This window comes from Nycticebus coucang, chromosome 13 (assembly GCF_027406575.1).
Source record: "Nycticebus coucang isolate mNycCou1 chromosome 13, mNycCou1.pri, whole genome shotgun sequence".
Lineage (NCBI taxonomy): Eukaryota > Metazoa > Chordata > Mammalia > Primates > Lorisidae > Nycticebus > Nycticebus coucang.
The window spans coordinates 49679860-49824038 of record NC_069792.1 but is presented as its reverse complement, the minus strand read 5'-3'; the positions used below and the strand labels follow the sequence as shown (position 1 = coordinate 49824038).

The following is a 144179-nucleotide window of genomic DNA, read 5'->3' as shown; positions in this document are numbered from 1 at the left end:
TCACTCCAGTGACCTCCATCTGGCCTGTGCACAGTGACATCTTTTTGTCATGGTGTGACCCCGGGGATGTGCACCTGCTTGCTCCAAGCCCATCTCTTAGAGCTCCCCAGTGGAAATTTACTTACATTGTGTCCATTTTCTGTAGGCCATAGAAAGTTGGGGTGGTTGTAACACGGTAAGAACTAACAGAAACAGAATTTGGTGACCAATGTGGGTTTTTTCTAGGCATGACTTTGATGTTGAAAAATCAATCAATTTACCACATTACTAAAATAAAGGAGAAAAAGAATTATCTCAAGGAGGTAGAAAAGACACTTGTTAAAATTAAGTAATTATGCATTGCAAAAATGCTCATGAAACTGGAAAATAAATGAAAATTTTCTTAATCTGATAAAGACTATCTACAAAAATCCTTCAGCCAAATCATACTGAATGTTAAAACAAAGAACACTTTCTTCCTGGGGTCAAAAAAAAACAAGAACCACTTCTATTTGAACTTTTTCTGCACAATTCCAGGTGACTAGAAAAATAAGTAAAAGATATTAATATTGAAACAGAGATGAATAATTGAAAGTTATTAATTACAAAGTACATAATTGTGTACCCTAAGCAATCTGCAAGCAATGTAACAGAATTAATAAGTGAATCTGAAAAAATTGTATATATAAGTACAAAATACAAAATTGTATATCTACATATCAAATTTAAACAGTTTAAAAATAAAATGAAGGAAAAAATGGCACAAAACATAAAACATTAGGTAAGATCTAACTAAATATATAAAAATTTTTCATACTGAAAACAAAAGGAAAATGCTGAGAGAAATGTAAGACTCTAAATGAAAGGAGAGATATTGGTAGTTACAAATTCAGTAAATATACTGAAAATTTTTAAAATGTCTCTTATTACTAAATTGAACTATGGAGTCAAAAGCTCAATCATTGAAGAAAATAAAGTAGTCGGTAAAGCAACAATATCACATTTCAAGAATTAAAGTATACATTTTTTAATTTAAGCAGCGTGGTATTAGTGTAGTATTAACTAAAGCAGTGTGGACAAATAGAACAAGAGTCCAGAAGTCACTCCCCCTCTACCCAGTGCATTAATTTAACAACAAAACCGTCATGAAAATTCAGTGGAGAAAAAAAAAAAGTCAAACAATTGAACATCTATAGGGAGAAAAACAACAACTTGTTCTAACATTCTACCGAACACACACCAAAAAAAAAATCTAAGATGGATCATAGAACTAAATATAAAAGGTAAAAATATAATACTTGTAAACAAAACCATAAGATAATATCTTCATGGCCTTGAGGTACACCAAGAGATTCATCTCCATCCCTCTGGGATCGGTCAGTGGTGCTTATTTAGTTCTTTGGGGAGGTCATCATGTTTTCTTGGATGTTCTTGATGCTTGTGGATTTTTATTGTTTTCTGGGCATTGAAGAGTTCAGTACTTATTCTAATGCTTGCAGTCTGGGCATATTTGTACCCATCCTTTTTGGTATTCAGAGGGAATTGAGTGTTGTGATCTAAGTCTTGGTCAGTGCAGCCATGTCAATACTAGAGGGCGCTCAAGCACAGAAAGGGGAAGACTTGCAGCCTCCTGGCGGTACCGCCTTGGTGGGCCTGCCTAAGGCAGGCGAGACTTCCCTAGATTACCATCTGACTCTCTTCCTTCACTTTCCCCCAAATGGAGGGAGTCTCATTCTCCATGATGGGCTGTCTGGAGTTGGGGGTGTGATGATGCAAGCCCTTCCCACAGCCACCACTGCTGGGATAGCTCTGGTCACACCAGACTATGTAGCCTGGCTACTACTGAAATTCATTCAAGGCCCAAGTGCTCTTTAGTCAGCAGGTGGTGAACCTCGCCCCACAATATCCAATTTGTTCCAGAGACCACTTCGCAGTTACAAATGCTTTGGGTAGGAAAGCCGTTCCTTTGCATTGGCATAGATCTTGAACTATGTAGGACTTACTGCTACAACTGCATTATGAGGTCAGGGGCAGAGCTCCAAATATATAGATGTCTGTGTCTCCTAGTTTCAAGAAGGAAATTGTTCTGAAATGAAAACTTGATTGACCGTACATATCAAAGAGAGGAGAGAGTGGAAGCTCTTGGCAAGTGAAGGGCTGCAGAATTTAGGAGAGACATGAGAAGTTAGGAGACAGTTCAGAGGACAGCTATCATCTGATAAATACGTTACAAACAAGGTATAGGAAAAATGTGTAGGAAAATAGGGAGTATCTACACCTGATATGAAGAGCCTCACTATAGGAAAGGTCACGTTCATATGCCCCATGGAAGACTCAGGTGAGGCTGCTCAAGACCAGATTGTGCCTGAAGGCTTTGACACTCCTAGGTCCTACCTTGCCACCAGGGGCTGAGCGAGTCAACAGTTTATCACACTCTGACCTATGCCTGGCATGGAGGAGCCAAAGACCTGTAATGAAATTAATGTACAGTCCTAGACCATCTATTCCTTGGTTAGGGTTAGAAAAAAATGTATGGTCAATATAATGAATGGAAGATTGAAGTAATAAGAGGGAATTGATTCCTGAATTTGAAAATATAGGACTCATTCATCAAAGCATGTGCATGTGCATGTGCGTGTCTGTGTGTGTAGAGATGATGTCTAAGGTTTTTGTGCAGTTTAAGTTTCACTAACTTCAGAAATACAAGTCCTATAAATTTAACCCCAATATCACTTGAAGTTTTAATTATATACATTTATTTTATACTTATTTTCGTTTAGGATTGTTGAATAACATTATTAGTTTTATTTGAGTCAGCTACTCTGATTGAAACACTAAAGGCTGACTTGAAAATATTTTATATTCAACATTCATAAAACTAGAATAAGTGTAATAGAACTTTAGCTTTTATATCTAGGTTAGAGTAAGGCAACAAAATTCTGTAGATAAGATGGATTTGAGGATGTGTGTAATCTTGAGAGTATAAATGTCTAGGTAGAGGTAAAAATTCCAGCTATTTCAGACTTACAAGGTCCAAGTCAAAGGCTTCACGAAGCAAAGTGGGACTCAGGTAATAGCTGGTTACAGATAAAACCAATGGAACATTTCACTGAGGCAAACACACGCTATGAAGAAAGGGTGAATTTGTAAAATGGGATGGCAGGGGAGGACAGAGGGACTCAGAAGTCCCAACAGGGGCAGAGGATCTGCTGGGATGGTGGGTGGGGGCTGTGGCTGCCCTCCTCCAGATGTCCCCTCCCCACACTCAAAACCCCTTTATGACTCTCCTGTGCTGTGTGATGCAGGCCTGAGGCTACACCAAGCCTGGACACCCTCAGCACTCAGTTGCTTCAGGCAGCCCCACTCTCCAGACAGTGCAGAAGAGTTCCTGTTTTCTGAACAACTATACTGAGCCCTGGCTGAGTTCTGCTTCTGTTTCACATTGTTCCTTTTGTATCTCTGCTACCTTGTATTGAAAGCATTTTCACCAACCTTCTGGAAAAACTCAGACATCCAACAGGTAAGGAGCCCTCAAGAGAGATTCCCAGTTGCTGTTTCCCAATCCTATTCCCACATTTCTAAATTAGTCTGATTGGCTTAGAGAGTGAAAGGTCATCACTCCTCCTGAGAGAGAGAGGTGTGCCAGGGCTAGGGGTTCAGGAGGATGAAGGCTCCCACTTTAGGCTCACAGGCTCCTATCTGGGTGTGCGGAGACCACTAAGATAAATACCTAAACATGTGACTTCGTGATTCTGGATTGGCATATTGAGAAAGTGACACTTGATCATCGCTTTCTCATGTTTGGTATTACTCAGCCATCCCTTCCTTCTGGTTGAACTACTCAGGAGAACAATGTCCAGACCATCCAAGCTCTGTCCTCAGAATACAGGGTCCTCTGAGGGAGCAGATGTGACTGCTGGTTTCTGATTCTGTGTCCCCCTTGAGCAAAGAACTGAGAACTGTAAGAGGAGATTCCATAACAAAATCCTCTCTTGATTTTCTGAGAGAAGGAAAATAGGAAGTATTTTATCACTGTTAAAAATGGATACGAAGAATACGTTTCTATTTGATAAAATGAGGAGGCCCATTATTGTTAGATAATGAATGTCTGAGCCTCTTATGGAAGAGGTGTGAGAAAAGTGAGTCTCAGCCTCTCATCTTTTGTTCTCAGCAGCATCAGGGCAGAGCCGACAGGGGAAAGGAAGGTGGAACATTGAAAGGTAAGGTTCTGGGCATTTGACTGAGCTCTCCAATTGTGAGTCTTCCTGTTACCTCTGTGAGGTCCTATGCCCATGTTCTCAGAGGATGTCAGTTGCTAGATAGTGTCTCTCTGGGAAAAGAGAGCCCTCTGAGCAAGGTTCCTAGGAAGATACTAAGCAATAGGACACTTCAGTGTCCCTGCTCTGCCCATCTGTGGGCAGGAAGCAGTGACTGGCTGGGCACCGGGTATTCCCCAATAGGTGGACAAGGGAGATGTCCAGGAAAGACTACAGGTTGATTTGGAGTCAAAACTTCTGTCCCCTGACTGTATCAGCACTTTCACTTCCTGGGTGCTCAGCCTCCTCTTTGAAGTAAACACTGATGTCTGAGCTTCACGTGGTGGTTTGAGCAGCATGTGGGATAACGTACTTCATAAAGGAAACCACACAGAATTGAATCTGTTAATATTACTGTTGACCATTTGACTTTGTTGGCTGATTTGGGGTCATCAGAGTACAATAACCGAGGGGTCTCCCCTAAAAGGACTCCAGTATTATCCATGTGCTCTTATCTTCCTTACATATCACCTACTCTCCAGTTTTGCCACTTTTGGAGAGTTATGTAAATAGAAGCAGAAGAGAGAAGGAAGCTGAATTCTACTCTGAAAAGGTGATGAATCCTTCTTTATGTTTCCTAGACCCATTGGATAGCATGCTCTATACATTTCAGGGATTCAGTGTGTCCTGCAATGGTGATGCGAGGTGGTAGCCATGGGATTGTTGATGTGAGTGACGGCCTTGGGATGAGGCCACAGAGGGTATTGTGAAGTCAAGGGTGGGATGAGATGAGGGGGAGCAAGCTTCAGGTAGCCCCACTCTCCTAGACAATTAGGCTCCCCTTTCCTTGACCTGCTCCTGGACGCAGCTTTGTGCCTCCTGTCTTCTGTAGCCCCCAGCGTATCACAGTGGTACAGTCCACATTTGTCAGCTGTGTATCCAGACTCCCCGCGTGAGACGTGCCATGGAACAACTGCTAAAGTCAAGCCACTGCTGTCCTGGGAGTCCATGATGCTGCTGCTCCCTCCTCAGGCCTCTTCACTCCTGTGGTTTCCATGAGAAAATCTTCACCCTGTCTGTCCTCTGCACTCCCAGGAAGCCCTCCAGGAGAATTAACACCAGCCTCTCTATCTGAACCATCTTCACTTCCACCCTCCATTTTCTCTACTGACCTGAGGACCCCCTTATGTGACTTAATTTCACACTCACCACACAGTTACTATCTGCTCCCTGTCCCTGTTCCTGCCTTATATTCCACATTCCCAGTGGACATTCAGCACCCAGCCACTTGCCTTTCTTCCTCTCCCACCATGTGACACTCAGGGAGCAGATGTTGTTCTCTAATCAGAGGGGCCTTTCTCTCTGAACACCGTCAAGTGATTTTGATCTCTGCCTTTCCTGAGATGTCAATCTCTTACCAAGTTTTTCCCAGAAAATGGTCCCTCTGATTCAAATGTTGATCATCTGGAACCAACAGCCTGTCTGCTTCACCACCACCAGATGGCACTTTTGCTGTGACTCAACCTGAACATGTTTCCATCTAAGGTAGCTTGTTCTGGAGAAGTTCTCCCCAGATGGTGCTGATGAGCTGTCCACTATGTCCCAGCAATCAGAGGTACTGACCCTCCAAGCAGTGTCAGAATTCTCCTGTGGGAGCCTCCATCTCTGGAGTTTCTTTCCCTTTGCATTCGAAGTCTTCATTTGTGAGAGACCCTGCAGCCAACCTTGTAACATCTATTTATCATTCCCTGCCCAAGTCTGATGTTCTGGCCCTCATGGAGAGACAAGTTTAAAACCATGCTCATTTCATGATATGGAAGGAAAAGGACAAGAAAACAGGTTTTTTTCCAAAGCAACTTAGGCCAGACTCTCAACTACAAAATTTGCCATTTATAATGTGCAACTATTTGGCCCAATTTTTTGACAGATAAACAAGAATGTGCATAATATGTTGGTAGTATGGCTTTGGAGTGGGGGTGTACTCCCACTTCCATTTGGGGGCCTCCAGGAGCTGTTGTGCTTTCTTTCTTGGGCCTACTGAGTTTATTGGGCTCCACTCCAGGAGAATCCAAGATTTGGTGGGAGTGAGCCAGTGTGGCCTCCGCCTAGTGCCATTATGAAGGGAGGGGGCTGTGGTGGGACTGGCGATGCTGGCCCTGGCCTTGTGGGGTGGAATCTGTGGTCCGCTGTGTTGCTGCACAGAGGGGGTTGGGAGGCCTGCACAGAGGATTAGGGTGTCCTGTGCAGAGAGGGTTGGAGCCCCACACAGAGGATTTTGTGAGCCCTTTGTGGGTCTCACGGACCATTACGGATGCCTTCGGGTTGAGCAACTCATAAGCTCCAGCCCCAGTGGCCACATGTGGGTAAGTTGTTTGTGGCCTATGAACTGGTGAGGAGCGAATGGCTCCAAGGATCAAGGGAAGGGGCAGCTTTCACAGAGTGGGTTGCTGCAGAAGAGTGGCACAATCTGCATGTTTACAGAGGAGCGTTAGCCCTCCCCACATGTGTCTCTTCTGGCCAAGAGCTGGGTTGTGTTTTCCAGAATGTTTGAGCCAAAAACGTGGGTGCACAGTATACATGGCAAAACATGGTAAATTTTTCATGGACAATGTTAGTATCATTTGCCAACAAGCATGGGTCAGCAGATTCCTTACTTTGTGAACCAGCAGAGGCAAAGCAGAAGACCTGCACGTGGACAGCAGCTCCTGTGTCCTAAGAACTTTGAGGATGACATAGAGCAAAATCCATTCAGCTCTCCTGTCACTGCAGGTTGAGTCCCTGCCCTTTGTGGTATTTGTCCCAGGTGACTGGTCCTCAAAATCTGTGTTCTTCAATCTCAAATACCTTCATAGCTAAAGATCCCCAGTAATTAACCATCTCCAGACTCTCCATGTGTCAAACACTGCCCAGTCTCCATTCCTTAACCTTCACTCAGGTCCAGTCTCAGGACCAATTAAAATTCCTGGTCCCAGTCCTATCACCTGGTTGCCTATCCCAGATTAGATTCTGGGGAGCATGTTTTCAAAATCCCCAGAATCAGGCTCAGTGTGTTATGCCATCTGACATTTCCCACCTGATCTGGAATGTGTTACAGAAAGAACAGCAAATTATATGGGGTATATACTCTGTGATCATGAAATCCCTGGAAGACTTTTGTCCTCCAGTTCCCAACATTCCCCAGCCAGTCCTCCAAGGCAGTATTCTAACCCCCATCCTTCTGGAGATTTTTCACCAGCACTAAGGTTCTAAAGAAAACAGGGCAGCATCATCGCAAAAAAAAAAAAAAAAAAAAATTGGATTCAGTCAAACTGGTAGCTTTCAAGAGAGATGCTGAGAAATGCTTCACTTCATAAGGATACTCAGAAGGATCAGGAAATTACCCTAAGGAATAGCCAAAAAGATCATCTGCTGAGTGATCTAGAGAGGTCTTCAGATAAGGATCTTTGTCTAACTCTCCTAAAGGCCTAGAAAATCAGGGAATAATTCAAGGCCCACAAGAGTGAGCCTAGGTCTGAAACAACTGGAACACATGGGAACACCAAATACTGAAGGTGGGAACTACAAGCCCCCATGTAGAAGAAGCTCTAAAGCTAGTCATGTAGAACAGTTTGAGACAACAAATTCAGTTGCAAGATGGGATTATCCCCTCCTGCCTCCTCACCTGTGGCCAAAGGAAGAACAGGGATTCCTAAGACAATCTCCGTTTTATACCAAGAATGAGCCAACAGAGAACTTACAATTAAGAATGGCAGGCAGACTCTTCTGTGCACCCCTCATGGAAGCATAGAGAAGATGCATGAGGACATGCTTAGGAGCACATGTCTTCCCCATCCCTGTCACTGAAGGGATGGCCTCCTACTGAACATCACATTAGAAAGTAAATGCTTCCTTGTTGGCAGTGGATTTCTAAATGCAAAATAAAACAGAAGGGGCAAGAAGATTCTCTGGAAAGGGCAGCCCCCAATTGTGTCAGGACCGTTCCCCACCCATGGCCAACAGTGAGCCTGTGACTCATCCATCACCCCGTACAGGTTGCAAGTTGACCAGGAACCTGCAGCCCCCACCTCACCCCCCCGTACTGCTGAGATTGCAGCGTCTTTCTGCTTCCCTGATTTTCCTGAAAGGAAACTCACTCCCTTAAAATAAGAATCAAAAGATTCTTCCCAATAAATGTTTTCCTAAGAGTCATGTCTTCTCTCTGTGCTGATTTGGGGGCATAGGTTTTGGGGAACCTGGAGTGCTTCCTTTGTTGGAATGGTAGGAGTTAGTTCACTTCTTCCTATTTGCTTATTTTGGCCTCCAAATGTTGACCAGTGTACTGGACCTCTTGATAAGGAGTGGATATTGTGTCCCCCCACACCCTCTTCCCTGTCTGAGGATGTTTGAGAAGATGGGCTGCTTCCCATCTGAAGGCCTTCATGGAATGATATTGTAGCTCACACCTTCTGTCTCATCATCTGTTTTATTTCCCTTACAGCAGTGGCTCTCAAACTGTGGGTCGCAATCCACAGGATCTGTTTTAACGGCTGTATAGCATTTCAAACATTGAGAACCACTGTTGTAGAGGACTAAACAAGATATTTCTTCCATATATGTAGAGAAGGACAAAGATATGTATGTATTACAGAAAATAGTGGTTTAATCATGTCTCAGAAAATGTTGTCAGTGAGCAGAGGATCACACAGGTGGGTGAGGGTGGGTGGGAGTGTTTGAGGGCTTATTGCTGTGATGGATACTGGCCTGATTGAAGGAGGATCTGAAGAACAAGGTAGTTGGTGCTAAAGAACCTGTTATGTGGGGAATGATCATGTGCTGTGGAAGCACACAGGTACTTGGACCTTAATGGTGTGGTTTCCTCCCTGGAACGTGAGGAACAGAAAAATATCATAGGCTTAATTGATAACTGGGTCCCGAATATGGCCACTATTTGGACAGGTAAGGTGCATGTTATCCTGGAGGTAGATGAGATAAGAGAGCATTGCTTGTGAGAAGATTGCCAATAAAAAAAGATTATGTGGGTTGGGAAGAGGGAGCCAGGGGACATATATCATTCTAAGAGAAAAAGAGATTCAGGATAGAGGAAGCCAAATAGTTAAGTAGACGCAAATAAAGACTGTCTTTAACACTATTGTGCTAATGTTGTTTAATTGCCAAATGCTGCTTGTTGTAGCTTATTCATTTTGCTTCTACCTTCTCTTTGACCTGACATTGATTTGCAGCCTCTAAACCTGTGATTTGTGCCAGGTAGCCAGACCAGTTCTACCACTTTCATCCCTCCTAGTCTAAAGTGCACACTTCCAGCTAAACCTCCACCCTACGACAAGCTGCTCATATTTTCACTCCCTGTTTCTGAATAGCCAAGAGATAGTGAAGACGTCACACAAGGTAGGAGCTGTAATTAACGATGTTGCATTTCATTTGGACTCTCAACAATCTTCAGTGGTCCTGTCTTTCCTGTTACCCATGGCAGTGCAACCAAACCTTTGCCACTCTTTCCAAACTCACCACAGAACTCTCACTAAACTCCCCTAGTAACATGTGTGTCACTTCCTCCTTCAAAGAGAAATTTAAACCCAGAGAGAGGGCGGTGCCTGTGGCTCAGTCGGTAGGGCGCCAGCCCCATATACCGAGGGTGGTGGGTTCAAACCCGGCCCCGGCCAAACTGCAACCAAAAAATAGCTGGGCGTTGTGGCAGGCGCCTGTAGTCCCAGCTACTCAGGAGGCTGAGGCAAGAGAATCGTTTAAGCCCAGAATTGCTGTGAGCTGTGTGAGGCCACGGCACTCTACCGAGGGCCATAAAGTGAGACTCTGTCTCTACAAAAAAAAAGAAAAAAAACCCAGAGGGAGTATTCAATATTTTCCCTTGGACATCATTTTCAGGCACCTTCCTCTTTTCGGTTCTTTTTCTCTCAAGACACAGAAGCAAAGTGCACCTGCACCCAATATGCCCTCATCCTTATGTTCTACTGTCTTCATAGTCATATTGATCCTTGAATATTTCAATTGCTGCCTTTTATCTCCAATATCTGGCTCAACAACAGCTCTTTCCCATTAACTGACACATTATCATCTCTTTAGTCATTCAATGAATCCTTCTCCATCTTGTACCCAGTTCTATCTATGATGGAATTTCTATCTTCTTTTCTCAGCCAGACTTCTTTATAGAGATGTCTGGTTACTGGACCCAAAGGTATATTTATTATTTGCAAATATAATTTTGTTGATCTCTTTATTTTATTTCAAAATAATATGAGGCTACAATGTTTTAGATTACATTGTTCTCACTACCAAGGTAAAGTTCGAGTCATAAAGGAACCCCTCACGCATTTTGACCATTAGGTGAGATGCCCACATACCCTCCCTCCTTGTGTCAATCATCCTCTCCTCTTCTGCCTCTTCCCCGCCCAAGTACTAGAAAATATTTCTGTTTTATTGTTCATGTAAACATGTAATTGTTTATAAATTGGTTCAAGTTAGTATTGCATACATTGGATATTCATTTTTCCAGTCTTCCAATACTTTACTAAGAAGAATGTATTTCAATTCCATCATAAGGAGAATTCTCAAAGGTCTAAAAGTTGATCTTCCCTATGATCTCTCAATTCCATTACTAGGTATCTACCTAGAAGAACAAAAATCATTTAGCTACAAAGACATTTGCACCAGAAGGTATATTGCAGCTCTATTTCTACTTGTCTATCTCTTGAAAATCACTCCCATTCTCTCCATTTCCTAGCACATGATGTTCAAGTTCTTCTTCATGGAGAAAACCTCAAAGTCAGAGTTCAGACAGTGGAGGGAATATTTAGGGAAAAATGTGTGACATAAATTTACCAGAATCTGAGTATACAAGCAAAGAGGAATCAACCTGGGAAGAAGTTTAGGTTAAGAACTTTGTGCTATGTTCATCAGGTACTAAGACTTACTATAGCAGATGTAGGTCATACTAATCTTTACTGACAATTGACATAAGCAATCTTTTATATGATGTAAACCTAGATATTTGGGTACATAAGTTAACAGACTGATGAATACCGTAATACTTTGAGGGCAACCACAAGGTGATAAGTGTTAAAAACTATAAGAAAAGTAGCACTACAAAAACAAGTGGTTGTTCTAATCATTGAGGAAACCACAAAAAGTGGAACCAGAGGAGAGAGGTTTCTGAACAACGGTATGAAGCAGTGATTTTAATGATCATAAATTAAATTATTTTTGAAAAAAGTTCAAAGCACAGTAAGTATATTCTTTTTGAAAATTCTCCTTTTTGATCATCATAATTTAAGTCTGCAATGGAAGTTTAACTGTAGTTTCAAGTGTGACACGAGGTAGAACATTTGAAAAACACTGGTATGTAACACAGAGATAGACAGTAGTGGATGCCAAGAGGTTGTCAGGGAAAAGATAATTTTTGCTAAAAACTTGAGGAAAGAGGGCGATAGATCCTTCCACTGCAGGAAGTGGGCCCTGTAGTTCAATCAACATGAATGCTAGAGGTGCATTAAGAGACACTGGGCATGAGTGTGATGGTGCTGATATGTTTTTCGGAGACAGAAGTGAAAAATCCTTCGCCTTGCCAACAGAGGCAGAAGCTAAAGCAAAAGAGGTGCTCCCTGAACGCTTTGAGGCTTCCTGGTAGTAAAGCTGATCAGTGCTTTGACAAATAACATTGTTCTGAAGGGGCTCATCAGGATGTATCATCAACTGTGGGAGTGGAAGATGTATTTGTAGCTCCTGTCTAAGATGCTGTACTTGTGTAAGTGCACATTTGCACACATGCACACACACACAGAGACTTCTGAAGGTGGAGGGACCTTTCAACTGGCTAAACTAATCAGAAAAAACCCTTGCTGATCCTCTTCGAATGGACAAGATTCCAGTAAAAAGCATTATCGGAAGGGGATGGTCCTCTCTGTGTCCCTCTCTCTTTCTCTACATTTTTGCCATCTGGTCTTGAGAACTTGGGTACTGGAGTCAGGACAATGTATGACTCCAAATTTTGCCATTAGCTTTTGGTATGAGTTTAGATAACTCAATTCACCATTTCTTCATCTGATAAATGACATAATAATTCTCATGACCTTTTGTGGGGGGGGTTGTGAGGATCAAAGGAGATAGAGCATGTAGTGCAGTTGTTGGATATCTATCCATTAATTTCCCTGTCAGAAAGTATTTATTTTCCAATGTGCATAGCCCCCAGAGGCTTTCAGAAAGGTTCCTGGCCCTTGGCCTTCACTCTACGTCCAAAAAGAGAAGTATACAACCAGCTGGTCTAGCCCACACTAGCAATTTTTCTGGAGGCAGCAGACTGGATGACAAATTCCAAGTCCCTATTTCTAAGGCAGCAGAAACAGGACTCACATATTTTAGAAGAAAGAACCCCAAGCTTCCCTCCTCCAGGACAGAAGTGATGAAGAAGCTGTCCCGGGTGAAGCTTGAGGATGAGGAGTCTACTGTCTTCCAAGTGAAGCAGGGTGTGACACGGCATAGTGAAAATGTGAAATCATTCAGCAATTTATAAAGCATCCTGAAATGTGGTTCCCCAAAGTCTTCATTCAGCCCAAACTCAGAGTTATTGTTGAGAATAGATGTATCCCTTCATTGTGTCCTGAGGTGACACTGTGGCTCTCGGATAATACTTCCTAGAAGGACATGTGAGTAGTGAGAGTTAGTCCTGTAGAGCTTCTCCAGGGTCCATGAAGGGCTGGGCCTCTTCTCTGGTAGGTGAGCCCCTCTCTCCTGCTTCCCATTCTCATTAACTTGAGAATATTCACCTGGGAATAGCAAGCACTATGGCACACTTGAGCTCCTGAACATTCTTTAAACCCCACTGTTCAGGTGTTATGTATGGCAAAAAGAGTTACATTTCATTCATTCCTCTAGGTTTTGACTTGAGGGTAAAGATGGTGTTTATACTTTTATTTAGTATGATGATGGGAGGTCTCCTAAAGTTTTACCTTCTTTGAAATGAAAAGGGTGTAGGCCTTCTCTAGTCCACTTTATGTACGTGTCACTTTTACAATAACCCTGATTAGTGGTCATGAGTCTACATGGTTGACCACGTCTTGTGATAAAGAGATCACTACCTTCTGTAGAGGACTATGATGAAGACTGTGAGCTCTGGGTGCACTTGAATCCTGGATCTCCCACTTACTATCTATAACTGGCCTTAGAGAGCTATTTAATTTACTTAGTTTTCAAATGGGAATGATAATAATAATGACATCCTCAAACAGTTATGAAGATCAACTTGAATTAATATCTGAAATTCCTAATATAAAGCCTGGCCCATAGTTAGCACTTATTGAATCTTAACTGTTGATATACTAACAAACATACTAGTATAATTGTTGGACAACACACCCAAATCTTCTATCAGACTCTGCCATTAGTGTCCACTGTTATTACATCTGTGTTCTATTTACTTTACACCCATTAGAGAGAAGGAATTGTGCGATGGCGTGGAAGAAGTCAGTAAGAAAGTGATTCTTTATTCTTCAACTATTTGCAAATATTTTCTGTGGACAATGATTACAGCTTTCAGTAGCTTATGAAAGGAATCTTGACCACTTCTTTCTCCCTAAACAGAGAACATGTGGGGTTTTCATTAGGTCAGAGAGGCAAGATTTAATTGTCTGTTGGAAAACTCCAGACTTAGTTAATTCCCAGCTCATTGAATAAGTTTTCGGAAATAGGAATAATTTATGAAATGTATTTGGTGAATAAGAGAATAGGAACAATACCACATGTCCTTAGGAGGAAATTTTAACCTCAAAGCACTTTAAGAAAGAGAACAGAAAACTGTTTTGTAATTATCTCTATCAAGTTTTTGTTTGTTTGTTTGTTTTACAGACTGAGTCTCACTTTGTCTCCCTTGGTTGAGTCCTGTGATGCCACAACTCACAGCAACCTCCAGCTCTTGGACTTAGGCAATTCCTTGCCTCTGCCACCCAAGTAGCTGGGACTGCAGGTGCCCACTACAATGCCCAGCTATTTTTGTTGCAGTTTTGCTGGTGCTGGGTTTGAACACTCTATCCTCGGTATATGGGGCCAGCGCACTACTCACTGAGCCACAGGCACCGCTACTCTTTCATGTTCTTTTTTTTTTTATTATACATAGATGTTTAATACACATAAATGTCACACAATTTGAAGACTTTTGACAAGTGCATATACTGTGTACCCCTCATATCTCTTAATATATATGACATTTCTGTTACACCCAAAAGATTCTTTATGTTCTTCTCTGGTTAAACCCCTACTTTCCTACAAACTTGAAGGCAACCACTTCTCTGAATATTTTTTTTTTTTTGCCATAAATGATTTATTACTGGTCAAGAATGTTGCATAAATGGTATTTTACAGTATATATTATTTTGACTTCTTATGCTCAGCATAATGTTTCATTCTGTTGGTATATCAGTTATTTGTTCCATTTTATTTCTCTGTTGATAGACATTTGGGTAGTTTACAATTTTGGCTGTTAGGAATAAAATTTCTATAAACATTCTTGTATAAATGTTTTCATGGATGTAAGCTCTATTTTTGTTGGATGAATACCTAGAAGTAGAATTGCTAATTTATAGGGAAGGTGGTTGTGCTGTTTACACATTGACCGATAATATATGAGAATTGTGATTGCTCCATCTTTTCCCCAACATTTGGTGGTGTTAGTTTTTTGGTGGTGTTAGTTTTTTGGTGTTTTTTTTTTTTTTGCCATTCAATGGTCCTGTAGCTGTGTCTCATTGTAATTTCAGTTTCATGTTCTTAAACATTGAGAACAGGAGATAGTGTAAAGAAGAAATTTAGATGAAAATAAAATTTATCTGGAAAAAGCAAAAAGGAAGTGACAGAAAAAGGGATTTAAATCAGCAGTTTAGACAGAATTGGCAATTCAGAACAATATGGTCGTACTATACAGGACAAAAGTCATAGTCTTTCTTAAAGGAAAATGAAAATGACAACCAGTGTAAAACAAGAAAGAAAGTTGGGTATGGAGAATAAATGGAACTCTAACTTAAGAAAGATAGTATTTGCACAGAAAGTAAAAAACAAGTTGAAAAAAAGAAAACATGAAAGTTAAAATAAGGTGAATCAAATATTACAGTGAATCCAAAAATCTCATCACAGATTGAAAGCCTCACCACATTGTAGAGCAGCGGTTCTCAACCTGTGGGTCGCAATCCTTTTGGGTGTCTCCTGCATATCAGATATTTATATTATGATTCATAACAGTAGCAAAATTACTGTTATGCTATGAAGTAGCAATGAAAATAATTTTATGGTTGGGGTCACCACACAACATGAAGAAACTTATTAAAGGGTCACAGCATTAGGAAGGTTGAGAACTAGTGCTCTAGAGAATCTTAATGCAAACCCCCTGCATGCATCCTATTGATATTTTGGCATTTTAGGGCTAGGAATAATTTATTTTCAGAATAAAAAGTCAATGCCAGAGAATAATAGATTACTTAGAAAAAAATAGAAAACCAAACAAGCTTGAGATTTCTTTTGACAAAACACCAATGCCATAAAATTATCAGAGTTTTAAGTGGAAACTCTCACAACTCACTATTCTATACCCAGCTACATTAACTCTTCTGTACATGCATTTACAAAATTAAATAAAATTCCTGAAAGTAGTTTTTAGAATATAATTGTCTTGGCAGCAATTTGCATATTGTGCATAATCTATATTCTATATTTTTGAATAATTCAACAAATACCATGAATTTGAAGCCCAAAAAGGAAACCAAAGAAGAACACATTCTAATTTTTATATTACATAAAGGGAACTTGAATTATGCCTTTGCTTTTGGCTTTATAAATAGAAGTTCTACCATGAACTAAATATCTGCTGGTAGAACTTAAAGGAAGTAGAAGTCACTGCATCAGATCACACACTTGTTGGTGATATTATAGAGACACAGATCCTTAAAATTTTACTTAAAATAAGAAGTCTATTCAGCTTGGATGTCTACCTTAAAATACAAAGGGGAAATGTAATAAATTTGTAGGCTGTTAAAACTATGAAAGGGATAGCCGGGCATTGTGGCGGGCGCCTGTAGTCCCAGCTACTCTGGAGGCTGATGCAGGAGAATCACCTAAGCCCAGGAGTTGGAGGTTGCTGTGAGCTGTGTGACACCACGGCACTCTACCAAGGGCAATAAAGTGAAACTCTGTCTCTACAAAAAAAAAAAAAAAAAACTATGAAAGGGAGTAGAAATTTGAAACCATAATTTAGGTAATTCATGAATTAATACGTGAGGCCAGCAGTGTAACATGCCCAAAGGCTCCTAATGATTACAATCCATAAAATATAAAAACAATTGTTGAAATGTAAGTTGCTTGTAAAAAATTGTTTTCAAGGACATTTTTATATTTGACTGATAAGCAGAAAGGGATGCTTAGAGTTTAATATTTTTACCCAAGTCTTTATACTTGACAAAAGAGTACAATAGAATATTTTGTACATTTTCTCAGCTTAAAAATTTTTATAGCAAATCACAGAAACCAGACCTCAAAGCTGAATTGCAGATTGTGATTCTGTCTGCCCTCTGCAGCTGCAAAAAACAGCTATCCTTTGTTTTTATTTCCAATACCCCTTTTGCTAGAGAGGGCCCAGTCTTTAAAGCTAAACAATAGATCATCTACAAGCCCACATAAGACAATAACTTAATTCAATTCAGGTTGGGGGAGGCAGAGCAAGGGAGAGGAGAGGAGGCGAGGGAATTTGTGTGCTCACACTGAATGGACACTATGTCAGGGTATATGGGACAGTTTTTGTGTGTAGGACACATCTGCAAGAGAGGACTCTACCTGACAAATGCAAATATTGTATACTAGTTGTTTTTTTACTCACATTAACTGTAAATAAAAAAACAAAACCTAAACATTGGATTGCAGCAGACAGCACTGACTGGGGGTTAGCTGGACAGCTTCCTTTTCCTCGTCCAGATCACTTTTTCTTTGCTTTCCACTGTGCCAGGAGTGATGGGAATCTTCTGGTAGGGTCAGTCAATAGAGAGCTGCAGCAGACATTGGAGGAAGGAAAGGGAGGGAGGTAGAAATGTTTATTGATGAACTACTAACTTGTGGCTGCTGCATCTTTAAGAGTTACAATTTGTACCATGCAGCAGGCCTCTCTCTCTCTCTCTGCTTTCATAACTGTCCCCCTCCTCTTGTTCTGTCAGGCCTTCGGGGCAAAGGCCTTCCTGTTGCTAGCCTCAGAATTTTGCACTATCCCTGGTGGTTTCTATGCCCCTCCCTTATGCCTTTGTAAATAGTGCCTTTATCCTTTATTAAAGTTCACTTATATTAACCTTTGATAGTTCTGTTTCCTGTGAGGATTCTTGTGATAAATGGTATCTGGAGTGCATGCAGGAATCAAACCCTCAAAGATGGAATTATGGAATTGGGTTAGTTTAACATTTAATATGGCAGGAATCCTCTCCTTCCTGAGAGAATGGCTCAACAGTGATCCATGAAATGCAGTGATATTCAGAAGATCACCAGTGGTGGTTGAGGATGAAGTGAGGCTCAGGGCACAGCAATGGGAAATCCAGGGTCTGTGTCAATTAGGGTTTCTCAAGACAATTGTGGTATAAAGGTTGTAGTATGAACTGGTTTCTTCTGCAGGCCCTGGATATCAGCATAGGGGAAGGAGATATTGAAGCCAACAAGCACACACATGGAAAATAAACCTCCAGGGCAATTTGAAAGGGTCAATCTTTTCTTCGTAGAGCAGCTAAAGATGAAAACCAAGTCGTGGGACTGATGGTGAGGATTTAGAATTGTAACCCCACTTTGGTGCTGGATCCTCCAGGGCTCATCCCTACATCAAGCTGAGATGGGGAAGATGTAGGCCACTGCAGAAAGGAATGGAATGTTTGAGTACTCACACTCAATACCAGTAACTTTTGAACCCCTGTCTCCCTGGCCCCCATCTTCCTGGAAGTTCCTTTGCTGTGTTAGGGAGTCTCACACTCAGTGTTAGAAGAAAAGTCTTCCAGTGACAGCACCTCAGTGCTCTCAAGCTGAGGTGAATCTCCTCACATACCACCCCTAACTCCCCTCATTGCCTGTCTAGGCCCTTGAGTTAGTTCTCAGCATTGCACAGATGGGGTGGTACGTGCTTCTGGAGAACAGAGCTTGTATACTGAAGGAACTACAGGGTGTTGTCAATTTACATCAGCAGAAGTAGAAGAGAATGTTTAGGAGTGAATTCTGAGAATGTATAGTAGATTTTTTATTTTATGTTCCTCAGTATCCATTGTGAATATAGGCCCAACCTTTTCATACCGGAAGCAGGACACAGTTGCCCTTGACACTCGTTTTGTTCTCAAGCTCCTCTCAGTTCTTCAGTGTGATTGGTCCAGATATCTCTTCTATACAATCCTCTGCAGGTGATTACCTCCCTCTGGGACATATTGACTCCATCAGTCTGACTCACTCCTGTGACCATGACATCCCATATAGCCTGTGCAGATGTGCACAGTGACCATCTCTTAGTCATGGTGTGACCCGCTGGGATGTGCACCTCTTACTCTAAGCCCATCTGTTAGAGCTCCCCATGGGAAACCTGCTTGGGTAATGTCCTGGACACCAGTAAAGGCCTAAGCCCATCTCTCTCCTGCTCACCTCCTGGCTGTGCACACTGTCCCCGTGACCTTCCTATTGTCCCTAACTTGTTCCCCTCTTCCTTCATGGGCCTACAAGTCATAAACTTCTGTCATTTCATGTTTTCCATATTGTTTGTATTGCCCGCTCTTTGTCTCACTTGTTTGGTATCCCTGCCCGAACTTTTTATTTTTATTTTTTTACACTAAGAACAGACCTCTTTATTAATATATTGAGATAAACTACAGAGACTGAAAGACAAAAATACAATATAATTCATTCAGCGGAACATTCATTAAAAATGAAAAGCGTTCTCTTTGACCGAATTCTCACACAGAAAATTTATGTCTTTTATAACATTAAATATTTTACAAATTAGACATTTCATTTTTAAACCTACTTTATAATTCTGAATTCACTATAGACAAGTAAACTCTTCTTTACCAGTTTTACTTCATTTAGTTTATACAAGGCTTCCATTAAAATTTTATCACATATTGAAAGCTACCTGCAGCTATTCAAAATACAAAGGAAACTAAGTGGAAAATCCTATGCAGCAATCAAAAAACCAAACTAAAAGAAAACAAAGTATGTAATAAGCATGTCTTAGTACAAATAAATTTAAAAACATATAGGCCAAAAGCCTATATGCCTCTGTGCCCACCTTTCTGAGATGGTGCAGAGACAAAATTCTTAGCACAGTCAGGCTGAAACGAGGCTGAACCCTAAATAGGCCGATAAAGCCTGGGTACTTTGGAGGTAAAAGTCCAGTACTCAGAAACTGGCTATGGGGACTGGCACCTGCAGACACCTCACTGTAAGTCTTTTGGAATCTCCACACTGTGCTTTTTGTAAGATAAGGTCTCTAACTCCAGATGGTATGGACTTCAGAGGACGGGTAAACAAGCAGCCCACTCCCCTGCAGCTGGTACTTACCGGTTTGTGGGCATTTGGCTAACAGCATGTTTTTCTTTACTACTATATGTGGTATTATAGAAGTTTTAGAGGAATGTGTAGCAGTAACAGTTTTATCATAGACATGCGCACTAAGGGAAAGTTAATTTAGTTTTGCATTATAACCTTAAGGTCACTGTGTAATTTGAGATTAATAGTGTGTACGTGCAGGACGTGCAAGACCGGCTATAAAAACTGGTCAGAAATTAAAAAAAAAAGTTGCTATTTGCCATCAGAGCTTTTAGCCCTCTCTATCTCAAAACGTTTCACAAAGCAGGCCTAACCTCTAAGTCACTGACCACCCATTCAGCATTAACACAACAAAAACATCATTTATGTGTGCTTCCCCTCATTGGTATAGTCCTACAATTCAAAAGCAATACATTTTGAAACTAATGACTGAAACCCTCCAATGTCATGAAAAATCTCTATTATTTTAGTGGTGTACTTAAATGGCAAAGTAGAATATCAGATTGGAATGCGCAGAACCTGGTGCCAAAGTGAATGAGAATTACATTCATGCCAGGTGTCATCCGCTATGCAGTTACTAGACGTCTTGGCAACCAGTCATCGCAATTTTTAATAACTTATTAAACTAAGGCATTTTTAGAAATACTTCTTACCCGTGCATATTTCAAGATTTCTAGATATTGAAAGATAAAGTTAATATATATTTGAAATATAAGGCTTTCAATAGGAATCTACATTCAGTCATGAAAAAGATGAACAGAAAAAAATTCACACCAATGAAATTCAGTGAACTGATTTTCAAAGTTAAAAATAAAAATACCAATTGTTAATGGAAGCCCTGCTCTGTGCAAACACCGTGTGGTATATAGTAAACAATCACACAGTTGAGGTATTAGCTGGAAAAAAATATTATATATATACACCTATATATGGATTCATCCACAGGATATTCACAAATCTATTGGCCCCAACAGCAGCAGATAATCAAATTAAATGAAGAGGAATCACATATCAACAGGAAAGAGTTACACATAGGGAGTTTGCAAAATTGTGGTATATAATTCTTAATATAAGGAGTATGTTTTTAATTAATATTTTGGGGAAAAATGTTTCCATTCATATGAAAGTATTTAATACTAATGAAACAAAAAAGGAAGCCTAAATTCTAAGACTATGCCTGCCAGGTTATTAGAGGAATGTGCAAGAATTCCTTGAAAAGCCTCATTCTATCTATTTTTTCTTTATAATTGAAAAGAATTTAAGAACATTTTAGAAGTTACTGCCAGACTACTCTTTTTTCCACTGACTTATAGAGTATTTTATGGATTTTTACTAGGCAATAATCCAACATGGCCAAAAGACAAGGTTTTCAGCTATGTGGTGAAGGTTAAAACTCAGATTTACTATTCCATTTCATTAGTTTATCTGTTTAGATAAGAAAAAAATATGAACTTCCTTTCAGTTTACTTTGCTCAGTATGGAGATGGATAGTGATATGGGTAGTACTGAACCCAAGCTTTGAATGGGAATGGGGAAGCTAAGTAAAGGCACAAATTTTCTTCTTCTTTTTTTTTTTTTTTTTTTACAAATTTTCTTCTTTTAACCACTTGGTCCTCTGACATAAAACTTGTTTAACTGGAAAGATGGTTCATTTGTTCCTAACATCAAGAAATATTTCACTGTCTTAACACAGGTGAGAGATTTTTTTTTTTTTTATGAAATATGTTGGAATACATTAAATAACATTAGCATGTCACGTGTCTGTATTTTTTTAAATTACAAGTGGAAATTACAAGATTAATTATTTAGTAACTATTTTACATACTAGTATAAATGAAGCTTTAATAGAAAGAAAATTAAGCATAAAAATGCGATTAAAGTGAAAGGCCGGCATTCCACATTCCTGCTCCTGTGAACACCTGAGCTGACAGAAAAGCAGAGTAGTTGATTGCAATGGCATATATATGCCTTAAGGACATCACTTTTCTTCATGAAATCTTATTAAATCATAAATAGGCATGTAGTGATTATGAAACAAATACATACTTAAACATTCAAGTGTAATCTTTTTCCAACATGTATATTATTTTCACTTCCTCAATTGATACTAAATGGACGTTTTTCATTGCTGAGAATTCATTTTTCTTATTTCATCAAAATAAATTCTGAAACTTAGAAATGACTAAATGACTAGCACTTACCTATTCAGGAACTAAGAAATCAAAAGGAGAAAAGGTACTATTTCTTTTCCCCACAAACCCTCAGAAGGACAATAATGTTTGTATACATATATGTGTGTATATATATATATAAGAGATAAAAAATGTAAAGCATTAATAAATATAACTCTTCCAAACTTATACCAGTTAGACAAACTAGTAAAACAAAACTCAAAATACCAGTTAGAGAAACTAGTAAAACAAAACTCAAAAGACTGAGGATTTATAGGTGCTGATTAAAATGATGCAATGAAATTGCTACACTCATGTCGCTAAAAATAAGATAGAAAATATTGATATTTTTGTTAAAAAAGAGTTGTATACATGGACATTTTACATCCAAAGATATCTAGTCTTCTTACTTGGTAAAGTTAACCCAAAGTTCTTAGACATTTGTTAGTCCTTCACACCATGATTTAGGTGACATTAAGGACACGCTCTTTACTTAACATTTTTGTGTCTTGTGTGGTCAGGCACTCAACGAATTGCTTTCAACAGTTGTTTGCAAATTTTGTTTATTAATCATGATTTTCCTAGCATTTTATAAAATGTAACGGAATTCAGCAATGTAAATGACATATAATACTGTGCCAAAGTCACTTATGACTTTATGATATACACTTTATATTACTTTACTTGGTAACTAAGTTCACTGATCCTCTTAAAGGCGAAATTAAGGACAAAAAACCTAGGCAACAGAAAGGTAAGTTGGCATAATTATCAACCATAATAATGTAAATTTCCCATTAAAACTGGAAAAATGAATAGTGGAAATTTTCATTTAAATTTTTATGAAGTTTCTGATATATATGAACTTTCAAAATTTATTAGAATGCTATGCCTTTTTTAAAAAAAACTTGACTCTATGGGTTCAAGAAAAATTTAAAATTGGATTTTCTTTAAAGCACTGCTATTTTCTCTTAAAGGTCAGATTTCCGTAAACAAGTTGGTTAAGGTGTCCAGTTTTCCTAATACAGCATGTTGCTTAGTTTAACCTCCTAATTCAAGCAGGAATTTCTACTGATTTACCTGGAAAAGGGGTTCTAAGAGAGAACTTTTAAGAGATCATTTTAGCAGTTTTATTCAACAGATGGCATAAATTAACCAAATTCAGAGAAAACTCTTTAAACAGAAGGAAAAAGCCACTACCTAGCATTTTCTTGCTACCAAAAATCCACCAAAGATATGATCTTCTTCCATTAACTGAGTATGAAGTAAAATCAGTAAATATTACAATTTAAACACAGAAGACAAGAAATCAAAACTTTTACATCTGATACATAGGCACCAAAAACTTCAATTTCTAGCTTGTTTTTTCTAGTTTTATTATGGATTTAATTACAAGGAGCTTACTCCTATAGGATTCATAAAATTATCAATGATGAATAGATTTTTGACTCAGAATTTTTAAGGACGACTTGCTTTAAATCACTATTCTACCTGGTGCTGTACTTCTGTTTAGTGTTGCATGTGGCCAAACAGGTCATGCTCTGATCCAGTAAGTGTACTGTAATCTACTTACATGTTTAAAACCACAGGAGAGTGCAGGGAAAACCCTTGAAGAAATCGGTCCGGGCGAGTATTTTATGAGGAGGACCCCCCCCACCCCCGCAAATGAAGCAGCTTCAAAAATACACTACTGGGACTTGATCAAACTAAAAAGCTTCTGCACAGCCAAGAACACAGTAAGTAAAGCAAGCAAACAGCCCTCAGAATGGGAGAAGATATTTGCAGGTTATGTCTCCGACAAAGGTTTAATAACCACAATCCACAGAGAACTCAAACGCATTACCAAGAATAGAACAAGGGATCCCATCGCAGGCTGGGCAAGGGATTTGAAGAGAAACTTCTCTGAAGAAGACAGGCGCGCGGCCTTCGGACATATGAAAAAATGCTCATCATCTTTAATCATCAGAGAAATGCAAATCAAAACTACTTTGAGATACCATCTAACTCCAGTGAGACTAGACTATATCACCAAATCCCAAGACCAGAATTGTTGGCGCGGATGTAGAGAAAAGGGAACACTCTGCACTGCTGGCGGGAAATGTAAATTAATACATTCCTTTTGCAAAGATGTTTAGAGAACACTTAGAGATCTAAAAATAGATCTGCCATTCAATCCTGTAATCCCTCTACTAGGCATATACCCAGAAGACCAAAAATCACATCATAACAAAGGTATTCGTACCAGAATGTTTATTGCAGCCCAATTCATAATTGCTAAGTCATGGAAAAAGCCCAAGTACCCATCGATCCACGAATGGATTAATAAATTGTGGTATATGTACACCATGGAATATTATGCAGCCTTAAAGAAAGATGGAGACTTTACCTCTTTCATGTTTATGTGGATGGAGCTGGAACATATTCTTCTTAGTAAAGTATCTCAAGAATGGGAGAAAAAGTATCCAATGTACTCAGCCCTACTATGAAACTAATTTAGGGTTTTCACATGAGAGCTATAACCCAGTTACAAGCTATGAATAGGGGGAAGTGGGAAAGGGAGGGGAGGGAGGGAAGAGGTAGGTAGAGGGAAGGGGATTGGTGGGATTACATGAGCAGTGCATCTTACAAGGGTATATGTGAAACTTGGTAAACGGTCTGTGAAGCTAGTGAATGATGCCCCATGATCATATCAATGTACACAGCTATGATTTAATAAAAAAAAAAAAAAGGTTGACATAGGGTTAAAGGCACAAAACTGTATTTTAGTAATAATTCTTATTACTTACTTGTAAAAAAAATCCATTTACTTTTGGATCCTGCTTAAATGATGACTAACAAACTGCAATTTCTGTGGGGAGAAAAATAGGTGGTCCTCTATAAAGAATACATTTTAGCAGCCTTCAAAGAAATATACATGAACATTTGGGAGCCTTTTAATTACTGAAGTTGCAAATGGCATAACTGCACTTTACTGTTGAAGACTCTTTTAATTTAACATGTATAGCCATTCCCTCATTTTTCTCTTAAAATCTACCAGTATAGCTTTTCTTTTCTATGCATGTATATGTATAGCAATTCATAAAACTAAATAGTAAACTGATACTCTACACCAGTTCATTTATCTCAATATATATTTTGGAATATAATGACAATAATAAAAATATCAATTCCCTCTAAGCTGATAATGCTATAAGATTTTATATAAAGTTAAGTAGTTTTTTTTTATTTTTGAAAAAAGTTTCATGGTTTAAACTCCATGTATTTGACACTTTGACAAGAAAAATGTAATTGTGTCATGTAAAATTTATTCCATCAATTTAAACTGATGTAATAAATCTTTTTCTTCATGGAGCTAAACATTAAAGAATTTAAATAAAAAGGCAATAATCTTTATGTACACAAAATGATGATTCCATAAATATTTACACAACAAAGGAAACATGAAGAATCACTAAACCTGGAAATTGCTACAGGTGTGACAATCTTCTCTCCAGACATTTTTAGTTAGGAATCATATAAGCTTAAAAAATAAAAATAATTGCAGAAGCATAACTAAAATATTAATTCTAGTTTTCAATTCCTACTATTTAAAGGAGCCAGTGGGTCATAAACCATCCAAGATTTGGGAACTAACAGCTCAGATTAGTTTTTCATATCACATATTTTTCTTCATCTCTCATGATGATACTAAACTTACAGAAAAAACAAAAAAGGTATACATAAAAATTCCAGTTCATTCTCCATTATAAAGACTGGTCAGCCGCTCTAACTCCTTACAGTTGTCCATGCTCAAGGCGTTCGCCTTCCTTCGGAGAAGATCATCATGGTACACTTTTGCTGCATACTGCATACCTTGTTTTTTGTTGTCTTTCTTTCCATCAATTATTTCAAATATTAGTCACATGATCTTCTACTACACTCTTTTCTACCTTTTTTTATCTTAACAATTTTCTTTTTGTTCTTGTAAATTTATTTGCCTGTTCTTTTACTTCTATGCCATGTCTCCATTGCTATCTGTTCCTCTGACTTAAAGGGAATGTATCAATAGTTTTATTATTATTATTATTATTAAATCATAGCTGGGTACATTAATGAAATCATGGGGTACCATGCGCTGGTTTTATATACAATTTAAATATTTTCATCACACCAGTTAACATAGCCTTCCTGGCATTTTCTTAATTGTTGTGTAAACACATTTCTATTCTACATTTAGTAAGTTTCACATGTACCTTATAAGATGCACCATAGGTGTGGTCCCACCAATTACCCTCCCTCCACCCATCCCCCACCCTTCCCTCCCCTCCCTTTCTCTTTTCCCCTTTCCCCATATTCTTAGGCTATAATTGGATTATAGCTTTCATATGAAAGCTATAAATTAGTTTCATAGTAGGGATGAGTACATGGATACTTGAGCAATTGGATACTTTTACCTCCATTCTTGAGATACTTTGCTAAGAAGAATGTGTTCCAGCTCCATGCATGTGAACATGAAAAAGGTAAAGTCTTCATGTTTTTTTAAGGGAGCATAATATCCCATGGTGTACCTTCTGTAATAACATTCCTTTATATTCATTTTTAAAGTCCTTTTTGACATAATAAACAACACCCCAATTTTCTGTCCACATTTTAATGGTTGGCCCTGATCCAGATCTGGGATATAAGGAATAATGAGGATTAGAGACCATCATTTGGCTTAATAATGACATGAGGATCAATACAATAATGGGCATCAGCTGGATAAACATAGAAAAACCTCCATCTCTTCTTTCTTCCTCTCTTTCATGGCCACTATGTTGATGTTGATGTTGTTAATGGCTGTAACCAGCCCGTCCATTTGAAAATGAATGTACACTACCTGAAACAAATCCACCAGCAAAAAAATATATTAAACAAGTCTTCTGGAGTTCTATCAGCTTGACAACCTCTATGGAAATTAAATCTCCCATTGTTTTGGTGATTCTAAGCTTGTTCTTCATTGCCTGTGAGGTCGTATTGTTTTCATTGTTCTGGATTGCTTAAATCAGCATAAGCGTTTCCAATCTTTATTTTATTTATTTTTTTTTTTTTTGTAGAGACAGAGTCTCACTTTACCGCCCTCGGTAGAGTGCCATGATGTCACAGGACTCACAGCAACCTCCAGCTCTTGGGCTTCCGCGATTCTCCTGCCTCAGCCTCCCGAGCAGCTGGGACTACAGGCGCCCGCCACAACACCCGGCTATTTTTTGGTTGCAGTTTGGTCTGGGCTGGGTTTGAACCCACCACCCTCGGTATATGGGGCCGGCGCCCTAACTCACTGAGCCACAGGCGCCAAAAGAATTTGTTGCTCCAGGTGTATGGTTTTTGTCTGGATGAAACTTCAAATCAAGCTTTCTATAAGCTTTTTTAAAATCTACATCACCAGCATTTTCGTAACTCTAAGTACTTCATAGTTAACTTTTACATTTCTTTATGCTGAGAACTCCATCTATTTGGTCTTTAGTATAGCCTTTTCCACCTTCACCACTGCCAGTTGTGCTGTCCTTCGACCAATTAGGCTTGCTTTTATCATCACCTCCTGATGGTTTTCAGCAAGGAACGCTATTTCCAGCTGCGCTTCCATTTTTCATAATTGTTTCCAATAGCGCGCAGGCCTATGGCAGTGGGTAAAGCTTCTCGGCTTCTGCAGGAAGCGCAGGGCCTTCTGGCTGTGCCAAGGTTGGGGCCTCCCTGGCGATCTGGACACATTTCTTGGCCTCATCCCGGTTCTCCTCCGTGGCCTGCGGCTTCTTCCGTTTCCTCTGCAACAAGCGGCAGAAACGTCCTGGGGAAAGGAAAGGCCGCCTGGCTGGGACCTGGGGCGGCGATCGAGGTGGAGCTCAGGGAACCCTGGGGCTGCTCCGCCTCCTCACGGCGGCCTCCCTGCCCCCCGTCAGCCGCTTTCCTCCCGCCCCGGACTGCGCTCCCCTGCCGGTGTTGGAGCCCACCTAGGGGTCGGTCCGCGGCGACCCCCGGCTGGGGCTGGCAGAGGCGGCCCGGCTGCCGGTGGCGGGAGGACTTTGGTCGAGCCCGGGCACCAGACCTCCTGGCACGACTCTCCTGGACAGGACCGGGGAGAGCCCTGCCCTAACTTTTATCCTGGATAAGGCTCTCCTAGAGAGTGTAAGTTATTTTTTCTTTTCTTTTCTTTTTTTCTTATTTTCAAACTTTATTTCTGCAAAGTCAATCAACAAGTACTGGAAGGAAAAAGTGTAAAAGTTATTCTTTGCATATTTGGGGAGAGTGATTTTCTTGACAGGAATAAACTTAACACAAGGCAGAGCCACAAGGGCCTCTACAAATATAAATAAGTTTCCTGTGAGAGTCATGCTGGTTACAGTTTAGATAAGTAGGTGTTGGTCCTTTCACCCAGATAAAGATGTTCCCCATGAAAGGAACATTGTAAATGTCCCTGACTTAATCCCTCATAGCTGTAGCCAGGCAGGGCTAGAGCTTGTAGCCAATCTCCTGAGAGTCACAGGACTAAAGAAGAGAAGATTATAAAAGTTGTAAAGTGAAGAGGGATAAAACATAAGGCCATCAGTACAAATTTATTTACATGGGTGTACTCGCCCAGAATCTGGGATTTATTATGTAAGGTCAAGTGCTCCGGATAAACAACAGTAGTCAGTTAGACCTGCTGATTGAAACCTGGATTCAATGGTGGCTCCTGTAAATGAGTTCCAAGTAATAGAACTCCTCTTGTATTCTGTGACCAAAGGAGACCAAGGAGAAATGGAAATATTGTAAGAACTTATGTGCATATTCTCCACTCCCCTTTAACTATAACCCACAGCATAGGAGAGCCTGAGCAAAGCACCCTGCAGTCAACGCATCAAGAAAGACTTTACTATTATTCTTGAAAACTTCCATGATGTCCATGTCTGTAGGCCAGAGACAGTGCGGTGGTTGTAACACAAGAATAACTAACAGAACTGGAATTTGGTGACCAATGTGTGTTTTTTTCTGGGAATTAGTGTGTTTTAGAAAATCAATCGATTGGTGGGATTATACCTGTGGTGCATCTTACAAGGGTATATGTGAAACTTAGTAAATGTGGAATGTAAATGTCTTAGCACAATAACTAAGAAAATGCCAGGAAGGCTATGTTAACCAGTGTGATGAAAATGTATCAAACGATCTATGAAACCAGGGTATGGTGTCCCATGATCACATTAATGTAAACAGCTATGATTTAATAAAAAGAAAAAAAATCAATTTACCACATTACCAAAAGAAAGGAGGAAATCTAATTACCTCAATGGAGGTAGAAAAGACACTTGATAAAATTAAGTAATCATTCATGACAAAAATGCTCAGCAAATTAAAAAATAAAAATAAACTTTCTTAATCTGATAAAGAGTATCCTCAAAAATCCTTCAGCTAATTCATTCTTAATGGAAAACATTGAACACTTTCTTCCTGGAGTCAGAAACAGAAACACCACTTCAATTTGACCTTTTTTCTTCACACTTCCAGAAGGCATGAAAAATAAGTTAGAGGTGGGGGAAAGGAAACACAGAGAGAGGGAAGTAGGGAAGTGGCTTGGGTCTTGGTGTGTGCCACAACTTTTGGGGGCACGAGATGATAGTGAGAGGGACTTTGCCTAACAAATGCAATCAGTGTAAACTGGTTTCTTGTACCCTCAATGAATCCTTAACATTAAATAAAAAGAAAAAGAAGTTAGAGGTATTAATATTGAAAAAGGAAAAAATAATTGAAAGTGTTATTAATCACAAAGGACATAATTGTGTTCCCTGAGGAATCTGCAAGCAAAGTACAAGAATTAAGTGAATCCAAAAAACTTGTCTATATGTAGAATAGTTAAAAATTGTATTTCTAACTATCAATTATAAATACTTTAAAAATGAAATAAAAGACATAAAACTAGCATAAAACATCAAACATTCAGGTAAGATCTAACGAAAGATATAAAGATTTTTCATAATGAAAACAAAAAAGGAAAAATGCAGAGAGAAATTTCAGACTCTAAAGAATGTAGACATATAGGGTATTTATAAATTAGGTAAACATACTGAAAATTGTTACAATGTCATTTATTACTGGATTGAACTATGGAGTCAATGAAACCCAATCAAAAGCTCAAATCTTTGAAGGGAAGAACAGAGTTAATTTGTGGAAAGTGAAGGAAGAGAGTGAGATGGTAATCATACTACCAGATTTGAATAATTAAAGTTAAGATTTTTCATTTAATGTAGTGTGGTATTAATTCAAACAGTGTAGTATGAATTAAAGCAGTGTGGACTAATAGAACAGGACTCTAGAATTCAGTCCCCTCTCCACTCAATGTGTGATTTAATGATAAAACTTTCATGACAATTCAGTGGAGGAAACAAAAGTAAAATAATTGAACATCTGTAGGGAAAAAAACAACATCTTTTTCTAACATTGTACTGAACACACAAATAGAAACCTAAAATGGATCATAGAGCTAAATATAAAAGGTAAAATATAATACTTCCTAAAGAAATCATAAGATAATATCTTCATGACCTTGAGGTATATGAAGATACTCATCTCCATCACTCTGGGATTGGCCACTGGTGTCTTATTTAGTTCATTTGGAGAGATCGTGTTTTCTTGTATGTTCTAGATACTTGTGGTTGTCTGTTGGTATCTGGGTTTTGAAGAGTTAGGTATTAATTCTAATCTTTGCAGTCTGGGAATTTGTACCCATTCTTTGGTACCCATGGTTTTTGGTAGGCAGAGGGATTTGAGTGTTGCAATCTAAGTATTTGGTCAGTGAAGCCATGTCAGCACTAGGGAGCGCACTAAGACTAGTAACATCATGACTCCTACCACCTACTGGTGATACCGCCTTGGTGGACCTCGGTAAGGCAGGGAGAATTCCATGGATTACCATCTCACTCTCTTCCTTCACTTTCCACAAAATAAGAGACTCATTCTCCATGCTGGGGTGCCAGGAGTTGGGACAGCGATGATGCAAGCCCTTCCCACAGCCACCACTGCTCTGGTCACACCAGACTATGTAGCCTGGCTACTGCTGGTGTTTGTTCAAGGCTCAAGTGCTCTTTCGTCAGCAGGTAGTGAATCCTGCCAGGGCTGGGTCCTTCCCTTCAAGGAAGCATGTTTTCTTCTGGTCCAGGGTTAAGTCTAATAATGTCATCTAGGAGCTAACGTCTTCAACCAGGGACTTCAGTCATCTGTGTGGTACTTTATTTTATGGTGTGACAAAGTTCCCTGTACTCTTCCCTTTCCTTTTCCAAAGTGGAAAAGCTCTCCCTGAGCTGCACTTCCTGGAATTGAGGTATGGGTGATGTGAACACTCCCTTGGCCACCACAGCTGGTTTTTCAGCTATGCATACCCCAGGTCCACTGGATCGAAGCTGAGAACAGCACTAAGACTTGCCTAAGGACCACAGTCCTTGTGGCCTCAGTATCTTTTACATTTTTTCCTGGCCTCAGGCCACTTTCTTGAGCTGGTGATGGAGCTAGCTGGAGCTCAGGTTCCCACTGCAGGGGTGAAAGATTCCCTTCTGGGGCTCGTCTGCATGCTCCCTTCATGGGTGCCAGCAGAATTCTGCCCTGTGTTGTTTCCCTGTGACAGGGTGGCCCTGCATTCCATTACGCAGTCCTATAGTTCTCTGTCCTCCTTTCTCCAAGCACATAGATTCTCTCACCACACAGTGCTGGCCTGACACCTCTGGAGGCAGGGGCCATGTTGTGAGGTTTTGTGGCCCAAGAAAATCATTTTTCTTACCTTCTTAAGTGATTTTTTACATGTTATGATGGTAAAAGTAGGTACTGTGATTGTTTGTCTGATGTTTGGTTCTTATAAAGGCGTTTTCCTGTGTGCATAGTTGTTCAATTTGGTGTTCTTGCAGAGGGACAATCCCTGGAGGGTTCTATTTGGCCATCTTGCTCCACCTCTCACTATGCCAAGATTTTTACACAAGACATACCTACATAAACACACACAATAACCAATTATAGACTGTAGCTTATCAAAATTTAAAACTTTATTAAACAAACTCCATTATAAGGAGAGAGTTAAAAGACAAGCCACACGTGAGAGGTGATCATGGGGATACATCTAAAAAGAAGGACCTAATCTCCTATTATACCTTTATACTCAGATAAATATATATACAACTATATCTATTCACATGTATGACGTAAATAAACTGCAAATTTTATTTCATATTTCATTATTAGAATTTTTTTTTTTCGTTTAGGGTATTATAAGTGAAGTTGCTATGAAAGTTTTCTGCATGTCTTTTGGTAGTCACTGCACTCAATTTTCTTGGGTATACAGCTAGGATTAGAAATGCTCTGTTAAAGGGTACAGGGATACTGCCCAACAATTTTCCAAAATGGTTGTACTAACATAAATTCCCACTAGCAATATATGAGATTTCCAGTTACTCTGCATTCTTGTCAACACTTAGTATTGTCTGTGTTTTCATTTTAGCAATCTGAGCAGTATGTCATTTTAGCTATCTGAGCGGTATGTAGTGGTACTTACTGTAATTTTAATTTGCTGTTTCCTGATGAGCAATAAGGTCTTATCTTTGCATAATCTTGTTGATGATTTGGATCTCATCTTTTATGATGCATTTTTAAATCTTTTGTCCATTTTAAAATCAGTTGTTTATTTTGGAAAATGTCTCTCAGTTTGAATTTTCTCCAGCTTTATTGATGTATACATGACAAAAATTGTATGTATATAGGGTTTATAACTTGATATTTTGACATATGCCCTCATTGTGAAAGAATCACCCCAATGCAGTTAATTAACATGTCCATTCATGTGGTTAGCATTTTCATTTCTACCTTTGTACGTGTGTAATACAAACAACAATATTTGGTTTTTCATCTAATTTTGTATTTTGTGTCTTAGTTAATACACTGAAAAAATTTAAATATTGTCAATATCTCATTGAATATATTATTCCAGGCCAGGTGCACCTGGTTCATGCCTTTAATGTCTTGGGAGGCTGAGGCAGAATGTTTGAGAATATGCCTTCAAAACCAGTCAGATCAACATAGCAAGACCCTGTCTCTACAAAAATTAGAGGTGATGCATGACTGTAGTCCCAGATACTTTGGAGGCTGAGGCAAGAGGATCTCTTGAACCCAGGAGACTAAGGATAAAGTGAGTTATGATTATACCACTTCATTCTATCCCATGTGAGTGATTCTGTCTATAAAAACAACAAAATGTATAACATTCCATGATATTAGCATAATAATTTGCACAATAATTCCACAATTGTTGAAATTTTAGTTTTTATGTCCACTTTTTGATTTTATGAATAGCCAACTAGTGCACATCTGTGAGGCAGTATAATGCCAGGAACGCGATGTGTGGGAACAGGTATGCTCCACAGTATCGGATTTGTTCCAGAGACCACTTGGCAGTTACAAATGCTGGTAGTAGGAAAAGCACTTCTCCGCATTTGTATAGATCTTGAACTATGTAGGACTTACTGTTAAAACTGCATTATGAGGTCAAGGGCAGAGCCCCAGATATACACATATCTGTGCCTCCTAGTTTCCAGAAGGAAATATTTCTAAACTGAAAACTTGATTGAGGATGCATATCAAAGGGAGGAGAGAGTGGAAGCTCTTGGAAAGTGAAGGGCTGCAGAGTTTCAGAGAATCATGATAAGTTGGGAGACAGTTGAGAGGAGAGCTAGCATCTGATAAAGAGTTTACAAAGAAGATCTAAGAAAAAGGTGGAGGAATATAGGGAGAATATACACCTGACATGAAGAGCCTGACTATAGAAAAGATCATGTTTACATGGCCCATGGAAGACTCAGGTGAGGCTGCTCAAGGCCAGATTCTGCCTGAAGGCTTTGACACTCCTAGGCCCTATTTCACCACCACGGGCTGAGGGAACAAACAATTTATTCACACTGTGAGCTATGCCTGGCTTGGGGGAGCCACAGACCTATAATGAAATTAATGTAGAGGTCTGGGACTATCTGTTTCTTGGGTAGAGTTAGAAATAAAGGTATAGTCAATATAATGAATGGAAGATTGAAGTAATAAGAGGGAATTGATTCCTGAATTTGAAAATATTAGACTCATTCATCAAGGTATGTAAATGTGTGTGGGTGTGGTTGTGTGTATGTAGTATGTCTGAAGTCCTTGTACAGTTTGTTTCATTAACTTCAGAAAAATAAATGCTCTAAACTTACCCCCATATCACTTGAACAATTAATTATATACATTTATTTTATACTTATTTTAGTTTTGGATTGTTGGGTATTATTCATTTTATTTGAGTCAGCTACTCTGATTGAAACACTAAAGGCTGACTTGAAAACATTTTCTATTCAACATTCATAAGACTAAAATAAGTGTAATAGAACTTTAGATTTTATATCTAGGTTAGAGTTAGGCAAAAAAATTCTGTAGCTAACATGGATTTGAGGATCTGTGTAATCCTGAGACTATAAATGTCAGGGTAGAAGCAGAAATTCCAGCTGTTTCAGACTTCCAAGGTCCAAGTCAAAGGCTGCACAAAGCACAGGGGGACTCAGGTAATAGCTGGTTACACATAAAACAAATGGAACATTTCATTGAGGCAAACCTATGGTGTGAAGAATGTGTGAAGTCGTAAAATGGGACTGCAGGGGAGGGCAGTGGGACCCAGAAGTCCCAACAGGGACAGAAGGTTTTCTGGGATGGTGGGTGGGGTGCTGTGGCTGCCCTCCTCCTGTTGTTCCCTCCCCACACTCAAAACTCCTTTGTGACTCTCGTGTGCTGTGTGATGCAGGCCTGAGGCTACAGCCAAGCCTGGACACCCTCAGCACTCAGTTGCTTCAGGCAGCCCCACTCTCCAGACAGTGCAGAAGAGTTCCTGTTTTCTGAACAACTATACTGAGCCCTGGCTGAGTTCTGCTTCTGTTTCACTTTGTTGCTTTTGTGCCTCTGCTACCTTGTGTTGAGAGCATTTTCACCAACCTTCTGGAAAATCTCAGGCATCCAAAAGGTAAGGAACTCCCAAGAGAGATTCCGTGTTGCTGTTTCCCAATCCTATTCTCACATTGTAAATTAGTCTGATTGGCTTAGAGAGTTATACAGCGTCAGTCCTCCAGGGGAAGAGGTTGTGCAGGGCTAGGGGTTCAGGAGGATGAAGATTCCAAGTTAGGCTCACAGGCTGCCCATCTGGGTGTGGTGGGAGCTTCTGGGTAAATCCCAAAACATGACTTCGTGATTCTGGATTGGCATATTGAGAAAGTGACACTTGTTTGTTGCTTTCCCGTATTAGATATTACTCAGCCAACCCTTTATGTTGACCTGCTTAGGAGAGCAATGTCCAGACCTTTCAAGCTCTGTCCTCAGAATACAGGGTCCTCTGAGGGAGCAGATGTTACTGTTGGTTTATGATTCTGGGTCCTTCTTGAGCAGAGGACTTCTGAGAACACTAAGTCAAGATTTCACAACAAAATCCTCCCTTGAGTTTCTCAGAGAAAAAAAAAGGGGAATATTTTATCCCCTTTAAAAATGGATGAGAGGAACACCTTTGTATTTGTTAAAATGGAGAGGCTCGTGATTCTTGGATAATGAATGTCTGAGCCTCTTAGGGAAGAGGTGTGAGAGAAGTGAGTCTCAGCCTGTCATTCTTTTCCTTTTGTTCTCAGCAGCATCAGGGCAGAGCCAACAGGGGAAAGGAAGTTGGAACATTGAAAGGTAAGGTTGTGTGTATTTGACTGAGCTCTCCAACTGTAAGCCTTCCTGTTACTTCCATCAGGCCCCAGATCCATGCTCTCAGAGGAGGTCAGTTGCTAGATATAGTCTCTCTGGGAAAAGAGAGCCCTCCAAGGGAGGCTCATAGGAAGATGTTAAGCAACAAGATACCTCTCAGGGTCTCTGCTCTTCCCATCTGTGAGCAGAAAGCAGTGACTGACCTGAACACTGGGTATTCCCCAATAGGTGGCCATATGAGCTGTCCAGGAAAGACTACATGTTAGTTTATAATCAGCACTTCTGTCCCTTGACTGTATCAGCACTTTGACTTCTTGGGTGCTCTGCTTCCTCTTGGAAGTAACCACTGATGTCTGAGCTTCATGTGTTTTTTAGCAGCAGGTGGAGTACTGTACTTCATGAATGAAACAATACAGTCTTGAATCTGTTAATATTACTGTTGACCATTTGAACTTGTCAGCTGATTTGGGGCCATCAGTGTTTAATAACCCAAGGTTCTCCCCTAAAGGGACTCCAGTATGATCCCTGTGCTCCTATCTTCCTTACATATCACCTAATCTCATGATTTCCCAGGTTTGCAGAGAGAACCAGAAGAGTGAAAGAAGTTGAATTCTACTCTGAAATGGTGATGAATACTTTCATGTGTTTCCTGGACCCTTTGGAAAGCACGCTGTATACATTTCATGGATTCAGTGTGTCCTGCCATGGTCATGGGAGGGGGTAGATATGGAGTGCTGATATGAGTAACGGCTTCGGAGGATACCACAGAGGGCATTGTGAAGTCATGGTAGGTTGAGGTGACCAGAAGCATGCTTCAGAAGGTCCTACCTTGGTAGACGAGTAGGCCCCTCTTTCCTTGTTCTGGTCCTGTCTGCAGCTATGTCCCTCTTGTATTCTGCAGCCCCTGGGCTAGCACTATGGTACTGTCCAAATTCATCACCCGTGTGTCAAGACCCCCTGTGAGATGTACCATGGAACAACTGTTAAATTCAAGCCTCTGTTGTCCTGGGAGTTCCTGAAGATGCTGCTCCCCACACCGGCATATCCTCTCCTGCGGTTTTCATGAGACAATCTTCACCCACACTCTTCTCTGCACTCCTAGGAAGCACCCCAGAAGAATTAACACCAGCCTTTCTCTCTGAGCTCTCTTCACCTCCACCCTCCATCTTCTCTTCTGACCTTATGTGACTTTACTTCACCCTCAGCACTCAGTCACTCTCTGCTCCCGATGCCTGTTTCTCCCTTGGATTCCACATTCCCAGTGGACATTCTGCACCCCAGCCACTTGCTTTCTTCCTCTCCCTCCATGCAACACTCAGGGAGCAGATGTTGTTCTCCAAGCAGAGATGACTTTCTCTCTGAGCACTGTGAAGTGATTTTGATCTCTGCCTTTCCTAAGATGTCAATCTCTTACCAAGTTTATCCCAGAAAATGGTCACACGGATTCCCCGGTTTATCATCAGGAACCAACAGCCTGTCTGCTTCACCACCACCAGAAGGCATTTTAGCTGTGACTCAACCTGAACATGTTTCCATCTAAGGAAGCTTGTTCTGGAGACGTTTTCCCCAGATGGTGTTGAGGAGCTATCCACCATGTCCCAGCAATCACAGGCACTGACTATCTAAGCAGTGTCAGAATTCTCCTGCGGGAGCCTCCATCTCTGAAGTTTATTCTCCTTCGCCTTCTAAGGCTTCATTTGTGTGAGATCCTATAGCTAACCTAGTAGCAACTGTTTATGTCTCCCTGCCCAAGTTGTCCTGGCCCTCTTGGAGACACAGGTTTAAAACTGTGAATATTTGATGGTATGGAAGGAAAAGGGAAAGAAAATGTGTTCTTTTCCAAAGCAACTTAGGCCAGATTCCCAACTACCAAAATTTGCCATGTATATTGTTCATCTTTTTGCCCCAATTTTTGAGGGATAAACAAGAGTGCTCATGTTATGTGGTGGTAGGGCTTGGGAGTGGGGTTGTCCAATGTGTCTCGAGGAGCTGTTGTGCTTTCCTTCTCAAGCTTCCTGAGTTTCTGGAGGTCCAGTTCAGGAGAATTCATGATGTGGTAGGAGTGAGCCAGTGTGATCTCCACCTAGTGCCATGACCAAGGGAGGGGGCTGTGGTGGGCTGACGAGGCAGGCCCTGGCCTTGTGGGATCAAATCTGTGGCCCATGGTGTTGCACAGAAGGGGTTGGGAGACTGGCGCAGAAGAAGTTGGGTGCCTGCGCAGAGAGGGTATGAGCCCTGCAGAGAGGGGTTTGAGTCCCTGTGCGGGTGTCAGGGAACGTCATGGCTGCCTTTGGGTTGAGCAGCTCAGAAGCTCCTGCCCCAATGGCCACATGTGTGAGAAACTTGTATGTGGTCCCTGATGTGGTGAGGAGGGAATGGCTCCTGGGAACAAAGGAAGGGGCAGCCTTCACAGAGTGGGTGGCTTTGGAAGGGTGGCACAATCTGCATGTTTACGGAGAAATGTTAGCCCTCCCCACATGTGTTTCTTCTGGCCAAGAACTGAGTTATGTTTTCTGGAATTTGGGGGCCAAAAATGTGGTTGTACAGTATACATGGCAAAATATGGTCAGTTTTTCATGGACAATGTTAGTATCAATTGCCAACAATCATGGCTCAGCAGATTCCCTTCCTCTGTGAACCAGCAGAGGAAAACCAGAGACCTGCACGTGGACAGCATTTCCTGTGTTTTAAGTACTTTGAGGATGACAGAGAGCCAAATACATCCAGCTCTCCTGGACTCTCCTGTCTCTTCTGGATGAGTCCCTGACCTTTGTGGTGCTTGTCCCAGGAGACTGTTCCTCAACATGTGTGTTCTTCAATCTCAAATACCTTCATAGCTGAAGAATCCCCAGTAATTAACCATCTCCAACCTCTGTGTCAGACCCTGCCCAATCTCAGTCCTTAACCCTCACTCAGGTTCAGTCTCAGGCTAAATTTAAATTTCTGCTCCCAATCCTATCACCTTTTTCCCTATCACAGATTAGATTCTGGGGTGTGTGTTTTCATAAACCCCAGAATGTGGCACAGTGTGTTAGCCATCTGACATTTCCCATCTGGTCTGGAGTGTGTCTCAAAAAGAGCAGAAAATTATGTGGGGTTATACTCTGTAATCAAGAAATCCCTGGAAGAACTTTGTCCTCCAGTTCCCAACATCACATTGCTCAGCCAGTCCTCCAAGGTCTGCATTCCAGCCCCCATTCTTTTTGGAGATTTTTCTCTCATCCCTGAGCTTCTGAAGAAAACAGGGCAGCATCATCACAAAAGAATTTTGGATTCAGCCAAACTGGAAGCATCCAAGAGAGATGCTGAGAAATGCTTCACTTAACAAAGATACTCAGAAGGATCAGGAACTTAGCGTGAGGAATGGCCCAAAAGATTTTCTGTTGAGTGATTCAGAACAGTCTTCATGTAAGGGTCTGGGTGGGTCTAACTCTGTGAAAGGCCTAAGAAATCAGGGAGTAATTCACGAGCCTCAAGAGTGAGCTTACTTCTCAATCAACTGGAACACATGGGATCACATATTCTGAAGGTGGGATCTCCAAGCACCCTCCAAGAAGAAGCTCTGAAGCTAATCATGTAGAATAGTTTGGGACAACAAAGTCAATTGTCAGATTGGAGTATCCCCTCATTCTTCCTTATCTGTGGTCACAGGAAGAATAGGGAGCCCTAGGACAATCTCCGTTTTATACCAAGCATGAGCCAACAGAGAATGCACAATTATGAATGGCAGGCAGACTCTTCTGTGCACCCCTCATGGAAGCGTAGACAAGATGCATGAGGACGTGCTTTGGAGGACATGTCTTCCCCCTCCCTGACATGGAAGGGTGGCCTCCTAGTGAACATCACATTAGAAAGTAAATGATTCCGGGCGGCACCCGTGACTCAAGGAGTAGGGCGCCGGTCCCATATGCCGGAGGTGGCAGGTTCAAACCCAGCCCCGGCCAAAAACCAAAAAAAAAAAAAAGAAAGTAAATGATTCCTTGTTGTCACTGGATTTCTAAATGCAGAATAAAACAGAAGGGGCAAGAAGATTTTCTGGAAAAGGGCAGCCTCCAATTGTGTCAGGACCATTCCCCACCCATGCCCAACAGAGAGCCTATACTGTATGCATGACCTCGTGAAAGTTGCACATTGGCCAGGTGCCTTCAGGCCCCCCTGCATTGCTGAGATTGCTGAGTCTCTCCGCTTCCTTGCATTGCATGAAAGGAAAACTCTCACCCTTAAAATAAAAATCAAGAGATTCTTCTTAATAAATTTTCTCCTAAGAGTCATGTCTTTTCTCTGTGCTGTCTTTGGGGTATAGGGGTTGGAGAACCTAGAGTGTATGCTTAGGCGGGATGGTAGGAGGTAGTTCATTTTTTCCAAGTTGCTTATTTTGGCCTCCAAAAGTTGACCAGGGCACTGGAGCTCTTTTTTAGGAATGGATATTGTGTCCCGCCACACCCACTTCCCTGCCTGAGGATGTTTGAGAAGATGGGCTGCTTCCCATCTCTTGGCCTCTATGAAATTATATTGCAGCTCACACCTTCTCTCTCATCATCTGTTTTATATCCCTTAGAGCAGCTGTTCTCAACCTGTGGCTCGTGACCCACAGGATCTTTATTAAAGGCTTACACCATTTAGAATGTTGAGAACCACTGTCTAGAGGATTAAACAAGATAGTTCTTTCATATGTAGAGCAGGATAAAGATAGGTATGTATTACAGAAAATGGTGGTTTAATCACATCTCCAAAAATGTTGTCAGTGACCAGAAGATCACACAGGTCGGTGAGGTGGGTGGAAGTGGTTGAGGGGTTATTGCTGTGGTGGATACTGGGCTGGTTGAAAAGGATCTGATGAAAAGGGTAGTTGGTGGTAAGGAACCTTTTATGTGGGGCATGATCATGTGTCATGGCAGCACACAGGTACTTGGACCTTAATGGTGTGGTTTCCTCACTGGAAATTGAGGAACATAAAAATATCACAGGCTTAATTGATAACTGGGTTTTGAAAGTGGCCAGTATTTGGACGGGTAAGGTGCATGTTATCTCGGAGGTATTAGGTGAGATAAAGAGAGCGTTGCTTGTGAAGAAATTGCCAATAAGCAAAAGTTTATGTGGCCTGGGAAGAGGGATCCAGGGGACATATATCATGCTAAGAGAAAAAGAGATTCAGGTTAGAGGAAGCCAAATAGTTAAGTGAATAAATAGGGATTGTCTTTAACACTATTGTGCTCATGTTTAATTGCCAAATGCTGCTCGTTGTAGCTTATTCATTTTGTGTCTACCTGTTCTTTGACCTGACAGTAATTTGTAGCCTCTACACCTGTGTTGCATGCCAGGCAGCTAGCGCAGGTCTAGCACTCTCATCCCTCACTGGTCTAAGCAGCGTGGCCAGGCACACTTCCAGCAAAACCTTGACCATACGACAAGCTGCCCATATTTTTAGTTCCTGTTTCTGAATAGCTGAGAGATAGTGAAGAACTCATACAATGCAGCGGCTGTAATTCAGGATGCTGCATTTCATTTTGACTCGAAACAAATTTTGGTGGTTCTGTCTTTTTTCTTACCCATGGCTGTGCATCCAAACCTTTGCCACTCTTTACAAACTCACCACAGAACTCTACATTAAAACTCTCCTAGTAACCTGTGTGTCACTTCTCCCTTTATGGAGAAATTTAAACCCACAGGTACTATTCAATATTTTCCCGTGAACTTCATTTTCAGGTACCTTCTTCCTTTCTGTTCTTTTTCTCTCAAGACAAAGAAGCAAAGTGCACCTGCACCCAAAATGCTCTCATCCTTATGTGCTACTTCTTTGTTATATTGATCATCGAATCATTCAACTCCTGCACTTTCTCTCCAAAACTGCCTCAACACCATGTCTTTTCTGTTAACTGCCACATTGTAGTCTCTTTAGTCATTCAATGAATCCTTCTCCATCTTCTACCCCCTTCTAGCTACGATTGCATTTCTATCTTCTTTTCTTAGTCAGACTTCTTTACAGGATGTCTGGTTACTAGACCCAAAGGTATATTTATTATATGCAAATATGATTGTGTTGATCTCTTTATTTTATTTCAAATTACTATGAGGCTACAGATTTTTAGATTACATTGTTCTCACTTCCAAGGTAAAGTTCGAGTCATAAAAGAACCCCTCACACATTGTGCCCAGTAGGTGAGATGCCAACATACCCTCCCTCCTTCTGTCAATCATTTTTTTCTCTACCTCCTCCTCCCCGCCCCCATACTAAAGTATATTTGTGTTTATTGTTCATGTGAACATGTAATTGTTTATAAATTGGTTCAAATTGGTATTGCATACATTGGACGTTGATTTTTCCATTCTTGCAAGACTTTACTAATAAGAATGCATTTCAATTCCATCATAAGGAGAATTCTCAAAGATCTAAAAGTTGATCTTCCATATGATCTGTCAATTCCATTACTGCATATCTACCTAGAAGAATAAAAATCATTTTACTACAAAGACATTTGCACCAGAATGTTTATTGCAGCTCTATTTGTAATTGTTTCTCTCTTGACAATCACTCCCTTTCTCTCTATCACCTAACACATGATGTCCAAGCTCTTCTTAATGGAGAAAAACTCAAAGTCAGACTTCAGACAGTGGAGGGCAGCTTCAGGCAAAAATGTGTGACATAACCTTATCAGGATCTGAGTATACAAGCAGGCAGGAATCAACCGGGGAAGAAGTTTAGGTTAAGAACTTTGTGCTATGTTCATCAGGTACTAAGACTTAGTATAGCAGATGTAGGTGGAACTAATCCTTTCTGACAATAGATACAAGCAATCCTTTATATGATGTAAACATACATATTTTGGGTATGTAAATTAACAGACTGATCAATAGGGTAATACTTTGAGGACAACCACAAGGTGTTAAGTGTTAAAAACTATAAGAAAGGTAGCACCATAAAACAAGTGGTTGTTGTAATCAATGAGGAAATGAGAAAATGTTGATCCAGAGATCAGAGGTTTCTGAGCAATGGTATGAAGCAGTGATTTTAATGATCATTAATTAAATGATTTTTGAAAGAAGTTCAAAGCACATAAGTATATTCCTTTTTTAAAATTCTCTTTTGTGATCAGCATAATTTAAGTGCGCAATGGAAGTCTAAGTATAGTTTCAAGTGTGCCATGAGGTAGAAAATTTGAAGAACACTGGGATGGAACACAGAGATACACAGTAGTGGATGCCAAGAGGTTGTCAGGGAAAAGATAATATTTGCTAAAAACCTGAGGAAAGAGGGCAACAGATCCTTCCACTGCAGGAAGAGGGCCCTGTAGTTCCATCAACATGAATGCTAGAGATGCATTAAGAGCTACTGGGCATGAGTGTGATGGTGCTGATGAGTTTTTCGGAGAATTAAGTGCCAAATCCTTTGCCTTGGCATCAGAGGCAGAAGCTAAAACAGAACAGGTGCTCCCTGAACGCTTTGAGGCTTCCTGGTCGTTAAGCTGATCAGTGCTTTGACAGTGAAATAACATTTTTCTGAAGGGGCCCATCAGGATGCACCATTAACTGTGGAGTCCAAGTTGTATTTATAGTTCCTCTCTAAGATGCTGTACTTGTGTAAGGACACATTTACACACATGCACACACACCCAGACTTACAAAGGTGGGGTAGACCTTTGAACTGAGTCAACTAACCAGAACAACCCCTTGCTAATCCTGTTTGAACGGATAAGATCTCAGTAAAAAGCACTATCAGTCCTCTCTGTGTCCCTCTCTCTTTCTTGTCTCTTTCTCTACATTTTTGCCATCTGGTCTTGAGAACTTGGAGTCAGGGCAGTGTATGAGTTCAAATTTTGCCCCTAGCTTTTAATGTGAATTTAGAGAACTCAATTCACCCTTTCTCTGTCTGATAAATGACATAATAATTCTAATTACATTTTGGAGGTGTTGTGAGGATCAAAGGAGATGAGCATATACTGCATTTGCAGGATTTCTATCCGTTAATGTCACTGTCCCTTAATTTACATTGTGAATAGCCCCCAGAGGCTTTCAGAAAGTTTCCTGGCCTTTGGCCTTCACTCTTCTTCCACAATGAGAAGTTTATAGCCAGCTGATCTAGCACCTGAAAGCACTTTTTTCTGGAGGCAGCATTGGATTACATTGGATTACATTGGATGACAGATTCCCAGTCCCAATTCCTGAGGCAGGGGAAACAGGACTCACTTGATTTGGAAGGAAGAACCCCAACCTTCCCAGCTGTGGGGCAGAAGGTGATGAAGAAATTGTCCTGGGTGGAGCTTGAGGATGAGGAGACACCCGTTAGAAGGAATTGTGCAATGGCATGGAAGAAGTCAGTAAGAAAGTGATTCTTTATCTTTCAACTATTTGCAAATATTTACTGTGGACAATGATTGCAGCTTTCATGAGCTTATAAAATGAATCCTTACCACCTCTCTGCCCCTAAACAGAGACCATCTGGGGTTTTTCTTTAGGTGAGAGAGGCTAGACCTAATTGTCTATTGCAAAACTCCAGGATTAATTCCCACCTCACTGAATAATTTTTCAGGAACAGGAAAGATTTATGAAATGTATTTTGAGAATAAGAGAATAGGAACAATACCACATGTCCTGATGAGGAAATTTGAACTTAAAAGCACTTTAAGCAAGAGAACAGAAAACCGTTTTGAAATTATCTCTTTCATGGTTTGTTTGTTTGTCCGTTCGTTCGTTTTAGAGACCAAGTCTCACTTTGTCGCCCTCGGTTGAGTGCCGTGGTGTCACAGCTCACAGCAACCTCCAGTTCTTGGCCTTAGGTGATTCCTTGCCTCAGCCTCCCAAGTAGCTGGGAATGCAGGTTCCCAGTACAATGCCTGGCTATTTTTTGTTGCAGTTTGGCTGGGGCCTGGTTTGAACCCACTAACCTCAGTATATGTCGCTGGCACCCTACTCAATGAACGACAGGCACCACCACTCTTTCATGTTCTTAAACATTAAGAACAGGAGACAGCCTAAAGTAGAAATTTAGATGGAAATAAAATTGATCTGGAAAAAGCAGAAAGTAAGTGGCAGAATAAGTTATTTAAATCAGCCGTTTAGACAGAATTGGCAATTCAGAAAAGTATGTTAGTAATATACAGGACAGAATTCAGAGTCTTTCTTCAAGGAAGATTAAAATTACAATGATTGTAAAACAGCAAAGAAAGTTGGGTATGGAGAGCACATGGAACTCTAACTTAAGGAAAATAGTATTTGCACAGAAAGGACTGAACAAATTGAAAAGAAGAAACCATGAAAGTTATAGTAAGGTGAATCAAACATTACAGTGAGTCCAAAAATCTCATCAAAGATTGAAAGCCTCACCACACTGTAGAGCAGCGGTTCTCAAACTGTGGGTCTCCCACATATCAGATATTTATATTACGATTCATAACAGTAGCAAAATTACAGTTATGAACTTGCAACGAATATGATTTTATGGCTGGGGTCACCACAACATGAGGTACAATATTAAAGGGTCACAGCATTACGAAGGTTGAGAAACACTGCTTCAGAGAATCTTAATGAAAAACCCCTACATGTATCCTTTTGATATTTTGGTATTTTAGGGCTAGGAATAATTTATTTTCAGAATAAAAGTGTCAATGCCAGAGAATAATAGATTAATTAGAAAGAAATGGAAAACCAAACAGGCTTGAGATTTCTCCTGACAAAACACCAATGCCATAAAACTATCAGAGTTTTACGTGGAAACTCTCACAGCTCACTACTCTATACCCAGCTACATTAACTCTTCTGTATATACGTTTAGAAAATTCAATAAAATACTGAAAATAGATTTTAAAGTATAATTTTCTTGGCAGCAGTTCATATATTGTGCATAATCTATATCTTATATTTTTGAATAATTCAACAAAGATGAATTTGAAGCCTGAAAAGGAAACCAAGGACTAACACATTCTAATTCTTATGTTACATAAAAAGAACTTGAGTTATGGCTTTGTTTTCTACATTATAAATAGAGAAATATAGGTTTAAGTAGGTTAATTCTACTCTGAACTCCGTATCTGCTGGTAGAACTTATAGAAAGTAGAAGCCTCTGAATCAAATCACACCCTTGGGATCCATATGATGTTATAGAAAGAGACTCAGATCCTTAAAATTTTACTTAAAATAAGAGGTCTATGGAGGTTGGATATCTACCTTAATGTACCAGGGGGAAATGAATTAAATTTGTAGGCTCTTAAGACTATGAAAGGAGGTGGAAATTTGAAAACATTATTTAGGTAATTCATGAATTAATATGTGAGGCCAGCAGTGTAATATGTCCAAAGGCTCTTAAAGATTACAATCCATAAAATATAAAAAAATTGTTGAAATGTAAGTTTCGTGAAAAATTTGTTTTCAAGGACATTTTTATGTTTGATGGAAAAGCGGAACAGGATGCTTAGTGTTTAACGTTTCTACCCAAGTCTTTATACATGACAAAAAAGTACAATAGAAATTTTGTGCATTTTCTCTGTGTAACACGTCATTACAGCAGATCAAATAAACCAGACCTCAAAGTTGAATTGCAGTTTGTTATTCTGTCTGCCCTCTGTAGCTGCAAAGAACAGCTATTCTTTGATTTTATTTCCAATATGTCTTTTGATAGAGAGGGCCCAGTCTTTAAAGCAAAACAATAGATCATCTACAAGCCCACATAAGATAATAACTCAATTCAATTCAGGTTGAGCGGAGGCAGAGTGAGGGAGAGGAAAGGACGTGAGGGGATTGGTGTGCTCAGACTCAATGGCAACTATGTCAGGGTATATGGCACAGCTTTTGTGTGTAGGGCACAACTGCAAGAGAGGACTCTACCTGACAAATGCAAATAGTGTATCCTAGTGTTTTTTTTTCACATTCACATTAACTGGAAATAAAAAAAGAAAAACTAAACCAGAGATTGCAGCAGACAGCACTGACTGGGGGTGAGCTGGACAGCTTCCTTTTGGTTCTCCAGATTAGTTCCTCTTTGATTTCCGTTGTGCCTGGAGCTATGGGAATCTTCCGGTAGGGTCAGTCAATAAAGAGCTGCAGCAGATACTGGAGGAAGGAAAGAGAGGGAGGTAGAAAACTTTATTTATGAACTACTAAATTGTGGCTGCTGCATCTTTAAGAGTTACAATTTGTACCAGGCAGCAGCCCTCCCCATCTCTCTCTCCTTTTCTCTCTCTCTCTTGCTTTCTCTTTCTCTGCTTTCATAACTTCCCTCTCCTCTTGTTCTGTCAGGCCTGGGGTGCAAAGGCCTTCCTGTTACTAGCCTCAGGGTTTTGCACTATCCCTGGTGGTTTCCATCCCCATCCCCCATGCCTTTGTAAATAGTGCCTTAGTTAAAGTGCACTTATATTAACCTTTGATAGTTCTGTTTCCTGTGAGGACTCTTGGGATAAATGGTATCTGGAGTGGATGCAGGAATCAAACCCTCAAAAATGGAATTATGGAATTTGTTATTTTAAAATTTACTGTAGCAGGAATCCTGTCTTTCCTGGGAGAGTGGCTCAACAGTGATACATAAATTGCAGTGATATTCACAAGATCTTCAGTGATGATTGAAAATAAAGTAAAAGTCATGGCACAGCAATGGGAGTACTAAGGTCTATGGCAATTAGGATTTGTCAACACAATAGTGGTATAAAGGTTGTAGTATGAAGTTGTTTCTCCTAGAGGCCCTGAAAATCAGCATAGGGAAAGGAGATATTAAAGCCATGCAAACACACACACGGAAAATAAGAAAATCTCCAGGGTAATATGAAAGGGTCAATTCTTTCTTTGTAGATGAGATCAGGATGAAAACCAAGTCCTGGGACTGATGGTGACGATGTAGAATCATAGCCCCACTTTGGTGCTTGATCCTGACAGGGCTTATGCCTACATCAGGCTGAGATGTGGAATATGTAGGTATAGGCGAAAGGCCTACATGTTTTTGGCTCTGCCAGTCTCAGAGTGATCTAGTAAACCATCTTTTTTGGCACAGTCTAGGAGAGACTGGGATAGAACTCCAAAAAAGGACTTATAACCTGAGAATGCAGGAGGTAAAATTCCCATAACTCATGGCTGGCCTTAGAGGCTGGGGACTTGCATACAAGTCAACAACATTTCTTAGGAATGTCCGGGCTGTGAACTTTTAAGATAAATTATAGCTTCCAGATGGTTTGTGGCCTAAAAAGCAGGTATTTAATAAACCTTCTTCCCCTCCTATACTCTGTGACTTTATCTTTATGTGATTAAATGGCTGACAGCATGTTTTTCAAAGAAAGATATTTTGGGTAGAGTAAAAAAACATAAAAGAATGTTTATCAGGTAATCAGTAGACTACTAGACACTAGAGAAAAGTTAATCTACTGTTACAATGTAGTTGTGTGACTAACAGTGTGTACGCGCAGCACCAGCTACATAAGCTGGAGAGGAATAAAGAACTTTGCTACTTGCCACCAGAGCTTGTAGCCCCCTTTATTTCTATACAATTTCAAAAAGTAGGTTCTACACTCTGTGCCACCGACCACGCATAAGAATTCACACATCATGTAGGCTGCTGCATGGAGGAATGGGACATGTGGGCACTCTCACTTAATACTGAGAACTTTGGAACCCCTGTCTCCCTGGCCCCCATCTTCCCAGAAGTTCCTTTGCTGTGTAAGGGAGTCTCACCCTCAGTGTTAGAAGAAAAGTCTTCCAGTGACAGCACCTGTCTCCAGTGCTCACAAGCTGAGGTGATTCTCCTCAATTTGGACCCCTACCACCCCTCATTGCCTGTCTAGGCTCTTGAGTTAGTTCTCAGCATAGCATGGATGGGGTGGTACCTGCTCTGGGGGAAGATAGCCTACATATGAAAGGAACTACGGGGTATTTTCAATTAACATCAGCAGTAGTAGAAAAGCATGTTTAGGAGTGAATTCTAAGGATGTGTAGTAGATTTTTATATTTTATGTTTCTCAGAATGCATTGTGAATATAAGTTCAACCTCATACTGGAAGCAGGACACAGTTACTCTTGAAACTGTTTCTTTCTCCACCTCTTCCCAGTTCCTTCATTGCAGTCAGTCCAGATATCTGTTTTATACAATCCTCTGCTGGTGATCAGCTCCCTCTAGAACATGTCGACTCCATCAACCTTTCTAGGGGCCCTGAAAATCAGCATAGGGAAAGGAGATATTAAAGCCACGAAAACACACACACATGGAAAATAAGAAAATCCCCAGGGTAATATGAAAGGGTCAATTCTTTCTTTGTAGATGAGATCAGGATGAAAACCAAATCCTGGGACTGATGGTGACAATGTAGAATCATAGACTCATAGACAATGTAGACTCCAGTGACCCACACATTGTATATGGCCTGTGCAGATGTGCACAGTGTCCATCTCTTAGTCATGGTGTGACCCCCTGGTATGGGCACCTGCTTGCTCTAAGCCCGTTTGTTAGAGCTCACCATGGGAAATTACCTTGAGTAATGCCCTGAACCCCAGTAAAGGTCTAAGCCCAAAGTCCCATCTCCCTCTTCTGCACCTCCTGCTGCCTCTGCACACTGTCCCTGTGCCTTCCTATTGGCCATAACTGGGTCCCCTCTTCCTTCATGGGCCCATAAGTAAAAATGTCTGTCATTTCATGTTTTCCATATTGTTTGTGTTGCCCCCTCTGTGTCTCACTTGGCTTCCCTAACTTTCCTGCCCTAACTTTCATCCTGGATAAGGCTCTCCTAGAGAGTGGTTATGCTTTTTTTTTTTTTTCAAACTTTATTTCTGCAGTCAATCAACAAGTGCTGGAAAGAAAAATTGTAATAAAAGTTATTCTTGCATATTTGGGGAGAGTGGTTTTCTTGACAGGAATAAACTTAACACAAGGTAGAGGCACGAGGGTTTCTGCCAATATAAATAAATTTCCTGTGAGAGACATACCAGGTTACAGGTCAGATAAGTCAGCATTTGTCCTTTCACCAAGATGAAGCTCTCCATGAAAGGCACATTGCAAATGTCCATGACCTAAATCTCGGCAGCCAGAGCAAGGCAGGGCTAGAGCTTGTAGCCACTCTCCTGAGTGTCACGAGGCTAAAGTAGAGAAGTTTAAAGGGTGTAAGATGAAGTGGGATTAAATATAAGGCCATCAGTACAAATTTATTTACATGGTGTACTCACCCAGAATCTGGGATTAATTATGTAAGGTCAAGTGCTTGTGAGAAGCAACAATAGCATTTAGACCTGCTGACTGAGACCTGGACTCAATGGTGGCCCCTGTAAATGAGTTCAAATTATTAGAACTCCTCTTGTATTCCGTGACCAAAGGAGACCAAAGAGAAATGGAAATATTATGAGAACTTATGTACATATTCTTAACTCGCTTTTAACTATAACCCGCAGCCTGGTAGAGACTGAGCAAAGCACCCTGCAGTCAACATAACAAGAAAGACTTTATTGTTATCCTTGAAAACTTACATCATGTCTATCCTCTATGACAGAGACAGTTGGGATGGTTGTGACACAATAATAACTAACAGAACCAGAATTTTGTGACTAACGTGGTTTTTTTCAAGGAATTAGTGTGTTTTAGAAAATCAATGGATTCACCACATTACCTAAATAAAGGAGAAAATCTAATTGTCTCGATGGAGGCACAAAAGACACTTGATACAATTAAGTAATTATTCATGACAAAAATGTTCATGAAACTACAAAAGGAAACATTCTTAATCTGATAAAAAGTATCTACAAAAATCCTTAAACTAATTCATTCTTAAACTAAAACATTGAACACTTTCTTCCTTGGGTCACAAAAAGAAACACCACTTAAATTTGACCTTTTTCTGCACACTTCCAGAAGGCACAAAAAATAAATTAGAGGTGGGGGAAAGGAAAAGCAGAGAGAGGAAAGGAGGGAGGTGAGTGGGATCTTGGTTTGTGCCACAACTTTTTGGGGCAAGACATAATTGTAAGAGGGACTTTACCTAACAAATGCAATCAGTGTAACCTGGTTTCTTATACCCTCAATGAATCCCCAAAAATAAAAAAAAAGAGAGAGAGAGAGAGAGAGAGAAGTTAGATGTATTACTATTAGAAAAAGGAAGAATAATTGAAAGTGTTATTAATCATGAAGGACATAATTGTGTACCCTGAGGAATCTGCAAGCAAAGTACTAGAATTAATAAGTGAATCTGAAAAAGTTGTGTATATGTAAAATAGATTGAAATTGTATTTCTATATATCAATTATAAACTCTTTAAAAATAGCATAAATTTAAAATATTTAGGTAAGATCTAACAAAAGATATAAAGATATTTCATACTGAAAACCATAAAAGAAAAAATGCAGAGAGAAATTTAAGACTCTAAAGAATGAAGAGATATAGGGTATTTCTAAATTGAGTAAATATATTGAAAATTGTTACAATGTCACTTATTACTCGATTGAACTATGGAGTCAATGCAACCCAATCAAAAGCTCAAACTTTGAGGAGAAGAGCAGAGTTGGTAAACTCATAATACCAGATTTGAAGAATTAAAGTTGATATTTTTCATTTAAAGTAGTGTGGTATTAACTCAAACAGTGTAGTACTAAAGCGGTGTAGACTAATAGAACAAGAGTCCAGAAGTCAGTCCCCTCTCCACTCAATTTGTTGATTTTTTTCAATTTGTTGATTTAATGATAAAACTTTCATGACAATTCAGTGGAGGGAAAAAGAGTCAAATAATTGAACATCCGTAGGGAAAAAAACAATACCTTTTAATAACACTGTACTGAACACACACACAAAAATGTAAGATGGATCACAGAGCTAAATATGAAAGGTAAAATATAATACTTCCCGACGAAATCATAATAATATTTTTATGACCTTGAGGTATACCAAGATATTTATCTCCATCACTCTGGGATTGGTCACTGGTGTCTCATTTCGTTAATGTGGTGAGACCGTGTTTTCTTGGATGTTCTTGATGCTTCTGGATGTATGTTGGTATCTGGGCTTTGAAGAGTTAGGTATTAATTCTAATCTTTGCAATCTGGGCATTTGTACCCATTCTTTGCTACCCATTCTTTTTGGTAATCAGAGGGATATTTGTTGCAAACTAAGTCTTTGGTCAGTGCAGCCATGTCAGCACTAGGGGGCGCACCAAGATCAGTAAAACCATGACTCCTGCCGCCTACTGGTGGTACCGCCTTGGTGGGCCTGGGTAAGGCAGGCGCGGATTCTCTGGATTGCCACCTCACTCTCTTCCTTCACTTTCCCCCAAATGGAATGAGTCTCATTCATGCTGGGCTGCCTGGAGTTGGGGGAGCGATGATGCAAGCCTTTCCCATAGCCACTACTGCTCTGGTCACAAAAGACTATGTAGCCTGGAGACAGCTGGCGTTTGTTCAAGGCCTAAGTGCTCTTTGGTCAGCAGGTAGTGAATCTTGCCAGGGCTGAGACCTTCCCTTGAGGGAAGCACGTTCCCTTCTGGTCCAGGGTTAAGTGCAGTAATGTCATCTAGGAGCTAAGGCCTACAACCAGGGCCTTGAGTCATCTGTGTGGTACTTTATTTTCTGGTGGCTGAGCTGGTACCCAAGATATGTGACAGAGATCCTAGTATTTTTCCCTTTCCTTTTGCCAAGTGGAAAGAGCTTCTCCCTGAGCTGCACTTCCTGGAGTTGAGGTAGGGGTGATGCGAGCACTTTCTTGGCCACCACAGCTTGTGTACAAGCTATGCACACCCCAAGCCCACTGGATCTAAGCTAACACCACTAAGACTTGCCCAAGGACCACAGTCCTTGTGCCCTGTCTTTCATATTTATTCCTGGCCTCAGGCCACTTTCATGAGCTGGTGATGGAGGTAGCTGGAGCTCAGGTTCCCACTGCAGGGGTGAAAGATTCCTTTCTGGGAGTGGTCTGCTTGCTCACTTCATAGGTGCCAGCAGAATTCTACCCTATGCTGTTTCCCTGTGATAGGGTGACCCTGAGTTCCAAGTCCAAGTTCTACACTCCTTTGCACTTCTATCACCAAGTACATAGATTCTCTCGCCGCACAGTACTGGCCTGACACCTCTGGAGGTAGGGGAGGTGTTGTGAGGTTTTGTGGCCTGAGAAAACCATCTTTCTTACCTTCTTCAGTGACTCTGTACATGTTATGATGATAAAAGTGGGTACTGTGATTGCTTGTCTGATGTTTGGTTCTTATGAAGGTGTTTTTCTGTGTGTGTATTTGTTCAATTTGGTGTCCCTGCAAGCATACCTACACAAACACACACTCACAGTAACAAATGTGTGTGATTTAATTTAATTTTGATTTTAACATCAAAATTAAAAACTTTATTCCACAAAATTCAGTATAAAGAGAGTTAAAAAACACCACAAAATGAGAGGTGATCATTGGGATACCTCCAAAAAACAAGGACCTCATCTCCTATTATACCTGTATACTCAGATAAATATGTATAAAACTATATCTATTCATATCTGTGATGTAAATAAACTTCAATTTTTTTTTTAATCTTCATTGTTAGGATTTTTTTTGTTTTGGGGTCTTAAGAGTCAAGTTGCAAGAATGTTTTTTACAAATCTTTTGTTAGTCACTGCACTCAATTTTCTTGGGTCCACAGCAAGGACTAGAAATGCTCTGTTAAAGGGTACAGGGATACTGCCTCACAATTTCCCAAAATGGTTGTACTAACATAAATTCCCTCCAGCAATCTCTGAGATTCCCAGTTACTCTGCATTCTTATCAGCACATAGTATTGTCAGTGTTTTCATTTTAGCTATCCGAGCAGTATGTAGTGGTACTCATTGTAGTTTTAATTTGCTGTTTCGTGATGATGATTAATGAGGTTAAGCACCTTATCTTTGCATAATCTTGTTGATTATTTGGATCTCAACTTTTATGATGCATTTATTTAAATCTTTTGCTCATATTAAAATCAGTTGTTTATTTTGTAAAATGTCTCCCAGTTTGAATTTTCTCCAGCTTTATTGATGTATACTTGACAAATGAAAATTGTATATATTTAGGGTATATAACTTGATATTTTGACATATGTAGTCATTCTGAAATAATCACCACAATCAAGTTAATTAAAATGGCCACTCATGTGGTTAGCCTTTTCATTTCTACCTTTGTGTGTGCGCGTAATTATTTGTAATATATACGACAATATTGTGTTTTTCATATAATTTTGTATTTTGTGTTATAGTTAGTACATTTAAAAAGTGAAATATTCTCATTATCTCATTGAACATAATATTCCAGACCAGGAACACCTGGTTCATGCCTGTAATCCCTTGGGAGGCTGAGGCAGGAGGATTGCTTGAGTTTAGGAATTTAAAACAAGCCAGAGCTACATAGCAAGATCCCATGTCTTGAAAAATCAGAGGTGATGCATGCTTGTAGTCCCAGATAGTTTGGAGGCCAAGACAGGAGGATGTCTTGAACCCAGGATTAATAGCCAACTGATGCACATCCTGAGCCAGTATAATGCATTGTGAAGAAGAAACATGATGCGTGTGAGCATTTATGCCCCACACTATCTGATTTGTTCCAGGGATCACTTTTGCCGTTATAGATGCTGGGGGTAGTAAAAACCGCTTCTCTGCATTTGCATAGCTTTTGAACAATGTAGGTCTTACTGTTTAACCTGCATATGAGGTCAAAGGCAGAGTACCCAATGTACAGATGTCTGTTTCTCCTAGTTTCCAGAAGGAAGTATTTCTTAAATAAAAACTTGATTGAGGATGTACATCAAAGAGAGGAGAGAGTTGAAGGTGTTGGCAAAGTGAAGGGCTGCAGAGTTTAAGAGCGACTTGAGAAGTTGGGAGACAGTTCAGAGGACAGCTATCATGTGATAAAGAGTTTACAAAGAAGGTATAGGAAAAAGGTGGAGGAGTATTGGGATTATATACACCTGACATGAAGCGCCTGAATAAAGTCTGGCATACTGGTTGAAATTTGGAAATTTGTGGGGGTGATTACAAACAACACATCTCCTCAAGCTTTATGTGTGTGCCAGGGCATTTAGGAAAGGTCATGTTCACATGGCCCATGGAACACTCAGGTAAGGCAGCTCAATATCAGATTTTGCCCGAAGGCTTTGACACTTCTAGGTCACACCATGCCAACATGGCCTGAGGGCGTCAACAGTTTATCATACAGTTACCTGGCTTGGGGGGGTCACAGATCTGTTATGAAATTAATACAGAGGGGTAGGAGTATCTGTTCTTTAGATAGGATTAGAAAAACAGTTTGATAAACACAATGATGGGAAGATTGAAGCAAAAGAGGGAAATGATTGTTTTTTTGAGATGGAGAAGTACAGAGTCTCACTATGTCACACTCCATAGAGTGCCATGTCGTCACAGCTCACAGCAACCTCAAACTTTTGGGCGTAAGCAATTGTCTTGCCTCAGCAACCCAAGTATCTGGTACTAGAGTCGCCTGACGCAATGCCCAGCTATTTCTTGGTTGCAGTTGTCATTGTTCTTAGCCTTGCCTGGGGGAGGGTCAAACCCGCCAGCTCTAGTGTAAGTGGATAGCGTTCTTTCAGACTTTCAAGGCTAAAGTCAAAGGTTCCGCAAAGCAAAGGGAGACTCAGATCATATCTGGGTTACAGATAAAACAAATGGAACTTTTCACTGAGGCAAACACATGGTATGAAGAAAGAGTGAGGTTGTAAGATGGAATGGAGGGGAGGGCAGGAGAACCCAGAAGTCTGAGTAGGGGCAGAGAGGTCTGCTGGGATGGCTGGGGGGGCGGTCTGTGACTGCCCTCCTCCTGTTGTCCTCTCCTCACCCTCAGAACCCCTTTGTGACTCTCCTGTGCTGTGGGATGCGGGCCTTGGGCTATAGAGCACAGGCACACTCAACACTAACTTGCTTCAGGCAGCCCCACTGTACAGACAGTGCAGAAGTTTCTGGTTTCTGAATGATCATACTGAGCCCTGGCTGAGCCTTGCCTGGCCTTTCTGGAATATCAACCCTTATCTCTCCTTTCTGAGTGGTTTGGGGTTGTTCCTTTTGTACCTCTGCTACCTTGTGTTGAAAGCATTTTCGCCAACCATCTAGAAAAACTCAGATCCAAAGGTAAGGAGCACTCAAGAGAGATTCCCTGCTGCTGTTTCCCATTCCTATTCCCACATTTATTTTTATTTATTTATTTATTTTTTTTTTGTAGAGACAGAGTCTCACTTTATGTCCCTCGGTAGAGTGCCGTGGCCTCACACAGCTCACAGCAACCTCCCAACTCCGAGTAGCTGGGACTACAGGCGCCCGCCGCAATGCCCGGCTATATTCCCACATTTCTAATGAGTCTGATTGGCTTGGAGAGTGAGCATCACTCCTCCAGGGAGAGAGGTTGGGCAGAGCTAGGGGTTTAGGAGGATGAAGGCTTCCACTTTAGGCTCACAGGCTGCCGATCTCGGTGTACTTGGGGTTTCTAGGAGAAATCCCCAATCATGTGACTTCGTGTTTCTGGATTGGCATATTGAGAAAGTGACACTTGATTGTTTCTTTACCATATTATGTTTCACTCAGCCAACCCTTCTTTCATGTTGAGCTGCTCAGTAGAGCAATGTCCAGCCCCTCCAAAGTCTGTTCTCAGAATACACTGAGGGAGCAGATGTGACTGTTGGTTTCTGATTCTGTGTCCTCCTTGAGTAGAGGACTTCTGAGAAGGCCATGTGGAGATTCCACAACAAAATCCTCCCTTGAGTTTGTCAGAGAAGGAAAATTTAGAATATTCTATCACTTTTAAAATGAATAAGAGGAGCACCTTTCTATTTGTTAAAATGGTGAGGCACATTATTCTTGGATAATGTATGTCTAAGCCTCTTAGGAAGGAGGTGTGAGAGAAGCGAGTCTAACCCTTCCATTCTTTTCCTTTTGTTCTCAGTAGCATCAGGACAGTGCCAACAGGGTAAATGAAGGTGGTACATTGAAAGGTAAGGTTGTGTGTATTTGACCGAGTCTTCAATGGTGAGCCTTCCTGTTACTTCTGCTAGGCCCCAGGTCCATGCTCTCAGAGGATGTCAGTTGTTAGATACTGTCTATCTGGGAAAAGAGAGCTCTCTGAGGAAGGGTACTAGGAAGATATTAAACATTGAGACCCTCCTCAGGGTCTCTGTTCTCCCCCCGTCTGGGCAGGAAGCAGTGACTGACCTGGGCACTGCGTATTCCCCAGAAGGTGTCCATGTTAGATGTCCACAAGAGACTACAGTTTGATTTAGAGTCAGCACTTCTGTCTCCTAACTGTATCAGCATTTGACTTCCTGGGAGGGCTCAGCTTCATCTTTGAAGTAACCACTCATGTCTGAGCTTCACTAGGTGGTGGTTTTGACCAGCAATTGGAGTAATGTACTTCATAAATGAAACCATATACATGTGAACCTTGTTAATATTACTGATGACCATTTGACCTCCTAAGCTGGTATGTGCCACCAGAGTTTAATAACCCACGTGTCTCCCCTACAGCGACTCCAGTATAATCCCTGTGCTCCTATCTTTCTTACATATCACCCAATCTCCTGGTTTCCTAGGTTTGGAGAGTTACCTAAAGAGAAACAGAAGAGTGAAGGACGCTGAATTCTACACTGGAAAGTTGATGAATCTTTCCGTGTTTCCTGGTCCCTTTGGAAAGCGTGCTCAATACATTTCAGGGATTCAGTGTGTCCTGCCATGGTCATGTGAGGTCACAGCCGTGTAAAGGAAAGTGAGTGTTGGCCTTAGGAGGAGGCCACAGAGGGTAATGTGGAGTCATGGGTGGGGTGAGGTGAGAGGGAGCAGGCTTCAGGCGGCCCCACCCTGCTAGATGGGTAGGCTCCCCTTTCCTTGAACTGGTTGTGAGCGCAGCTTTTGGCCTCCTGTCTCCTGCACCCCCAGGGTAGCACTGTGGGACCATCCACATTCATCAGCTGTGTATCCAGACTCCTCCTGTGAGATGTGCTATGGAACAACTGTTAAAGTCAAGCCACTGTTGTCCTGGGAGTCCCTGAAGATGCTGCTGCCTCCACAGGCATGTTCACTCCAGTGGTTTTCGGGAGACAATCTTCACCCACTCTGTCCTCTGCACTCCCAGGAAGCCCTCCAGGAGAATTAACACCAGCCTCTTGTCTGAGCCTTCTTCACCTCCAACCTCCATTTTCTCTTCTGATCTGAGGACCAGGTTATGTGACTTAACTTCACCCTCACCACGCAGTCACTCTCTGCTCCCAGTGCCTGTTCCTCCCTTGGATTGCAGATTCCAAGGGCACATTCTGCACTTGCCTTTCTTCCTCTCCCACCATGAGACACTCAGGGAGCAGATGTTGTTATCTAGTCAGAGGGGACTTTCTCTCTGAACACTGTCAAAGGATTTTGATCTCTGCCTTTCCTGAGATGTCAATCCTTTAATAAGTTTATCCCAGAAAATTGTCCCACGGATTCAAATGTTGATCATCAGGAACCAACAGCCTGTCTTCTTCACCACCACCAGATGGCACTTTAGGTGCGACTCAAACTGAACATGTTTCCCTCTAAGGAAGCTTGTTCTGGAGACATTCTCCCCAGATGGTGCTGATCAGCTCTCCACTATGTCCCAGCAATCAGAGGCACTGACCCTCCAAGCAGTGTCAGAATGCTCCTGCAGGAGCCTCCATCTCTGGCATTTCTTCCCCTTCGTATTCCAAACTTCATTTGTGAAAGACCCTGTAGGCAACCTTGTAACATGTGTTTCTCTCTTTTTGCCCAAGTCTGATGTACTGGCCTTATGAAGAAACACGTTTAAAACTGTGGTGATTTCATAGTGTGAAAGGAAAAAGAAAAGAAATCAGGTTCTTTCCCAAAGCAACTTAGGCCAGACTGTCCACTACCAAACTTTGCTATGTATAATGTGCAAATTTTTGCCCTAAATTTTGAGGGATAAACACGAATGCACATCATATGTTGGTAGTAGGGCTTGAGAGTGGGGGTGTTCAATGGGCCTCCAGCAGCTGTTGTGTTTTCCCTCTTTGGCCTACTGAGTTTTGGGGGCTCCAGTCCAGGAGAATCCCATATTTGCATGCAAGTGAGCCAGCATGGCCTCCACCTAGTGGCATGACCAAGGGAGGGGGCTGTGGTGGGGCTGGCGTGGCAGGCCCTGGCTTTGGGGATGGAATCTGTGGCCCATGGTGTTCCTACGCAGAGTAGGTTGGGAGCTCTGCACAGAGAGGATTGAGTGACCTCTACACAGAGGTTTGAAGCTCTGCACAAGTGGGTTTCAAAGACCTGCACAGGCCTCGGGGACCATAATGGCTGCCGTTGGGCTGAGCATCTCTGAGGGATCTGCTCCAGTGGCCACATGTGTGGGAAACTTGTATTTGGGCACTGAAGTGGTGAGGAGGGAATGGCTCCCGTGAGCATGGGAAGGGTTGTGACCCACTGGGTCTGTATTTAAGGCTCACAGCAGTAGGAAGTTTGATTGCCCCTGCCTTGGAGGATTAAACAAGACAGGACTTCCATTTCTGTAGAGGAGGAAAAAGATAGGTATGTATTACAGAAAATGATGGTTTAATCATGTCTCAGAAAAAGTCGTCAGTGAGCAGAGGATCACACAGGTGGCTGAGTGTGGGTGGGAGGGGTTGAGGTTTTATTGCTGTGGATACTGGGCTCATTGAAGGAGGATCTGAAGAACAGCGTAGATGGTGCTAAAGAACCTGTTATGCGGGGCATGCTCATGTGCTGTGGAAGCACACAGGTACTTGGAACTTAATGTTGTGGTTTCCTCAATGGAAAGTGAGGAACAGAAAAAAATCAGTCTTAATTGATAACCGGGTCCTGAATGTGGCCAGTATTTGGACAGGTAAGGTGCATGTTATCCTGGAGGTGTGAGGTGAAATAAAGTGAGCGTTGCTTGAGAGAATATTGCCAATAAGCAGCAGTTTGTGTGGGTTGAGAAGAGGGAGCCAGGGGACATATATCATGCTGAGAGAAAAATAGATTCAGGTTAGAGGAAGCCAAAGAGTTAAGCGGATGCAAGTAGAGATTGTCTTTAACACTATTCTGCTCATGTTGTTTAATTGCCAAATGCTGCTTCTTGCAACTTATTCATTTTGTATCTACCTGCTCTATAACCTGACAGTAATTTGAAGTCTCTAAACCTGTGTTGTGTGCCAGGTAGGCAGCCCAGTTCTAGCACTCTCATCCTTCCTCAGTCTAAACTCCATAGCCAAGCCGCCCTTCCGGCAAAACCTCGACTCTATGACAAACTCCCCATATTTCCACTCCCTGTTTCCTAATAGCCAAAGGATAGTGGAGAAATCACACAAGGCAGGAGCTATAATTCATGATGCTGGATTTCATTTGAACTTGCAACTATCGGGCAGCACCTGTGGCTCAAGGAGTAGGGCGCTAGTCCCATATGCTGGAGGTGGTGGGTTCAAACCCAGCCCCGGCCAAAAAACACACACACACACACACAAAAAAGAATTTGCAACTATCTTCAGTGGTCCTGTCTTTCTCATTAACCATGGAATTTCATCAAAACCTTTGCCACTCTTCTCAAACTCACCACAAAATTCTACATTAAAAGTCTACTGGAGACCTGGGTGTCACTTCCCCTTTCACGGAAAAATTTAAACTCATAGGGACTATTTCCTCAATATTTTCCCTTGGACATCATTTTCAGTTACCCACCTCCTTTCTGTTGTTTTTCTCACAGGACTCAGAAGCAAAGTGCACCTGCACCTGCTATACTCTCATCCTTATTTTCTTCTCTCTTCTCAGCTATATTGATCATCAATTCCTTCAGCTGCAGCCTTTTTTCTCCACAATAGCTGCCTCAACACCAGCTCTTTCCCATTAACTGACAAACACATTGTAGCCTCTTTAGTCATTCAATGAATCTTTCTCCAGCTTGTAACCACTTCTATGATTCCATTTCTATCTTCCTTTCTCACCCAATTTTCTTTATAGAGATGTCTGGTTACTAGACCCAAAGTTATACTTATTATGTGCAAATATGATTATGTAGATGTCTTCATTTTGTTTTTTTATTTCAAATTAATATGAGGCTACAAATTTTTATATTACATTGCTTTCACTTCCAAGGTAAAGCTCCCATTGTAAAAGAACCCCTCGCCAGGGGGTATGGTATCGAACCACACGTTGTGCCCATTAGGTGAGATGCCCACATACCCTTCCTCCTGTGTCCTTTTCATGTTCTTAAGACATTAAGAGTAGGAGACAGTAAATAAATTTAGATGAAAATGATATTGATGTGGAAACAGCAAACAGAAAATAAGAGGCACAAAAAGTGATTTAAATGAGCAGTCTAGAGAGCATTGGCAATTCAGAAAAATGTTAGTAACATACAGGACAGAATTGATAGTCTTTTTTTTTTGCATTTTTTTGGCCAGGGCTGGGTTTGAACCAACCACCTGTGGTATATGGGGTCAGTGCCCTATTCCTTGAGCCACAGGCACTGCCCTTGATAGTCTTTCTTAAAGAAAGATTAAAATGACAACAAGTGTAAAACAAGACAGAAAGTTGAGTATAAAGAGGACATGGAACTCTAACTTAAGAAAAATAGTATTTACACAGAAAGTACAGAACAAGTTGGAATAAAGTATAGTAAAGTGAATCAAATATTACAGTGAATACAAAAATCTCATCAGAGATGGAAAGCCTCACCACACTCTAGAGCAGGCGTCCTCAAACTGCAGCCCGCGGGCCACATGAAGCAGTGTGAATTGTATTTGTTCCCATTTTGTTTGTTACTTCAAAATAAGATATGTACAGTGTGCATAGGAATTCGTTCATAGTTTTTTTTTTTTTTTTTTTTAACTATAGGTCGGCCCTCCGACGGTCTGAGGAACAGTGAATTGGCCCCCTGTTTAAAAGTTTGAGGATGCCTTCTCTAGAGAAGATTAATGAAAAACCCCTACATGTATCCTATTAATATTTTGGTATTTTAGGGCTAGGAATAATATATTTTCAGAATAAAAATGTCAATGCCAGAGAATAATTGATTACTTAGAAAGAAATAGAGAACCAAACAGGTTTGAGATTTCTTCTGACAAAATACCAATGCTATAATATACTGAAGAATTATCAGAGTTTTAAGTGGAAACTCTCACAACTCACTATTCTATACCCAGCTATATTAACCCTTCTGTGCATATGTTTCCAAAATTAAGTAAAAATACTGAAAATATGTTTTAAAGTACAATTTTCTTGGCAACAATTTGTATATTGTGCATAATCTATATCCTACATTTTTGAATAATTCAACACACACAATGAATTGGAAGCCTGAAAAGGAAACCAAGGAAGAATACATTCTACTTCTTATGTTCTATAAAGGGAACTTGAATTATGGCTTTGTTTTCTACTTTGTAAATATAGAAATAAAAGTTTGAGTAGGTTAATTATACTATGAAGTTAATATCTGCTGGTAGAACTTACAGAAAGTAGAACTCACTGCATCAAATCATACGTTTGTGATCTATATGATGGTATAGAAAGAGATACAGATCCTTATCATTTTAGTTAACATAGGAAGTCAAATATGTCAAGCATTGAACACAAATGTCTTAACAATGTGATTAAGTAAATGAGGTGAAAGCTATGTTAATTAGTAGGAGGTAAGCCCTCCAATTTGCATGAATAATCAACACATTGAATCCCACAAATGCATAAATGTGTTTATGATCTATATATACATGACTTAATAAAAAAAATAAGTCTATGGAGGTGTTATATATATGTTTAAAGTACAAAGGGGAAATGAATTGAATTAGAAGGGTCTTCTATTAAAGAAGGTGGGAATTTGAAACCATTATTCAGTTAATTTATGGTTTAATAAGCTAGGCCAGCAGTTTAACATGCCCAAAGGCTCTTAATGAATGCATTCTATAAAACATGAAAACAATTATTGAAATGTAAGTTTCTTGAAAAAACTTGTTTTCAAGGACAATTTTACATTTGACTGGCAAACAGAACAGGATAAGAGAATTTGTGTGCATTTTCTCAGCTTAACACTTAATTACAGCGAATCAAATGAACCAGACCTCAAAATTGATTTGCAGTTCATGATTCTGTCTGCCCTCTGCAGCTACAAAGAGCAGCTAACCTTGTTTCTATTTCTAATATCCCTTTTGCTTGAGAGGGCAGAGTCTTTAAAGCTAAACAACAGATATAAGATATCTACAAGCCATAAGAGAAGAATTCAATTCAACTCTGGTTGTGGGGAGGAAACAAGGGAGAGGGGAGGAGGGGAGGGGTTGGTGTGCTCCCACTTAATGGACACTATGTAAGGGTATATGGCACACATTCTTAGTGTCGGATAAAACTATAAGAGGGGTCTCCCTGGGAAATGCAAACCCAGTTGTTTGTATCATCACCTTAACTTGAAATTAAAAGAAAAAAAGCTAAACAGCTGATCACACCAGATAGCACTGACTGGGGGAGAGCTGGGCAGCTTCCCTTTGCATCTCCAGGTCAGTTCTTCTTTGCTTTCCACTGTGCCTGGTACTGTGGGAAGTTGATCACTGTGGACTCAACAAAATGCTGCCTTATTTTCTGCCTTGTGGTATGTTTAGTCAACAGAGAGCTATAGCAGAGATCGGAGGAAGGAAAGAGAGGGAGGTCAAAAATTTATTTAGGAACTACTAACTTGTGGCTGCTGCATGTTTAAGTAGGATTTACCATTTGTACCCAGCAGCGGGTCTTGCACCTCTCTCTCTCTCTCTCTCTCTCTCTGAGTCTCTCTCTCTCTCTCTCTCTCTGACTCTCTCCCTCTCTCCCCCTTTCTCTGTCTAGCTCTCTGCTTTGATATCTAACCCCTCTTCTTGTTCTGTCAGGCCTGGGGTACAAAGGCCTGCCTGTTACTAGCCTCAGGGTTTTGCATTATCCCTGGTGGTTTCCATCCTCCTCCCCCATGCCTTTGTAAATAGTGCCTTTATTAAAATTTACTTCTATTATCCTTTTGATGGTTCTGATTCCTGTCAGGATTCTTGTCATAAATGGTGTCTGGAGTGAATGCAGGAATTACACCCACAAAAAAATTTAATGATGGAATTGGGTTATTTTAAAATTTTATATACCCACAATCCTCTCTTTCCTGGGAGAATGGTTCAGGAGTCATACCTGAAATGCAGTCATATTCAAAAGATCATCAGTGCTGGTTGAGAATAAAGTGAGGGTCATGGCACAGTGATAAGAGATCCTGGGGCTGTGGCAATTAGTATTTGTCAAGACAGAAGTGGTATAAAGGTTGTAGTATTATCAGTTTTCTTCTAGATGCCCTGAAAATTATCATAGAAAAAGGAGATATTGAAACCAGTGAAGCACACACATGGAAAATAAGGAATCCTCCAGGGCAATTCAAAAGTGTCAATCTTTTCTTGGTAGAGCAGATCTGGATGAAAACCAACTCCTGGGGCTGATCATGAGGATTTAGATCGTAGCCTCACCTTATTGCTGGCTCCTGCCAGGGCTCATGCCTAGATCAGGCTTGAAGGGGAAGATGTTTGCTGCTGAGAGGAGGAATGGCAAACTGGGCACTCACACTTAATGCTGAGAACTTTGGAACCCCTGTCTCCCTGGCCCCCTTCTTCCCGGATGTTCCTTTGCTGTGTTAGGGAGTCTCACCCTCAGTGTTAGAAGAAAAGTATTCAGTGACAGCACCCGTCTCAAGTGCTCACAAGCTGAGGTGATTCTCACATCCCACCCCTACCTCTCCTCATTGCCTGTGTAGGCCCTTGAGTTAGTTCTCAGCCTCACACAGAAGGGGCGGTACCTGCTTCCGGGGAAGACAGCCTATATACAGAAGGAACTACAGGGTGTTTTCAGTTTACATCAGCAGGAGTAGAAGAGTATGTTTAGGAGTGAATTCTGAGGATGTGTAGTTGATTTTTATATTTAATGTTCCTCAGCATCCATTGTGAATATAGCTTGTACCTTCTCATACCTGAAGAAGCACGCAGTTACTCTTGACACTGTTTCTGTTCTCCACCTCTTCCCAGTTATTCAGTGTGGTTGGTCCAGATATCTGTTTTATACAATCCTTTGCTGGTGATCACCTCACTCTAGGACATGTTGACTCCATCGACCTGACTCACTCCAGTGACCCCCAAATTCCATATGGCCTGTGCAGATGTGCACAGTGACCATCTCCTAGTCATGGTGTGAACCCCATAAGATGTGCACCTTCATGCTGTAAGCCCATCTGTTAGAGCTCTCCATGGGAAACCTGCTGGGGGTAATACCATGAACACAATAAAGGCTTGAGCCCAAAGGCCCATCTCTCTCCTGCTCACCACCTGCTGGCTCTGCACACTGTCCCTGTGACCTTCCCATTGGCCCTAACTGGTTCCCCTCTTCCTTCCTGAGCCTATAAGTAATCAACTTCTGTCATTTCATATTTGTCATATTGTGTGTGTTGCCCGCTCTGTGTATCACTTGGCTCATATACTTACCCTAAATTTTATCGTGGACAATGTTCTCCTAGGGAGTGCTCATCTTAACAGGAATAAACTTAATTTGAGTCAGACAAGAGCCACAAGAGCATCTGCCAGCGTAAATAAGTTTCCTGCGAGAGACATACCTAATTACAGGTCAGATAAGTAGGCATTGGTCTTTTCATCAAGATAAGGAAGTTTCCATGAAAGTCACATTGTCAACATCCATGTCCTAATCCCCTGCAGCAAGGGCAAGGCAGTGCAAGAGCTTGTAGCCACTCTCCTGAGAGACAGAAGACCAAATTATAGAAGGAACCAAAAGGTTGTAAGGCCAAGTGGGATAAAATATAAGCCATGAGTGCAAACTGATTAACATGGGTGTACTCACCAAGAATCTGTGATTCATTATGTAAGCTCAAGTGCTGGGGAGAAACACCAACAGTCAGTTAGAACTGCTGATTGAGACCCAGACTCAGTGGTGGCCCCCTTTAATTGAGTTTGAAGTATTAGAATTCCTCTTGTATTCTGTGACCAATGGAGACCAACAAGAAATGGAAATATTACATGTAACTTATGTGCATTTTGTCCAATCCCCTTGAACATAACCCACAGCCTAGGAGAGTCTAAACAAAGCACCCTGCAGTCAAAGCATCAAGAAAGACTTTACAATTATCCTTGAAAACTTACATTGTGTAAGAGGAAAACTTACATCCTCTGTAGTCCAGAGAATGTGGGGTGGTTGTAACACAGTAAGAACTAACAGAAACAGAATTTGGTGACCAATGTGGGTTTTTTCTAGGAATGAGTTTCATGTTTGAAAATCAACCAAGTCACCACATTATAAAGGAGAAAAATAATTAAGGTGGTAGAAAAGACACTTGATAAAATTAAGTAATCATTTATGAAAAAAAATGCTCATCAAACTAGAAAATAAAAGCAATGGTCTTAATCTGATAAAGACTATCTATAAAAATCCTTCAGCCAAATCATATCTAATGGTAAAACATTGAACACTTTCTTCCTGGGGTCAGATTAAGAAACACCACTTCTATTTGAACTTTTTCTGCACACTTTCAGAAGGCAACAAAAATAAGTTCAAGTTATTAATATTAGAAATGAAATGAAGTATTGAAAGTGTTATTAATCACAAATGAAATAATTGTGTACCCTAAGGAATCTGCAAGCAATCTACTAGAATTAATAAGTGAATCTGAAAAAATTGTACATAAGTAAAAATTACAAAATTGTATTTCTATATGTCAAACATAAACACTTTAAAAATGAAAGGAAAGAAACAAAAATAGCATAAACATCAAACATTTATGTAAGATCAAGAAAAAGACACAAAAATTTTTCATACTGAAAACAAAAAAACGATGCTGAGAGAAATGTAAGACTAAATGAATGGAGAAATACAGGTATTTATAAATTGAGTAAATATACTGAAAATTTTTTAAATGTCTTTTTTTACTAAACTGATCTATGGAGTCAAAAGCTCAGTCTTTGAAGGGAAGAACACAGTTGGTGAAGTGAGAATATCAGATTTTAAGAAATAAAGTAATACTTTTTAAATTAAAGTGGTGTGGTATTAATTTAGACAGTGTAGTAATAATTAAAGCAGTGTGGACAAATAGAACGAGGGTCCAGAAGTCAGTCCCCTCTCTACTCAGTATTTAACAACAAAACTTTCATGACAATTTAGTGGAGGAAAAAAAAAAGTCAAATAACTGAACATCTGTAGGGAGAAAAACAACTCGTTCTAACATTTCAGCGAACACACAGAATAAGATGGATCATAGGACTAAATATAAAAGGTAAAATACCATACTTCTAAACAAAATCACAAGAGAATATCTTCATGTCCTTGAGGTATACCAAGATATTCATCTACGTCACTCTGGATTGGTCAGTGGTGTCTTATTTACTTCATTTGATGAGGTCATCATGTTTTCCTGGATGTTCTTGATGCTTGTGGATGCTTAATGTTGTCTGGGCATTCAAGAGTTTGGTTCTTATTCTAATGTTTGCGGTCCGGGCATATTTGTACACATCGTTTTTGGTATTCAGAAGGAATTGAGTGTTATGATCTGTCTTTGGTCAGTGCAGCCATGCCAAAACTAGGGGGCGCTTAAGCACAGAAACGCCAAAGTCTTGCAGCCTCATGGTAGTACAGCCTTGGTGGGCCTGGGTAAGGTTAGCGAGAATTCCCTAGATTACCATCTCACTCTCTTCCTTCACTTTCCCCCAAATGGAAGGACTCTCATTCTCCATGCTGGGCTTCCTGGAGTTGGGGGTGTGATGATGCAAGCCCTTCCCACAGCCACCACTGCTGGGATTGCTCTGGTCACACCAGACTATGTAGCCTGGCTACTGTTGGTGTTTATTTGAGGCCCAAGTGCTCTTTAGTCAGCAGGTGGTGAATCCTGCTAGGGGTGGAACCCTCCCTTCAGGGAAGCATGTTGGTGGTGGTCTTAACCCCTGTGGTCCAGGGTTAAGTCTAGTAATGTCATATAGGAGATATTGTCTCCCATCAGGAGCTAGAGGTGTCTGTGTGGTATTTTATTTTATGGTGGCTGAGCTGGTATCCAAGTGGTGTGACAAACTTCCCTGTACTCTTCCCTTTCCTTTTCACAAGTGGAAGGAGCTTCTCCCTGAGCTGCACTACCTTGGAATTGGGGGGAGGTGTGATGCGAGCACTCCCTTGGCCACCACAGCTGGGGTTCCAGCTATGAGCTCCCCAAGTCCATTGTATCTAACTCTAGAGCAGCGCCAAGACTTGCCCAAGGACCATAGTCCTTCTGGCCTGACTACCTTTCACATTTATTCCTGGCCTCAGGCCCCTTTAATGAGCTGATGGTGGAGCTAGCTGGAACTCAGGTTCCAAATTCTGGGGTGAAAGATTCCCTTCTGGGGCTGGTGTGAATGCTTTCTTCCTGGGTACCAGCAGAATTCTGTCCTGTGTTGTGTTACCCTGTGATAGGGTGACCCTGAGTTCCAATGTGAAGTCCCACACTCCTGTGCCCTCCTTTCCCCAAGCACATAAATTCTCTTTCTACTCAGGACTGGCCTGACACTATTCAGGGATAGTGGAGGGTTGTCATGCTGTGTGGCCAGGGCAGACAGGACCACCTTTCCTACCTTTTTCAGTGACTCTTTCTATGTTATGGCGATAAAAATAGGTACTGTGATTGCTTGTCTAAATGTTTGATTCTTACCAAGGTGTGATTCTGTGTCCATAGTTGTTCAGTTTGGTATTCCTTCAGGGGGACAATCCCTGCAGGGTTCTATCTGGCCATCTTGTTCCACCTCTCGACTATGCAAAGATTTTATACAGAACATACCTGGACACACACACACATACAATAACAAATAATAGATTGTAACTTATCAAAATTGAGAACTTTATTCAACAGAATTCATGATAAAGAGTGTTAAAGGATGAGCAACAAAATGACAGGTGATCATCAGGATACATCCAAAAAACAAGGACCTCATCTTCTATTATACTTGCATACTGAGATAAATGTATATAAAAGTATGTCTAGCCATATCTCTTCATATCTATGATGCAAATAAACTGCAAATTCTTTTTTCATTCTTCATTATTAGGACATTTTTTGGTTTGGGGTGTTATAAGTCTAGTTACTATGAACATTTTTTACATGTCTTTTGGTAGTCGCTGCACTCAATTCTCTTGGGTATACAGCTAGGACTACAAAAGCTTTGTTAAATGGTACACGGAGACTGCCCAAAAATTTTCCAAAACAGTTGTACCAACATAAATTCCCACCGACAAAGTACGAGATTTCCAGTTACTCTGTCTTCTTGTCAACACTTCATATTGTCAGTATTTTCAGTTTTGCTATATAAGTGGTATACAGTGGTACCCATTGTAGTTTCAATTTGCTGTTTCCTGATGAGTAATGGGGAGGAGCATCTTATCTTTGCACAATCTTGTTGATTATTTGGATCTCATCTTTTATGATGCATTTATTTAAATATTTTGCCCATTTTAAAGTCCATTGTTTATTTTGGAAAATGTCTCTCAGTTTGAATTTTCTCCAGCTTCATTGATGTATACTTGATAAGTAAAATTTGTATCTATTTATGGTATATAACTTGATATTTTGACATATGCCCTCATTGTGAAATAATCACCACAATCAAGTTAATTAACATGTCCATTCATGTGGTTAGCATTTTCATTTCTACCTTTGTGTGTATGTGTAATATATACAACAATATTGGGTTTTTCATATAGTTTTGTATTTTGTGTTTATTTAATACGCTGAAAAAATGTGAATATTTTCATCATCTCATTGAATATAATATTGCAGGCAGGTACACCTGGTTCATGCCAATAATCTCTTGGGAGGCTGAGGCAGAAAGTTTGAGGATATGCGTTCAAAACCAGCCAGATCAACATTGCAAGACCCTGTCCCTACAAAAATTAGATGTGAGGCATGACTATAGTCCCAGATAGTTCAGAGGCTGAGGCAGGAGGATCTCTTGAACTCAGGAGTCTGATGTTAGTGTAAGCTATGATTGTACCACTTCACTCCAGCCTGGGTGAGTGACTCCGTCTATTAAAAAAAATTAAAAAATGCATAATATTTCATAATGTGAGTATAATAAACTGTAAAATAATTCCACAATTGTTTAAATTTTAGTTTTTATGTTCACATTTTGGTTTTATGAATAGCTAATTAATGCACATCTGTGACACAGTATAATGCCATTGTTAAGAATGGACATGATGTGTGCGGAGCATTTATGCCCCACAGTATCTGATTTGTTCCAGAGACCACTTGGGAGTTACAAATGCTGGGGTTAGGAAAACAGCTTCTGTGCATTTAAATAGCTATTGAACTATGTGGGACTTACTGCTAAAACTGCATAATGAGGTCAAAGACAGAGCCCCAAATCTACAGATGTCTGTGTCTCCTACTTCCCAGAAGGAGATATTTCTTAAACAAAAACTTGATTGAGGATGCATATCAAGGAGAGGAGAGAGTGGAAGCTCTTGGTAAGTGAAGGATCGCAGAGTTTCAGAAAGACATCAGAAGCTGGGAGACAGTTCAGAGGACAGCTATCATCTGATAAAGAGTTTACAAAAATGGCATAGGAACAAGGTGGAGGAATATTAGGATTATATACCCCTCACATGAAGAGCCTGAAAATAGGAAAAAACATGTTCTCATGTCCCATTGAAGACTCAGGTAATGTTGCTCAAGACCAGATTCTGCCTGAAGGCTTTGACACTCCTAGGTCCTACCTTGCCACCATGGGCTGAGAGAGTCAACAGTTTATCACACTGTGACCTATGCCTGGCTTGGGGGAGTGAAACACCTGTAATGAAATTAATGTACAGGCCTGGGACTGTTTCTTATGTAGGGTTCGATAAAAAAGGTTTGGTCAATATAATGAATGGAAGATTGAAGTAATAAGAAGGAACTGATTCTTGAATTTGAAAATATTGGACTCATTAATCAAAGCGTGTGTGTGTGTGTGTGTGTGTGTGTGTATAGAGGATAGCTGAAGTCCTTGTAGAATTTAAGCATCACGAACTTAAGAAATATAAGTGCTCCAAATTTACTCCCAATATCATTGAAGTTTTAATTATATACATTTATTTCATACTTTAGTTTTGAAATGTTGAATAATATATTATTAGTTTTATTTGAGTCAGCTACTCTGATTGAAAACACTAAAGGCTGACTAGAAAAAATTTTCTATTCAACATTCATAAGACTAAAATAAGTGTAATAGAACTTTAGGTTTTATGTCTGTGTTAGTGTAAAGCAAAAAAATTCTGTAGCTAAGACAGATTTGAGGATCTGTGTAATCCTGAGAGTATAAATTTCTGGGTAGAAGTAATTCCAGCTATTTCAGACTTCCATGGTCCAAATCAAAGACTCCACAAAGCAACTGGGGACTCTGGTAATATGTAGGTTACAGATAAAACGAACAGAACATTTCACTGTGGCAAACAAATGGTATGAAGAAAGGGTGAAGTTGTAAAATGGGATGGAAGCGGAGGGCAGAGGGACCCAGAAGTCCCAACAGGATCAGAGGATCTGCTGGTATGGTGGGTGAGGGGCTGTGGCTTCCCTCCTCCTGTAGTCCCCTCTGCACCCTCAAACCCACTTTATAACTCTCCTGTGCTGTGTCACGCAGGCCTGAGGCTACATCCAAGCCAGGGCACCCACAGGACTCAATTGCTTCAAGCAGCCCCACTCTCCAGACAGTGCAGAAGAGTCTCTGTTTTCTGAAAAGCCATACTCAGCCCTGGCTAAGCTTCTGCTTCCTTGAATATCAACCAACTCCTCGCCTTTCTTAGTGGTTTGGGGTTGTTTCTTTTGTACCTTTGCTACCTTGTATTGAAAGCATTTTTGCCAACCTTCTGGAAAAACTAAGACAACCAAAAGATAAGGAGCTCCCAAGACAGATTCCTTGTTGCTGTTTCCCAATCCTATTCCAACATTTGTAAATTAGTCTAACTGACTTGGAGAGTGATAGAGCATCACTCCTCCAGGAGGAGAGGTTGGGCAGGGCTATGGGTTCAGGAGGATGAAGGCTTCCACTTTAGGCTCACAGGCTGCCTATCTGGGTATGGTGGAGGCTTCTAGGATGAATCCCTAAACATGTGACTTCGTGATTCTCAACTAGAATATTGAGAAAGTGACACTTGATTGTTGCTTTCCCATATTTGGTATCACTCAGCCACCATTCCCTCATGTTGAGCTTATCAGGAGACAAATGTCCAGACCATTCAAGCTCTATCCTCAGAATACAGGGTCCTCTGAGGGAGCATATGTGACTGTTGGTTTCGGATTCTGTGTCCTCCTTGAGCAGAGGACTTCTGAGAAGATCAAGTGGAGATTTCAGAACAAAATCCTTCCTTGAGTTTGTCAGAGAAGGAAAATTTGGAATATTCTATCACTTGAAAATGGATAAGATTATTCTTGAATGAGGGATGTCTGAGCCTCTTAGGGAAGAGGTGTGAGAGAAGTGAGTCTCAGCCTCCCATTCTTTTCCTTTTGTTCTCAGCAGCATCAGGGCAGAGCCAACAGGGGAAAGGAAGGTCAAACATTGAAAGGTAAGGTTCTGTGTATTTCACCAAGCTCTCCAATGGTGAAAACCTCCTGTTACTTCTGTGAGGCCCCAGGTTCATGGTCTCATATGATGTCAGTTGCTAGACACAGTTTTTCTGTGAAAAAAAGAGCCCTAAGAGGAAAGCTCCTAGGAAGATAATAAGCAATGAGACCCTTCTCTGGGTCTCCACTCTGCCCGTCTGTGGGCAGGAAGCATTGGCTTACCACGGTCACAGTGATTCCCCAATAGGTGGTGAAGTGAGATGTCCAGGAAAGACTACAGGGTGGTTTGGGGTCAGCACGTCTGTCTCCTGTATCAGCACTTTGACTTCCTGGGTGCTAAGCTTCCTCTTTGAAGTAATCACTGATGTCTGAGCTTCACATGGTCGTCTTGAGCAGCATGCGGGTTAGTGTACTTCGTAAATGAAACCACACAGACTTGAATCTGTTCATATTACTGTTGACCATTTGACCTTGTCAGGCTTTTGAGGTCATCAGAGTTTAATAACCCAGGGGTCTCCTCTAAATGGACTCCAGTATGATCCTTGTGCTCCTATCTTCGTTAAATATCATCTATGTTCCTGGTTTCCCACATTTGGAGAGTTACCTAAAGAGAAGCAAAAGAGTGAAGGATGCTGCTTTCTGCTTTGAAAAGGTGATGAATCCTTCTGTGCATTTACTGTCCCCTTAGGAAAGCATGCTCTATACATTTCAGGGTTTCAATGTGTCCTGCAATGGTCATGGGAGGTGGTAGCCATGGGATTGGGAAGTGAGTGATGGCCTTGGGAAGAGGCCACAGAGAGTATTGTCAAGTCATGGGTGGGTGAGGTGAGGTGAAGGGGGAGCAGGCTTTAGGGTCTCCCACCCTGCTAGGCGAGCAGGCCCCACTTTCCTGTCCTGAGTGCTGGTTGCAGCTTTGTGCCTCCTGTCTTCTGCAGCCCCAGGCCAGCATCATGATACCATTCACATTTGTCAACCGTGTGTCCGGACCACCTGTGAGATCTGCCGTAAAACAACTGCTGAAGTCAAGCCACTGGTGTCCTGTTAGTCCCTGAAGGTCCTTCTGCAGGCCTGCTCACTCCCATGTCTTCCTTGAGATAGTCTTCACCCAGTTTGTCCTCTGTACTCTCAGCAAGCCCTCCAGGAGAATTAACACCAGCCCCTCTGGCTGAGTCTTCTTTACCGCTACCCTCCATTCTCTCTTTTGGTCTAAGGACCTCGTTATGTGATTTAACTTCACCCTCACCACTCAGCCACTCTGTACTCCCAGAGCCTGTTCCTTTCTTGGATCCCACATTCCCAGTGGACATTCTGTACCTCAGCTGCTCGCCTTTCCTCTTCTCCAACCATGTGACACTCAGGGAGCAGATGTTGTTCTCCGATCAGAGTTGACTTTCTCTATGGACACGGAGAAGTTATTTAATCCCCGCCTTTCCTGAGATGTCAACCTCTTACCAAGTTTAGCCTAGGCAGTGGTCCCAATGATTCCCATGTTCATCATCACACACCACCCCCCCCACCAGATGGCACTTTAGTTGTGACTCAACTAAACCTGTTTCCATCCACGGAAGCTTGTTCTGGAGATGTTCCCTCCAGATGGTGCTGATGAGGTGTCCACTACTTCCCAGCAATCACAGGCCTAGCAGTGTCAGAATTCTCATGTGGTAGCCTGCATCTTTTGAGTTTCTTCCCCTTCACCTTCTGAGATATCATTTCTGGGAGCCCCTATAGCCAACATTTTAACATCTGGTTACCTCTCCTTGCCCAACTCTGATATTATGGCCCTCGTGGAGAGACAAATTAAAAATTGGAGTGATTTCATGATGTGGAAGGAAAATGAAAAGAAAACAGGATCTTTCCCAAAGTAACTTAAGCCAGACTTCCAACTACCAAATTGGCTGTGTAAAATGTGCACCTTTCTGCCCAAATTTCTGAGGGATCAATAAGGATGCACGTCATATGTGCGTAGTACGGCTTGGGAGTGTGGGGCCTAATGGACCTCCTGTAGCTATTGTTTTCCCTCTTGGGTGTGGTGGGTGTATGGGTCTCCGGTCCAGGAGAATCCCAGATTTGGTGGGAGTGAGCCAGCGTGGACTCTTCCTAGTGCCATGACCAAGGGAGGGAGCTGTGGTGGGGCTGGCGAGGCAGGCCCTGGTCTCGTTGGGTGAAGTCTGTGGCACAATGTGTTGCTGCACAGAGGGTGTTCGGAGCCCTGCACAGAGGGGGGTTGGAGTCCTGTGCAGAGGGGTTTCAGGACCTGGGAGATCTCCAGGACCATCATGGCTGCCCTTGGGTTGAGCATCTCAGAAGCTCCTGCCCCTGTCGCCACATGTATAGTAGTCTGGGGTGTGGCCTCTGATGTGATGAGGAGGGAACAGCTCCTGGGAGTGAGGGAAGGGGCAGCCTTTACAGAGCGGGTGGCTTTGCAAAGGTGGCACAATCTGCATGTTTACAGAGGAATATTAGCCCTCCCCACGTGTCTCTTTTGGCCAAGAACTGAGGAGTGTTTTCCAGAAAGTTTGGGTATATATGGCAAAATATGGTAAATTCTTCAGGGAGAATGTTATCAATTCTCAACAAGCATGGATCAGCAGATTCCCTTCCTTTGTGAAACAGCAAAGGAAAACCAGAGCACCTGCATGTGGACAGCAGCTCCTGTGTCCAAAGACCTTTGAGGATGACATAGATGAAATACATCCAGTTCTCCTGACATCTCCTGTCTCTGCAGGGTGAGTCTCTGCCCTTTGTATTCACTGCCCCAAGTGGCTGTTCCTCACCATCTGTGTTTGTCAATCTCAAATACCTTCAGAGCTTAAGAATCCCCAGTAATCAACCATCTTCAGCCTCTCTCCGTGTGTCAAACCCTGCCCAATCTCAATCCTTAACCCTCACTCAGGACAAATCTCAGGCCCAATTTCAATCCCCAATCCCAATCTTTTATCCGGTTCCCTATCCCACATTAGGGTCTGCAGAATGTGTTTTCATAAACCTCAGAATGAGGCACAGTGTGTCATGCCATCTGTCATTTCCCACCTGATCTGCAATGTGTCACAAAAAGAACAGGAAATTATGTGGGGTTTATACTCTGTGATCAAGAAATCCAAGGAAGACTTTTGTCCTCCACTTTCGAACCTCACATTGCTCAGCCAGTCCTCCAGGGTCTATATTCCAACCCACATCCTTATGGAGTTTTTTTTTTTTCTCAGCACTGTGCTTCTGAAAAAAATAGGGCTCCTTCTTCAGCAAGAGAATTTTGGATTCAGCCAAACTGGAAGCTTCCAAGAAAGCTGCTCAGAAATGCTGCCACTTAACAAGGATACTTGGGAGGATGAGGAACATAGCCTTAGCAATGGCCCAAAAATTCATCTGTTAAGTGATCCAGAGAGGTCTTCAGATAAGGGTCTGAGTCTAACTCTCTGAAAGAGCTAGAAAAGTAGGGAAGAATTCAAGGCCCTTAAGAGAGAGCCTAGGTCTGAAACAATTGGAACACGTCGGAACAACAAATTCTGAAGGTAGGATCTCCAAGAATCTAGAAGAAGCTCTAAAGCTTGTCATGAAGAACAGTTTGGAAGAAAACATTCAGTTCCCAGCTTGCATCATCCCCTCGTGCCTCCTCACATGTGGGCAAAGGGAGGACAGGGAGCCCTAATACAGTCTGTCTTTTACACCAAGCATGAGCCAACAGAGAATATACAGACAATTAAGAATGGCAGGCAGACTCTTCCGTGCCCCCTCATGGAAGCATAGACAAGATGTGTGAGGACATGCTTAGGAGCACATCTTCCCCATTCCTGTCTCTGAAGGGACGGCCTCCTGCTGAACATCATATTAGAAAGGAAATGATTCCTGGTTGGCAGTGGATTTCTAAATGCAGAATAAAACAGAAGGGGAAAGAACATTCTTTGGAACAGGGCAGTCCCAAATTGTGTTCGGAGTATTCCCCACCCATGCTCCACAGACAGCCTGTGCCCCATTGCCCCTTCCACGACTCCCTGCAGGTTTCAAGATGGCTAGGCACTTTCCAGCACCGCTGGCACTGTTGAGATTGCCGGGTCTCTCTGCTTCCCTGCATTTACTGAGAGGAAAATTTACTCCCCTATAAGAAAAATCAAGAAATTATTCCCAATAAATATTCTCCTAGCCATGTCTTTTCTCTGTGCTATCTGTCGCATAGGTTTTGGGGAACCTAGAGTGTGCTCTTAGAGATGTCTGTTTACAGGACCCAAAGGTATATTTATTATAGGCAAATATGATCGTGTCAATCCATTTATTTTATTTTATTTTGTATGTACAAATTAATATGAGGCTACAAATCTTAAGATCACATTGTTCTCACTTCCAAGGTAAAGATCCAGATGTAAGAGAACTCCTCACCCATAGGGCCTGGTATCCAACCACACAGTGTGCCCATTAGGTGAGATTCCCACTTTCCTTCCTTCCTTCTGTCAATCATCCTCTCCCTTACCCCCTCCTTGCCCACCCCCTTACTAGACTATATTACTTTTTATTGTTCATGTGAGCATGTAATTATTTATGTATTGGTTCGATTTAATATTGCATACATTGAATTTCTATTTTTTCATTCTTGCAATACTTTACTAAGAAGAATATATTTCAACTCCATGCTATGGAAAATCCTCAAAGATCTGAAAGTATGACCTCTCAATTCCATTACTAAGTATCACCCAGAAGAACAAAATCATTTTACTACAAGGACATTTGAAGCAGAATGCTTATTGCAGCTCAATTTGTAATTATCTATCTTTTTAGATCCACTCCCTCTCTCTCTGTCACCTAATATATGGTGTCCAAGCTCTTTATCATGGAGAAAACCTCAAAGACAGAGTTCAGACAGTGGAGGGCAGCTTCAGGCACAAAATTGTGAAGTAACTTTATCAGGACCTGAGTATACAAGCAGGGAGAAATAAGCCTGGGAAGAAGTTTGGGTTAAGAATTTTGTTCTATGTTCATCAGGTACTAAGAATTAGTATAGCAGATTTAGCTCATACTAATTGTTTTGATAATAGACATAAGCAATCTTTTAAATGATGTAAACCTTGATATTTGGACACAAAACTTAAAAGTCTTATCAATAGGGCAATCTTTTGAGGACAACCACAAAGTGATAAGAGTTAAAAAGTATTAAAAAAGTAGCACCAGAAAACAAGTCGTTGGTATAATCAATGAGGAAACTCGAAAAAGTGGAAGCAGAGGAGAGAGCTTTCTTAGCAAGAGTAGGAAGCAGGCATGAAAATCATAAACCAGTGTGCCATGAACGTTTTTAAAGATCATGAATTGAATTATTTTTGAAAGAAGTTCAAAGCACAGTAAGTGTATTCTTTTATTCTCTTTTTTGATCAAAATAATTTTTGTGTGTCATGGAAGTTTAACTATAGGTTCAAATGTGCCATGAGATAAAAAAGTTGAAAAACACTGGTATGAAGCATAGAGATACACAGTAGTGGATGCCAAGAGGTTGTCAGGGAAAAGATAATTTCTGCTAAAAAGAGACATTGGGAGCAAAAGACCCTTACACTCCCAGGAAGAGGGGCCGGCAGTTGTATCAACACGAATGCTTGAGGCATATTAAGAGCCCCTGGGGCTCACTTGCAGTTACTCTTCCTGGAAAGTGTTTGTGCTGTCACTTAAGTGTGTTGGGGATGCTGAATTTCTAAGAGACAGAAGAGGGCATATAGGGGAAGAAGCTAAAGTTAAAAAGGTTCTCCGTGAATATTTGGGGTTCACTTGTAGCTAAGCTCATCTGTGCTTTGACAAAGAAATAACATTTTTCCATCAGGATGCACCGTCAACTCTGAGAGTGGAAGGTGTATTTGTAGCTGCTATCTAAGATGCTGTACTTGTATAGGTGCACATTTACACACATTCACACACATTGAGGAAGTTTAGAAGGTGGGGGGACCTTTGAACTAGGTAAACTAATCAGAATAACCCCTTGCTGATCCTGTTCTAATGGACAAGAACCCAGTAAAAGGCATTATCAGAAGGGGAGAGTTCTCTCTCTCTTTCTCTCTCTCTCTCTCTCTCTCTACATTTTTGCCATCTGGCTTTGAGAACTTGGGTACTTATCAAGATGTTAGGTAATTCCATTCAGCATTTATAAAATCTGATAAATGACATTAAAAAATCCTACTTACTTCATGGGGCTGTTGTGAGGGTTAAAGGAGATAGAGCGTGTAGTGCAGCTACTGGGTTTCTATCCCTTCATGTCACTGTCATAAAGGATTTATTTTTCAATGCACATAGCACCCAGAGGCTTAAAGATATTGTTTTGGGCCTTGGCCTTCATTCTTCTTCCACAATGACAAGTTTACAGCCAACTGGTCTAGAACCTGCTAGCACATTTTTCTGGAGGCAGCATACAGGATGTTCCTATTCCTGAGGGAGGGGAAAAATAACTCACGTGGTTTAAAGGGAAGAGCCCCAAGCTTCCCAACTGTGGGGCGATGAATAAGCTGTCCTGGGTGGAGCTTGAGGATGATGAGTCTGCTATCTTCCCAGGGAAGCAGGATGTGAGATAGCATAGTGAAAATGGGGAATTATTCAGCAGGTTATAAAGCGTTGTGAAACGTGGCTCCCAAGTTCTTCATTCAGGCCAAAATCAGAGTACCTGTTGAGAAAAAGCACACCTCTTCACTTGTCTGCAGAGGGGACACTGGCTCTCAGGTAGTATTTCCCTGAAGTAGGTATGAGTAGTGTAAGTTTCCTGAATTGTGTCTCCAGGGTCAAAGTGTTGGCTGAACCTCTTCTCTTGTAAGTGGGCCCCTCCCTCCTGCTGTCCATCACAAACTTGAGAATACCCCTCTGGGTCTGGCAAGAACTATAGCACACTTGAGCTCCTGATCATTCTTTAACCCCACAATAATGTTGTTTCAGGTGTTATGTATGGTAAGGGAAGAGAATTTCCTTTCATCTTTTCCTCTAGTATCTGACTTGAAGGTTAAGGTGATATTTATACTTTTATGTACCATGATGATTATAGGTCTCCTAATGTTTTTAGATTCTTGGAAATAAAAAGGGTCTAGACATTCTCCATTCCACTTTATGTATCTGTCACTTATACAACAGCTCTGATAGCAGTCATGAGTCTATGTGGTTGACCACCTCTTGTGATAAAGAGGTCACTAGCTTCTGTAAAGGACTATGTTGAAGACTGAGAGCTCTGGATGGGCCTTAATTCTGGCTCTACCACTTACTGCCTATAACTGACCTTGGAGAGCTATTTGATGTACTCACTCATTGGTAAAATGGAAATAATAATAATAATGGCAAACTCAAACAGTTGTTATGAATGTCAAATTGAATTAATATCTGAGAAGTTATAATATCAAGCCTGGCCCATAGTTGGCACTTATTAAATATTAACTGTTACTATACTAAGAAACACTAGTTGTATAATTGGACAAGTCACTCAAATCTACTATCAGACTCTCCCTTTAGTGCCCATCTCAAAATCTGTTATTACGTCTGTTTTTTATTTCCTTGAAACACATTAGAGAGAAGGGAATTGTGCAATGGCATAGAAAAGGTCAGTAAGAAAGTGATTTTTTAGTCTTCAAATATTGGAAAGTATTTTCTGGAGACAACGACAACAGCTTTCATTAGCTTATAAAAGGAATCCTGACCATCTCTCTCCCTAAACAGAGAACATTTGGGGTTTTCCTTTAGGTGAGAGAGGCTACATTTAATTGTCTGTTGGAAGACTCCAGCCTTTTTTAGTTCCCAGCTCATTGAATGATTTATTAGAAATAGGAATGATTTATGAAATATATTTCGAGAATAAGAGAATAGGAACAATACTATGTGTCCTTAGGAGGAAAATTTATCTTAAAAGCACTTTGAGAAAGGGAACAGAAAATTATTTTGAAATTATGTCTTTAATGTTTTTAATATATTAAGAACAGGAGACAGCATAAAGAATAAATTTAGTTGAAAATAAAATTGATCTGGAAACAGCGGACAGAAAGTAAGAGACAGGAAAAGTGATTTAAATCAGCAGTTGAGACAGAATTGGCAATTCAGCAAAATATCTTAGTAATATACAGGAGAGAATTTGTAGTCTTTCTTAAAGGAAGATTAAAATGACAATGAGTCTAAAACAAGAAAGATAGCTGAGTATGAAGAGAACATGGAACTTAGATATAAAAACGAAGCAGGAGGAATCACGCTACCAGACCTCAGATTATACTATAAATCGATAGTGATCAAAACAGCATGGTACTGGCACAAAAAAAGAGAGGTATATGTATGGAATAGAATAGAGAACCAAGAGATGAACCCAGCTACTTACTATTATTTGATCTTTGACAAGCCAACTGAAAACATTCAATGGAGAAAAGACTCCCTATTTAACAAATGGTGCTGGGTGAACTGCCTGGCGACCTATAGAAGACTGAAACTGGACCCACACCTTTCACCATTAACTAAGATAGACTTTCACTAGATTAAAGATTTAAACTAAAGACATGAAACTATAAAAATAGTAGAAGTGTGTGGTGCCTGTAGATCAAGGAGTAAGGCGCTGGCCCATATACCAGAGGTCACATGTTTGAACTCAGCCACAGCCAAAATCTGCCAAAAAAAAAGTAAATAAATAAAAATAAGAATAAATAAATAAAAATAAAAAGAAAGTGCAGTGAAAACACTCGAAGACATCGGCATGGGTGAACATTTTATGAGACGGACCCCTGGGGCAATTGAAGCAACACCAAAAATACATTACTGGGATCTGATCAAACTAAACAGTTTCTGCACAGCTAAGAACAGAGTAAGTAAAGCAAGTAGACAGCCCTAAGAATGGGAGAAGATATTTGCAGATTATGTCTCCAACAAGGCTTTAATAAACAGAATCCACAGGGAACTTCAACGTAATAGCAGGAAAAGAACAAGTGATCCCATCTTATGTTGGACAAGGAACATGAAGAGAAACTTCTCTGAAAAAGACATGCACATGGTCTACAGATAGACATATGAAAAAATGTTCATCATCCTGAATCATCAGAGAAATGCAAATCAAAACTACTTTCAGATATCATCTAACTCCAGTAAGATTAGCCCACATCACAAAATCACAAAACCAAAGATGTTGGCGTGAATGTGGAGAAAAGAGAACGCTTCTACACTGCTGGTGGGAATGCAAACTAATACATTCCTTTTGGAAAGATGTTTGGAGATCACTTAGGGATTTAAAAATAGACCTACCATTTGATCCTACAATTCTTCTACTAGGTATATATCCAGAAGACCAAAAATCACATTATAACAAAGATATTTGTATCAGAATGTTTATTGCAGCCCAATTTATAATTGCTAAGTCATGCAAAAAGCCCAAGTGCCCATCGACCCACGACTGGATTAATAAACTGTGGTATATGTACACCATGGACTATTATGCAGCCATAAAGAAAGATGGAGACTTTACCTCTTTCATGTTTACATGGATGGAGCTGGAACATATTTTTCTTAGCCAAGTATCTCAAGAATGGAAGAAAAAGTATCCAATGTACTCAGCCCTACTATGAAACCAATTTATAGCTTTCATATGAAAGCTATAACTCAAATATAACCCAAAAATTGGGGGAAAGGGGAGCTGGAGGGCAGGGGACGAGAAGGATGGGTGAAGGGAGGGCAATTGGTGGGACCACACTTATGGTGCATCTTACAATGGCACATATGAAATGTACTAAAAGTAGAATACAAATGTCTTAACATAATAAGTAAGAAAATGCCATGTTATGGCATTTTAACCAGTTGATGAAAATATTTCAAATTTTATATAAAAGCAGCACATTGTACCAGCATATGTGTACAAAACAAGCACTTTGATTGCATTAATGTACACAGCTATGATTTAATAAGAAAAGAACTAACAGAAACAGAATTTGGTGATCAATGTGGTTTTTCTCTAGAAATGAGTTTGATGCTAAAACATTAATCAATTCACCACATTACTAAAATAAAGGAGAAAGAGAATTATATCAAGGAGGTAGATAATGTACTTGTTAAAATTAATTAATAATTTATTGCAAAAATGCTCATGAAACTGGAAAATAAAAGTAAATTTTCTTAATCTGATAAAGACTATGTACAAAAATCCTTTCCCCAAATTATACTTAATGGTAAAACATTGAACACTTTCTTCCTGGGGTCAGAAAAAGAAACACCATTTCTATTTGAACTCTTTCTGTACACTTCCAGAAGACAACAAAAATACGTTAAAGGTATTAATATTGGAACAGAAATGAATAATTGAAAGTGTTAATAATTACAAAGGGCATAATTGTGTGCCCTAAGGAATCTGCAAGCAACGTACTAGAATTAATAAGTGAATCTGAAATACTTGTATGTAAGTAAAAAATATAAAATTATATTTCTATATATCAAATATAAACACTTTAAAAATGAATGAAAAGAAAAAAATAGCATAAAACATCAAAAATTTAGGTAAGATCCAACAAAAAATAAAAAAAATTTTCATATAGGAAATTAAAGAAAAATGCTGAGAGAAATGTAAGACTCTAAATAAATGGAGAGATATCACTATTTATAAATTGAGTAAATATACTGAAAAAATTTTAAACGTCTTTTATTACTAAATTGAACTATGGAGTCTAAAGCTCAATCTTTTAAGGGAAGAACACAGTTGGTAAAGTCATAATATCAGATTTCAAGTATTCAAGTAATACTTCTGTAATTAAAATATGGTGCTTTTAATTTAGACAGTGTAGTATTAATTAAAGCAGTGTGGACAAATAGAACAAGAGTCCAGACGTCAGTCCCTTCTCTACTCAGTATGGTAATTTAACAACAAAACTTTCATGACAATTCAGTGGAGGAAAAAAATGTCAAATAATTGAACATCTGTAGGGAGACAACAACAACTTGTTCTAACATTGTACTGAACACACAATGAAAAAAATCTGAGATGGATCATAGAGCTAAATATAAAAGGTAAAATATAATACTTCTAAACAAAATAATAAGATACTATCTTTATGGTGTTTAGGTATACCAAGATACTCATCTCCATCACTCTGGGATTGGTCAGTGTTGCCTTATTTAGTTCATTTGGTGAAGTTATCATGTTTTCCTGGATGTTCTTGATGCTTGTGGATGTTCATTGTCTAGGCATTGAAGAGTTCGGTACTTATTCTAATGCTTGCAGTCTGGGCACATTTGTACCCATCATTTTTGGTATTCAGAGGGAATTCAGCATTGTGATCTAAGTCTTTCATCACTGCAGCCATGTCAAAACTAGGGGGCGCTCAAGAACACCAACACCAAGATTCTTGCAGCCTCCTGGTGTTACTGCCTTGGTGGATTTGGGTAAAGTTGGAAAGAATTCACTAGATTACGATCTCCCTCTCTTCCTTCACTTTCCCCCATATGGAAAGAGTCTCATTCTCCAACCTGGGCTTCCTGCAGTTGGGGGAGTGATAATGCAAGTCCTTCCCACAGCCACCACCACTGGGATTGTTCTAGTCACACCAGACTATGTCACCTGGCTACTGCCAGTGTTTGTTCAAGGCCCAAGCACTATTTAGTCAGCAGGTGGTGAATCCTGCCAGGGCTGAGTCCCTCCCTTCAGAGAAGCATGTTCCCTTGTGGTCCAGGTATAAGTCTAGTAATGTCATATAGATGATATTGTTTCCATCAGGGGTTTCAGGCATCTGTGTGGTATTTTATTTTATGGTGGCTGAGCTGGTATTTAAGATGTGTGACAAAGTTCCCTGTACTCTTCTTCCCTTTCCTTTTGCCAAGTGGAAGGAGATTCTCCCTGAGCTGCACTGCCTGGAATTGGGGGAGGGGTGATGTGAGCACTCCCTTGGCCACCACAGCAGGTGTTCCAGCTATGAGCACCCCATGTCCATTGTATCTAAGCCTAGAGCAGCACCAAGACTTGCCCAAAAACTAGAGTTATGTGGCCTGACTACCTTTCACATTTATTTCTGGCTTCAGGCCAGTTTCATGAGCTGGTGGTGGAGCTAGCTAGAAATTGGGTTCCTACTGTTGAGGTGAAAGAGTCCCTTCTGGGGCTGGTCTGCATGCCCCTTCACAAGTGCCAGCAGATTTCTGCCCGATGTTGTTTTCCCCTGTGTTTCCCTGGCCCTGAGTTCCAATGTGAAGTCCCCAATTCCTGTGCGCTCCTTTCCCCAAGCACATAGATTCTCTCCCTACTCGGCACAGGCCTGACACTGGTAAGGGATAGTGGAGGGTTGTGATGCTGTGTGGCCAGGCAAACAAGACAACTTTTCCTACCTTTTTCAGTGACTCTTTCTATGTTATGATGATAAAACTAGGTACTGTGATTGCTTGTGTGATGTTTGGTTCTTACCAAGGTGTTTTTCTGTGGGCATACTTGTTCATTTTGGTGTTCCTGCAGGCGAAAATCTCTAGAAGGTTCTATCTGGCCATTTTTTTCCAACTCTCGACTATGCAAAGATTTTTATACAGAACATATCGAGACACGCACATACACACAAAAATAACAAATGATAGATTGTAACTTATCAAAATTGAGAACTTTATTCAACAAAATTCATGATAAAGAGAGTTAAAGGATGAGCTACAAAATGAGGGGTGATCATTGGGATACATTCAAAAACCAAGGACCTCATCTGCTATTACACTTGTATACTGAGATGAATATATATAAAAGTATATCTATCCATATTTATGATGCAAATAAAGTGCAAATTCTGTTTTCATTCTTCATTGTTAGGATATTTTTTGGTTTGGGATGTTATGAGTCAAGTTGCTATGAACATTTTTCACATGTGTTTTGGTAGTTATTACACTCAACTCTCTTGGGTACACAGCCAGGACTAGAAATGCTTTGTTAAGGGATATAGGGATACTGCCCAACAATTTTCCAAAACAGTTGTACCAAAATAAGTTCCCACCAGCAAAGTACTAGATTTCTGGTTAGTCTGCATTCTTGTAAACACTTAATATCGTCTGTGTTTTCATTTTAGCTATATGAGTAGTATACAGTGTACTCGTTGTAGTTTTTATTTTTGTTTTCTGATGAGTAATGGGGTTGAGCATCTTATCTTTGTATAATCTTGTTGATTATTTGGATCTCATCTTCTCTGATGCATTTATTTAAATCTTTTGCCCATTTTAAAATCAGTTGTTTATTTTGGAAAATGTCTCTAGGTTTGAATTTTCGCTATCTTTATTGACGTACAGTTGATTCTTAAAAATTATATGCATTTAGGGTGTATAACTTGCTATTTTGATATATGTCATCATTGTGAAATAATCACCACAATCAAGTTAATTAACATGTCCATTCATGTGATTAACATTTTCATTTCTACCTTTGTGTGTATGTGTAATATATACAACAATACTGGGTTTTTCATATATTTTTGTATTTTGTGTTTTAGTTAATACACTTAAAAAATTGAATATTTACATCATCTCATTGAATATAATATTCCAGGCCAGGTGCATAATCTCTTGGGAGACTGAGGCAGAAAGATTGAGGATATGTGTTTAAAACCAGCCAGATCAACATAGCAAGACCCTGTCTCTAGAAAAATTAGAGGTGATGCATGATTGTAGTCCTATATAGTTTGGAGGCTGAGGCAGGAGGATCGCTTGAACCTAGGAGTCTGATGTTATACTGAGCTATGGTTCTACCACTTCACTCAAGCCTGGGTTAGAGTCCCATCTAGAAAAACAAATAAAATGTAAAATGTCCCATAATATGAGTATAATAAACTGTAAAATAATTGCACAATTGTTGAAATTTTAGTTTTTATGTCCACTTTTTGGTTTTATGAATAGCCAATTAATGCACATCCGTGAGACAGTATAATGCCATTGTTAAGAAGGGACATGATGTGTGAGAGCAGTTATGCCCCACAGTATCTGATTTATTACAGAGACCACCTGGGAGTTACAAATGTTTGGGGTAGGAAAATTGCTTCTACACATTTGAATAGCTATTTAACTATGTAGGACTTCCTGCTAAAACTGCATAATGAGGTCAAAGGCAGAGCCCCAAATCTACAGATGTCTGTGTCTCCTTCTTTCCAGAAGGAAATATTTCTTAAAAAAAACTTGATTGAGGATGCATATCAAAGAGAGGAGATAGTGGAAGCTCTTGGGAAGTGAAGGGCTGCATTGTTTCAGAGAGACATGATAAGTTGCGAGACAGTTCAGAGGACAGCTATCATCTGATAAAGAGTTTACAATGACAGTATGGGAAAAAGTGGAATAATATTGGGATTATATACACCTGACATGAAGAACCTCATGGAATGGTTCTGTTCAGGGAATAGGAAAGGTCACGTTCACATGGCCCATGGAAGACTCAGGCAAGGCTGCTCAAGAACAGATTCTGTCTGAAGCCTTTCACACTCCTAGATCCTAGCTTTGTCACCACAGGCTGTGGGAGTCAACAGCTATGTGACTGGCCTGGCTTAGGGGAGCCAAAGACCTATAATGAAATTTATGTAGAGGCAGCGTTAGAAAACAAAGTGTGGTCAATATAATGAATGAAAGATTGAAGTAATAGGAGGGAATATATTCCTCAATTGGAAAATATAGGACTCATTCATCAAAGCATGTGCATGTGCGTGTGTGTGTGTATGCAGTATGGCTGAAGTCCTTGCACAGTTTAAGCTTCACTAAATTGAGAAATATAAGTGCTCTAAATTTTCCCCCAATATCACTTGAAGCTTTAATTATACACATTTATTTCTTAATGTTGAATAATATATTATTAGTTTTATTTGAGTCAACTACTTTGACTAAAAACATGAAAGGCCGAATACCTGAAAACATTTTCTATTCAACATCCATGAGACTAAAATAAGTGTAATAGAACTTTAGGTTTTATCTAAGTTAGGTTAAGGCAAAAATGTTCTGTAGATAAGACAGATTTGAAAATCTGTGTAATCCTGAGAGTATAAATGCCTGCATACAAGCAGAAATTCCAGCTGCGTCAGACTTCCAAGGTCCAAGTCAAAGGCTGCACAAAGCAAAGGGGGACTCAGGTAATAGCTGGGTTACAGATAAAACAAACAGAACATTTCACTGAGGCAAACATATTTTATGAAGAAAGGGTGAAGTTGTAAAATGGGATGGCAGGGGAGGGCAGAGGGACTCTGAAGTCCCAACAGGGGCGGAGGATCTGCTGGGATGGTGGCTGGGGGGTGTGGCTGCCCTCCTCCTGTTGTTCCCTCCACACCCTCAAAACCCCTTTGTGACTCTCCTGTGCTATGTGATAAAGGCCTCGGGCTACAGCCAAGCCTGGACACCCTCAGCACTCTTCAGGCAGCCCCACTCTCCAGACAGTGCAGAAGAGTCTCTGTTTTCTGAACAACCATACTGAGCTCTGGCTAAGCTCTGCTTCCGCTTTCTTGAATATTCACTCCCTCTTCACATTTCATAGTAGTTTCGGGTTGTTCCTTTTGTACCTCTGCTACCTTGTGTTGAAAGCATTTTCACCAACCTTCTGGAAAATCTAAGACAACCAAAAGGTAAGGAGCTACCAAGAGAGACTCCCCGTTCTGTTTTCCATTTCTATTTCCACATTTCTAAATGTGTGTAATTGGCTTGGAGAATGATAGAGCATCACTCCTCCAGGGTTAAAGCATGGACAGAGCTAGGGGTCCAGGAGGATGAAGGCTTCCACGTTAGGCTCACAGGCTGCCTATCTGGGTGTGGTGGAGTCTTCTAGGATAAATCCCCAAACACGTGACTTCGTGATTCTGGACTGCCATATTGAGAAAGTGACACTTGATTTTTGCTTTCTTATATTAGGTATCACTCCGCCAACCCTTCCTTCATGTTGAGCTCTTCAGGAGAGCAATGTCCAGAATATGAAAGCTCTGTCCTCAAAATACAGGGTCCTCTGAGGGAGCAGATGTGACTGTTGGTTTCTGATTCTGTGTCCTCCTTGAGCAGAGGATTTCTGAGAACACTAAGTGGAGATTTTACAACAAAATCCTCCCTTGAGTTTTTCAAAGAAGGAAAATGGGAAATACTTTTAAAAATGGGTAAGAGGAATAGCCTTCTATTTGTTAAAATGGAGAGGCACATTATTCTTAAATAATGAATGTCTGAGCCTCTTAACAAAGATGTGTGAGAGAAGTGAATCTCAGCCTACCATTCTTTTTTTTTTTTTTTTTTGTTCTCAGCAGAATAAGGGCAGAGCCAACAGGGGAAACGAAGATGGTACATGAAAGGTAAGGTTGTGTGATTTGACCGAGCTCTCCAATTGTGAGCCTTCCTTTACTTCCGTGAGGCCCCATGTCCATGCTCTGAGTATGTCAGTTGTTAGATATAGTGTCTCTGGGAAAACAGAGCCTTCTGGGGAAGGCTCCTAGGAAGATATTGAGCAATGAGACACTTCTCAGAGTCTCTCCTCTTTCCATTTGTGGGCAGGAAGCAATGATTGAATGGGCACTGGTATTCCCTAATAAGTGGCCAAGGGAGATTCCAGGAAAGATTACAAGTTGGTTTGGAGTCAGCACTTCTGTCTCCTGACTGTATAGCACTTTGACTTCCTGGTTGCTCAGCCTCCTCTTTGAAATAACCACTGATGTCTGAGCTTCACGTGGTGGTTTTGAGCAGCAGGTGGGTTAATGTACTGGATAAATGAAACCACAAGGACTTGAATCTGTTAATATTACCGTTGACCATTTGACTTTGTTGGCTTTTTGGGGCCATCAGAGTTTAATAGCCAAGGTTTCTCCCCTAAAGGGACTCCAGTATGATCCCTATGCTCCTATCTTCCTTACATATCACCTACTTTCCAGGTTTCCCAGGTTTGGAGAGTTACCTAAAGAGAAGCAGAAGAATGAAGGAAGCTGCTTTCTGCTCTGAAAATTTGATGAATCTTACCATGTTTCCTGGACCCTTTGGAAAGGATGTTCTATACATTCCAGGGATTCAGTGCATTCTGCCATGGTCATGTGAGGTGGTAGCCATGGGATGGGGATGTGAGTTACGGTCTTGGGAGGAGGCCACAGACAGTATTGTTATGTCATGGGTGGGTGAGGTGCGGTCAAGGGGGAGCAGGCTTCTGATGCCCCCACCCTGCTAGGTAAGCAGGCCCTTCTTTCCTTCTCCTGGTCCTGGTTGCACCTTTGTGCCTCCTATCTTCTGCAGTCCCCAAGCCAGCATCATGATACTGTCTGCATTCATCAGCCATGTGTACAGACCCCTTGTGAGATGTGCCATGGAACAAATGCTGAAGTCAAGCTACTGGTGCCCTGTTAGTCCCTGAAAATCCTCCACCTTCTGCAGGCCTGTTCACTCCCATATTTTCTGTGAGATAATCTTTACGCACTCTGTCCTCTCCACTCTCAGGAAGCCCTCCGGGAGTTAATACCAGCCCCTCTGCCTGAGCCTTCTTCACGTCTACCCTCCATTCTCTCTCCTGGTCTGAGGACCCCTTTTGTGACTTAACTTCACCCTCACCACTCAGTTATACTCTGTTCCCAGAGCATAATCCTCCCTTGGATCTCACATTCCCTGTGGACATTCTGCACCTCAGCCACTTGTCTTTCCTCTTCTCCCACCATGTGACACTCAGGGAGCAGATGTTGTTCTCTGATCAGATGTGACTTTCTCTATGGACACAGTGAAGTTATTTGATCCCCGCCTTTCCTGAGATGTCAACCTCTTACCAAGTTTATCCTAGGCAGTGGTCCCACTAATTTCCATGTTCATCATCAGGCACAACCTGCCCACCACCAGATGATACTTTAGTTGTGACTCAACTAAACCTGTTTCCATCCACCTAAGCTTGTTCTGGAGATGTTCCCTCCAGATGGTGCTGATGAGGTGTACACTATTTTCCAGCCACCACAGGCACTGATCCTCCAAGCCTAGCAGTGTCAGAATTCTCCTATGGCAGCCTGCATCTTCTAAGTTTCTTCTCCTTCACCTACTGAGACATCATTTGTGGGAGACCCTATAGCCAACATTTCAACATCTGTTTACCTCTCCCTGACCAACTCTCATTTTATGGATCTGTTGGAGAAACAAGTTAAAACCTGGAGTGATTTCATGATGAGGAAGGAAAAGGAAAGGAAAACAGGATCTTTCCCACCAAAATTAGGTCAGACTTCTAGTTACTATATTTGCCATATATAATGTGCACCTTTTTGCCCAAATTTGTGAGGGATCAACAAGGATGCTCATGATATGTGGGTAGTACGGCTTGGGATTGTGGGGCCCAATGGATCTCCTGGAGCTTTTGTGCTTTCCCTCTTGGGTTTGGTGGGTGTATGGGGCTCTAGTAGAGGAGAATCCCAGATTTGGTGGGAGTGAGCCAGCGTGGAATCTGCCTAGTGCCATGACCAAGGGAGGGGGCTGTGGTGGGGCTGGCGAGGCAGGCCCTGGCCTTGTGTGGTGGAGTCTGTGGCCTAAGGTGGAAGTTGGAAGGTCTGTGCAGAGGGGGTTGGCAGATATGCAAAGAATGGTTCCAGAGCCATGAGCAGATCTCCAGACCATTATGTTTGCCCCTGGTTTGAGCATATCAGAAGCTCCTGCCTCTGTGGCCACATATGTGGTAATCTTGTGTGTAGCCTCTGATGTGATGAGGAGGGTTTGGCTCCCAGGAGTGAGGGAAGGGCCAGCCTTCACAGAGTGGGTGGCTATGCAATGATGGCACAATCTGCATGTCCTGTAAAGAGGGATGTTAGCCCTCCCCACGTGTGTCTCTTCTGGCCAAGAACTGAGGTGCGTTTTCCAGAAAGTTTGTGTCAATAACATGGGTGCACAGTATATTTTGCTCAATAACATGGGTGCAGAGTACATGGCAAAATATGGTAAATTCTTGAGGGAGAATTAGTATTAATTCCCAGCAAGCATGGCTCAGCAGATTCCTTTCCTTTGTGAACCAAAGGCAAAACAGAGCACCTGCATGTGGACAGCAGCTCTTGTGTACAAAGACCTTTGAGGATGACAGAGACGAAATACATCCAGCTCTCCTGACATCTCCTGTCTCTGCAAGGTGAGCACTTGTCCCATGTGCCTGTTCCTCACCATCTGTGTTCTTCAATCTGAAATACTTTCATAGCTGAGGAATCCCCAGTAATTAACCATTTTCAACCTCTTTCCATGTGTCATACCCTGCCTAATCTCACTCTTAACCCTCACTCAGGACCAGTCTCAGGCCCAATTTCAATCCCCACTCCCAATCTATCATCTGGTTCCCTATCCCAGATTAGGGTCTGGGGAGTGTGTTTTCATAAACTCCAGAATCAGAAAAAGTGTGTTATATCATCTGACATTTCCCACCTGATCTGCAATGTGTTACAAAAAGAACAGGAAATTATGTGCTGTTTACACTCTGTGATCAAGAAATCCCTGGAATATTTTGTCTTCTAGTTCCCAATTGCTAAGCAAATCCTCCAAGGTCTATATTCCAACCTCCATCCTTCTGAAGATTTTTTCTCAGCACCATGCATCTGAAAATAATAGGGCTTCATCTTCAAGCAAGAAAATTATGGATTCAGCCAAACTGGAAGCTTCCAAGAGAGCTCCTCTACTTAACAAAAATATTCCAGAGTATGAGGAACATAGCCTGAAGAATGGCCCAAAAGTTCATCTGTTCAACGATCCAGATAGGTCTTCAGATAAGCGTCTGAGTCTAACTCTCTGAAAGAGCTAGAAAAGCAGGGAACAATCCAAAGCCCTCAAGAGTGAGCCTACGTCTGAAGACAATTGGAACATGTGGGAACAACAAATTCTGAAGGTAGGATCTCCAAGACCCCAGAAGAAGCTCTAAATTTTGTCAGGAAGAACAGTTTAGAACAATAAATTAAGTTTCCAGCTTTGATCATCCCCTTGTGCCTCCTCACATGTGGGCAAAGGGAGGACAGGGAGCTCTACTACAATCTCTCATTTATACCAAGCATGAGCCAACAGAGAATATACAGACAATTAAGAATGGCAGGTAGACTCTTCTGTGCCCCCCTCATGTAAGCATATACAGTATGTGTGAGGACATGCTTAGAAGAACATTTTCCCCACCCCCATCTCTGAAGGCAGGGCATCCTCCTGAACATCACATTAGAAATTAAATGATTTCTGTTTGGCAGTGGATTTCTAAATGCAGAATAAAACAGAAGGGGAAAGAAAATTCTCTTGAAGAGGGCAGCCCCAACTGCTCCACAGAGAGCCTGTGCGCCATTGCTCCATACACGAATGGAAATAAAATAAAAACCAACAGATTCTTCCCAATAAATGTTCTCTTAAGCCCCATGTCTTTTCTCTGTGCTGTCTGGGCGCAGAGGTTTGGGGGAACCTAGAGTGTGTTCTTAGTGAAGAAAGGTAGGGGTTAGTTCATTTCTTCATACTGCTTATTTGGTCTCCAAAAGTTGACCAGTGTGCTGGAGCTCTTGTGAAGGAATGGATAGTATGTACCCCACATCCCCTTCAATGCCTTAGACATTTTGAGAAGATGGGCTGTTTCCCATCTCTTTGCCTTCATGAAAATTTATTGTAGCCCACACCTTCTCCCTCTTGTCTGTTTTATATCCTTTAGAGCAGCAAACAGGATAGGTCTTCTGTATCTGTGGAGCAGGCCAAAGATAGGCAATTTCAGAAAATGATGGTTTAGATGTGTCCATCAAATACATGTTTTTGTGTGTTTAGCAGCGTTCATTTACACCTGTGGAAAGCAGCAGTGATCCACTGGAGAATTATAGTGGTAGGAGCCATGGTAAAGAAAGATAAGAGACAGAGTAAGGGGGTCCTCATCACATCAGAGGCCTAATCATATGTGGCCACCGGGGAAGGAGTTTCTCAGATTCTCAACACAAGGGCAGCCATTATGGTCCCAGAGATCTACCTATGGCTCGGGAACCCATCAGTATCCCACCCCACAAGCCAGGGCCTGCCTCCCAGCCCTAGAATCCCCTCCTTTGGTCATGGCACTAGGCAGGGGCCATGCTAGCTCACTCCCACTAAATCTGGGATTCTCCTGGACCTGAGCTCCATACACCCAGAACGCCAAAGAGGGAAAGCACAACAGCTCCAGAAGGTCCGTGGGCCCCACACTCCCATGCCATAGTACCCACATATGATGTGCATTCTTGTTTATCCCTCAAAAATTTGGGCAAAAAGATGCACAATAAACACGGCAAATTTGGTAGCTGGGAGTCTGGCCTAAGTTCCCTTGGGAAAGGTCCTGTTCTTTTTTTTAATTTCCCTTCAACATCATGAAATCACTCCAGTTTTTAACTTGTCTCTCCAAGAGTGCCATAAATCAGAGTTGGGCAGGGAGAGTTAACCAGATGTTAAAATATTGGCTGTAGGGTCTCCCACAAATGAAGTCTCAGAAGGTGAAGAAGAAGAAACTCAGAAGATGCAGGCTGCCACAGAGAATTCTGACACTGATAGGCTTGGAGGATCAGTGCCTTTGATTGATCACCATCTGGAGAGAAGATCTCCAGAACAAGCTTCAGTGGATGGAAATGGATTTAGTTGAGTCACAACTGAAGTGCCATCTGGTGGCCATCGGGTGTTGCCTGATGATGAACATGGGAATCAGTGCCTGGGATAAACTTGATAAGAGGTTGACATCTCAGGAAAGGCAAGGATCAAATAAATTTTCAGTGTCCATAGAGAAAGTTCTCCTCTGATCAGAGAACAACATGTGCTCCCTGAGTGTGGCATATTGGGAGAAGAGGAAAGGAAGTGGCTGAGGTGCAGAATGTCCACTGGGAATGTGGGATCCAAGAAAGGAACAGGCTCTGGGAGCAGAGAGGGACTGAGTGGTGAGGGTGAAGTTAAGTCACATAAGGAGATAAATAAGAGGGCAGAGGTGAAGAAGGTTTGGGCAGAGGGGTTGGTGTTAATTCTCCTTGAGGGATGACTGAGAGTGCAGAGGACAAGCTGGGTGACGATGTTCCCCTCTTTCTGTGTTTTCTCATGGAAAACATGGGAGTGAAGAGGCCTGCAAAAGGAAGAAGATGTTCAGGGACTAAAAGGGCACCAGTAAATTGAATTCAGCAGTTGTTACATGGCATGTCTCACATGAACAATATCAGGATGCTGGCCTGTGGGCTTCAGAAGACAGGAGGCACAAACCTGTCGCCAGGACCAGGAAAAGGAAAGAGGGGCCTATTCGCCTAGCAGGATGGGGTCACTGAAGACTGCTCCCCACACCTCGACCCACCCATGACTGCACAAGGCCCTCCGTGGCCTCCTCCCATTCCCAATCCCATGCCTACCCTCTCTCATGACCTTGGCAGGACACACTGAATTCCTGAAATGTATAGAGCATGCTTTCCAAAGGGTCCAGGAAACACACAGAATGATTCATCACCTTTTCAGAGTAGAATTCAGCTTCCTTCGCTCTTCTGCTTCTCTTTAGGTAACTCCCCAAACCTGGCAAACCTGGAGAGTAGGTGATGTGTAAGGAAGATAGGAGCTCAGGGATCATACTGGAGTCCCTTTAGAGGAGACCTCTGATGGCCCATAATCAGCTGACAAGGTCAAATGGTCATGAGTATTATTAACAAGGTTCGATTTATATGGTTTCATTCATCCAGGACATTACCCCAGCTGCTGCTCAAAACCACCATGTGATGCTCAGACATCAGTGGTTACTTCAAAGAGGAAGCTGAACACCTAGGATGTCAAAGTACTGATACAGTCAGGAGACAGAAGTACTGACTCCAAACCAACCTGGAGTCTCTCCTGGACATCTAACATGGCCACCTACTGGGGAATATGCAGTGCCCAGGTCAGTTGCTGCTTCCTGCCCAGACATGGGCAGAACAGAGACCCTGAATTGCTTAGTATCTTCCTATTACCCTTCCTCAGAGGGCTCTCTTTTCCCAGAGAGACTGTATCTAACAACTGACATCCTCTTAGAGCATGGACCTGGGGCCTCACAGAATTAACATGAACACTCACCATTGAAGAACGTGGTTAAATACACAGAACCTTACCTTTCAATGTTCCACCTTCCTTTCCCCTCTTGGCTCTGCCCTGATGCTGCTGAGAACAAAAAAAAAAAAAAAAAAAAAGAATGAGAAGCTGAGACCTGCTTCTCTCACACCTCTTTGCTGAGATGCTCAGATATTTATTATCCAAGAATCACGTGCCTCCCCATTTTAACAAATAGAAAGGTATTCCTCTTATCCATTTTTAAAAGTGATAGAATATTTCCCATTTTCCTTCTTTGAAAAACTCAAGGTAGGATTTTATTGTGGAATCTGGACATAGTGTTCTCAGAAGTCCTCTGCTCAAGGACAACACAGAATCATAAAGTAACAGTCACATCTGCTCCCTCAGAGGACCCTGTATTCTTGATGACAAAGCTTGCGTGGAGGGACCCTGTATTCTTGAGGACAAAGCTTCCATGTCTGGACATTGCTCTCCTGAGCAACTCAACATGAAAGGTTGGTTGAGTGATACCTAATGTGGGATAGGAACAATCAAGTGTCACTTTCTCAATATGCCAATCCAGAATCATGAAGTCCCATGTTTGGGGATTTATCCTAGAAGCACTCCCACACACACACACACTCTGATAGGCAGCCTGTGAGCCTACCATGGAAGCCTTCATCCTCCTGAACCCCTAGCCCTTCCCAATCTCTCTCCCTGGAGGAGTGATGCTCTATCACTCTCCAAGCCCATCAGCCCCATTTAGAAATGTGCGAATTGAAATGGGAAACAGCAACAGGGAATCTCTCTTGGATGTTTTTTACCTTTTGGATGTCTTAGTTTTTCCAGAAGGTTGGTGAAAATGCTTTCAACACAAGGTAGCAGAGGTAAAAAAGGAACAACCCAAACCACTCAGAAAGGAGAGGTAAGGGTTGATATTCCTGAAAGCTGAGGCAGAGCTCAGCCAGGACTCAGTATGGTTGTTCAGAAAACAGACACTCTTCTGGACTGTCTGTACAGTGGGGCTGCCTGAAGCAACCGAGTCCTGAGTGTTCCTGTGCTTGGTTGTAGCCCCAGGGATGCATCACACAGCACAGGAGAGTCACAAAGGGGTTCTGAGGGGGAACTTGGGACAACGGGAGGAAGGTAGCCTCAGCCCCCCTGCAGCCACCCCAGCAGACCCCTCTGCCCCTACTCGGACCTCTGGGTCCCTCTGCCCTAAACTCCATCCCATCTTACAACTTCACCCTTTCTTCATACCATACGTTTGCCTCAGTGAAATGTTCCATTTGTTTTATCTGTAACCCAGCTATTACCTGAGTACCCCTGTGCTTTGTGGAACCTTTGAGTTGGACCCTAGAAGTCTGAAACAGCACCCGCCACATACACCATAGGTGACGAATTTGAGCCTACGCCAGGCCTGCCAAACAACAATGACAACTACAACCAAGAAATAGCTGGGCATTGTGGTGGGCACCTATAGTCCCAGCTTCCTGGGAGGCTAGGGCATGACATTCACTTAAGCCCAAGAGTTTGAGGTTGCTGTGAGCTGTGATGACATGGAACTCTACTGAGGGTGACATAGTGAGTCTCTGTCCCACACACACACAAAAAAAATTCCCTTTTACTTCAATCTTCAGTCATTTTATTGATAATAATTTTTTTACTAATTCTATCTAAAGAACAGATAGTCCAACCCCTCTATGTAAATTTCATAACAGGTCTGTGACACCCCGAAGCCAGGTCACAGTGTGATAAACTGTTGACTCCTTCAGCCCAGGTTGGCAAGATAGGACCTAGAAGTGTCAAAGCCTTTGGGAAAATTCTGGTCTTCAGCAGCCTTACCTGAGTCTTCTATGGGCAATGTGAACGTGACCTTTCCTAATTGCCTTGGCACACACACAAAGCTTGAGAAGATGTGTTCTATGTAATCACCCCCACAAATGCCCAAATTTCAACTAGTATGCCAGACTTTATTCAGGCTCTTCTTGTCAGGTGTATATAAAACCAACATACCTCCACTTTTTCCTATTCCTTCTTTGTAAACTCTTTATCACATGATAGCTGTCCTCTGAACTGTCTCCCAACTTCTCTTGTCTCTCTTAAACTCTGCAGCCCTTCACTTGCCAACAGCTTCAACTCTCTCCTCTCTTTGATGTGCATCCTCAATCAAGTTTTCACTTAAGAAATATTTCCTTCTTGAAACTAGGAGAAACACTGGGGGCTCTGCCTCTGACCTTCTAATGCAGGTTAACCGGTAATTCTCACATTGTTCAAGAAATATGCAAATACAGAGAAGAAGTTTTGCTACCCGCAGCATCTGTAATTGCAAAAGAGATCTCTGGAACAAATCAGATACTGTGGGGCACAATTGTTTGCATTATACTGCCTCAGGAATGTGCATCAGTTCGCTATTCATAAAACCAAAAAGTGGATATAAAAACTAAAATTTCAAAAATGTCAAATTATTTTATAGTTTACTATACTAATATTAAGGAATATTTTACATTTTGTTTATTTGTTTTTTTATAGCTAGAGTCACTCACTCAGGTTGGAGTTAAGTGGTCCAACCATAGCTCACTATAACCTCAGAATCCTGGTTCAAGAGAAGCTCCTGCCTTGGCCGACAAACTATCTGGGACTACAAGCATGCATCACCTCTGATTTTTGTTGATATGGGGTCTTGCTATTTAGCTTTGGCTTGTTTTAAACTCCTGGTCTCAAGCAATCATTCTGCCTCAGCCTTCCAGGGGATTACAGGCATGAACCAGGTGTTCCTGGCCTGGAATATTATATTCAATGAGATGATGAGAATATTTAAATTGTTATATGTATTAACAAAAGCACAAAATACAAAAGTATATGAAAAACAAAATATTTTGTATATATGACAAACACATACTCACACACACAAAGGTAGAAATGAAAATGCTAACCACATGAATGGACATGCTAATTAACTTGATTGTGGTCATTATTTCACAATGAGGGCATATGTCAAAATATCAAGTTATATACCCTAAATACATGCAATTTTTAATTATCAACTGTACATCAATAAAGCTAGAGAAAATTCAAACTGAGACATTTTCCAAAATGAACAACTGAATTTAAAATGGGCAAAAGAGTTAAATAAGTGTATCATAAAGGTTTAGATCCAAATAATCAACATGATTATGCAAAAAGATGATGCTCAACCTCATTATGTATCAGAAAACAGAAAATTAAATCTACAATGAGGACCACTACATACTGCTCAGATAGCTAAAATGAAAACACTGACAATACTAAGTGTTGCCAAGAATGCAGAGCAACTGGAAATCTCATACATTGCTGGTGGAAATTTATGTTAATACAACCACTTTGGAAAATTGTTGGACAGTATCCCTGTACCCTTTAAGAGAGCATTTCTAGCCCTGGGTGTATATCCAAGAGAACTCAGTGCAGTGACTACCAATAGACAAGTAAAAAGTGTTCATAGCAGCTTGATACATAAAACAAACAAACAAAAAATCCCAATAATGAATAAAGAAAAAAAAATTGCAGTTTATTTACATCATATGAATAGGTATAGTTACATATATATTTATCTGAGTATACAGGTATAATAGGAGATGAGTTCTTATTTTTTTGATGTATCCTGATGATCACCTGTCATCTTGTGGCTTGTCCTTTAACTCTCCTTATAATGAATTTTGTTGATTATAGTTGTCAGTTTTGATAAGTTACAATCTATCACTTGTTATTGTGTATGCGTGTGTCTAGGTATGCTCTTGTAAAAACCTTTGTATAGTCAAGAGGTAGAGCAAATGGCCAAACAGAACCCTCCAGGGATTGTCCCCTTGCAGGAATACCAAATTGAACAACTACACACACAGAAAAACACCTTTGTAAGAACCAAACAACAGACAAGCAATCACAGTACCTACTTTTATCATCATAGCATGTAAAGAGTCACTGAAGAAGGTAAGAAAGATGGTTTGCTCAGACCACAAAACCTCAAAACACCTCCTCTACCTCAAGACGTGTCAGGCCAGCACTGCGTGGGGAGAGAATCTGTATGCCTGGGGAAAGGTGAGCACAGGACTGTAGGACTTCACATTGGAACTCAGGGCCATCCTATTACAGGGAAATAACACAGGGAAGAATTCTGCTGGCACCGATGAAGGGAGCATGCAGACCAGCCCCAGAAAGGAATCTTTTACCCCTGCAGTGAGAACCTGAGTTGCAGCTATCTCCAGCTACACTAGCTCATGAAAGTGGCCTGAGGCCAGGAATAAATATGATAGTCAGGCCCCAAGGACTGTGGTCCTTGGGCAAGTCTTAGTGCTGTTAGCTTAGATACAATAGACTTGGGGTGCGCATAGCTGGAATACCAGCTGTGGTGGCCAAGGGAGTGCTCGCATAACCCCTACCTCAACTCCAGGAAGTGCAGCTCAGGGAGAAGCTTGGGATAAGGAAAGGGAAGAGTACAGGGAACTTTGTCAAACCACAAAATAAAGTACCTCACAGACGCCTAAAGTCCATGATTGCAGGCCTTAGCTCCTAGATGACATTACTACACTTAACCCTGCACCAGAAGGAAATGTGCTTCCCTGAAGGGAAAGACCCAGCCCTGGCAGGATTCACAGCACTTTGGCCTTGAATAAACACCAGCAGTCTCCAGGCTACATAGTCTTTTGTGACCAGAGCAGTGGTGGCTGTTTGAAGCGCTTGCATCATCACTCCCCCAACTCTAGGCATCCAAGCATGGAGAATGAGACTCCTTCCATTTGGGGGAAAGTGAAGAAAGAGAGTGAGATGGTGATCCAGGGAATTCTCTCCAGACTTACCTAGGCACACCAAGGTGGTACTACCAGTAGGTGGCAGGAGTCATGGTGTTACTGGTCTTGTTGCACCTCCTAGGGCTGTCGTCTCTGAAGTGACCAAAGACTTACATCACAACACTCAAATCCCTCTGAATACCAAAAAGCATGGGTACCAAAGAATGGGTACAAATGCCCAGACTGCAATACCTAACTCTTCAAAGCCTAGACGCCAACAGACATCCACAAGCATCAAGAACATCCAGGAAAACATGACCTCGTCAAATGAACTAAATAAGACACCAGTTACCAATCCCAAAGTGATGGAAAGGAATATTTGGGGATACCCCAAGTTCATGAAGATATTATCTTATGATTTGTTCAAGAAGTATTATGTTTTACCTTTTACATTTAGCTCTGTTATCCATCTTAATTTTCTGTGTGTGTGTTTAGTACAATGTTAGAGATGTTGTTTTTTTCCCTACAGATGTTCAAATATTTGACTTTTATTTCCTCCACTGAATTGTCATGAAAGTTATCATTAAATCAGCACATTGAGTGGAGAGGGAACTGAATTCTGGACTCTTGTTCTATTAATTCACACCACTTTAATACTACACAGTTTGAATTAGTACCACATTACTTTAAATAAAAAATCTTTTTAATTCTTCAAATCCGGTATTATGAGTTTACAGACTCTGCTCTTCTCCTCAAAGACTGAGCTTTTGCTTGGGTTGCATTCACTCCATAGTTCACTCGAGTAATAAGTGACATTGTAACAATTTTCATTATATATACTCAATTTACAAATACCCTATATCTCTCCATTCTTTGAAGTCTTAAATTTCTCTCTGCATTTTCTCTTTTTTGGCTTTCAGTATGAGAAATCTTTATATCTTTTGTTAGAGCTTACATAAATGTTTGATGGTTTATGCTATTTTTGTTTCATTTCATTTCTAAAATGTTTATAACTGATGTATATAGAAATACAATCTTTAACTATTTTACTTATAGCAACTTTTTCAGACTTTGCTTGAAGATTCTTCAGTGTACACAATTATATCCCTTGTGATTAATGACACTTTCAATCATTTTTTCTTTTTCCAGTATTAATACCTCTAACTTATTATTTGTGCCTTCTGGAATTGTGCAGGAAAAGGTCAAATTGAAGTGGTGTTTCTTTTTTTTTGATGCCAGGAAGAAAGTGTTCAATGTTGTACCATTAAGTATGATTTGGCAGAAGAATTTTTATAGATACTTTTTATCAGATTAAGAAAGTTTCCTTTTATTTTCTAGTTTGCTGAATATTTATGTCATGAATGATTACTTAATTTTATCAAGTGTCTTTTCTACCTCCATTGAGATCATTAGATTTTCTCCTTTATTCTGGTAATGTGTTGAACGGTAATGTGTTGAATTGATTTTCTAAAACATACTCATTCCTAGAAAAAAAAAACAAATTTTTCACAAAATTCAGGTTCTGTTACTTATTATTGTGTTGCAACCACCCACTGTTTCTGGCCTACAGAGAATGGACATGATGTGATTCTTCAAGGATAATTGTAAAGTGTTTTTGGATGTGTTGACTCCAGGGTGCTTTGCTCAGGCTCTCTGAGGCTGGGGGTTGTGGTTAAAGAGGAGTGGAGAATGTGGACAGAAGTTCTTATAATATTTCCATTTCTCTTTGGTCTCCTTTGGTCACAGAATGTAAGAGGACTTTTAATACTTTTGACTCATTTGTAGGGGCCACCATTGAATCCAGGTCTCAATCAACAGGTCCAACTGACTATTGTTGCTTCCCCCGAGCACTTGAGCTTGCATAATAAATCCAAGATTCTGGGTGAGTACACCCATGTAAATAAATTTGTACTGATGGACTTATGTTTTATTCCACTTCATCATACAACCTTTTATGATCTTCTCTACTTTGGTCTTCTGACTCTCAGGAGAGTGGCTACAAGCTTTGTAGCCTGTACAAGTTACCCTGCCTTGCTCTGGCTATAGGGGATTAGGTCATGGGCGTTTACAATGTGCCTTTCATGGGGAACATGTTTATCTGGGTGAAAGGACCAATGTGTACTTATCTGACCTGTAACCAGGTATGCCTCTCACAGGAAACTTATTTTTATTGGAAGAGGCCTTTGTGCCTCTGCCTTGTATTAAATTTTTTCCTGTCAAGGAAGGCACTCTCCCCAAATATGCAAGAATAACTTTCACACTTTCTCCTTCTAATGCTTGTTGACTGGCTTTGCAGAAATAAGTTTGAAAATAAAAAAAAAAAATAAATAAAAAGATAACACTCTCTAGGGAAGCCTTGTTCAGGATAAAAGTCAGGGCAGGGATATCAGCCAAGTGAGACACAGAGGGGGCAACACAAACAATATGGAAAACATGAAATGACAGATATTTATTATTTACAGGCCCATGAAGGAATAAAGGACCCAGTTATGGCCAATAGGAAGGGCACAGGGACAGTGTGCAGAGCCAGCAGGTGGTGAGCAAGACAGAGAGGGGCCTTAGGGTTCAGGCCTTTACTGGGGTCCGGGACATTACTCAAGCAGTTTTCCCATGGGAATCTCTAACAGATGGGCTTAGAGCAAGCATGTCCCCATCCCAAGGGGTCACACTATGACCAAGAGATGGTCACTGTGTACATCTGCACAGGCCATGTGGGATGTGGGGGTCACTGAAGTGAGTCAGGTTGATGGAGTTGACATTTCCCAGAGGGAGGTGTTCAACAGCAGAAGATTGTATAAAAGATATCTGGACGGACCATACTGATGAACTGGGAGGAGGTGGAGAACAGAATCTATGTCAAGGGTAACTGTGTCCTGCTTCCAGTAAGAGAAGGTTGGACCTATATTCACAATGGATGCTGAGGAAAATACAATGAAGAAATCTACTACACATCCTCAGAATTCACTGCTACACACGGGCTTCTACTCCTGCTGATGTAAAATGAAAACACCCTGTAGTTCCATCCATTTATAGGCTATCTTCCCCAGAAACAAGTACCACCTCATCCGTGCTATGCTGAGAAGTAACTCCAGAGCCTAGACAGGCAATGAGGGGAGGTAGGGTGCGATGTGAGGAGAATCGCCTCAGCTTGTGAGCACTGGAGACAGGTGCTGTCACTGAAAGACATTTCTTCTAACAGTGAGGGTGAGATTCCCTAACACAGCAAAGGAACTTCCAAAAGGATGGGGTCCAGGGAGACAGGGGTTACAAAGCTCTCAGCATTGAATGTGAGTGCCCAAATGTCTCACTCCTCCTTGTAGAGGCCTACATCTTACCCATCTCAGCCTGATGTGGGGATGAGCCCTGGCAGAATCCAGCACCAAACTGGGGCTACAATTCTACATCCTCACCATCAGTCCCAGGACTTGGTTTTCATCCTGATCTCCTCCACAAAGAAAAGATTGACCCTTTCAATTTTCCCTGAGGTTTCCTTATTTTCGTTGTGTGTATGTTTCGTTGGCTTTAATATCTCCTTTCCCTATACTGATTTTCAGGTCATCTAAAAGAAACCACTTCATACTACAATCTTTATACCAGTATTATCTTGACAAATTCTAATTGCCACAGACCCTGGATCTCCCAACGCTGTGCCATGACCCTCACTTTATCCTCAACCACCAGTGATGATCTTCTGAATATCACTGCATTTCATGTATCACTGATGAGCCATTATCCCAGGAAGGAGAGGATCCCTGCTATATTAAATTTTAAAATAACCCAATTCCATAATTCCATTTTTGTGGATTTAATTCTGCATCCACTCCCGATACCATTTATCACAAGAATCCTCACAGGAAACAGAACCATCAAAAGGTAATAGAAGTGAACTTCAATAAAGGCACTGTTTACAAAGGCATGGCGGATGGAAATGGAAACCTGAAGCTGCTCTCCACTGTCTGAAGTCTGACTTTGAGGTTTTCTCCATGATGAAGAGCTTGGACATTATGAGTTAGGTGATGTAGAGAGGGGAAGTGATTTTCAAGAGACAGACAATTATAAATAGAGCTGCAACAAACATTCTGGTGGAAATGTCTTTGTAGTAAAACGATTTTTGCTCTTCTAGGTAGATACCTAGTAATGGAGTTGAGAGATCATATGGAAGATCAACTTTCAGATCTTTGAGAATTCTCCTTATAATGGAATTGAAATACATTCTTCTTAGTAAAGTATTACAAGAATGGAAAAATGAACGTCCAATGTATGCAAAACAAACTGGAACAAATACATAAACCATTACACGCTTGCATGAACAATAAAACACAAATATAATCTAGTACGGGGGCAGGGAAGGAGGGGGAAGAGGGGAAGACAATTGACAGACGGCGGGAGGGTATGTGGGCATCTCACCTAATGGGCACAATATGTGGTTGGATATCACGGCCCCTGGGTGAGGGGTTCTTTTACGACTCAAACTTTACCTTGGAAGTGAGAACATTGTAATATGAAAATTTGTAGCCACATATTATTTTGAAATAAAATAAAAGAGTTTAACACAATCATATTTGCATATAATAAATATAACTTTGGGTCCAGTAACAGACATATCTATAAAGAAGTCTGGTTGAGAAAGGAAGATAAAAATCGAATCGTAGCTAGAAGTGGTTATAAGATGGAGAAGGATTTATTGAATGTCTAAAGAGACTATAGTGTGTCAGTTTATGGGAAAGAGCTGGTGTTGAGGCAGATATTGGAGAGAAAATTCTGTAGCTGAAAGAATCGATGATCAATATAACTAAGAAGACAGTAGAAAAAAAGGATGAGAGCACATCTGGTGCAGGTGCACTTTGCTTCTGAGTCTTGTGAGAAACAGAACAGAGGGGTCTGTTACTGTTACTGAAAATGATGTCCAAGGGAAAATATTGAGGGAATACTCCCTATGGCTTTAAATTTCTCCATGAAGGGGAAAGTGATACCCAGGTTACCAGGAGAGTTTTAATGTAGAGATTTGTGGTGAGTTTGTGAAGAGTGGCAAAGATTTGGATACACTGGCATGAGTAACGGGAAAGACAGGACCACTCAGGATTGTTGGGAGTCCAAATGAAATGCAGCATCATGAATTACAGCTCCTGCCTTGTGTGATTTCTTCACTATCCCTTGGATATTAGGAAACAGGGAGTGAAAATATGGGTAGCTTGTCGCAGGGTCCAGACTTTGCCAGAAGGGTGACTGGCCATGGAATTTAGACTGCAGAAGGATGAGAGTGCTAGACCTGGGCTGGTGACCTGGCACACAACACAGGTTTAGATGCTACAAATTACTGTTAGATCAAAGAGCAGGTAGACACAAAATGAATCAGCTGCAACAAGCAGCATTTGGCAATAAAACAACATTAGTGTTAAAGACAATCCCAACTTGCATCCACTTAACTCTTTGGCTTCCTCTAACCTGAAACTCTTTTTCTCTTTGCTGATATATGTCCCTTGACTCCCTCTTCCCATCCCACATAAACTTTTGCTTATTGGCAATCTCCTCACAAGCAATACTCTCTTTGTCTCACCTCCTACCTCCAGGATAACATCCATGTTACCTGTCCCAATACTGGCCACATTGGGGACCCAGTTATCGATTAAGCCTGTGATATTTTTATGTTCCTCACTTTCCAGTCAGGAAACCACACCATTCCGGTCCAAGTACCTGCGTGCTTCCACAGCACATGAGCATGCCCCACATAACAGGTTCCTAAGCACCATCTACCATTTTCTTCAGATCCTCCTTCAACCAGCCCAGTGTCCACCAGAGCAGTAACCCTTAAACCACTCCCACCCATCCTTACCCACATGTGTGATCCTCTGTTGACTGAACACTTTTTCTGAAACATGATTCAACCACTATTTTTGGTAATACATATCTATCTTTGTCCTGCTTTAACAGATATGGAAGACCAATCTTGTTTAATCCTCTCAACCTTCCTAATGCTGAGAGCCTTTAATACAGACCCTGTGGGTCACAACCCACAGGTTGAGAACTGCTGCTCTAAGGGATATAAAATACACAATGAGAGAGAAGGTGTGAGCTACAATATAATTCCATGAAGACCAAGAGATGGGAAGCAGCCCATCTTCTCAAACTGCCTCAGGCAGGGAAGAGGGTGTGGCAGGACATAATATCCATTTCTTGACAACAGCTCCAGGGCACTGGTCATCTTTTGGAGGCCAAAAGAAGCTACTAGGAAGAAGTGAACTAAGTCCTACCGTTCCTGACTAAGCACACACTCTAGGTTCCCCAAAACCTCTGCCTCCGAGACAGCACAGAGAAAAGACATGATTCTTAGGAGAATATTTATTGGGAAGAATCTCTTGATTCTTATTTTAAGGGAGTGAATTTTCCTCTCAGGAAATGCAGGGAAGCACAGAGACCCTGCAATCTCAGCAGTGCAGGGGGGCTGGAAGGCACCTGGCCAACTTAAAACCTACATGGGGTCACACATGGGGCACAGGCTCTCTATTGGCCATGGGTGGGAAATGGTCATGACACAATTGGGGGCTGCCCTTTCCAGAGAATCTTCTTCCCCCTTCTGTTTTATTCTGCATTTAGAAATCCACTGCCAACAACTAATGTGATGTTCAGTGACAGGGATAGGGAAGACATGTGCTCCTAAGCATGTCCTCATGCATCTTGTCTATGTTTCCATGAGGGGTGCACAGAAGAGTCTGCCTGCCATCTTAATTGTAAGTTCTCTGTTGTCTCACGCTTGTTGTAAAATCAACATTGTCTTAGGGCTCTCTGTCCTTCCTTTGACCACAAGTAAAAAGGCAGGAGGGAATAATCCAAAATGGCAACTGGATTTGTTCTCTCAAACTGTTCTACATGACTACCTATAATGCTTCTTCTAGGTGGGTGCTCGGAAATCCCACCTTCAGAATTTGGTGTTCCCATGTGTTCCAGTTGATTCAGAAGTAAGCTAACTCTTGAGGGTTGTGAATTATTCCCTGATTTTCTAGTCTTTTCACAGAGTTAGACCCACCCAGACCCTTACCTGAGACCTCTCTAGATCACTCAACAGACGATCTTTTCGGCCATATCTCAAGCTAAGTTCCTGGTTCTTCTGAGTATGCTTGTTAAGTGAAGCATTTCTCAGCATCTCTCTTCGATGCTTCCATTTTATCTGAATCCAAAATTCTCTAGTGATGATGCTGCCCTATTTTCTTCAGATGCTCAGTGCTGACAGAAAAATCTCCAGAAGGATGGGGATTAGAATACAACCTTGGAGGACTGGCTGGGGAATGTTGCCAACTGGAGGACAAAAGTCTTCCAGGGATTTCTTCATCAGAGTATAAAACCCACATAATTGTTGTTCTTTCTGTGACACATTCCACATCAGGTAGGAAATGTCAGAAGGCATAACACGCTGTGCCTCATTCTGGGGTTTTTTAAAACATGCTCTACAGAACTTAATCTTGGATAGGGAAACAGGTGATAGGACTGGGAGCAGGAATTGAAATTGGGCCTGAAACTGGACCTGAATGAGGGTTAAGGACTGGAGACTGGGAAGGGTTTAAACACTTAAAGAAACATTGGAGATGGTTAATTACTGGGGATTCTTCACCTGTGAATGTATTGGAGATTTAAGAACAAAGATGTTGAGGAACATCCACATGGGACAAGCACAACAAAGGGCAAGGACTCACCCTGAAGGGACAGGAGATGCCCGGAGAGCTGGGTGTATTTTGCTCTGTGTCATCCTCAAAGTTCTAAGGACACAGGAGCTGCTGTCCATGTGTGGGTCTCTGCTTTGCCTCTGCTGGTTCACAAAGGAAGGGAATCTGCTGAGTCATACTTGCTGGCAAATGATACTAACATTTTCCATGAAAAATTGACCACATTTTGCCATGTATACTGTGCACCCACGTTTTTGGCCCAAACATTCTGTAAAACATAACCCAGCTCTAGGCCAGAAGAGACACATGTGGGGAGGGCTAACACTCCTCTGTAAACATGCAGATTGTACCACTCTTCCACAGCCACCCACACTGTCAAGGTTGCCTCTTCCCTTGATCCCAGGAGCCATTCCCTCCTCACCATTTCAGAAGCCACAAAACTTTCCCACACGTGAACACTGGGGCAGGAGATTCTGAACTGATCAATCCAAAGGCAGCCATGATGGTCCCTGAGGCCAGCACAGGGTTCACAAAACCCTCTGTGCAGGGCTCCAATCCCTCTCTGCACAGGGTACCCAAACCCTCTGCACAGGGCACCCAAAACCTGTGTGCAGGGCTCCCAATCCCCTATGGGAAGCCACACCTTGGACCACAGATTCCACCCCAGAAGTCCAGGGGCTACCTCGCCAGCCACACCACAGCCCCCTCCCTTGGTCATGGCACTAGGGAGAGGCCACAGTGTCTCACTTCCACCACATCTTGGAATCTCCTGGACTGGACAACCACAAACTCAGTAGACCCAAGAAGGAAAGCACAACAGCTCCAGGAGGCCCAATGGACACCCCCACTCCAAAGCTGTACTACCCACATATGATGCACATTCTTGTTTAACCCTCAAAAATTGGGGCAAAAAGTTGCATATTGTACATGGCAAATTTTGGTACTTGGGAGTGTGGCCTAAGTTGCTTTGAGAAAGAACCTGTTTTCTTTGCCTTTTCCTTCCACTTCATGAAATCACTGTGGTTTTAAACTTGTCTCTCCAAGAGGGCCAGAACATCAACTTAGGCAGGGAGAGATAAACAGATGTTACAAGGTTGGCTGCAGGGTCTCCCACAAATGAAGCCTTAGAAGGCAAAGGGGAAGAAACTCTGAAGGAGGAGCCTCCTGAAGAATTATGACATTGCTTGGAGGGTCACTGCTTCTAATGGCTGGGACATAGTGCACAGCTCATCAGCACCATCAGAACTTATTTAGAAGCTTCCTTAAATTGAAGCCTCAGGTTGAGTCACAGTTAAAGTGCCATCTGCTGGTGATGGAGCAGACAGCCTGTTGGTTCCTGATGATAAACGTGGGAATCCGTGGCACAATTTTCTGGGATAAACTTGGTGACAGATGGACATCTCTGGAAAAAGCAGAGATCAAAATAGTTTGAGGGGGTTCAGAGAGACAGTCACCTCTGATTACAGAACAACATCTGCTCCCTGAGTGTCCCCTATTGGGAGGGGAAGAAAGGCAAGTGGCTGGGGGGCAGAATGTCTGCTGGGAATGTGGAAACCAAGGGAGGAAATAGTCATTGGGACCAGAGAGTGACTGAGTGGTGAGGGTGAAGTTGAGTCACATAATGGGGTCCTCAGGTCAGGAGAGGAAATGGAGGGGGGAGGTGAAGAATGCTCAGACAGAGAGGCAGGCCTTAGTTCTCCTGTAGGGCTTCCCAGGAGTACAGAGGACAGAGTGAAGGAATATTGTCTGGATACACAGCTGATGAATGTGGATGGTACCATGGTGCTAGCCTGAGGGTTACAGAAGTCAGGGGGCACAAAGCTGTGACCAGGACCAGGGCAAGGAAAGGGGAGCCTTCTGGTCTAGCAGGGAGGGGCCACCTGAAGCCTGCTCCCCCTCACCTCACCCCACCCTCTGTCACCTACCCCCACTCACATCCCCTTCCCACGACTATCAGCTCCCATGACAATGGCAGGATGCACTGAATCCATGAAATGTATAGAGCACGCTTTCCAAAGGGTCCAGGAAACACATGGAAAGACTCCTCACCTTTTCAGAGTAGAATTCAGCTTCCCTCACTCTTCTGCTTCTCTTTTGGTAACTCTCCGAAACGGGCAAACCTGGAGAGTAAGTGATATGTAAGGAAGATAGGAGCACAGGGATTATACTGGGTCCCTTTGGGGAGAACCTTGGGTTATTAAACTCTGATTGCACAATATCAGATGACAAGTTGAAATGTTGAGCAATAATATTAACAGATTCAAGTCTGTGTGGTTTCATTTCTGAAGTACATTACCCCACATGCTGCTGAAAACCACCATGTAAACCTCAGACATCAGTGGTTACTTCAAAGAGGAAACTGAGCACCCAGGAAGTCAAAGTGCTGATACAGTCAGGAGACAGAAGTGCTGACTCTAAACCAACCTATAGTCTTTCCTGGACATCTCCCTTGGCCACCTATTGGGGATTACCCAGGGCCCAGGTCAGTCACTTGTTCCTGCCCACAGATGGGCAAACCAGAGACACTGAGAACTGTCTCCTTGCTTAATATCTTCCTATGAGCCTTCCTTGAAGGGTTCTCTTTTCACTGAGAGACCGTATCTAGCAACTGACATCCCCTGCTAGCAAGGACCTGGCGCCTCATGGAAGTAACAGGAAGGTTCACCACTGGGAAGCTCAGTCAAATACACAGAACCTTCCCTTTCAATGTTCCACCTTCCTTTCCCCTCTTGGCTCTGCCCTGATGCTGCTGAGAACAAAAAGAAAGGAATGAGAAGCTGAGACTCGCTTCTCTCACACCTCTTCCCTAACAGGCTCAGACACTTGTTATCCAAGAATAACATTCCTCTTCACTTTGACAAATAGAAAGGTGTTCCTCTTATCCATTTTTAAAAGTGATAGAATATTTCCCATTTTCCTTCTTTGAGAAAATCAAGGGAGGATTTTGTTGTAGAATCTCCTCCTGGTGTTCTCAGAAGTCCTCTGCTCAAATAGGACACAGAATCAGAAACCAACAGTCACATCTGCTCCCTCAGATTCTGAGGACAGAGCTTGGATGGTCTGGACATTGCTCTCCTGACCAGTTCCACATGAAGCAAGGGTTGGCTGAGTGATACCTAATATGGGAAAATGACAACCGAGTGTTATTTTCTCAATATGCCAATCCAGAATCACGAAGTAACGTGTTTGGGGATTTATCCAAGAAGCCCCCACCACACCCAGATAGGCAGCCTGTGAGCCTAAAGTGGAAGCCTTCATGCTCCTGAACCCTTAGCCCTGCCCAACCTCTCCTCCTGGAGGAGTGATGTTCTATCACTCTCCAAGCCAATCAGACTCATTTAGAAATGTGGGAATAGGCATGGGAAACACCAATAGGGAATCTCTCTTGGGTGTTTCTTACCTTTTGGATGTCTGAGTCTTTCCAGAAGTTTGGTGAAAATGCTTTCAACACAAGGTAGCAGAGGTACAAAAGGAACAATCTGAAACAGAAGCGGAACTCAGCCAGGGCTCAGTATGTTTGTTCAGAAAACAGAGACCCTTCTGCACTGTCTGGAGAGTGGGGCTTCCTGAATCAACTGAGTGCTGAGGGTGTCCACGCTTGGCTGTAGCCCCAGGCCTGCATCACACAGCACAGGAGAGTCACAAAGGGGTTTTGAGGGTGGGGAGGGGACATCAGGAGCAGAGCAGCCACAGCTCCCCACCCACCATCCCAGCAAATCCTCTGCCCCTTTTGGGACTTCTGGGTCCCTGTTCCCTCCTCTGTCATCACATTTTACATCTTCGCCTCAGAGAAATGTTCCATTTGTTGAATCTGTAACCCAGCTATTACCTGAGTCCCCCTTTGCTTTGTGCAGCCTTTGAGTTGGACCTTCAAAGTCTGAAAGAGCTGGAATTTCTGCTTCTACCCAGACATTTATACTTTCAGGATTACACAGATCTTCAAATCTGTCTTATCTACAGATTTTTTTTTTTTTTGCTTTACTCTAATCTAGATATAAAACCTAAAGTTGTATTACACTTAGTCTTTTGTTGAATAGTAAATGTTTTAAAGTCATCCTTTAGTGTTTTCAATCAGAGTAGCTGACTCAAATAAAACTAATAATATTATTCAACATTTCAATACTAAAATAAATAAAAAAAACACTTCAAGTGATATTGGAGGTAAATTTAGAGCACTTATATATGTGAAGTAAGTGAAGCTTAAACTCTACAAGGACTTGACATCCTCTCTACATACATATACACACGCGTGTGTGCACACACACACACATGCTTTGATGAATTAGTCCAATATTTTGAAATTCAGCAATCAATTCCCTCCTATTACTGCCATCTTCCAACATTGTATTTACCATACTTTTTTTTTTTTCCTAACTCTACTTAAAGAGCAAATAGTCCCAGGCCTCTACATTAATTTCCTTACAGATCTGTGGCTCTTCCAAGGCAGGCATAGCTCACAGTGCGATAAACTGTTCACTCTCTCAGCCTATGGGGACAAGTAGGACCTAGGAGTGTCAAATCTTTCAGGCAGAATCTGGTCTTTAGCAGCCTCACCTGAGTCTTCCATGGGCCATGTGAATTTAACCTTTACTATATTCAGTCTTTTCATGTCGGGTGTATACACTCCCTATATTACTCCACCTTTTTCCTAAGTCATCATTATAAACTCTTTCTCAGATGATAGCTGTCCTCTGAACTGTCTCTCAACTTCTCATCTCTCTGAAACTCTGCAACCCTTCACTTGCCAAGAGCTTCCACTGTCTCCTCCCTTTGATATGCATCCTCAATCAAGTTTTCCTTTAAAAAAATATTTCCTTCTGGAAACTAGGAGGCACAGACATCTGTATATTTGGGGCTCTGCCCTTGACTTCATAATGCAGTTTTAGCAGTAAGTCCTACATAGTTGAAGATCTATGCAAATGCGGAGAAGCCCTTTTCCTACCCCCAACATGTGTGACTCCCAAGTGGTCTCTGGATCAAAACAGATACTGTGGGGCACATCACGTTCCTGGCATTATACTCCCTCACAGATGGGCACTAGTTGGCTATTCATAAAACCAAAAAGGGGACATAAAAATGAAAATTTCAACAATTGTGAAATTATTGTGCTGTTTATTATACTCATATCATGGAATATAATACATTTTCTTGTTTTTATAGACAGAGTTACTCACCTAGGCTAAAGTGAAGTGCTACAATCATAGCTCACTGTAACATTAGACTCCTGGGTTCAAGAGATCGTCCTGCCTCAGCCTCCAAACTATCTGGGACTACAGTCATGAATCACCTTTAATTTTTGTAAAGACAGAATCTTGCTATGTTGATCTGACTGGTTTTGAACTATTGAACTATGTCCTCAAACAATTCTTCTACCTCAGCCGCCCAAGACATTACAGGGAGGAACTAGGTGCACCTGGACTGGAATATTATATTCAATGGGATAATGAGAATATTTTATTTTTTTCAGTGTATTAACTAAGACACAAAATACAAAATTACATGAAAAACCCAATATTGTTGTTTTTTGTTTGATTGTTTTTTGGTTTGTGCCTTTCCCATATTTTATTAAATTTATGTTTTTTTAAGAAAAATCATAAAGACAACATATGTACAAACATTTTACGAAAGAAAACATGGCTAACACTGGCTGCAGAAAGGAAAGCTGAAGGACAGATACTGAGTTTCTGGGATAGCGTCCTTAAACAAAGACATCTAAAATGTGTTTTGGTAAGAGGGACTTTATGTAACAAATGCCATCAAGTGTAACCTAATTTGTTGTGCCCTCAATGAATCCCAAACAATAAAAAAATTAACAAATAAATAAATAATGTGTTCGGCAGCTGAAGCAGGCTTCTTTCCTGGTGACAAGTGGATGTGGTCAATATGCAAACTATGGTAAATGAGGGCGGGACCCAGGCCCAGTTAGCCAACTCCTCATCAGTAAGGCCATGATGTAACTGGAGCTCATCAAGCAACAGTCAAAGTGCTGTATCCCATCTAAACTGACTTAGGCCTTCAAACTCTACTCCCTCACTTGGAAATGATGCTCGGCTGTCATACAGACACTTGCTTCTTTACACAGAACGCTGGGCCATGCTTTCCTTAACACGCCTTGTCAGGTTTTTCGATAGACCGAAAAGGAAGGAATTTTAGAAATGCTTCCTTCAAGACAGAAGTCAGAAAGAGAAGTGATCAGGATCTATTAAACTTGGTGTGTGCGCAAAGGGGTGCAGGGGGAAGGCAGGAGCATGGGAGAAATGACCCCGTTAGGCCAGGCCTGGAAGATGCGAGGATCCGGTATCCCACCCCATTCACTGCCCCACCTGGTACTTACAAACTCGGTTCCTTACAAACTCGGTTCCTTCCTCAACTCCCCCAGTTCCTTGATCTCCACCTTCTTGTACTTCCCCGACTTCCTGCAGTTGGTGATCACTAGGACTACCAGGCCGGAGACCACGGCCAGCACGACGACAATGAGGCAGGCTGTGAGGCGCTTTATGGAGAACTGCGGGGCCTTCTCTTTCAGGTGGTAGGTGAGCGTCCACTCCACCTCCAGGGGCTCTCCACTCACGCTCAAGTCCAGTCCACAGCGGCTGTGGAACAGCGACTCTCCCTTGGCGTCCCTCTTGAAGTAGTAGACCTGGTCGGTGATATCCAGGTCGCAGGGGCCCTTCTGGGATGTGTTCTGCCCCAGCTGGATCTGTGGCCCCCCACGAAGCAGGGCTGCAGCAGGTAGCGCTCGCGGAAGAGCCGCCACAGCTTGGCGTCCAGGTCTGAGCAGTTGAAGGCAGCCACAGCTGTGCAGTGGGGCAGGTAGATGAGGATGTGGTGCGTGCGCTCCAGCTCCTCCCATCGCAGGCTCATGTCACCTTTGTCGGTGCAGCGCCCACCCGCCGAGTTCACACACCAGCACACAGATGTCTGGTTGCATTGGCGCGCTTTGAAGCGCCCCTGGTGGTCGCACTCAGGTTGGTAGAGCCCGTCCTTGTCCACCAGCCAGTGATTGCTGGGCTTCACAAGCCCCTGCAGTCCAGGGGGCGGCTCATGCGCTCCTTGAGCAGCAGGCACTTGGAGGTCAGCACGGAGCCCAGCACTGGCACAGGCAATGGGCAGTCAGGGCTGCATACCATCATCTTGTTGGTGGGGCACGTGCAATTGTTCTGCGCAGCCACGTGGAGGGTCACCGCAGCCAGCAGCAGCAGCAGGCCCCGGGCCATGGCACCGCGAAGGGAGCGCTGACCGGGCTCGGCGGGCCAGCGGACAGGGCGTGGGGCTCGGCAGGGCTCCGGCGTCCGAGACAGTCTGTGGGCGTCTGCCACCCGGCCACTCCCTCCTGCTCTTATACTGGGCAGGACCTGCCTCTGCCTTTGAATTACCCCCTTCTATTTGGGGACACATCACGCCCCCCACCCCCTCCGGTCCCAGGAATGGCCCCGTCAGCCCTGGCCGCCCAATATTGTTGTTTACATCACACACACACACACACACACACACACACACACACACACACACACACGAAGGTAAAAATAAAAATGGTAACCACATGAATGAACATATTAATGAACTTGATTGTGGTGATTATTTCACAATGAGGGCATATGTCAAAATATAAGTTATGTACCCCAACTACACATAATTTTTACTTTTGAAGTATATATCGCTAAAGCTGAAGAAAATTCAAAGGTGAAGAAACATTTTACAAAATAAACAACTGATTTTAAAGAGCAAAATATTTAAATAAATGCATCATAAATATTAAGATTCCAATAACAACAATATTATGCAAAGATAAGATGCTCAACCCCATTACTCATTAGGAAACAGCAAATTAAAACTACAATGAGTACCACTGTATACTACTCATAGCTAATATGAAAACACTGACATTATTCAGTGTTGACAAGAATGCAGAGTAACTGGAAATCTCACACTTTGCTGGTGGGAATTTATGTTGGTAGAACTACTTTGGAAAATTGTTGGACAGTATCCCTGTACCCTTTAACAGAGCATTTGTAGTCCTAGCTCTGTACCCCCCAAAATTGAGTGCAATGACTACCAAAAGACATGTAAAAACTGTTCATAGCAACTTGACTCATAGCACACCAAACCAAAAAATATCCTAATAATGAAGAATGGAAACAAAATTTGCAGTTTATTTTCATCATAGATAGGAATATATATATATATATATATATATATATATATTCATCTCAGTGTATATACAAGTATAATAGAAGATGAGGTCCTTTGTTTCTGGATATATCCCTATGATAATCCCTTAACCCCTCATGTTGTGGCTCATACTTTACCTCTCTTTATCATTAATTTTGTTGAATAAAAGTCTGAATTTTGGGGAAGCACCTGTGTCTCAAAGGAGTAGGGTGCCAGTCCCCTATGCCGGAGGTGGCGGGTTCAAGCCCAGCTCTGGCCAAAAACCACACAAAAAAAAATTCTGAATTTTGGTAGGTTACAATTTATCATTTTTTATTCGAGTGTGTGTGTGTGTGTGTGTGTAGGTATGTCCTATGTAAAAATTTTTGCATATTCGAGAGGTGGAGCAAGATGGCCAAATAGAACCCTCCAGGAATTGTACCCCTGCAACTACACAAAATTCAACAACTATGCACACAGAAAAACACCTTCATAAGAACCAAACAACAGATAAACAATCACAGCACATAGATTTATCATCACAATGTTGAAAAAGTCAGTGAAAAGGTAGGAAAGGTGGTTTGCTTGGCCACACAACAACACAACCCTCCACTATCCCCCAACAGTGTCAGACTAATGCTGGGTGGGGAGACAATCTATGTGCATGGGGAAAGGAGGGGAAAGGACTGCGGGACTTCACATTGGAACTCAAGGCCACCCTAACACAGGGGAACACAGCATAGGACAGAATTCTGCTGGCACCCATAAAGGGAGTTTTCAGACCAGCCCCAGAAGGGAATCTTCCACCCCAGCCTTAGGGACCTGCATTCCAACTTGCTCCATGAGCAGCTCATGAAAGTGGCCTGAGGCCAGGAATAAATGTGAAAGGTAGTCAGGCCACAAGCACTTTGTCCTTGCACAAGTGTTGGTGCTGCTTTAGGCTTAGATACAATGGATGTGGGGTGGCATAGCTGGAACACCAGCTCTGGTGGCCAAGGGAGTGCTTGCATCACCGCTCCCCCCAGTGCAGGCAGTGCAGCTCAGGGAGAAGCTGTTCCACTTGGCAAAAGGAAAAGGAATAGTACAGGGAACTTTGTTATACACCTCGACTGCCATCTCAGCCACCATAAAGTCAAGTGCCACACAAATGCCTGAAGTTCCTGATGGAAGACATTAGTTCCTAGATGACATTACTAAATGCAACCCTGAACCACAAGGGAACATGCTTCCTTGAAGAGAAGGACCCAGTCCTGGCTGGATTCACCACCTTCTCACTTAAGAGTGCTTGGGCCTTGAATAAACACCACCAATAGCCAGGACCCATAGTCTGGTGTGACAAGAGCAATACCACCAGTGTTGGAGGTGGGAAGGGCTGGCATCATCACTCCCCCTACTCCAGGCAGCCCAAAATGGGGAATGAGACTCCTTCCATTTGGGGAAAAGTGAAGAAAGAGGGGGAGATGGTAATTAGGGAATTCTCACCTTCCTTACCCAGGCCCACCCAGGCAGTACCACCAAGAGCCTGCAAGAGACTTGGCGATTCTGTGCTCGAGCGCCCCCTAGTTTTGGCATGGCTGCACTGACCAAAGACTTAGAGAACAACACTTAATTCCCTCTGAAAACCAAAAAGGATGGGTACAAATATCCAGACAGCAAGCGCAGTCTTCAATGTCTTCAATGCTCAGACAACAATAAACATCTACAAGCATCAAGAGAATCCAAGAAAACATTATGACCTCACCAAATGAACTACATAAGGCTCCACTGACCAATCCCAGAGTGGTGGAGATAAATATATTTGTGTACCTGAAGGCCATGAAGATATTATGTTATGATTTTGTTTACAAATATAATATTTTACCTTTTACATTTAGCTCTATGATCATTCTTAGATTTTTTTCGGTGTGTGTCTGGTACAATGTTAGAACAAGTTGTTGTTGGTCTATCTACAGATGTTCAATTATTTGACTTTTTTTCCTCCACTAAATTATCATGAAAGTTTTGTTGTTAAATTAACATACTGAGTAGAGAGGGGATTGACATCTGGACTTTTGTTCTATTTGTCCACACTGCTTTGATTAATACTACAGTGTCTAAATTAATACCACACTTCTTTAATTAAAAAATTTTTATATCTTGAAATCTGTTATTATCACTTTACCAACTGGGTTCTTCCCTTCAAAGATTGTGCTTTTGACTCCATACATCAATCTAATAAAAGACATTTTAACAATTTTCAGTGTATTTACTCAATTTATAAATAACAATATCTCTCCATTCTTTTAGTCTGACATTTACCTCAGCATTTTTCTTTTGGTTTTCAGTATAAAAAATTTTTAGAGCTTTTGTTAGATCTTTCCTAAATGTTTGATGTTTTATGCTATTTTTCTTTATTTCATTTTTAAAGTGTTTATATTTGATATATAGAAACACAATTTTGTGTTTTTTACTTACATACAACTTTTTCAGATTCACCATTAATTCTAGTACATTGCTTGCAGATTCTTTAGGGTACACAATTATGTACTTTGTAATTAATAAAACTATCAATTGTTCATTTATTTTCCTATTTTAATACCTTTAACCTACTTTTGTTATCTTCTGGAAATATGCAGAAAATGTTTACATAGAAGTCGTGTTTTTTTTTTTTCTGACCCAAGGAAGAAAGTGTTCAATGTTTTACCATTAGTAATGCTTTGCTTGAAGGATTTTTGCAGATACTCCTTAAGAGATTAAGAAAATTTCCTTTTGGGCGGCGCCTGTGGCTCAGAGGGTAGGGCGCCTGTCCCATATGCTGGAGGTGGCAGGTTCAAACCCAGCCCCGGCCCAAAAAAAAAAAAAAAAAAGAAAATTTCCTTTTATTTTCAGTTTCATTACCTTTTTTACAATGAATGATTACTTAATTTTAACAAGTGTCTTTTCTACCTCCTTGAGATAATTCTTTTTCTCCTTTATTTTGGTAATGTAGTGAATTGATTGCTTTTCAAACATCAAACTCATTCCTAGAAAAAAACCCACATTGGTCACCAAATTCTGTTTCTGTTAGTTCTTACTGTGTTACAGCCACCCGACTTTCTGTGGCCTACAGAGGATGGACACAATGTAAGTTTTCAAGGATAATCGTAAAGTCTTTCTTGATGTTTTGACTGAAGGGTGCTTTGCTCAGGCTCTCCAAAGCTGGTGGTTATGGTTAAAGGGGAGTGGATAAAATGCACATAAGTTACATATAATATTTACATTTCTCATTGGTCTCCTTTGGTCACAGAATACAGCAGGAGTTCTAATACTTCATACCCATTTAAAGGGGCTGCCACTGACTTTGGGTCTCAATCAACAGGTCTAACTGACTATTGTTTTTTCTCCCCAGCACTTGAGCTTACATAATAAATCCAGATTCTGGGCGAGGACACCCACGTAACTAGATTTGCACTCATGGCCTTATATTTTATCCCACTTGGTCTTACAACCTTTTGTTTCCTTCTCTAATTTGGTCCTGTGTCTCTCAGGAGAGTAGCTGTAAGGTCTACCCCTGCCTTACCCTGGCTGCAAGGGATTAAGTCGTGGACATTTACAATGTGCCTTACATGGGGACTTCTTTATCTTGGTAAAAGGACCAATGCTTACTTATCTGAACTGTAATCAGGTATGTCCCCGTGTCTCTCTCTTCCGACTACTGTTAAGTTTATTCCTGTTAAGATAATTACTCCATAGGAGAGCCTTTTCAGGATAAAAGGGCAGTGATATCAGTCAATTGAGACACAGAGGGGGCAACACAAAAAATATGAAAAATAAGAAATGACAGATATTTATTGCTTATAGGCCCAGGAAGGAAGAGGGGAACAAGTTAGGTCTAATAGAAAGGTCACAGAGACAGTGTTCACAGCCAGCAGGAGGTTATCTGAAAAGAGATGGGCCTTGCACTCAGTCCTTTATTGGTGTCCAGGGCATTACTCAAGCAGGTTTCCCATGGGGAGCTCTAAGAGATGGGTTCAGAGCAAGCAGGGTGCTCAACCCAGGAGGTCACACCATGACTAAGAGATGGTCACTGTGCACATCTGCACAGGACATATGGGATGTCAGGGTCACTGGAGTGAGTCAGGTTGATGAACTCCATATGTCCCAAGGGAGGTGATCACTAGCAAAGGATTGTATAAAACAGATATCTGGACCAACCACACTGAAGCACTGGGAAGAGGTGGAGAACAGAAACAGTGTCAAGGGTAACTTTGTCCTGCTTCCGTTATGAGAAGGTTGGACCTATATTGACAATGGATGCTGAGGAGCATAAAATATGCAAATCTACAACACATCCTCAGAATTCACTCCTAAACAGGCTCTTCTACTCCTGCTGAAGGAAACTGAAAACACCCTGTAATTCCTTCAGGATATAGGCTATTTTCCCCAGAAGCAGGTACTACCCCTGGTCTCTGTGCAATGCTGAGAATTAACTCAAGGGCCTAGAAAGGCAAAGAGGGGAGGCAGGGGTGCGATGTGAGGAGAATCACCTCAGTGTGAGCACTTGAGACAGGTGCTGTCACTAGAAGACTTTTCTTCCAACGGTGAGGGTGAGACTCCCTAACACAGCATGGGAACTTCCAGGAAGATGGGGCCAGGGAGAAAGGGGTTCCAAAGTTCTCAGTTTTGAGTGTGAGTGCCCAATTTCCCATTCCTTCTTGCAGCAGCCCATATCTTCCCCTTCAAGCCTGATCTAGGCATGAGCCCTGGCAGGATCCACCACCAAAATGGGGAAGGAAGTCCAAATCCTCATGATCACCCCCGGACTTGGTTTTCATCCTGATCTGCTCTATGAAGAAAACACTGACCATTTCAAATTGCCCTGAAGATTTTCTTATTTTCCATTTGTGTGCTTGGTTGGCTTCTATATCTCCTTTACCTATGCTAATTTCAGGGCATATAGAAGAAACCAGATAATATTACAACCAATTGACAAATCCTAATTGCCATAGCCCCAGGATCACTCATCACTGTGCCATGACCCTCACTTTATCCTGAACCAGCACTGATGATGTTTTGAATATCATTGCATTTCATCTACCACTCCTGAGCCATTCTCCAAGGAAGGAGAGGATTCCAGCTATATTACATTTTAACATAACCCCATTCCATAATTACATTTTTTGTGGGTTTCGTTCTTGTATCCATTCCAGTTACCATTTATCGCAAGGATCCTCACAGGAAACAGAACCATCTAAAGAATAATATAAATGAAATTTAATAGGGGCACTATTTACAAAGGCATGAGGGTGGGGGGTGGAAACTACAAGAGATAGTACAAAACCCTGAGGCTAGTAACAGGAAGCCCTTTGAACCCCAGGCCTGAAAGAACAAGAGGAGGGGGAAGTTATCAAAGCAGAGAGCAAGACAGAGAAGGAGAGAGACAGAGACAGAGAGAGAGATACAGACAGACAGAGAGACAGGTGCAAAACCAGCTGCCTGGTAGAAATGGTAACTCTTACTTAAAGATGCAGCAGCCACAAGTTAGTAGTTCCTAAATAAACTTTTCTATCTCCCTTATTTCCTTCCTTTAGTAAGCTCTCTCTTGACTAAACATACCAGAAGGCAGGAAATAAGGCAGCCTATTGTTGACTTCATGGTGATCAACTTCCCATAGTGCAGGGCACACTGGAAATAAAGAAGAACTGATCTGGAGAAGCAAAGGGAAGCTGTCCAGCTCACCCTAGTCAGTGTTATCTGCTGCGATCTGTTTAGATTTTTTTTTTCTCCAAGTTAATGTGAGGGTACAAACAACTAGGTTACAATACTTGCATTTGTCAGGAGTCCCCTCTTACAATTTTCTCCTAAACCCAAAACATGTGCCATATACCCTTACATGGTGTCCGCTAAGGGGCAGCACACCAATCCCCTCTACCTCTCCCCTCTACCTTGTTTCCCCTTCCCACAACCTGAATTGAATTGAATTATTCTCTTATGTCGGCTTGTAGATAGTCTGTTGCTTTAAAGACTAGGCCTCCTCTACTAATGGGATTTGGGGAATAAAAAAAAAAGAAAACTCTTCTTTGTAGCTGCAGGGGCAGACAGAATCATAAACTGCAAATCGGTTTATTTGATTCACTATAATAAAGTGTTAAGCTGAGAAAATGCAGCAAATATTCTATTATACTCTCCTGTGAAGTAAAAAGCATCCTGTTCTTTTTGTTAGTCAAATATAAAGGTGTACTTAAAAATATGATTTTTCAAGAAACTTATATTTCAACAATTGTTTTCATACTTTATAGAATGTAATCTGTAAGAGCGTTTGGGTATGTTAAACTGCTGGGCTCGCTTATTAATTCACAAATTACCTGAATATTAGTTTCAAATTCTCACCTTCTTTAATCATCTTAACAGCCTTCAAATTTGGGGAGCACCTATGTCTCAGTTGTTGGGCTCTAGCCCCATATACCAGGGGTGGTGGGTTTGAACCCGGCCCTGGCAAAACTGCAACAAAACAATAGCCAGGCATTCTGGTGGGCTCGTGTAGTCCCAGCTACTTGGGAGGCTGAGCCAAGAGAATCGCCCAAGCCCAGGAGTTGGAGGTTGCTGTTAGCTGTGACGCCAGGGCATTCTACCCAGGGTAATAAAAGTGAGACTCTGTCTCTAAAATAAAATTAAATAAAATAAAAGCCTTCGAATTCAATCCATTTCACCTTGGTACCTTAAGGTAGATATCCAACCTCAGTCGACTTATTTCAACTAAAATTATAAGGATCTCTCATATTTCCTTCTATTTCTAGTATCTCTTTCTATAACATCATATAGATCTCAAATGTATGATTTCATGCAGTGACTTCCACTTTTGATAAGTTCTACCCAGAGATATCAAGTTCATAGTAAAATTAACCCATTTAAACTTTTGTTTCTCTACTTATAAAGTAGAAAGAAAAGCCATAACTTAAGTTCCCTTTATGTGACATAAGAATTAGAATGTGTTCTTCCTTGTTTTGTTTCTCAGTCTTCAAATTCGTGGTCTTCGTTGAATTATTCAAAAATGTAGGATATAGATTTTGCACAATATGCAAATTGTTGCCAGGAAAATTATATTTTAAAAATAATTTCAGTATTTTAATTTAATTTTGTAGACACATGTACAGAAGTGTTTATGTAGCTGGGTATAAAATAGTAAGTTGTGAGAGTTTCCACTTTAAACTCTAATCATTCTTCAGCATTTTATGGCACTGGTGTTTTGTCAGGAGAAATCTCAAGCCTATTTGTTCTTTTATCTTTTTCCAAGTAATCTATTATTCCCTGGCATTGACATTTTTATTCTAAAAATAAATTATTCCTAGCTCTAAAATACCAAAATATCAATGAGATACATGTAGGGGTTTTTCATCAATATTCCCTAGAGTGTGGTGAGGCTTTCCATCTGTGATGAGATTTTTGGATTCACTATAATGTTTGATTCATGTTACTATAACTTTCACGTTTTCCTTCTTTCAACTTCTTCTGTACTTTCTGTGCAAATACTATTTTTCTTAAGTTAGAGTTCCACGTACTCTCCATACCCAACTTTCTTTCTTGTTTTAGACTCATCGTCATGATAAGAAAGACTATCAACTCTGTCCTATATATTACTAACATATTGTTCTGAATTGCCAATTCTGTCTAAACTGCTGATTTAAATCACTTTTTCTGCCTCTTACTTTCTGTCTGCTGTTTCCAGATCGATATCATTTTTATCTAAATTTCTTCTTTACTCTGCCTCCTGTTCTTAATGTATTAAGAACATTAAAGACATAATTTCAAAAACAATTTTCCGTTCCCCTTCTCAAAGTGTTTTTAAGTTAAATTTTCCTCCTAAGTCCATATGGTATTGTTCCTATTTTCTTATTCTCCAAATATATTTTACAAATAATTCCTATTTCTAATACATCATTCAATAAGCTGGGAACTAACCAAGGCTTGAGTCTTCCAACAGAATATTAAATCTAGCCTCTCTCACCTAAAGAAAACCCCAGATGTTCTCTGTTTAGGGGGAGAGAGGTGGTCAGGATTCCTTTTATAAGCTAATGAAAGCTGTAGTCACTGTCCACAGAAAATATTTGCAAATATTTGAAGGCTAAAGCATCACTTTCTTACTGACCTTTTCTATGGCATTGCACAATTCCTTCTCTCTAATGTGTTTCCAGGAAATAAAAGAGACATAATAAAATTTTGAGAAGGACACTAAGGGCAGACCTGATAGAAGGGTGAGATGTCCAACAATTATACAATTAGTGTGTTTCTTAGTATAATAACAGCTATCATTTAATAAGTGCTAACTATGGGCCAGGCTTGATATTATGACTTTCCAATATTAATTCAATTTGACCTTCATAACAACTGTTTGAGGATGCCATTATTATTATTATTCCCATTTTACCAATGAGTGAGTACATCAAATTGCTCTCCAAGGCCAGTTATAGACAGTAAGGGGGAGAGGCAGGATTCAAGCTCAGCCAGAGTTCACAGTCTTCATCATAATCCTCTACAGAAGCTAGTTACCTCTTTATCACAAGAGGTGGCCAACCAAATAGATTCATGACCACTAATTAGAGCTGTTGTAAAAGGGACACATACATAAAGTAGACTAGAGAATGTCTGCACCCTTTTCATTTCCAAGAATCTAAAAACTTCAGGAGACCTACAATCATCATGCTACATACAGTATAAAAACCACCTTAACCCTCAAGTCAAATCCTAAAGGAATAAATGAAATGTAACTCCCTTTTTTGCCATACCTATCATCTGACACACTTTCAGCATGGGTTTAAAAAATGATGAAGAGCTCAGGAGTGCCATAGTTCTTGCCAGTCACAGAGGGATACTCTCAAGTCTGTAATGGACAGCAGAAGAGGTTCAACCCATGCTTGGACCCTGGAGAAGCTCATCAGGACTCATCCATCCTTATGGGAAACAATATCTGAGAGCCACTGTGTCACCTCTTGTCACAAGTGAAGAGGTGCATCTTTTCTCAACAATTACTTTAACTTTGGCCTGAAATCAAAGGAAAGCCAGGGGAGCCACATTTCGTGATGCTTTATAACCTGATGAATAACTCCCCATTTTCATTATGCTATGTCACACCTGCTTCACTAGAAAAACAGCAGACTCCTCATCGTCAAGCTCCACTCAGGACAGCTTCTTTTTCTTTTTTTTCTTTTTTTTTTTTCAAATTTATTAATTCTATTTATTTTAAACAGTACTTTTTGAGCCACATTTCCTTAATTCCTCATTCCTCAGTCCAAGCAAACACCACTCTGTTCTCTGCTTCCCTGAATTCCACTTTTTTTTGGATACCAAGCATAAGGGAGATCATTCAATATTTGTCAGTCTGTGCCTGGAGTAGATATCCAGTAGTGGGATTGATGGATCAAATGGTAGGTTTACTTGTAGTTCTTTGAGGAGTCTCCGTATGGTTTGTACTATTTTGCAGTCCCACCAACAGTGTATAAGCAGTCCTTTCTCTCTGCAGCCAGGTAAGAATCTTGTTTTGGACTTTAAAGGTCATTCTAACAGGAGAAAAGTGATATCTCATTGTGATTTTACTTTGCACTTTCTTGATGATTAGTGACTTTGAGCATTTTTTCATGTGATTTTTGGCCAGTTGTCTATCTTATTTTGAAAAGTTGTTTATGTCTTTTATCCACTTTTCATTGAGGGTTATTTTTCTTGTTTGAGTTCTTTATAGATTCTGGATATTAGCCACAGAAGAATAATTAGGACTATAGGCAAAGGCACTTCTCCTAAAAATACATAGACATAAATATGGATATAGACACAGAAGTAGATGCAGATATAAACTGAATGAAAAAAAGTCTCTTTATATCTTGGACCCCAGTAATTTTTACTTTAACCTTTGTGTGCCACAAATTCATCTAATTTAAAATGATTACTTCAATACATATGGATTTTGTGAGAATTATTATTTTTTTTGCCCCAACCATCTCCCTCCTTCCCTCTTTCTTTTCCCCCCCATAAACATAATTGTCATTAATTGTCCTCATATCAAAATTGAGTACATAGGATTCATGCTTCTCCATTCTTGTGATGCTTTACGAAGAATAATGTCTTCCACGTCCATCCAGGTTAATACGAAGGATGTAAAATCTCCATTTTTTTTAATAGCTGAATAGTATTCCATGGTATACATATACCACAGCTTGTTAATCCATTCCTGGGTTGGTGGGCATTTAGGCTGTTTCCACATTTTGGCGATTGTAAATTGAGCTGCAATAAACAGTCTAGTACAAGTGTCCTTATGATAAAAGGATTTCTTTCCTTCTGGGCAGATGCCCAGTAATGGGATTGCAGGATCAAATGGAAGGTCTACTTTGAGTGCTTTGAGGTTTCTCCATACTTCCTTCCAGAAAGGTTGTACTAGTTTGCAGTCCCACCAGCAGTGTAAAAGTGTTCCCTTCTCTCCACATCCACGCCAGCATCTGTAGTTTTGAGATTTTGTGATGTGGGCCATTCTCACTGGGGTTAGATGATATCTCAGGGTTGTTTTGATTTGCATTTCTCTAATATATAGAGATGGGGGGATGAACATTTTTTCATGTGTTTGTTAGCCATTCATCTGTCGTCTTTAGAGAAAGTTCTATTCATGTCTCTTGCCCATTCATATAAGGGATTGTTGGCTTTTTTCATGTGGATTAATTTGAGTTCTCTATAGATCCTAGTTATCAAGCTTTTGTCTGATTGAAAATATGCAAATATCCTTTCCCATTGTGTAGGTTGTCTCTTTGCTTTGGTTATTGTCTCCTTAGCTGTACAGAAGCTTTTCAGTTTAATGAAGTCCCATTTGTTTATTTTTGTTGTTGTTGCAGTTGCCATGGCAGTCTTCTTCATGAAGTCTTTCCCCAGGCCAATATCTTCCAGTGTTTTTCCTATGCTTTCTTTGAGGATTTTTATTGTTTCATGCCTTAAGTTTAAGTCCCTTATCCATCTTGAATCAATTTTTGTGAGTGGGGAAAGGTGTGGGTCCATTTTCAGTCTTTTACATGTAGACATCCAGTTCTCCCAACACTATTTATTGAATAGGGAGTCTTTCCCCCAAGGTATGTGCTTGTTTGGTTTATCAAAGATTAGGTGGTTGTAAAATGTTAGTTTCATTTCTTGGTTTTCAATTTCATTCCAAGTGTCTATGTCTCTGTTTTTGTGCCAGTACCATGCTGTCTTGAGCACTATGGCTTTGTAGTACAGACTAAAATCTGGTATGCTGATGCCCCCAGCTTTATTTTTGTTACAGAGAACTGCCTTAGCTATATGGGGTTTTTCCGGTTCCATACAAAACGCAGAAACATTTTTTCCAAATCTTGAAAGTACGATGTTGGTATTTTGATAGGAATGGCATTGAATAGGTAGATTGCTTTGGGAAGTATAGATATTTTAACAATGTTGATTCTTCCCATCCATGAGCATAGTATGTTCTTCCATTTGTTAATATCCTCTGCTATTTCCTTTCTGAGGATTTCATAGTTTTCCTTATAGAGGTCCTTCACCTCCTTCGTTAGGTATATTCCTAGGTATTTCATTTTCTTTGAGACTATGGTGAAGGGAGTTGTGTCCTTAATTAACTTCTCATCTTGACTGTTATTGGTTTACACAAAGGCTACTGACTTGTGGACATGGATTTTATATCCTGAAATATTACTGTATTTTTTGATGACTTCTAGGAGTCTTGTGGTTGAGTCTTTGGGGTTCTCTAAGTATAAGATCATGTCGTCAGCAAAGAGGGAGAGTTTGACCTCCTCTGCTCCCATTTGGATTCCCTTTATTTCCTTGTCTTGAATAATTGTATTGGCTAGAACTTCCAGCACTACGTTGAATAGTAAATGTGACAGAGGACAACCTTGTCTGGTTCCAGTTCTAAGAGGAAAAGCTTTCAGTTTTACTTCATTCAGTAAAATATTGGCTGTGGGTTTGCCATAGATAGCTTCAATCAGTTTTAGAAATATGCCACTTATGCCTATACTCTTCAGTGTTCTAAATAGAAAAGGATGCTGGATTTTATCAAATGCTTTTTCTGCATCTATTGAGAGGATCATGTGATATTTATTTTTGCCTCTGTTAATGTGGTGGATAACGTTTATAGACTTGTGTATGTTAAACCAGCCTTGCATCCCTGGGATGAAGCCTACTTGATCATGATGAATGACTTTTTTGATGATAAGCTGTAATCTATTGGCTAGGATTTTGTTGAGAATTTTTGTGTCTATGTTCATGAGTGAGTTTGGTCTGAAATTCTCCTTTTTGTTTGGGTCTTTTCCTGGTTTTGGTATCAGGGTGATGTTTGCTTCAAAGAATGTGTTGGGGAAGATTCCTTCTTCCTCAATTTCTTGGAATAATTTCTGCAGTACAGGAATAAGCTCTTCCTTGAAGGTTTGATAGAATTCTGGAGTGAAGCCATCTGGACCAGGGCATTTTTTGGTTGGAAGCTTTTTTATTGTTTCTTTGATCTCAGTGCTTGAAATTGGTCTGTTCTGGAGCTCTATTTCTTCCTGGCTGAGTCTAGGGAGAGGGTGTGACTCCAAATATTGATCCATTTCTTTCACATTGTCAAATTTCTGGGCATAGTTTCTGGTAGTATTCAGAGATGATCTCTTGTATCTCTGTGGGATCAGTTGTTATTTCCCCTTTATCATTTCTGATTGAGGTTACTAGAGATTTTACTTTTCTATTCCTCGTTAGTCTGGCCAATGGTTTATCTATTTTATTTATTTTTTAAAAAAACCAACTCCTTGTTTTATTAATTTTCTGAATGATTCTTTTGTTTTCAATTTCATTTATCTCTGATTTGATTTTGGATATTTCTTTTCTTCTACTGAGTTTAGGCTTAGATTGTTCTTCTTTTTCCAATTCCATAAGGTGGCTTGTGAGATTGTTGATGTGCTCTCTTTCTGTTTTTCGAATGTAGGCATCTAAAGCGATGAATTTTCCTCTCAAAACTGCTTTTGCAGTATCCCACAGGTTTTGGTAGCTTGTGTCTTCATTGTTGTTATGCTCAAGGAAGTTAATGATTTCCTGTTTTATTTCTTCCTTCACCCATCTGTTATTCAATAGAAGATTGTTTAGTTTCCATGCCTTTGGGTGGGTTCGAGCATTTTTGTTAGAGTTGAGTTCCACCTTTAGTGCCTTATGGTCTGAGAAGATACAAGGTAAAATTTCAATTCTTTTGATTCTGTTGATATTTGTTTTGTGTCCCAGGATATGATCAATTTTGGAGAATGTTCCATGGGGTGATGAGAAGAATGTATATTCTTTATGTTTGGGATGCAGTGTTCTATATGAGTCTATCAAGCACAGTTGTTCTAGGGTCTCATTTAAGTCTCTTATATCCTTGTTTAATTTCTGTTTAGAGGATCTGTCCAGCTCTGTAAGAGGAGTGTTAACGTCCCCTGTTATGATGGTATTAGCAGGTATCATATTGCTCAGACTAAGGTCTGTTTCAAGAATCTGGGAGCATTTAAATTGGGTGCATAGATATTTAGAATTGAAACGTCTACTTGTTGTACTTTTCCCTTGACCAATATAAAGTGACCATCTTTGTCTTTTTTGACTTTAGTTGCTTTAAATCCACATGTATCTGAAAATAAGATTGCAACTCCTCTTTTCTTCTGAATTCCATTTGCCTGAAAAATTGTCTTCCAACACTTGACTCGGAGCTTTAATTTGTCTTTTGAAGCCAGGTGTGTTTCTTGCAGACTGCAAATGGATGGCTTGTGTTTTTTAATCCAGTCAGCCAATCTATGTCTCTTGTGGGAAATTCAAGCCATTAACATTTATTGAGATAATTGATAAAAGTGGTAGTATTCTATTCGTCTTATTTGGTTAGAGTCCATTGCTTAGTTTTATCTTTTGCATCAGTGTGGAGGTTTGGTTATGTCCTTTAATTTCTGAGTTCTTACTTTGCTGCTGATCCATTGTGGTGGTCAGTGTGCAGAACAGGTTGAAGTATTTCCTGTAAAGCTGGTCTTGTTGTGGCGAATTTCCTCAATGTTTGTATATCCGTAAATGATTTGATTTGTCCATCAATTTTTAAGCTTAGCTTAGCAGGGTACAGAATTCTGGGCTGGAAATTGTTCTGTTTAAGTAGATTAAAGGTAGATGACCATTGTCTTCTTTCTTGAAAAGTTTCATTAGAGAAGTCTGCGGTCAATCTGATGGATTTGCCCCTGTAGGTCAACTGGCGCTTACTCCTGGCAGCTTGCAGAATCTTTTCTTTTGTCTTGACTTTGGACAGGTTCATCACAATGTGTCTTGGAGAAGCTCGGTTAGATTTAAGGCGACCTGGGGTCTGATATCCCTCTGAAAGCAGTGTGTCAGAATATTTGGTGATATTTGGGAAATTTTCTTTTATAATATTCTCTAGTATGGCTTCCATTCCTCTGGGGCATTCTTCTTCCCCTTCTGGAATTCCTATAACTCGTATGTTGGAATGCTTCATAAAGTCCCATAATTCTGACAGTGAACGTTCTGCTTTCTCTCTCTTCTTTTCTGCCTCTTTTACTATCTGAGTTATCTCAAAAACTTTGTCTTCTACCTCTGAAATTCTTTCTTCTGCATGGTCTAACCTGTTGCTGATACTTTCCATTGCATCTTTACGTTCCCTGATTGACTGTTTCAGTTCCTTCAGCTCTGCTATATCCTTTTTATATTCTTCATATCGTTCATCTCTGATTTGATTCTGTTTTTGGATTTCCTTTTGGTTATTTTCCACTTTATTAGCAGTTTCCTTCATTGTTTCCATCATTTCTTTCAGTGTTTTCAACATGTGTATTCTAAATTCCCTTTCTGTCATTCCTAACATTTCTGTATAGGTGGAATCCTCTGCAGTAGCTACTTCATGGTCCCTTGGCGGGGTTGTTCTGGACTGGTTCTTCATGTTGCCTGGAGTTTTCTGCTGATACTTCCTCATGGGTGATTTCTTTTATCTGTTTCCTTGCCCTAATTTTCCTTTCACTTCCTTTTGCTCTTTAAGTTCTCGTGCCTGTGGACTAAGGGTTACAGGACCAGAAGGGTGAGAAGGTTTAAAAGCAAAAAATAGATGAAAGAAAGGAGGACCGAGTGATAAGGAAAAAAAAAAAAAAGAAAAATAGAGAAAGGAGAGTTGTGGGTAAAAGGAATATTGACAAAAAGAAGAGAGGCACAGAAAGAGGGAGACAGAGCAATATAGGTGTACAGTAGGGTACTTTGATACAACCTTAAAAAAAAAAACACCTTCTGGGGGTGCCCAGTTGGGTGGTTCCCTTGAGGTCAGCAGCTCTTTGCTAACCTGATCAGACACAGTATCCCACCTCCACCAAGTAGAGAGGAAAGACAAAAATGGTATAAATCAAACCAAAACAAGCAAACAGAAAACTTTACGGGATAAAATTGGCTGGAAAATCCAAATAATAGCGGTAGAAACACTAACAAAAATGAAGTTCTAAATATTGAAATAGGCAGCAATGGGAAATTATAATTAAACTAGAAAAATTGAGAAAGAAAAAGGATCTGTATGGAAAAGGTTGAACTTAAAAAACAAAACAACAATCCACAACATCAAAATAAACAAAAAAAACAACCAAACCCCCCCCAAAAAAAAACAAACACACAACCAAAAACAAAGCAGTATGTATATGTTATTGAATATTGTCTGGGCAACACGTGGTCTTCTGGGGTATGAGATGTTAATCACAGTTCTGATACGACTGGAGGCTGCTCGTTTCTCAAACCCCAGCAGGTAGACACCCTAAATCTCTCTTCAGCCCACTTAAAAGGCACTTTGAACTTGTTCACTTACTGAGCAGAAGCTTTCTCAGGGAAGTGCTTGTCGCTGGAATCACTGCTGAAGTGGCTATCCACTTACCCTGTGTGCCAAAACCGGTCTCACTCTGCCCCTGAGGGTTAGGGCTGCAAGGCAGCTCAGACCCCACCCTTAGGCTACTTGGTCACTGGGTTACCAGCTCCCACCCAATTCCAGCTCTGCGACCCTGAGGGCGGAGCTTGCTGGGGCAGATCGCTCACAATGTCTGCCTGTGACCCAGAGCCAAACACTATTAGCTCCGTCTGGCTCAGCGGCTCAGACTGGGGCCCTAGACAAAGGCCAAAGTTCTCCGCACTCCCACTCAGGCTCTCCCCAAGGCAGTTCAGCTGAGTGCCAAGTCCAAAGACACCAAAACAGATCACTGGTAAGGCCTTTCTGGTTTGCAGTCTTGCTGCTACTGAACTTACAGTTGAGGGTGGGTTTAGACGGATTGAACACACGCGACCACTTGCTGGTTTTCCACTGTTTTAGTCCTCTTCTTGGGGTCCAGAAGTCTCTCGCTGACTCCCTGTATCCTCTCAGTGGTGATGATAGGCAGATCCCACCAGCCAGAGATGCCTGGAGTCCTATATCCTCAGACTCATGGTGCCCAGATGCAAGGAAGCTGTTACTCGGCTGCCATCTTGCTCCGCCTCCCAGGACAGCTTCTTTTTCACCTCTGCAACACAGGTGGGAAACTTGGGGTTCTTTCTAAACCGTCCTGTTTCCTCTGCCTCAAGAATAGGGTCTAGGAACCTGTCATCCCATGTGCTGCCTCCAGAAAAATTGCTAGTGGGGGCTAGACCAGCTGGCTGTATACTTCTCACTGTGGAAGAGGAATGAAAGCCAAGGGCCAGCACCCTTTCTGAAAGCCTCTGGGGGCTATGCACATTGGAGAATAAATTCTTTCTGACAGTGACATGAAGGAATAGAAACCCAGCAACTGCACTACATGCTCTATCTCCTTTGATCCTCACAACACTCCCAAGAGGTAACTAGAATTATTAGGTCATTTCTCAGATGAAAAAATGGTGAATTGAGTTGCATAAACTCACACAAAAAGCTAGTGGGAAGATATGGACTCATACATTTTCCCATCTCCAGTACCCAAATTCTCAACCAGATTGCAAAAATGTAAAGAAAGAGACAGGGAGACAGAGAAAGAGAGAGGGACATAGAGAGAACCGTCCCCTTCTGATAATGCTTAATGAATTCTTCTCCATTAGAACAGGATCACGAATGTGTTGTTCTATTAATTTACCCAGTTCAAATGTCCCTCCCACCTTTGGAAGTCTGTGTGTATGAGTGTGTGTGTGTGCATGTGTGTAAATGTGCACTTACACAAGTACAGCATCTTAGATAGGAGCTACAAATACATCTTCCACTTCCATAGTTGATGGTGCATCCTGATGAGCCCTTTCAGAAAAATGTTATTACTTTGTCAAAGCACTGATGAGCTTAACTACCTGGGAGCTTCAAGTTATTAAGGGAGCACCTCTTTAGCTTTAGCTTCTGTCCCTGATGCCAAGATGAATTACTTGGTCTCTTCTGTCTCTGAAAAACTCATCAGCCCCATCACTCTATGTGACAGAGCACAAACACTTGCCAGGAAGACAAATTTGGAAGAGTAATTCAGTGGCCCCAATGGCTCTTAATACACCTCTTGCATTCTTTTTGATTCAACTACTGCCTCCTCTTCCCGGGAATGTAAGGATCTTTTGCCCTCTTTCTTGATTTTTAGCAGAAATTATCTTTTCCCTGTCAACCCCTTGGCATCCACTACTGTGTATCTCTATGCTCCATACCAGTGTTTTTCAACTTTTTTATCTCACACTAGACTTGAACCTATAGCTAAACTTCCAAGCCACACTTAAATTATGTTGATAAAAAAAAGAGAATAAAAGAATGTAATTAATATGCTTTGAAATTCTTTCAAAAATAATTAAATTAATGATATTTAAAAATGTTCGTGGCACACTGGTTTCTGATTTTCATCACCGCTTCCTACTGTTGCTCAGGAACCTCTCTCCTCTGGTTCCACTTTTTCTAGTTTCCTCATTGACTGAACCAACCACTTGGTTTCTGGTGCTACTATTCTTGTGGTTTTTAACTCTTATCACTTTGTGGTTATTCTCAAAAAATTTCCCTATTGATAAGTTTTAATTAATGTGCCCAAATATTATATAAAAGATTGCTTATGTCTATTGTCAGAAAAGATTAGTATGGCCTACATCTGCTATACTAATTCTTAGCATCTGATGATCATAGCACAAAGTTCTTAATCCAAACTTCTTCCCAGGCTGATTCCTCCCTGCTTGTATGGTTAGATCCTAATTAAGTGATGTCACACATTTTTGCCTGAAGCTACCCTCCACCATCTGAATGCTGTCTTCGAGGATTTCTCCATGATGAAGAGCTTGGACATCGTGTTTTAGGTGATGGATAGAGAGGGAGTGATCTTAAAGAGAGAGACAATTATAAATAGAGCTGCAATAAACATTCTGGTGGAAATGTCTTTGTAGTAAAATGATTTTTCTTCTTCAGGGCACATACTTAGTAATGGAATCAAGAGATCAAATGGAAGGTCAACTTTTAGATCTTTGATGATTCTCCGTACGATGCAGTTGAAACGTAGTCTTCTTAGTAAAGCATTGCAAGAATGGAAAAATAAATATCCACCATTCTGAATACTAATTTGAACCAATTTATAAATGATTACATGTTCACATGAACAATAAAACAAAAATATAGTCTAGTATGGGGGCAGGGAAAGAGAGGGGAGAAGGGAAGACAATTGACACAGGACAGAGGGTATGTGGGCATCTCACCTAATGGGCACAATGTGTAGTTGGATATGATACCCCCTGGGTGAGGAGTTCTTTTACAACTGGGACTTCACCATGGAAGTAAGAACAATGTAATCTAAAAATTAGTAGCCTCATTTTAATTTGAAATAAAAAAATAAAATGAAGGTATCGACATAATCATATTTGCATATAATGAATGTAACTTTGGGTCCAGTAACCAGATATCTCTATCAAGAAGACTGGCTGAAAAAGGAAGATAGAAATGGAATCCTAGGTAGAAGTGGTTACAAGACAGAGACAGACTGACTGAATGAACAAGGAGGCTCTAATGCCTTTCTCAGTTAACGGGAAAGAGCTGGTGTTGAGGCAGATATTGTAGAGAAAAAATTCCACAGCTGAAAGAATCGATGATCAATATAGCTGAGAAGACAGAAGAAAATAAGGATGAGAGCATATTGAGTACAGGTGCACTTTGCTTCCGAATCTTGCGAGAAACAGAACAGAAAGGAGATGGGTACCTGAAAATGATCTCAAAGGGAAAATACAGAGGAAATAATTCCTATGGGTTTAAATTTCTCTGTGAAGGAGGAAGTGATACCCAGCTTAACAGGAGAGTTTTAATGTAGAGTTTTGTTGTGAGTTTGTGAAGAGAGGCAAAGATTTGGATGCACTGGCATGGATAACGGGAAAGATGGGACCACTGACAATTGCTGGGAGTCCAAACGAAATCCAGTATCATGAATTACAGCTCCTGCCTTGTGTGATTTCTCCACTATCCCTTGGCTATTCAGAAATAAGGAGTGAAGAGATGGGCAGCTTGCTGTAGGGTTGAGGTTCTGGGGAAAGGGTGCCTGGCCATGGAGTTTAGACTGGGGAGGGATGAGAGTGCTAGAACTGGGCTGGCTACCTGGCACACAACACAGGTTTAGAGGCTGCAAATTACTGTCAGGTAGACGCAAAATGAATAAGCTGCAACAAGCAACATTTAGCAATTAAACAACATTAGAACAATAGTGTTAAAGACAATGCATACTTACATCCACTAAACTATTTGGCTTCCTCTAACCTGAATCTCTTTTACTCTTAGCATGATATATGTCCCCTGGCTCCCTCTTCCCAGCCCACATAAACTTCTGCTTATTGGCAATCTCCTCAAAAGCATCGCTCTCTTTATCTCACCTCCTACCTCCAGGAGAACATACACCTTACCCTTCCAAATACTGGCTCCATTCAGGACCCAGCTATCAATTAAGCCTGTGATATTTCTATGTTCCTCACTTTCCAGTCAGGAAACTACACCATTAAGGTCCAAGTACCTGTGTGCTTCCACAGCACATGAGCATGCCCCACATAACAGGTTCCTTAGCAACAACTACCCTGTTCTTCAGATGCTCCTTCAACCTGCCCAGAATCCACCATGGCATTAACCCCTCAAACACTCCCACCCACCCTCACCCACATGTGTGATCCTCTGCTCACTGACAACTTTTTCTGAGACATGATTAAACCACCAAATTCTGTAATACGTACCTATCTTTGTCCTGCTCTACAGATATGGAAGACCTATCTTGTCTTATCTTCTAAGGCAATGATTCTCAACCTTCCTAATACTGTGAGCCTTTAATACAGATCCTGTGGGTCATGAGCCACAGGTTGAGAAACGCTGCTCTAAGGTATATAAAACAGACAATGACAGAGAAGGTGTGAGCTACAATATAATTCCATGAAGGCCAAGAGATGGGAAGCAACCCATCTTCTTAAACTTCCTCATGCAGGGAAGACAGTGTGGGAGGACGTAATATCCATTCCTTGACAAGAGCTCCAGGGCACTGGTCAATTTTTGGAGACCAAAATAAGCCACTAGAAAGAAATGAACTAACTCCTACCATTCCCGACTAGGCACACACTCTAGGTTGCCCAAAACCTATGCACCGAAGATAGTACAAAGAAATGACATGACCCTTAGGAGAACATTTATTGGAAAGAATCTCTTCATTCTCATTTTAAGGGAGTGAATTTTCCTCTCAGGAAATGCAAGGAAGCAGAGAGACCCTGAAATCTCAGCAGTGCAGGGGGGCCCAAAGGCGCCTGGTCAACTTGCAACCTGCATGTGGTCATGGATGGGGCACAGGCTCTCTGCTGGGCATGGGTGGGGAATGGTCCTGACACAGCTGGGGGCTGCCCTTTTCCAGAGAATCTTCTTACCCCTTGTTTTATTCTGAATTTAGAAATCCACTGCCAACAAGAAATCATTTATTTTCTAATGTGATGTTCAGTAGAAGGCCATCCCTTCAGTGACAGGGATGGGGAAGACATGTGCTCCTAAGCATGTCTTCATCTTGTCTACCCTTCCATGAGGGATGCATAGAAGAGTCTGCCATTCTTAATTGTACGTTCTCCATTTGGTCATTCTTAGTATAAAACAGAGATTGTCTTAGGGCTCCCTGTCCTTCCTTTCCCCACAGGTGAGGAGGCAGGAGGGGAGAATCCCAGCTGGCAACTGAATTTGTTGTCCCAAACTATTTTACATAACCATCTTTAGAGCTTCTTCTGCATGGGGGCTTGGAGATCCCACCTTCAGAATTTGGTGTTCCCATGTGTTCCAGTTGTTTCAGATGTAGGCTTACCCTTGAGGGCCTCGAATTACTCCCTAATTTCCTAGGCCTTTCAGAGAGTTAGACCTAGATCCTTATCTGAAGACCTCTCTAGATCACTCAACAGATGATCTCTACAGCCATTTCTCAGGCTAACTTCCTGATCCTTCTGAGTATCCTTATTAAGGGGAGAATTTCTCAGCATCTCTCTGGAAGCTTCCATCTTGGGTGAATTCAAAATTCTCTTGTGATGATGGTTCCTGGTTTTCTTCAGAAGCTCAGTGCTGAGAGAAAACCTCCAAGAAAAATGGGGGTTGGAATACAGATTTTAGAGGACTGACTGAGCAAAATGAGGTTGGGAACTGGAGGACAAAAGTCTTCCAGGGATTTCTTGACCACAGGCTATAAGCCCCACATAATTTGCTGCTCTTTCTGTGACACATTACAAATCAGGTGGGAAATGTCAGAAGGCATAACACACTGTGCCTCATTCTGTGGTTTTTGAAAACACACTCCGCAGAACCTAATCTGGGATAGGAAACCAGGTGATAGAAAGGAAAACAGGAATTGAAATTGGGCCCGAGACTGGACCTGAGTGAGGGTTAAGGACTGGAGACTGGGCAGGGTTTCATACATGCAGAGAGGTTGGAGATGGTTAATTACTGGGGTTCTTCAGCTATGAAGGTATTGGAGATGGAAGAGCACAGATGTTGAGGAACAGCCACCTGGGACAAGCACCACAAAGGGCAGGGACTCACCCTGCAGAGATAGGAGATGCCAGGAGAGCAGGATGTATTTTGTTCTCTGTCATCCTCAAAGGTCTTAGGACACAGGACCTGCTGTCCATGTGCAGGTCCTCTGGTTTGCCTTTGCTGGTTCTCAGAGGAAGGGACTCTGCTGAGTCATGCTTGTTGGCAGTGATACTAACATTGTCCATGAAAAATTTACCGTATTTTGCCATGTATAGTGTGCACCCGAGTTTTTGGCCCAAACATTCTGGAAAACACAATTCAGCTCTTGGCCAAAAGAGACACATGTGGAGAGGACAAAAGTTCCTCTGTAATCATGGAGATTGTGCCAACCTTCCGCAGCCACCCACTCTGTGAAGACTGCCCTTTCCCTTGCTCCTTGGAGCCATATCAGGGGCCAAACACAAGTTTCCCACATATGGCCACTGGGCAGGAGCTTCTGAGCTGCTCAACCCAAGGGCAGCCATGATAGTACCTGTCCTGTACAGGGCTCCCAAACTCCTCTGTGCAGGTCCCCAAACGCCCTCTGAACAGGGCACCCCACCTCCTCTGCGCAGGGCACCGAATCCCCTCTGCACAGAGCTCTCAACTCCCTCTGCAGCAACACCCTGGGCCACAGATTGTACCCCATAAGGCCAGGGCCTGCCTCGCCAGCCCCACCACAGCCCCCTCCCTTGGTCATGGCACTAGGCAGAGGTCACACTGGCACACTCACACCAAATCTTGAATTCTCCTGGACCAGAGCCACATACAACCAACACACACAAGAGGGGAAGCACAGTAGCTCTAGGAGCTCCTTTGGTTCCCACACTTCCAAGCCGTACTACCCACATACGATGTGCATCCTTGGTCATCCCTCAAATATTTGGCCAAAAAGGTGCACATTATACAGGGCAAATTTGTTTGTTGGGATTTTGGCCTAAGTTGCTTTGGGAAAGATCTTGTTTTCTTTTCCTTTTCCTTTTCCTTGCACATCATGCAATCTGCAGAGTTTTCAACTTGTCCTCCAAGAAGGTCAGAACATCAGACGTTCTCAGGGAGAAATAAGCAGATGTTAAAATGTTGACTGCAGGGTCTCCCACAAATTAAGCCTTAGAAGGTGAAGGGGAAGAAACTCCGAAGATGGCGGCTCTAGCAGGAGAATTCTGACACTGCTTGGAGGGTCAGTACCTCTGATTGCTGGGACATAGTGGACAGCTCATCAACACCATCTGGGGAGAACATCTCCAGAACAAGCCTCCTTAGATGGAAACATGTTCAATTTGAGTCACAGCTAAAGTGCCATCTGCTGGTGGTGAAGCAGACAGGCTGTTGGTTCAGCAGACAGGCTGTTGGTTCCTGATGATAAACATGGGAATCTGTGGGCCTATTTTCTGGGGTAAACTTGGTAAGAGATTGACATCTCTGGAAAGGCAGAGATCAAAATGACTTGATGCTATTCAGAGAGAAAGTCACTTCTGATTAGAGAACAGCATCTGCTCCCTGAGTGTCACATGGTGGGAGACGATGAAACGCAAGTGGCTGGGGTGAAGAATGTCTTTTGGGAATGTGGAATCCAAGGGAGGAACGGGCATTGGGAGCAGAGACTGACTGAGTGGTGAGGGTGAAGTTAAGTCATATAAGAGGGTCCTCAGGTCAGAAGAGAAAATGGAGGTAGGAGGTGAAGAAGGTTCTGACAGAGGTGCTGGTGTTAATTCTCCTGGGAGGCTTCCTGGGAGTGCAGAGGACAGAATGGGTGAAGATTGTCTCACAGAAACCATGGGAGTGAACATGCCTGTGGAGGGAGAAGCATCTTCAGGGACTCCCAGGACACCAGTGGCTTGATTTTGAAATTATTCCATGCCACATCTCACCAGGGGTCAGGACACACAGCTGCCAAATGTGACGGTACCATAGTGCTAGCCCAGGGGCTGCAGAAGACAGGAGGCACAAAGTTGCAATCACAATCAGGGCAAGGAAAGGGGAACCTACTCATCTAACAGGGTGGGGACACCTGAAGCCTACCCCCCCTCACCTCACCCCAGCCATGACTTCACAATACCCTCTGTGGCCTCCTCCCAACTCCATCACTCACATCCCCATCCCATGTCTACCCTCTCCCATGACCACGGCAGGACACACTGAATCCCTGAAATGTATACAGCATACTTTCTAAAGGGGCCAGGAAACACCTGGAAGGATTCATCACCTTTTCAGAGTAGAATTCAGCTTTTTTCACTCTTCTGTTTCTCTTTAGGTAACTCTCCAAACCTGGGATCCTGGAGAGTAGATAATATGTAAGGAAGATAAGGAGCTCAGGGATCATACTGGAGTCCCTTTAGGAGACACCCTTGCGTTATTAAACTCTGATGTCCCCAGTTCAGCCAACAAGGTCAAATGGTCAACAGTAATATTAACAGATTCAAGTCTGTGTGGTTTCATTTGTGAAGCGCATTACCCACCTGCTGCTCAAAACCACCACGTGAAGATAAGACATCAGTCGTTACTTCAAAGAGGAAGCTGAGCACCTCTTTGGGCAAGCACCATGGTACCATTCACATTTGGCATAAATCAAAGTGCTGATACAGTCAGGAGACAGAAGTGCTGACTCCAAACCAACCTGTAGTCTTTCCTGGACATGTCACTTGGCTGTCCATTGGGGATTACCCAGTGCCCAGTTCATTCACTGGTTCCTACCCACAGATGGGCAGAGCAGAGACACTGAGAAGTGTCTCATTCCTTAATATCTTCCTAGGAGCCTCCCACAGAGGGCTCTGTTTACACAGAGAGACCGTATCTAACAACTGACATCCTCTGACAGCATGGACCTGGGGCCTCACAAGAAGGCTCACCATTAGAGACCTCAGTCAAAAACACACAACCTTACCTTTCAATGTTCCACCTTCCTTTCCCCTGTTGGCTTTTCCCTGATGCTGCTGAGAACAAAATGAAAAGAATGGAAGGTGGAGACTCGTTTCATTCACACCTCTTCCCCAAGAGCCTCAGACATTCATTATCCAAGTATAGAGTGCCTCTCCATTTTAACAAATAGAAAAGTGTTCCCCTTATCCTTTTTTAAAGGTATAAAATAATTACCATTTCCTTCTATGAGAAACTCAAGGGAGGATTTTTTTGTGGAATCTCCACTTAGTGTTCTCAGAAGTCCTCTGCTCAAGGTGGACACCGAACCTGAAATCAACAGTCTCATCTGCTCCCTCAGAGGACCTTGTATTCTGAGGAAAGAGCCTGGATGGTCTGGAGATTGCTCGCCTGAGCATCTCAACATGAAGGAAGGGTTGGCTGAGTGATACCTAATATGGGAAAGCGACAATCAAGTGTCACTTTCTCAATATACCAATCCAGAATCACAAAGTCCTGTGTTTGGGGATTTATCTTAGAAGCCCCCACCACACCCAGATTGACCTGCTCTGAGCCTAACCTGGAAGCCTTCATCCTCCTGAACCACTAGCCATGCCCAACCTCTCCCCCTGCAGGAGTGATGCTCTATCACTCTGCAAGCTAATCAGACTCATTTAGAAATGTGGGAATAGGAATGGGAAACCCCAACAGGGAATCTCTCTTGGTTGTTCCTTACCTTTTGGATGTTTGAGTTTCTCCAGAAGGTTGGTGAAAATGCTTTCAACACGAGGTAGCAGAGGTACAAAAGTGACAATCTGAAACAGAAGCAGAACTCCGTCAGCTCAGTATAGTTGTTCAGAAAACAGACACCCTTCTGCACTGTGTGGAGAGTGGGGCTGCCTGAAGCAACTAAGTGCTGAGGGTATCCAGCTTGGCTGTAGCCCCAGGCCTGCATCACATAGCAAAGGAGAGTCACAAAGGGGTTTTGAGGGTGGGGAAGGGACAATAGGAGGAGGCAGCCACAACCCCCACCCACCACCCCAGCAAATCCTCTGCCCCTGTTAGGACTCCTAGGTCCCTCTGCCCTCCCCTGCCATCCCATTTTACAAGTTCACTCTTTCTTCATACCGTATGTTTGCCTCAGTGAAATGTTCCGTTTGTTTTATCTGTAACCCAGGTATTACCTGAGTCCCCCTTTGCTTTGTGCAGCCTTTGACTTGGACCTTCGAAGTCTGAAAGAGCTGGAATTTCTGCTTCTACCCAGACATTTATATTCTCAGGATTACATAGATCCTCAAACCTGTCTTATCTACAGAATTTTTTTTTGCATTATTCTAACCTAGATATAAAACCTAAAATTCTATTGCACTTATGCTAGTCGTATGAATGTTGAATAGAAAATATTTTCAAGTCAGCCTTTAGTGTTTTCAATCAGAGTAGCTGACTCAAATAAAAATAATAATATAGTATTCAACATTCCAAAACTAAAATAAGTATAAAATAAATGTATATAATTAAAACTTCAAGTGATATTGAGGGTAAATTTAGAGCACTTCTATTTCTGAAGTTAGTGAAATTTAAATTGTACAAGGACTCCAGACAAACTCAACACACACACACACACACACAGAGGCGCAAACACACATGCACATGCTTTAATGAATGAGTCAAATATTTTCCAATTCAGGAATCAATTCCCTCTTGTTACTTCAATCTTCCATTCATTATATTGACCATAATTTTCTTCCTAACTGTACCTAAAGAACAAATAGGTACAGTTTTAATTTCATTACAAGTCTTTCATTACAAGTCTTTAGCTCTCCCTAGCCAGGCATAGGTCAGTCTGATAAACTGTTGACTCCCTCAGCCCCTGGTGGCAAGGTAGGGCCTAGGAGAGTCAAAGTCTTCAGGCAGAATCTGGTCTTGAGCAGCCTCACCTGAGTCTTCCATGGGCCATGTGAATATGACCATTCCTATATTAAGGCTCTTCAAGTCAGGTATATATACTCCCTATATTTCTCCACCTTTTCCCTTTACCTTCCTTGTAAACTGTTTATCATATGATAGCTGTCCTCTGAACTGTCTCCCAACTTCTCATGTCTCTCTGAAACTCTGCAGCCCTTCACTTGCCAAGAGCTTCCACTCTCTCCTCCCTTTGTTATGCATCTCAATCAAGTTTTCGTTTAAGATTTCCTTCTGCAAACTAGGAGAGACAGACATCCGTAGATCTAGTGCTCTGCCCTTGACCTCATAATGCAGTTTTAGCAGTAAGTCCTACATAGTTCAAGATCTATGCAAATGCAGAGAACGGCCTTTACTACCCCCTGCATTTGTAACTGCCAAGTGGTCTCTGGAAAAATCGGATACTGTGGGACATAACTGCTCCCACACATAGTGTTCCTGGCATTATACTGCTTCACAGATGTGCACTAGTTGGCTAGTGGACATAAAAGTTGGCTAGTCCACATAAAAAGTGGACATAAAAACTAAAATTTCAACAATTGTGAAACTATTGTGCAGTTTATTATACTCGTATCATGGAATGTTATACATTTTGTTGTTTTTATAGACAGAGTCCCTTGCCCAGGTTGGAGTGAAGTGGTACAATCATTGCTCACTGCAACATTAGACTCCTGGGTTCAAGAGATCCTCTTGCCTCAGCCTCCAAACTATCTGGGACTACAGTCATGCATCACCTGTAATTTTTGTAGAGACAGGTTCTTGCTATGTTTATCTTACTGGTTTTAAAGGCATATCCTCAAGCAATTCTTCTGCCTCAGCCTCCCAAGAGGTTACAGGCATGAACCAGGTGCACCTGGCCTGGAATAATATATTCAATGAGATAACGAGAATATTTAGTTTTTTTCAGTGTATTAACTAACACACAAAATACAAAATTAGATGAAAAACCCAATATTTTTGTTTATATTACACACAAACACACAAAGGTAGAAATGAAAATGCTAACCACATGAATGGACATGTTAATTAACTTGATTGTTGTGATTATTTCACAATGAAGGCATATGTCAAAATATAAAGTTATATACCCTAAATACATACAATTTTTACTTATCAAGTATGCATCAATAAAGCTGGAGAAAATTCAAAGTGAGAGACATTTTCCAAAATAAACAACGGATTTTAAAATGGGCAAAAGATTTAAATGTATCATAAAGGATGAGATCCAAATAATCAACAAGATTATGAAAAGATAAGATGCTCAACCACATACTCCTCAGGGAAGAGCAAATGAAAACTACAATGAGTACCACTGTATACTGCTCATATAGCTAAAATGAAAACACTGACAATATTCAGTGTTGACAAGAATGCAGAGAAACTGGAAATCTTGTACTTTGCTGGTGGGAATTTATGGTGGTACAACTATTTTGGAAAATTTGTTGGACAGTACCCCTGTATCCTCTAACAGAGCATTTCTAGTCCTAGCTGTATACCCAAGAGAATTGAGTGAAGTGACTACCGAAAGACATGTAAAAAAGGTTCACAGCAACTTGACTCATAGCACCTCAAACCAAGAAAACCCTAATAATGAAGAATGAAATCAGAATTTGCAGTTTATTTCCATCAAAGATATGAATAGAAATACTTATAAATCCCAATGATCACCTCTCATTTTGTGGCTCATCCTTTAACCCTCCTTATCATGAATTTTGTTGCATAAAGTTCTGAATTTTGATAAGTTACAATCTATCATTTGTTATTGTGACTGCGCTCACGTGTGTGTGTGTGTGTGTGTGTGTATGTCCTGTGTAAAAATCTTTCATTGACAGGTGGAGCAAGATGGCCAAATAGAACCCT

The 144179-nt window shown here is 41.3% G+C and overlaps 2 pseudogenes; both read right to left on the bottom strand.

The window, feature by feature from the left end:
• Positions 1-25679: 25679 nt before the first annotated feature.
• Positions 25680-112037, bottom strand: LOC128563382 (dnaJ homolog subfamily B member 14-like; annotated as a pseudogene).
• Positions 112038-113774: 1737 nt separating this feature from the next.
• On the bottom strand, positions 113775-114645 carry LOC128563381 (tumor-associated calcium signal transducer 2-like; annotated as a pseudogene).
• Positions 114646-144179: the final 29534 nt, after the last annotated feature.